We start from the raw sequence: 104,140 nt of genomic DNA, 5'->3' as shown, positions 1-104,140 counted from the left end.
AAAGCAGTGTGGTAGAAGACTTTTGGTCTACAATACAGGCCCCTTTGTGTTTTCTAAAATTGCGGCACGAGGGCAATTTGATTGCATAAACTCCTCCATGCTAATGACGAAACCACTAGTTATGGATGTCGTACATCTGGTGTGACAAGAGACGAAAATAATCTGCTCACTCCATCAAGCAATGGGGACAGCAACACAGGGCATTCACGGGACCTCATGGAACCATGGACCACACCTGCAGAAACTGGACAACAGGGGGAAGCAGGGGAGATACCTATCATAGACTTCTCCCAGCTGACGCTTGACATGCCACCTACGCCGCCTCAAGTGGTAGAAACAACCAGCTGGTATCATTAAGTAGAATCAGCCAACAGTAACACGGAAGCAAGCAGAATGGGAGTTAGTAGTGCATGACCTAGATTTAGAATAAGAAGCTTCCATTTAGACACAGGTCTAAGATGACATAATAAGCAATCTACCATCCCAGTGTAAGCACTCAGTGTAAGCAATCTACAGTCCCCGAGTAAGCACTCAGTGTAAGCAATCTACAGTCCCCGAGTAAGCGGCCGGTGCAAGCAGCAGGACAGTGTCAGTGTGAAAGTGTGGTTTAGCCACAGCTCCAGAAACTTGCGAACTTCCCCTGTAAAAAGGTATATAAAGAGAACAGAGATCATAAGAGAGGCATGATCCTCACTGACATATGAGACAGACTTCATATGGAGAATCATCACAGGTAAATTTACTAATGCACTATACGCTTTTTGTTAGACTAGAACAATATTTGAAACACAGGGGTCTTGACACCTCTTGATCACAGACAAAGCGGCAGTCACACAGTGAGACATCAGGTACAGATGTGATTAGCAATACAAGGACACAGCCAAGTACCGGTTACAATATATTGAGTCCATACACAGAGTTGGAAGTGTATTAGGATATTGGAATTCGGAATCTAGCGTTAGTGCTGTGAATACCAATTACAGGAAAGTGACCAAGGGGCTGAGCATTTAAGGTAATTGAACTATTTTTGCTATTTAGTCAATATTGTTAGAAGTGTTAACACATTTAAAGTTTCGCAATATTATCTGGCATAGCTTAAAGCATTAAGGATTGATTGAGCATTATTGATGTATTAGGAAACTGTAGAACAATTGAATTGTAATAATGTGTATAAGACAAAAAACAGAGTGACTTAATTAAAGCTTGAAACTTTTGACAACTAGGCCAGATTAACGATCTGGAGAGCAAACGGCTTTGACACTCTCACTGAACAGAAAGTGACCCTGGTTATAGGTCAAAGTGATTGCACTAAAGAATATTTCATTGTGTGGACAATAATATATTTTTAGGAGAGTCAAAAATATATACCAATACTAGTTTCCAAGTGACTACTAGCTGACGAGCATAATAACCAATAGAAGAAGTTATTAGGTATTGATATATACAGAGGTAAAAGAGACTTGAAGGTAAGGAATTATAGGAAGAATCGATAACACTCAGAATATTTAAATAGGAGTATATCTATCCAAGACCTCATACTAGACCGGAAAATAAGGGAGTGACAACGTGAACGAAGGAACAAACCCAACTCACGCGAAGGGCCATTACGCAGAAATAGAAGGGTTGGTAGGGCCGCACGCCTAGGCCCTTGTTACACCGCAGTAACCAAAATCCTAAAGTACTCTGCCCAGCCAGAAGACGGGGTAGAGGCATTTTTTATTTATTTTACCTTTATTTAACCAGGCAAGTCAGTTAAGAACAAATTCTTATTTTCAATGACGGCCTAGGAACAGCGGGTTAACTGCCTGTTCAGGGGCAGAACGACAGATTTGTACCTTGTCAGCTCGGGGGTTTGAACTTGCAACCTTCCGGTTACTAGTCCAACGCTCTAACCACTAGGCTACCCTGCCACGCCGGCATTTGCTGCAGGTATTAGGCAAAAGTCAGCACCGTGACACTGGTAATGAGGAAACCACTAGTTATGGATGTAGTATATCTGGTAATGAGGAAACCACTAGTTATGGATGTAGTATATCTGGTAATGAGGAAACCACTAGTTATGGATGTAGTATATCTGGTAATGAGGAAACCACTAGTTATGGATGTAGTATATCTGCTAATGAGGAAACCACTAGTTATGGATGTAGTATATCTGCCAGGAGCAAAAATGGTGAGCAAAGATTTGTTTTTCACAATGTATTCTGAATGTGAATGGCGGGAAACTCAGGGAAGTAACCTCCATTTCCAGGTTGCTTATGAGAGCATTTCACACGACTTTGGCTGTTAATTGTAAGGATCGATTGAATGTCCTGCTTAATATAATGTTTGTGTCATCATCGCAAATCAAAAAACACTTCAACCAGTAAATTGCTTTTTGGCTTTTCCATCAACCTGACAATGAGGGTTTGTACACTGTTTGCCATATTGGCCCACAACTTCACCTAACAACAAATATACCTGTAATGAACGAAGAAGCACTTTGGTTGTTGTTGCATGACATACTGTGGGGCAAAAAAGTATTTAGTCAGCCACCAATTGTGCAAGTTCTCCCACTTAAACTATGACAGACAAAATGAGGGAAAAAATCCAGAAAATCATTTTGTAGGATTTTTTATGAATTTATTAGCAAAATATGTATTTGCTCGATAACAAAAGTTTCTCAATACTTTGTTATATACTTTGTTGGCAATGACAGATGTCAAACGTTTTCTGTAAGTCTTCTCAAGGTTTTCACACACTGTTGCTGGTATTTTGGCCCATTCCTCCATGCAGATCTCCTCTAGAGCAGTGATGTTTTGGGGCTGTTGCTGGGCAACACGGACTTTCAACTCCCTCCAAAGATTTTCTATGGGGTTGAGATCTGGAGACTGGCTAGGCCACTCCAGGACCTTGAAATGGGATCATTATCATGCTGAAAGACCCAGCCACGTTTCATCTTCCATGCCCTTGCTGATGGAAGGAGGTTTTCACTCAAAATCTCACGATACATGGCCCCATTCATCCTTTCCTTTACACGGATCAGTCGTCCTAGTCCCTTTGCAGAAAAACAGCCCCAAAGGATGATGTTTCCGCCCCCATCCTTCACAGTAGGTATGGTGTTCTTTGGATGCAACTCAGCATTCTTTGTCCTCCAAACATGACGAGTTGAGTTTTTACCAAAAAGTTATATTTTGGTTTCATCTGACATTCTCCCAATCTTCTTCTGGATCATCCAAATGCTCTCTAGCAAACTTCAGACGGGCCTGGACATGTACTGGCTTAAGCAGGGGGACTCGTCTGGCACTGCAGGATTTGAGTCCCTGGCGGCGTAGTGTGTTACTGATGGTAGGCTTTGTTACTTTGGTCCCAGCTCTCTGCAGGTCATTCACTAGGTCCCCCCGTGTGGTTCTGGGATTTTTGCTCACCGTTCTTGTTATCATTTTGACCCCACAGGGTGAGTTCTTGCATGGAGCCCCAGATCGAGGGAGATTATCAATGGTCTTGCATGTCTTCCATTTCCTAATAATTGCTCCCACAGTTGATTTCTTCAAACCAAGCTGCTTACCTATTGCAGATTCAGTCTTCCCAGCCTGGTGCAGGTCTACAATTTTGTTTCTGGTGTCCTTCGACAGCTCTTTTGTCTTGGTCATAGTGGAGTTTGGAGTGTGACTGAGGCTGTGGACAGGTGTCTTTTATACTGATAACAAGTTCAAACAGGTGCCATTAATACAGGTAACAAGTGGAAGACAGAGGAGCCTCTTAAAGAAGAAGTTACAGGTCTGTGAGAGCCAGAAATCTAGCTTGTTTGTAGGTGACCAAATACCTATTTTCCACCATAATTTGCAAATACATTCATAAAAAATCCTACAATGTGATTTTCTGGATTTTTTCCCCTAATTTTGTCTGTCATAGTTGAAGTGTACCTATGATGAAAATTACAGGCCTCTCATCTTTTTAAGTGGGAGAACTTGCGCAATTGGTGGCTGACTAAATACTCCCCCCCCCCCCACTGTACATCCTAGAAACCTGGTTAAACTATCATTATGACATCATGGGTGAATTCTAGAATATACTATATATCCTAGAAACCTGGTTAAACTATCATTATGACATCATGGATGAATTCTAGAATATACTATATAGCCTAGAAACCTGGTTAAACTATCATTATGACATCATGGATGAATTCTAGAATATACTATATAGCCTAGAAACCTGGTTAAACTATCATTAGGACATCATGGATGAATTCTAGAATATACTATATAGCCTAGAAACCTGGTTAAACTATTATGACATCATGGATGAATTCTAGAATATACTATATACGTTCTGCCCCTGAATAGGCAATTAACCCACTGTTCCTAGTCCGTTATTGAAATTAAGAATTTGTTCTTAACTGCTATACAGTGTTGATTTACATTGTTTCTAAACATTATAGTAAAAAAACGTATTTGGGCTGATGGGGTACAACAGTTGAACTAAGCTCATGAGGCATGTGCTATATTCTTCAAGAATCAATGGCTGTAAATAAATAATTTAAAAGTCACAATATGGATGTAGCAAATGCAGATTTCCGCCAAACATCAGTTCAACTGCAGAGTTTGTGCCTCTGTTGTTAAGACAGTACTTACCAGTGTTAATCAGGGAACGGTTTCTCAAAACCATCTTATGGCTAAAGTCTTCGTTAGAACCATTGGATGCCTTAAGATGCGTTTGGGAAAACGGGCCCAGATATCCAGGTTCCTCCTCTTCTCCCTCCTCCTCCTTTTTCGATGTAACAGTCATCTCCTCCATCTCCTCTTTCACGCCATAAACTGCATCCTCCTCTTTCACTGTAACATCATCCTCCTCTTTCACTCTGAACGCGTCCTCCTCTTCTTTCACAGTAAAGGCCCCACTCTCTACTTCTTGTTTTACTGTGATATCCTTCTCTTCATTAGAAGGAGAGTAGCTTAGTGACCGCATGGTCGGGGATGTTAGCTAGGCTAATGCTAGGCTAATGCTAACTTAACCACCCCGCTAGCTGAATAATAACAACACCGTAAATTAAATCGGATAACTAACTAGACGACAGAAATGGGTTTAAAACACAGTGGCTAATACACACGAAAGGGTCTAAAGAGCTATATTGGTTCGGGTAATTTGTCTAGCAAGCTACCGAGGTCTCTGACTCACCGTTGCTGCTGATGAAAGAAGCGTTCCGTCCACTAGATTATACGTCACACCAACAGCATAACCATAAATTCCCAGACCGCCATCTGCTGACTGGAGTGGGTAACGCAGTTGAGTAAAATGTTTATTTAATTTTCAGACAAAAAGTTAAAGGGTAGGAATCAGAGACGACGCTAGTGCTAAAATATTAATTATACCCCCCTAAATAAATCAATATCAGTCAATATATTTTTATGTGATTTATTTTTTTCGTGAACCGTTCCATCACATCTTAAACTTCCTATCGGGTTGGAACTTGGACCGGGGGAGGCTGCTGCACTAGTGACTGTTAGACTTTCATCAGCAAAGATGGCGGAGAGAAATACTAGGAGAGAGGGGTACCCCCTACACAGAACTGAACTGGGTCAATGATAGTGGACAGAAACACTAGGAGAGAGAGGGACCCCTACACAGAACTAAACTGGATCTAAGATGGCGGACATAAATAATAATAATAATTTTTAAAACGTCGCCAGTCCTAAAATATTAATTAGCCCCCTCCTAAATAAATCTATGTCAGTCAATATATTTTTTCTGTGATTTATTTTTTTCGTCAACCGTTCCATCTTAAACGTTCTATCGGTTCGGCACTAGGACCGGGGGAGGCTGCTGCTGCACAAGTGACTGTTGGACTTTCTTCAGCAAAGATGGCGGACAGAAATACTAGGAGAGAGGGGTACCCCTACACAGACCTGAAATGGATCAAAGATGGCGGACAGAAATACTAGGATGGAAGCAAATGTAAGGGATTATAACGTCATAACGAATCATGCAAAAAACATGTACAGTTGACAGGAATGTTAGTTAATGGAGAGACAAACGATTATGCTTTTTTAAAATCATAGTTCATTTACGTAAATCGTGATTTAGCCAGCTAGCTGGGCTAGTTTTATAGGTGTTGTGACATGAGTATGAAATTGTCATTCTGGTTGTTTTAGGGACTTATTTATTTTATTTATTTTAATTTTACCTTTATTTAACCAGGTAGGCAAGTTGAGAACAAGTTCTCATTTACAATTGCGACCTGGCCAAGATAAAGCAAAGCAGTTCGACAGATACAACGACACAGAGTTACACATGGAGTAAAACAAACATACAGTCAATAATACAGTATAAACAAGTCTATATACAATGTGAGCAAATGAGGTGAGAAGGGAAGTAAAGGCAAAAAAGGCCATGGTGGCAAAGTAAATACAATATAGCAAGTAAAACACTGGAATGGTAGTTTTGCAATGGAAGAATGTGCAAAGTAGAAATAAAAATAATGGGGTGCAAAGGAGCAAAATAAATAAATATATTTAAAATTAAATACAGTTGGGAAAGAGGTAGTTGTTTGGGCTAAATTATAAGTGGGCTATGTACAGGTGCAGTAATCTGTGAGCTGCTCTGACAGTTGGTGCTTAAAGCTAGTGAGGGAGATAAGTGTTTCCAGTTTCAGAGATTTTTGTAGTTCGTTCCAGTCATTGGCAGCAGAGAACTGGAAGGAGAGGCGGCCAAAGAAAGAATTGGTTCTGGGGGTGACTAGAGAGATATACCTGCTGGAGCGTGTGCCACAGGTGGGAGATGCTATGGTGCCCAGCGAGCTGAGATAAGGGGGGACTTTGCCTAGCAGGGTCTTGTAGATGACATGGAGCCAGTGGGTTTGGCGACGAGTATGAAGCGAGGGCCAGCCAACGAGGGCGTACAGGTCGCAATGGTGGGTAGAATATGGGGCTTTGGTGACAAAACGGATTGCACTGTGATAGACTGCATCCAATTTGTTGAGTAGGGTATTGGAGGCTATTTTGTAAATGACATCGCCAAAGTCGAGGATTGGTAGGATGGTCAGTTTTACAAGGGTATGTTTGGCAGCATGAGTGAAGGATGCTTTGTTGCGAAATAGGAAGCCAATTCTAGATTTAACTTTGGATTGGAGATGTTTGATATGGGTCTGGAAGGAGAGTTTACAGTCTAACCAGACACCTAAGTATTTGTAGTTGTCCACGTATTCTAAGTCAGAGCCGTCCAGAGTAGTGATGTTGGACAGGCGGGTAGGTGCAGGTAGCGATCGGTTGAAGAGCATGCATTTAGTTTTACTTGTATTTAAGAGCAATTGGAGGCCACGGAAGGAGTGTTGTATGGCTTTGAAGCTTGCCTGGAGGGTTGTTAACGCAGTGTCCAAAGAAGGGCCGGAAGTATACAGAATGGTGTCGTCTGCGTAGAGGTGGATCAGAGACTCACCAGCAGCAAGAGCGACCTCATTGATGTATACAGAGAAGAGAGTCGGTCCAAGAATTGAACCCTGTGGCACCCCCATAGAGACTGCCAGAGGTCCGGACAGCAGATCCTCTGATTTGACACACATCGTTTAGGACCTTGAGCGTGGCTGAGGTGCACCCATGACCAGCTCTGAAACCAGATTGCATAGCAGAGAAGGTATGGTGAGATTCGAAATGGTCGGTAATCTGTTTGTTGACTTGGCTTTCGAAGACCTTAGAAAGGCACGGTAGGATAGATATAGGTCTGTAGCAGTTTGGGTCAAGAGTGTCCCCCCCTTTGAAGAGGGGGATGACCGCAGCTGCTTTCCAATCTTTGGGAATCTCAGACGACACGAAAGAGAGGTTGAACAGGCTAGTAATAGGGGTGGCAACAATTTCGGCAGATAATTTTATAAAGAAAGGGTCCAGATTGTCTAGTCCGGCTGATTTGTAGGGGTCCAGATTTTGCAGCTCTTTCAGAACATCAGCTGAATGGATTTAGGAGAAGGAGAAATGGGGAAGGCTTGGGCGAGTTGCTGTTGGGGGTGCAGTGCTGTTGTCCGGGGTAGGAGTAGCCAGGTGGAAAGCATGGCCAGCCGTAGAAAAATGCTTATTGAAATTCTCAATTATGGTGGATTTATCAGTGGTGACAGTGTTTCCTATCTTCAGTGCAGTGGGCAGCTGGGAGGAGGTGTTCTTATTCTCCATGGACTTTACAGTGTCCCAGAACTTTTTTGAGTTAGTGTTGCAGGAAGCAAATTTCTGCTTGAAAAAGCTAGCCTTGGCTTTTCTAACTGCCTCTGTATAATGGTTTCTAGCTTCCCTGAACAGCTGCATATCACGGGGGCTGTTCGATGCTAATGCAGAACGCCATAGGATGTTTTTGTGTTGGTTAAGGGCAGTCAGGTCTGGGGAGAACCAAGGGCTATATGTGTTCCTGGTTCTAAATTTCTTGAATGGGGCATGTTTATTTAAGATGGTTAGGAAGGCATTTAAAAAAAATATCCAGGCATCCTCTACTGACGGGATGAGATCAATATCCTTCCAGGATACCCCGGCCAGGTCGATTAGAAAGGCCTGCTCGCAGAAGTGTTTCAGGGAGCGTTTTACAGTGATGAGTGGAGGTCGTTTGACTGCTGACCCATTACGGATGCAGGCAATGAGGCAGTGATCGCTGAGATCTTGGTTGAAGACAGCAGAGGTGTATTTAGAGGGCAAGTTGGTTAGGATGATATCTATGAGGGTGCCCGTGTTTAAGGCTTTGGGGAGGTACCTGGTAGGTTCATTGATAATTTGTGTGAGATTGAGGGCATCAAGTTTAGATTTTAGGATGGCTGGGGTGTTAAGCATGTTCCAGTTTAGGTCGCCTAGCAGCACGAACTCTGAAGATAGATGGGGGGCAATCAGTTCACATATGGTGTCCAGAGCACAGCTGGGGGCAGAGGGTGGTCTATAGCAGGCGGCAACGGTGAGAGACTTGTTTTTAGAGAGGTGGATTTTTAAAAGTAGAAGTTCAAATTGTTTGGGTACAGACCTGGATAGTAGGACAGAACTCTGCAGGCTCTCTTTGCAGTAGATTGCAACACCGCCCCCTTTGGCAGTTCTATCTTGTCTGAAAATGTTGTAGTTTGGAATTAAAATTTCTGAATTTTTGGTGGTCTTCCTAAGCCAGGATTCAGACACAGCTAGAACATCCGGGTTGGCAGAGTGTGCTAAAGCAGTGAATAGAACAAACTTAGGGAGGAGGCTTCTAATGTTAACATGCATGAAACCAAGGCTATTACGGTTACAGAAGTCGTCAAAAGTGAGCGCCTGGGGAATAGGAGTGGAGCTAGGCACTGCAGGGCCTGGATTCACCTCTACATCATCAGAGGAACATAGGAGGAGTAGAATAAGGGTACGGCTAAAAGCTATGAGAATTGGTCGTCTAGAACGTCTGGAACATAGAGTAAAAGGAGGTTTCTGGGGGCGATAAAATAGCATCAAGGTATAATGTACAGACAAAGGTATGTAAGATGTGAATACAGTGGAGGTAAACCTAGGTATTGAGTGATGAAGAGAGAGATATTGTCTCTAGAAACATCATTGAAACCAGGAGATGTCATTGCATGTGTGGGTGGTGGAACTAATAGGTTGGATAAGGTATAGTGAGCAGGACTAGAGGCTCTACAGTGAAATAAGCCAATAAACACTAACCAGAACAGCAATGGACAAGACATATTGACATTAAGGAGAGGCATGCTTAGTCGAGTGATCAAAAGGGTCCAGTGAGTGGAGAGGTTGGTTGGGGATCACGGTGATTTAGACAGCTAGCCAGGCCATCGGTAGCAAGCTAGCATAGGATGGAGGTCTGTTGTTAGCCACCTCTTGCGTTCCGTCAGTAGATTAGTGGGGTTCCGTGTGGTAGAGGGGATTAATCCAAATCACACAACAACAAAAATAAAAACAATAGATATAGTTATAGAGGCCCAAGAAGAAAACACAATAATAATAAAAATAAATAAATTGTCTGATTGTCTATTCAGATAGCAGCCGGTAAGACAGCTAACGGTTAGCAGGCCGCAGATGGGCGTTCAGGTAAGGTTGCGACGGAGGAGCCAGCCGGATAACTCCTTCGGGTAGATAACGTCGGCAGTCCAGTTGTGAAGCCCCGGTGGGGCTCCGCGTAGGCAGTAAAACGGGTCCGGATAGGTGACTGCAGCCCAGGAGTGATTGACGGAGCTGGCTAGCTCCGGAATAATTGATGTTTGCTCCGGAATCGACGAAGGCCGATAGTCACACGGATAGCAGCTAGCTAGCTGTGAGATCCGGGTATGAATGTCCAGAGAGCAGTCGAAATCCAGGGACATGGAGAGAAAAATTGGTCCGGTATGTTCCGTTCCGAGCCGCGCTACAGAACTGGCGATAGATTTTCGAGCTAAAGGATAGCTGATGACCACAAACAGTGGTTAGCTGAATACTAACGATTTGCCAGTAAAGAAGCTAACTAGCTTCTGAACTAGCTTCTGAACTAGCTTCTGGCTAGCTTCTTGGAGGATTACAGATTTGAGGTAAATAATACTTTTTTATAAATATACATTGGTGAGGCGGGTTGCAGGTGAGTGTTTTGAAGATGAGTTGAGGAAAAATAAAATGTATGTGAAAATAGTTGTAAATATATACAGGACACGACAAGACGAGGACAAAAGACGTCTGAACTGCTATTCCACCTTGGTGGCGAACGGGACACCTTAAACAACCCACAAACCAGGCGGTCGTTTTGTGAAAAAGTGGATGTATAGAATCTAGCTGGCTGAAGAATTTACTGCAAATTGAATGTACAAATTTGTATTTGCCATGCAGATAGATGAAATAACGTATGTTATTGTGCAGTGGATGACTGTGCAGTGGATGATTAAAATCCCTTTATGCCCATGGATGTGTAGCTAGCTATCTATTCGATCTGTGTATGGACCCAAACGTTTGGTATACATATTAGTTCAGAACCTAGCTATGAACCTCAGCTATCATAGCCAGTTGTATCAACTTCAAAACAGCCTGAATGACATTAATGAAGCCTATGGATTGAGTAGAATATAATATCATGTTTTGCCAAGGATTCAAGTCAAATATACATGTAGTTATTACCATGCATGAGATCCCCACATTGTAGCCTGTACATTTAATATATTCACTGATCATGTACTCTACCTTGGCAAATTAATGTGCAGTTTAGGTATGAATGTCTTTGAGGTGATCAAATTCCTGTCTTTGAATGATGCCGTGTCTGCATGTATGTATTACAATTATACACTTCAACAGTGTTTACCAATCTTGGTCCTGGGACATTAATGGTTACACATTGTAACTAATAGACTAGAAACAGGATTTAACTAGTTAATTCATATATACAGAAATAAAAAATGTTTAAACACTACACTACACTTCCTATGAATCATGTAAATACTCTTAACACTGGTTCATCTCAACATCTAATGCCCTTCATCTGCATTGATCTGGTAAACATAGGATAGGTGGAGTATTTCATCACATTACACTTCATTTCAACCAGTAGAGAATGTGAAACGCTTTATTGAAAAGCTCATTATTCAAGTGTTATAAATACAAGTTCAATCTGTCCATCAATGCACATCTGTTGTGTATTATAAAAACAGAGGAAGAAAGGTGGAGAGGGAGAGAGGTGTTAAAGACAGAAAGGGAAAGAGGAGGAGAGAGGTGTTAAAGACAAAGGAAAAGAGGAGGAGGAGAGAGGTGTTAAAGACAAAGGAAAAGAGGAGGAGGAGAGAGGTGTTAAAGACAGAAAGGGAAAGAGGTAAACACATAGGAGCAGGGAAGGCAGCACATGATTAATGAATCACAGTGCTACATAAATATTCTCTCAGTTCATCACAATTACATAACAGTGTCTCTAATCGGCCCAATGGTTATCTTAAAAGCAGGTGAGGTGGCATCCTAAAACTGGGGGTTGGCATCCTCTCACATCAAAACATACCTGCAGACGAGAGACAGATGGAGAGAGTGAGCATGTTTAAGCCTTGTGTATTTATTTTTTAATCTAACATTGTTAATCACCAATCAGGAGGTGAAATGCAAAACTGACCTGGGATCATTAACTCTGGGACTACTGCATCTCTATCTGTATTTCAATGTAAAGCATCTCTTTAATAATACTTCCTGTATAATATAAACTGACCTGGGATCATTAACTCTGGGACTACTGCTGTATAATATAAACTGACCTGGGATCATTAACTCTGGGACTACTGCATCTATCTGTATTTCAATGTAAAGCATCTCTTTAATAATACTTCCTGTATCCAAGATGGCGTAGCAGTAAGTTGTCCTGTCCTGTCGTGTCCCTGTATATATCGTTTCTTTTTCGTTTTTTACATATTTTTCTCCACATATCTCTTTAAAAACATTTTGCTAAACCTAAGCTTCCAAATACTCTCCTGCAACCCGCCTCACCCAATGTAGCTATTTTTCCTAAAGTATTTATATTTACTTCTGAACCCCTCAACTGAAGCTAGCCAGCTAACCACCAGCTATGCTAGCAGTCTTCAGCTAACCGGTCATCAGCTAACCTGTAGTTCGGAAAGCTCTCGCCAGTTCGAACAACGCGACTGCAACCAGAGCATAACGGACCTATTTATTTTTCATCCCTGGATTCATCCCCGGATTCCCACCACAAACGGAACATCTTTCAGCTGGATTTTTTCAGCTGGATCTTCACAACTAGCTATCTAGCCAAACCGCAACCCCGGATGTTTACTCCTGGCTAGCGTTTCCACCCACTTAGCTTGAAGCTAGCCCGGCCTGCGCACCTGTGCTACCACCGTAGCATACTCCTGAGCTACAATACCCGGGCCCACGACCGGTCTATCGATGTCACCGCATGAAGAGGAATAAACAGACTCACCCCATCGCGACGTCCCCCAAAGGCTAACTCTCTAGCCCTCGCTATCTCCCTGCTTGCTAATTCGGCCTGCTAACTGCTAGCTTGTCCAGCTCCGGTCCGCTAACTGCTACCTTGTCTAGCCCGGGCCTACAAACTGTTAGCTTGTTAGCACAGGCCTGCTAACCGCCTGAATCGCCGCGTCCCAAACGCTCACCGGACCCATATTTACTTTCTATCTCATTTGACTTTTAATTTGTTTATACCTTCCAGAAACCTGCCTCACCCAATGTGATACGGAATCGCCATTATTTTTTTATTTTTAGAACACACTCAAGAACCTCCAGAAGCTAACCAGCTAACTAGCTACAAGCTATTTAGTCATTGTTTTGTTTTTTTTACACCTGGATAACACTCGCCAGTCCAGCTTCCCTGACCCATCCACCGCTGCCCCCTGGACACTGATCTCTTGGCTACATAGCTGATGCACGCTGGACTGTCCATTAATCACGGTACTCCATTCTGCTTGTTTGTTTTATCTGTTGGCCCCGTTGCCTAGTCTACGCCATTTTACCTGCTGTTGTTGTGCTAGCTGATTAGCTGTTGTCTCACCTACTGTTTTAGCTAGCTTTCCCAATTCAACACCTGTGATTACTGTATGCCTCGCTGTATGTCTCTCTCAAATGTCAATATGCCTTGTATACTGTTGTTCAGGTTAGTTATCATTGTTTTAGTTCACAATGGAGCCCCTAGTTCCACTCTTCATACCCCTGATAACTCCTGTGTCCCACCTCCCACACATGCGGTGACCTCACCCATTACTACCAGCTTGTCCAGAGATACAACCTCTCTCATCATCACCCAGTGCCTGGGCTTACCTCCGCTGTACCCGCACCCCACCATACCCCTGTCTGCGCATTATGCCCTGAATATATTCTACCATGCCCAGAAACCTGCTCCTCTTATTCTCTGTCCCCAACGCTCTAGGCGACCAGTTTTGATAGCCTTTAGCCGCACCCTCATACTACTCCTTCTCTGTTCCGCGGGTGATGTGGAGGTAAACCCAGGCCCTGCATGTCCCCAGGCACCCTCATTTGTTGACTTCTGTGATCGAAAAAGCCTTGGTTTCATGCATGTCAACATCAGAAGCCTCCTCCCTAAGTTTGTTATACTCACTGCTTAAGCACACTCTGCTAACCCTGATGTCCTTGCTGTGTCTGAATCCTGGCTCAGGAAGGCCACCAAAAATTCAGAGATTTCCATACCCAACTATAACATCTTCCGTCAAGATAGAACTGCCAAAGGGGGAGGAGTTAGCCTGCAAAGTAATGTCATACTTTCCAGGTCCATACCCAAACAGTTCGAACTACTAATTTTGAAAATTACTCTCTCCAGAAATAAGTCTCTCACGGTTGCCGCCTGCTACCGACCCCCCTCAGCTCCCAGCTGTGCCCTGGACACCATTTGTGAATTGATCGCCCCCCATCTAGCTTCAGAGTTTGTTCTGTTAGGTGACCTAAACTGGGATATGCTTAACACCCCGCCAGTCCTACAATCTAAGCTAGATGCCCTCAATCTCACAAATCATCAAGGAACCCACCAGGTACAACCCTAACTCTGTAAACAAGGGCACCCTCATAGACGTCATCCTGACCAACTGGCCCTCCAAATACACCTCCGCTGTCTTCAACCAGGATCTCAGCGATCACTGCCTCATTGCCTGTATCCGCTACGGAGCCGCAGTCAAACGACCACCCCTCATCACTGTCAAACGCTCCCTAAAACACTTCTGTGAGCAGGCCTTTCTAATCGACCTGGCCCGGGTATCCTGGAAGGACATCGACCTCATCCCGTCAGTTGAGGATGCCTGGTCATTCTTTAAAAGTAACTTCCTCACCGTTTTAGATAAGCATGCTCCGTTCAAAAAATGCAGAACTAAGAACAGATACAGCCCTTGGTTCACCCCAGACCTGACTGCCCTCGACCAGCACAAAAACATCCTGTGGTGGACTGCAATAGCATCGAATAGTCCCCGTGATATGCAACTGTTCAGGGAAGTCCGGAACCAATACACGCAGTCAGTCAGGAAAGCTAAGGCCAGCTTCTTCAGGCAGAAGTTTGCATCCTGTAGCTCCAACTCCAAAAAGTTCTGGGACACTGTGAAGTCCATGGAGAACAAGAGCACCTCCTCCCAGCTGCCCACTGCACTGAGGCTAGGTAACACGGTCACCACTGATAAATCCATGATTATCGAAAACTTCAATAAGCATTTCTCAACGGCTGGCCATGCCTTCCGCCTGGCTACTTCAACCTCGGCCAACAGCTCCGCCCCCCCCGCAGCTCCTCGCCCAAGCCTCTCCAGGTTCTCCTTTACCCAAATCCAGATAGCAGATGTTCTGAAAGAGCTGCAAAACCTGGACCCGTACAAATCAGCTGGGCTTGACAATCTGGACCCTCTATTTCTGAAACTATCTGCCACCATTGTCGCAACCCCTATTACCAGCCTGTTCAACCTCTCTTTCATCTCGTCTGAGATCCCCAAGGATTGGAAAGCTGCCGCAGTCATCCCCCTCTTCAAAGGGGGAGACACCCTGGACCCAAACTGTTACAGACCTATATCCATCCTGCCCTGCCTATCTAAGGTCTTCGAAAGCCAAGTCAACAAACAGGTCACTGACCATCTCGAATCCCACCGTACCTTCTCCGCTGTGCAATCTGGTTTCCGAGCCGGTCATGGGTGCACCTCAGCCACACTCAAGGTACTAAACGACATCATAACCGCCATCGATAAAAGACAGTACTGTGCAGCCGTCTTCATCGACCTTGCCAAGGCTTTCGACTCTGTCAATCACCATATTCTTATCGGCAGACTCAGTAGCCTCGGTTTTTCGGATGACTGCCTTGCCTGGTTCACCAATTACTTTGCAGACAGAGTTCAGTGTGTCAAATCGGAGGGCATGCTGTCCGGTCCTCTGGCAGTCTCTATGGGGGTGCCACAGGGTTCAATTCTCGGGCCGACTCTTTTCTCTGTGTATATCAATGATGTTGCTCTTGCTGCGGGCGATTCCCTGATCCACCTCTACGCAGACGACACCATTCTATATACTTTCTTCAGTGTCTTTGGACACTGTGCTATCTAACCTCCAAACAAGCTTCAATGCCATACAACACTCCTTCCGTGGCCTCCAACTGCTCTTAAACGCTAGTAAAACCAAATGCATGCTTTTCAACCGGTCGCTGCCTGCACCTGCATGCCCGACTAGCATCACCACCCTGGATGGTTCCGACCTAGAATATGTGGACGTCTATAAGTACCTAGGTGTCTGGCTAGACTGCAAACTCTCCTTCCAGACTCATATCAAACATCTCCAATCGAAAATCAAATCAAGAGTCGGCTTTCTATTCCGCAACAAAGCCTCCTTCACTCAAGCCGCCAAGCTTACCCTAGTAAAACTGACTATCCTACCGATCCTCGACTTCGGCGATGTCATCTACAAAATGGCTTCCAACACTCTACTCAGCAAACTGGATGCAGTCTATCACAGTGCCATCCGTTTTGTCACTAAAGCACCTTATACTACCCACCACTGCGACTTGTATGCTCTAGTCGGCTGGCCCTCGCTACATATTCGTCGCCAGACCCACTGGCTCCAGGTCATCTACAAGTCTATGCTAGGTAAAGCTCCGCCTTATCTCAGCTCACTGGTCACGATGGCAACACCCATCCGTAGCACGCGCTCCAGCAGGTGTATCTCACTGATCATCCCTAAAGCCAACACCTCATTTGGCCGCCTTTCGTTCCAGTACTCTGCTGCCTGTGACTGGAACGAATTGCAAAAATCGCTGAAGTTGGAGACTTTTATCTCCCTCACCAACTTCAAACATCAGCTATCTGAGCAGCTAACCGATCGCTGCAGCTGTACATAGTCTATTGGTAAATAGCCCACCCTTTTCACCTACCTCATCCCCGTACTGTTTTTATTTATTTACTTTTCTGCTCTTCTGCACACCAATATCTCTACCTGTACATGACCATCTGATCTTTTATCACTCCAGTGTTAATATGCAAAATTGTAATTATTTGCCTACCTCCTCATGCCTTTTGCACACATTGTATATAGACCCCCCCTTCGTTTTCTACTGTGTTATTGACTTGTTAATTGTTTACTCCATGTGTAACTCTTTGTTGTATGCTCACACTGCTATGCTTTATCTTGGCCAGGTCGCAGTTGCAAATGAGAACTTGTTCTCAACTAGCCTACCTGGTTAAATAAAGGTGAAATAAAAAATAAAAAATAAATAAAAAAATATGAGCCGTTCTGGATCAGACAAGCCAAGGCTCCTGTTACTATGAGCTGTTCTGGATCAGACAAGCCAAGGCTCCTGTTACTATGAGCTGTTCTGGATCAGACAAGCCAAGGCTCCTGTTACTATGAGCTGTTCTGGATCAGACAAGCCAAGGCTCCTGTTACTATGAGCTGGATCAGACAAGCCAAGGTTCCTGTTACTATGAGCTGGATCAGACAAGCCAAGGTTCCTGTTACTATGAGCTGGATCAGACAAGCCAAGGTTCCTGTTACTATGAGCTGTTCTGGATCAGACAAGCCATGGCTGCTGTTACTATGAGCTGGATCAGACAAGCCAAGGCTCCTGTTACTATGAGCTGGATCAGACAAGCCAAGGCTCCTGTTACTATGAGCTGTTCTGGATCAGACACGCCAAGGCTGCTGTTACTATGAGCTGGATCAGACAAGCCAAGGCTCCTGTTACTATGAGCTGGATCAGACAAGCCAAGGTTCCTGTTACTATGAGCTGGATCAGACAAGCCAAGGTTCCTGTTACTATGAGCTGTTCTGGATCAGACAAGCCAAGGCTGCTGTTACTATGAGCTGGATCAGACAAGCCAAGGCTCCTGTTACTATGAGCTGGATCAGACAAGCCAAGGCTCCTGTTACTATGAGCTGTTCTGGATCAGACAAGCCAAGGCTCCTGTTACTATGAGCTGTTCTGGATCAGACAAGCCAAGGCTCCTGTTACTATGAGCTGTTCTGGATCAGACAAGCCAAGGCTCCTGTTACTATGAGCTGGATCAGACAAGCCAAGGTTCCTGTTACTATGAGCTGGATCAGACAAGCCAAGGTTCCTGTTACTATGAGCTGGATCAGACAAGCCAAGGTTCCTGTTACTATGAGCTGTTCTGGATCAGACAAGCCATGGCTGCTGTTACTATGAGCTGGATCAGACAAGCCAAGGCTCCTGTTACTATGAGCTGGATCAGACAAGCCAAGGCTCCTGTTACTATGAGCTGTTCTGGATCAGACACGCCAAGGCTGCTGTTACTATGAGCTGGATCAGACAAGCCAAGGCTCCTGTTACTATGAGCTGGATCAGACAAGCCAAGGCTCCTGTTACTATGAGCTGTTCTGGATCAGACAAGCCAAGGCTCCTGTTACTATGAGCTGTTCTGGATCAGACAAGCCAAGGCTGCTGTTACTATGAGCTGTTCTGGATCAGACAAGCCAAGGCTCCTGTTACTATGAGCTGTTCTGGATCAGACAAGCCAAGGCTCCTGTTACTATGAGCTGTTCTGGATCAGACAAGCCAAGGCTGCTGTTACTATGAGCTGTTCTGGATCAGACAAGCCAAGGCTGCTGTTACTATGAGCTGTTCTGGATCAGACAAGCCAAGGCTGCTGTTACTATGAGCTGTTCTGGATCAGACAAGCCAAGGCTGCTGTTACTATGAGCTGTTCTGGATCAGACAAGCCAAGGCTCCTGTTACTATGAGCTGTTCTGGATCAGACAAGCCAAGGCTCCTGTTACTATGAGCTGGATCAGACAAGCCAAGGCTCCTGTTACTATGAGCTGTTCTGGATCAGACAAGCCAAGGCTGCTGTTACTATGAGCTGTTCTGGATCAGACAAGCCAAGGCTGCTGTTACTATGAGCTGTTCTGGATCAGACAAGCCAAGGCTCCTGTTACTATGAGCTGTTCTGGATCAGACAAGCCAAGGCTCCTGTTACTATGAGCTGTTCTGGATCAGACAAGCCAAGGCTCCTGTTACTATGAGCTGTTCTGGATCAGACAAGCCAAGGCTCCTGTTACTATGAGCTGGATCAGACAAGCCAAGGCTCCTGTTACTTATATATACTTATATATTAACTTCACTTTAATAATATCCAAATCATATAGTGAACAACAGAGGGTTTATACTTATAATAATAATGAAAACTAATAATGAAAACAAAATACACATTTTTAAATACTTAATCTGATTTTAGACATGATCAGGTTTCCAGATGGAAAACAACAAAACAAAAGTAGGTCTATTTTAGTTATTGATTTCATATAAACAATATGATTTCATTTGGCAAAAACAAAAACCTAAATTTTCAGGTCAATAACATAAGTCAGAACACAGCGTCTATATTCTCGCATGTGATTTCAGGTCCTCTGACTGGGAAAATGTCTTTCCACACTGAGAGCAGTGGTATGTCTTCTCCCCTCTTGTATGTGTCCTCTCGTGCTTTTTCAGGCCCCCTGACCAACTAAAACTCTTTCCACAGTGGGAACATTGGATCGGCTTTTCTCCTATGGTTTTTCAGATTCCAGGATAAGAAAAATCTCTTTCCACAGTGGGAGCAGTGGTGTGGGCTGGTTTGGGCCTTGCAGGGTCTGCTTCCTCTGAAGGACTCTTCCTACTGTGAGAGTCTGGTCTCTCTCCTGCCAAAGACGAACAGATTATTTAGTTATACAGAGAGGCCTGAATAAAAGCCTACACATAATAAAACTGTCTTACTGTGAAGTCGAATCCAGAATAGATCCCTCAATAACCTGGTCAGCCTTCACAACATTACATCATTACAAATAAACTTGGTAAGATAATAAAAACAAATGATGTAGAACTCCATATCTAATCTCTCAAGGAATGTCATGATGTCATAATAATAGATAATGTCATGGTTACAGGCTGAGCAGAGCACTATAATAATAGATAATGCCATGTTTATAGGCTGAGCAGAGATCTATCATAATGATAATGTTTATAGGCTGAACAGAGCTCTATAATAATAGATAATGTAATGTTTATAGGCTGAACAGAGCTCTATAATAATAGATCATGTCATGGTTACAGGCTGAGCAGAGCTCTTTAATAATAGATCATGTCATGTTTATAGGCTGAGCAGAGATCTATCATAATGATAATGTTTATAGGCTGAGCAGAGATCTATCATAATGATAATGTTTATAGGCTGAACAGAGCTCTATAATAATAGATAATGTCATGTTTATAGGCTGAGCAGACCTCTCGACGGAATAAGACAAATGTCTTATTTAAGATACTCTTTGAAGAGGGTTTCAGCTGTTTTGGGAAAATGGGCAGGAGGAACCTTGTTCCACTATTGGGGTGTCAGGACAGAGAAGAGCGTTGGCTGGGCTGAGCGCTTACTAACTGGTCTTAATCAAATCTTCTGTCTCCTCCTCGTCGTCTTCTTTCAATGTGGCAGTCATCTCCCCCTCCTCCCCAGCATCCTCCGCTTGCTCCTCTTCTTTAACTGAAACATCTTTCTCTTCTTATTTCCCTGTAACAGCCTCACCCTCTACTTTTGTTACTGTGACAACCTCCTCTTCTTTCTCCTCTTTCACAACAACGTTCAGCCACAGACCCTCTTTCTCCGTCCAGCAGATCTCTTCTTTATCAACAGGAGAGTAGCTTAGTGAACTCATGATCGGGGATGTTAGCTAGCTACTTGGCATTAGCGACTAGCCTAGTCCTAGGCAAATTTAAGACTTTTGCCTGACTAACAACTTAAATATGAAATGTTTAAACCACATGGGCAAATATGCACTGAAACAGTCTAAAAAAGCTTTTAGGCTATGTCGCCAAGCAAGCTACTGAAGTGACTGACTCACTGTTGTTGAAAAAGCGTCCCGTCCACTAGATTACACGTCATGCAGCATGGCCTGAAAAAAAACACATCTGCTGATTGGTAACGCATGATTTATCGCCATCTGCTGACTGGAGTGGGGTAACGCAGTTCTTTGATTTATTAAATTTTTCATTTAACAAGGACCCACTGCTGGAATAATCTGCAGATCTCATTAAAGTTTAGATTGACCTAGAAGGTGAAAATGTAACTGTTGTTTATTTTATAGATTTTTTTTATTTCAACTTTATTTAACCAGGTTAGAGTTACATGTGGGATAAACAAACATACAGTCAATAACACAATAGAACAAATCCATATACAGTGTGTGCAAAGGGAGTAAGGAGGTAAGGCAATACATCTGTAAGTAGAAATACTGGTTTGCAAAAGAGCAGAAAAACAAAAACAAATATGGGAATGAGGTAGGTAGTTGGTTGGATGGGCTATTTACAGATGGGCTGTGTACAGCTGCAGCGATCGGTAAGCTGCTCTGACAGCTGATGCTTAAAGTTAGTGAGGGAGATATAAGTCTCCAAAAGGCAGCAGAAGGAGGTGTTGGCTTTGGGGATGACCAGTGAGATATACCTCCTGGAGTTAGTGCTATGGGTGGATGTTGTTATGGTGACCAGTGAGATATACCTCCTGGAGCACGTGCTATGGGTGGGTGTTGCTATGGTGACCAGTGAGATATACCTCCTGGAGCGCGTGCTATGGGTGGATGGTGCTATGGTGACCAGTGAGCTGAGATATGGCAGGGCTTTACCTAGCAAAGACTTATAGATGACCTGGAGCCAGTGAGTTTGGCAACGAATATGTAGCCAACCAGAGCGTACAGGTCGCAGTGGTGGGTAGTATATGGGGCTTTGGTGACAATATGGATGGCACTGTGATACTCTACTCAGCAAATTGGATGTAGTCTGTTTGAGGCTATTTTCTAAATGACATCGCCGAAGTCAAGGATCGGTAGGATAGTCCGTTTTACGAGGGTATGTTTGGCAGCATGAGTGAAAGGATACTTTGTTGTGAAATAGGAAGTCGATTCTATATTTACCTTTGGATTGGAGATGCTTAATGTGAGTCTGGAAGGAGAGCTTACAGTCTAGCCAGACACCTAGGTATTTGTAGTTGTCCACATATTCTAAGTCAGAACCGCCAAGAGTAATGATGGTGGGCGGGTGCGGGCAACAATCGGTTGAAGAGCACGCATTTGATTTTACTAGCATTTAAGAGCAGTCGGAGGCCACGGAAAGAGTGTCGTGTTGAAGCTCGTCTGGAGGTTAGATAATACAGTGTCCAAAGAAGGGGTATACAGAATGGTGTCGTCTGCGTAGAGGTGGATCAAAGAATCACACACAGCAAGAGCGACATCATTGATATATACAGAGAAAAGAGTCGGCTGAGGTGCACCCGTGACCAGCTCGGAAACCAGATTGCATGGTGGAGAAGGTACAGTGGGAAATCGAAATGGTCGGTGATCTGTTTGTTCACTTGGCTTTCGAAGACTTTAGAAAGGCAGGGCAGGATGGATATAGGTCTGTAACAGTTTGAGTCTAGAGTGTCACCCCCTTTGAAGAGGGGGATGTTCGCGGCCGCTTTCCAATCTTTAGGAATCTCAGACGATACGTAAGAGAGGTTGAACAGACTAGTAATAGGGGTTGCAACAATGGTGGCGGATAATTTTAGGAAGAGAGGGTCCAGATTGTCTAGCCCAGCTGATTTGTAGGGATCCAGGTCTTGCAGCTCTTTCAGAACATCAGCTGTCTGGATTTGGGTGAAGGAGAAGGGGGGGGGGGGCTTGGGCCAGTTGCTGCAGGGGGTGCAGAGCTTTTGGACGGGGTAGGGGTAGCCAGGTGGAAAGTATGGCCAGCCGTAGAGAAATGCTTCTTGAAATTCTCGATAATCGTGGATTTATCAGTGGTGACAGTGTTTCCTAGCCTCAGTGCAGTGGGCAGCTGGGAGGAGGTGCTATTCATTTCCATGGACTTTACAGTGTTTCCTAGCCTCAGTGCAGTGGGCAGCTGGGAGGAGGTGCTATTCATTTCCATGGACTTTACAGTGTTTCCTAGCCTCAGTGCAGTGGGCAGCTGGGAGGAGGTGCTATTCATTTCCATGGACTTTACAGTGTTTCCTAGCCTCAGTGCAGTGGGCAGCTGGGAGGAGGTGCTATTCATTTCCATGGACTTTACAGTGTTTCCTAGCCTCAGTGCAGTGGGCAGCTGGGAGGAGGTGCTATTCATTTCCATGGACTTTACAGTGTTTCCTAGCCTCAGTGCAGTGGGCAGCTGGGAGGAGGTGCTATTCATTTCCATGGACTTTACAGTGTTTCCTAGCCTCAGTGCAGTGGGCAGCTGGGAGGAGGTGCTATTCATTTCCATGGACTTTACAGTGTTTCCTAGCCTCAGTGCAGTGGGCAGCTGGGAGGAGGTGCTATTCATTTCCATGGACTTTACAGTGTTTCCTAGCCTCAGTGCAGTGGGCAGCTGGGAGGAGGTGCTATTCATTTCCATGGACTTTACAGTGTTTCCTAGCCTCAGTGCAGTGGGCAGCTGGGAGGAGGTGCTATTCATTTCCATGGACTTTACAGTGTTTCCTAGCCTCAGTGCAGTGGGCAGCTGGGAGGAGGTGCTATTCATTTCCATGGACTTTACAGTGTTTCCTAGCCTCAGTGCAGTGGGCAGCTGGGAGGAGGTGCTATTCATTTCCATGGACTTTACAGTGTTTCCTAGCCTTGAAAAAGGCTAGGGATTTCAGAAAACAAAGAAAGGCACGCAACTACAAAGGACAAACATAGATACAAGGTGGGCGTTTCATAATTGTGCGAATCGATGTAGTCGGAGATAGATTCCACGAAGCCTGGTCTCTGCTCTACACAGTTGGTGAATGTTCAGAGCCATTTGGGTTGCCAGGTTAGAGCCATATGGGTTGCCAGATTGAAGATGTAGGGCGACTGCCCAAAACACCCCTCATCTTTCCACCCCGGAGCAGGAGTAAGGCTGGTAATGTTAGTTAAAATGCTGGACTTTTACAATCCCAGAACTTTTGTTATTTAGTGTTGCATTTGATGCATTTCATATTTTATTTATGAAGCCCTTTTTACATCAACCGATGTCACAAAGTGCTATACAGAAACCCAGCCTAGAGTGGGGCCTCCCGAGGCCTTTGCTTTCCTAACTGACTGTGTATTGGTTCCTGACTTCCCTGAAAAGTTGCATATCGCATGGACCCTATTCAAAGCTTATAACTACAGATTACGGACTATCAATCAATCAAATGTATTTATGAAGCCCTTTTTACATCAACCGATGTCACAAAGTGCTATACAGAAACCCAGCCTAGAGTGGGGCCTCCCGAGGCCTTTGCTTTCCTAACTGACTGTGTATTGGTTCCTGACTTCCCTGAAAAGTTGCATATCGCATGGACCCTATTCAAAGCTTATAACTACAGATTACGGACTATCAATCAATCAAATGTATTTATGAAGCCCTTTTTACATCAACCGATGTCACAAAGTGCTATACAGAAACCCAGCCTAGAGTGGGGCCTCCCGAGGCCTTTGCTTTCCTAACTGACTGTGTATTGGTTCCTGACTTCCCTGAAAAGTTGCATATCGCATGGACCCTATTCAAAGCTTATAACTACAGATTACGGACTATCAATCAATCAAATGTATTTATGAAGCCCTTTTTACATCAACCGATGTCACAAAGTGCTATACAGAAACCCAGCCTAGAGTGGGGCCTCCCGAGGCCTTTGCTTTCCTAACTGACTGTGTATTGGTTCCTGACTTCCCTGAAAAGTTGCATATCGCATGGACCCTATTCAAAGCTTATAACTACAGATTACGGACTATCAATCAATCAAATGTATTTATGAAGCCCTTTTTACATCAACCGATGTCACAAAGTGCTATACAGAAACCCAGCCTAGAGTGGGGCCTCCCGAGGCCTTTGCTTTCCTAACTGACTGTGTATTGGTTCCTGACTTCCCTGAAAAGTTGCATATCGCATGGACCCTATTCAAAGCTTATAACTACAGATTACGGACTATCAATCAATCAAATGTATTTATGAAGCCCTTTTTACATCAACCGATGTCACAAAGTGCTATACAGAAACCCAGCCTAGAGTGGGGCCTCCCGAGGCCTTTGCTTTCCTAACTGACTGTGTATTGGTTCCTGACTTCCCTGAAAAGTTGCATATCGCATGGACCCTATTCAAAGCTTATAACTACAGATTACGGACTATCAATCAATCAAATGTATTTATGAAGCCCTTTTTACATCAACCGATGTCACAAAGTGCTATACAGAAACCCAGCCTAGAGTGGGGCCTCCCGAGGCCTTTGCTTTCCTAACTGACTGTGTATTGGTTCCTGACTTCCCTGAAAAGTTGCATATCGCATGGACCCTATTCAAAGTTTATAACTACAGATTACGGACTATCAATCAATCAAATGTATTTATGAAGCCCTTTTTACATCAACCGATGTCACAAAGTGCTATACAGAAACCCAGCCTAGAGTGGGGCCTCCCGAGGCCTTTGCTTTCCTAACTGACTGTGTATTGGTTCCTGACTTCCCTGAAAAGTTGCATATCGCATGGACCCTATTCAAAGCTTATAACTACAGATTACGGACTATCAATCAATCAAATGTATTTATGAAGCCCTTTTTACATCAACCGATGTCACAAAGTGCTATACAGAAACCCAGCCTAGAGTGGGGCCTCCCGAGGCCTTTGCTTTCCTAACTGACTGTGTATTGGTTCCTGACTTCCCTGAAAAGTTGCATATCGCATGGACCCTATTCAAAGCTTATAACTACAGATTACGGACTATCAATCAATCAAATGTATTTATGAAGCCCTTTTTACATCAACCGATGTCACAAAGTGCTATACAGAAACCCAGCCTAGAGTGGGGCCTCCCGAGGCCTTTGCTTTCCTAACTGACTGTGTATTGGTTCCTGACTTCCCTGAAAAGTTGCATATCGCATGGACCCTATTCAAAGCTTATAACTACAGATTACGGACTATCAATCAATCAAATGTATTTATGAAGCCCTTTTTACATCAACCGATGTCACAAAGTGCTATACAGAAACCCAGCCTAGAGTGGGGCCTCCCGAGGCCTTTGCTTTCCTAACTGACTGTGTATTGGTTCCTGACTTCCCTGAAAAGTTGCATATCGCATGGACCCTATTCAAAGCTTATAACTACAGATTACGGACTATCAATCAATCAAATGTATTTATGAAGCCCTTTTTACATCAACCGATGTCACAAAGTGCTATACAGAAACCCAGCCTAGAGTGGGGCCTCCCGAGGCCTTTGCTTTCCTAACTGACTGTGTATTGGTTCCTGACTTCCCTGAAAAGTTGCATATCGCATGGACCCTATTCAAAGCTTATAACTACAGATTACGGACTATCAATCAATCAAATGTATTTATGAAGCCCTTTTTACATCAACCGATGTCACAAAGTGCTATACAGAAACCCAGCCTAGAGTGGGGCCTCCCGAGGCCTTTGCTTTCCTAACTGACTGTGTATTGGTTCCTGACTTCCCTGAAAAGTTGCATATCGCATGGACCCTATTCAAAGCTTATAACTACAGATTACGGACTATCAATCAATCAAATGTATTTATGAAGCCCTTTTTACATCAACCGATGTCACAAAGTGCTATACAGAAACCCAGCCTAGAGTGGGGCCTCCCGAGTCTGTCACTTTGATTACTATGGGGGGGGGGGGGATCTTGGAGGGTTCGGGTTCACATTTTTTGGCCTGGTGGTAGATCAGTCAGCATGCCCTTGAGCAGGGCATTGACCCTGGATGCTTCTGTGTGTCGCTCTGAATGGGAATCTGTTGGATGACTGGTATGATGTAGTTATTGGATGGGAATCTGTTGGATGGCTGGTATAATGTAGTTGTTGGATGGGAATCTGTTGGATGGCTGGTATAATGTAGTTGTTGGATGGGAATCTGTTGGATGACTGGTATGATGTAGTTATTGAATGGGAATCTGTTGGATGACTGGTGTGATGTAGTTATTATGTGTGTCTCTCTGAATGGGAATCTGTTGGATGACTGGTATGATGTCGTTATTGGATGGGAATGTGTTGGATGACTGGTGTGATGTAGTTGTTGGATGGGAATCTGTTGGATGACTGGTGTGATGTCATTATTGGATGGGAATCTGTTGGATGACTGGTATGATGTCGTTATTGGATGGGAATCTGTTGGATGACTGGTGTGATGTAGTTGTTGGACGGGAGTCTGTTGGATGACTAGTGTGATGTAGTTATTATGTGTGTCTCTCTGAATGGGAATCTGTTGGATGACTGGTATGATGTCGTTATTGAGCAGCTTCACTGCGAGTATATTGTATGTTTCGAATATTCAATCAATTAAAATAACAATAATAAACTTACTGGAGCTTCAAGGCCAGTTCATCTTGCACTTCCTCCCAGTGCTGCGAGGACAACATGATACGGACAGACGACACAAACGTGGTTGAACACAACAACAGCCAGGGCCGGACTGATGACAGGTCTCTGTCCAATGGCCACTGCATCAGGTAGAATGGGAGCTACTGCTTTGGGTAAACAGACACTTTACTACATCCCTCAGAGCAATACACCTGCCGGCTTCAGACTGGAGGATACAGCCCACGATAGTGCAGATGTTCTCTCCAGAGGAGGCCGTCTTCCTTCAGACTAGAGGATACAGCCCACGATAGTGGAGATGTTCTCTCCAGAGGAGGCCGTCTTCCTTCAGACTAGAGGATACAGCCCACGATAGTGGAGATGATCTGGGCGAGATTCGGATCGGCCGTCGTCGAATCTGTTCGCATCGCGAGACTCAACCCATTGTCCCATGTGGTTCTCTATAAAGGGTCCAGCAGGCCCAGATGGGGGGAGAAGCCCTATCACACAGACTCAACCCATTGTCCCATGTGGTTCTCTATAAAGGGTCCAGCAGGCCCAGATGGGGGGAGAAGCCCTATCACACAGACTCAACCCATTGTCCCATGTGGTTCTCTATAAAGGGTCCAGCAGGCCCAGATGGGGGGAGAAGCCCTATCACACAGACTCAACCCATTGTCCCATGTGGTTCTCTATAAAGGGTCCAGCAGGCCCAGATGGGGGGCGAAGCTCTATCACACAGATGGGGGGAGAAGCCCTATCACACAGATGGGGAGCGATGCCCTATCACACAGATGGGGGGCGATGCTCTATCACACAGATGGGGGTCGAAGCTCTATCACACAGATGGGGGGAGAAGCCCTATCACACAGATGGGGGTCGATTCTCTATCACACAGATGGGGGGAAAAGCCCTATCACACAGATGGGAGAAGAATCCCTATCACACAGATGGGGGGAGAATCCCTATCACACAGATGGGGGGAGAAGCCCTATCACACAGATGGGGGGCGATGCCCTATCACACAGATGGGGGGCGAAGCCCTATCACACAGATGGGGCTCGATGCTCTATCACACAAATGGGGGGCGAAGCCCTATCACACAGATGGGGGGAGAAGCCCTATCACACAGATGGGGGGAGAAGCCCTATCACACAGATGGGGGAAGAAGCCCTATAACACAGATGGGGGGCGAATCCCTATCACACAGATGGGAAGAGAAGCCCTATCACACAGATGGGGATCGATGCTCTATCACACAAATGGGGAGAGAAGCCCTATCACACAGATGGGGGGCGATGCCCTATCACACAGATGGGGGGCGAAGCCCTATCACACAGATGGGGGGCTAAGCCCTATCACACAGATGGGGAAAGAAGCCCTATCACACAGATGGGGGGAGAATCCCTATCACACAGATGGGGGGAGAAGCCCTATCACACAGATGGGGGGCGATGCCCTATCACACAGATGGGGGGCGAAGCCCTATCACACAGATGGGGCTCGATGCTCTATCACACAAATGGGGGGCGAAGCCCTATCACACAGATGGGGGGAGAAGCCCTATCACACAGATGGGGGGCGAAGCCCTATCACACAGATGGGGGGAGAATCCCTATCACACAGATGGGGGGCGAATCCCTATCACACAGATGGGAAGAGAAGCCCTATCACACAGATGGGGATCGATGCTCTATCACACAAATGGGGAGAGAAGCCCTATCACACAGATGGGGGGCGATGCCCTATCACACAGATGGGGGGCGAAGCCCTATCACACAGATGGGGGACTAAGCCCTATCACACAGATGGGGAAAGAAGCCCTATCACACAGATGGGGGGCGATGCTCTATTACACAGATGGGGGGAGAAGCCCTATCACAGAGATGGGGGGCGATGCCCTATTACACAGATGGCCGCTGTAGGCGTTTGCACCAATTCCGTTGATCCACTTGAGGAAGAGAGAGTCAGTTCTACTTGTTCCTCCATGTTGGCCACAGCATCACTTGTTTTCAGACCTTGTACAGCGAACAACCTCCCATGGCTGCAGGGAAGTCCTCCAGGAGCTGATGGCAGCAGGGAAGTCCTCCAGGAGCTGATGGCAGCAGGGAAGTCCTCCAGGAGCTGATGGCTGCAGGGAAGTCCTCCAGGAGCTGATGGCAGCAGGGAAGTCCTCCAGGAGCTGATGGCTGCAGGGAAGTCCTCCAGGAGCTGATGGCAGCAGGGAAGTCCTTATCCACATTGAAAGTGTACATGACAGCCATCTCTAAGGGTCATGACCAGATTACTGCTGCGTCACATCCTCTAGAATCACTATTCATGAAAGGTGCCTGCAGACTACAGGCTACAAGCTACAGGCTACAGACTACAGGCTACAGGCTACAGGCTACAGCCTACAGGCTACAAGCGACAGGCTACAGACTACAGGCTACAGCCTACAGGCTACAAGCTACAGGCTACAGACTACAGGCTACAGGCTACAGGCTACAGGCTACAGACTACAGGCTACAGGCTACAGACTACAGGCTACAGCCTACAGGCTACAAGCTACAGGCTACAGACTACCGGCTACAGCCTACAGGCTACAAGCTACAGGCTACAGACTACAGGCTACAGACTACAGGCTACAGACTACAGGCTACAGCCTACAGACTACAGACTACAGGCTACAGACTACAGACTACAGGCTACAGACTACAGCCTACAGGCTACAAACTACAGGCTACAGGCTACAGACTAAAGCCTACAGCCTACAGACTACAGGCTACAGACTACAGGCTACAGACTAAATCCTACAGCCTACAGACTACAGGCTACAGGCGACAGACTACAGGCTACAGACTACAGGCTACAGGCTACAGGCTACAGACTACAGGCTACAGACTACAGGCTACAGACTACAGACTACAGACTACAGGCTACAGACTACAGGCTACAAGCTACAGGCTACAGACTACAGACTACGGGCTACAGACTACAGGCTACAGGCTACAGACTACAGGCTACAGACTAAAGCCTACAGCCTACAGACTACAGGCTGCAGGCTACAGGCTACAGGCTACAGGCTACAGGCTACAGACTACAGGCTACAGACTACAGGCTACAGGCTACAGACTACGGGCTACAGGCTACAGACTACAGACTACAGACTACAGGCTACAGACTACAGACTACAGCCTACAGACTACAGGCTACAGGCTACAGACTACAGACTACAGGCTACAGACTACAGGCTACAAGCTACAGGCTACAGACTACAGACTACGGGCTACAGACTACAGGCTACAGGCTACAGGCTACAGACTACAGACTAAAGCCTACAGCCTACAGACTACAGGCTACAGACTACAGACTAAAGCCTACAGACTACAGGCTACAGACTACAGACTAAAGCCTACAGACTACAGACTACAGACTACAGGCTACAGACTACAGGCTACAGACTACAGGCTACTCAGCTTCTTCAACTTGTTCAATGGTTACATAATTTATGCACAACTCCAGTTGTGGTTATAGTTGGACTGATAACAGTGAGGCTGGATTTTATGAGTACTGTGGAAATAGGTTCCAACGGGCAGGTAGTTGACCTCATATTATGGACCATTTCAGAGACAGGTGTTGGGGTTGTCAATGAGAATGTGGTGAAACTGCAGCTGGGAGGCTCAGTGTGAAACAGAGAGACAGGCCTGAATCAGGGGGTAGATTGGACACTGATGTAAATGCTCTTTATTTCGGATTTGGGGATTTGAAAAATGCATGAAATATTGTACTTTATTCAATGGAGTGGGTAAAACAGGAGTTTTTCTGGTGGTTGAACTAATTTCTTTACAACAGAAATTATTATTCTGGGGTCCCCCTCACCATTATTATTCTGGGGTCCCCCCTCACCATTATTATTCTGGGGTCCCCCTCACCATGATAATTCTAGGGTCCCCCCTCACCATTATTATTCTGGGGTCCCCCCTCACCATTATTATTCTGGGGTCCCCCTCACCATTATTATTCTGGGGTCCCCCTCACCATTATTATTCTGGGGTCCCCCTCACCATGATTATTCTGGGGTCCCCCCTCACCATTATTATTCTGGGGTCCCCCCTCACCATTATTATTCTGGGGTCCCCCCTCACCATTATTATTCTGGGGTCCCCCTCACCATTATTATTCTGGGGTCCCCCTCACCATTATTATTCTGGGGTCCCCCTCACCATTATTATTCTGGGGTCCCCCTCACCATTATTATTCTGGGGTCCCCCCTCACCATTATTATTCTGGGGTCCCCCTCACCATGATAATTCTAGGGTCCCCCCTCACCATTATTATTCTGGGGTCCCCCCTCACCATGATTATTCTGGGGTCCCCCCTCACCATTATTATTCTGGGGTCCCCCTCACCATTATTATTCTGGGGTCCCCCTCACCATGATTATTCTGGGGTCCCCCTCACCATGATAATTCTGGGGTCCCCCCTCACCATTATTATTCTGGGGTCCCCCTCACCATTATTATTCTGGGGTCCCCCTCACCATTATTATTCTGGGGTCCCCCTCACCATTATTATTCTGGGGTCCCCCCTCACCATGATTATTCTGGGGTCCCCCCTCACCATTATTATTCTGGGGTCCCCCTCACCATTATTATTCTGGGGTCCCCCTCACCATGATTATTCTGGGGTCCCCCTCACCATGATTATTCTGGGGTCCCCCCTCACCATTATTATTCTGGGGTCCCCCCTCACCATTATTATTCTGGGGTCCCCCCTCACCATTATTATTCTGGGGTCCCTCTCACCATGATTATTCTGGGGTCCCCCCTCACCATGATTATTCTGGGGTCCCCCCTCACCATGATTATTCTGGGGTCCCCCCTCACCATTATTATTCTGGGGTCCCCCTCACCATTATTATTCTGGGGTCCCCCTCACCATTATTATTCTGGGGTCCCCCCTCACCATTATTATTCTGGGGTCCCTCTCACCATGATTATTCTGGGGTCCCCCCTCACCATGATTATTCTGGGGTCCCCCCTCACCATTATTATTCTGGGGTCCCCCCTCACCATTATTATTCTGGGGTCCCCCTCACCATGATAATTCTGGGGTCCCCCCTCACCATTATTATTCTGGGGTCCCCCTCACCATTTGCAATTAGATTAGTGTAACTTGTGTGCAGCTCCTCTTTGAATGCAGTCTGGTGATATGCTTTACATTCATACTCATTACAAATCTGCACTAATCAATCAACACATGCTTTCCTTTGGACATCTGCTAGTAATATACAACAACAAAAAACACCATATAGGTGCAGTGAAATGTGTTGTTTTACAGGGTCAGCCACAGTAGTACAGCATCCCTGGAGCAAATTAGTTCCTTGCTTAAGGACACATCAACAAATCTTTCAGATGTTTTCCTGTTCCACTCTGGTCCATTATTTTGTTATTATGTGATGAAAGAAATGAAAAATATGAGCTTTTTTGTCTGGAAATAAAATAAACATCGATCTCAACTGCGTTACCCACTCCAATCAGCAGATGGAGATGAGCGTCTTTCAGGCGACGCTGCCAGTGTGACGTATAATCTAGTGGACGGGATGTTTCTTCAACAACAACAACTGGTCAGACACCTCGGTAGCTTTCAAGACAAAATAGTCGTTGTTTAGTTGCACCTGTGTTTTAAAAATACGTATGTCTTGTTGCTAGCTAGTTTCCCCATTTAATTTCATATATACGTTGTTAGGTAGCTGGCTTGATAAATGAGCTTATCAATAGGCTAACGAACGCTAGCTAGCTAACATCTCCGACCATGAGTTCACTAAGCTACTCTCCTCCTGATAAAGAAGAGGACGTCTCCTGTTCGGAGAAAGAAGCTCTGGTGAAAGAGGAGGAGGAAGAGAAAGATGTTACAATACAAAAACAAGTAGATGGTGAGTCTGTTACCATGAAAGAAGAAGAGAAAGGCGTTTCAGTGAAAGAAGAGGAAGACGCGTTCAGAGTGAAAGAGGAGGAAGATGTTACAGTAAAAGAAGAGGAGGAAGAGAGAGAGGAGGATGCAGTTTTTGGAGTGAAAGAGGAGGATGAGATGACTGTCACATTGAAAGAGGAGGAGACAGGAGATCTGATTAAGACCCGTAAGTACTGTCTTAAAAACGGCAGCACAAACTATTGTTGAACTGATGCGTGGTTTTAAAGCGACGTTCGACTGACTGTTTATGCTTGAATATGTTGTTTAATGTAGGAATTGAAAAAACTACACTGTACGATGTGTATACCACCAAAGAGCGGGTCACCAACAACACGTTAATGGATTTACAGAATGGATTTGCTCTTATCATGACTCAAATTACACTGTATTACATTGGAGCTCGATTCCATAGAGGATGGTTGTAGCGTAGTCCTGTTGTAGATATGGAGGATGTAGCGTAGCCCTGTTGTAGATATAGATGATGTAGCGTAGCCCTGTTGTAGATATAGAGGATGTAGCGTAGCCCTGTTGTAGATATAGAGGATGTAGCGTAGCCCTGTTGTAGATATTAAGGATGCAGCGTAGCCCTGTTGTAGATATAGAGGATGTAGCGTAGCCCTGTTGTAGATATTAAGGATGCAGCGTAGCCCTGTTGTAGATATAGAGGATGTAGCGTAGCCCTGTTGTAGATATAGAGGATGTAGCGTAGCCCTGTTGTAGATATTAAGGATGCAGTGTAGCCCTGTTGTATATATAGAGGATGTAGCGTAGCCCTGTTGTAGATATTAAGGATGTAGCGTAGCCCTGTTGTAGATATTAAGGATGCAGCGTAGCCCTGTTGTAGATATTAAGGATGTAGCGTAGCCCTGTTGTAGATATTAAGGATGTAGCGTAGCCCTGTTTTAGATATAGACGATGTAGCGTAGCCCTGTTGTAGATATAGACGATGTAGCGTAGCCCTGTTTTAGATATAGACGATGTAGCGTAGCCCTGTTGTAGATATAGACGATGTAGCGTAGCCCTGTTTTAGATATAGACGATGTAGCGTAGCCCTGTTTTAGATATAGACGATGTAGCGTAGCCCTGTTGTAGATATAGACGATGTAGCGTAGCCCTGTTGTAGATATGGAGGATGTAGCCTAGCCCTGTTGTAGATATAGAGGATAAATCCATTTCAATTCAATCACGTTTTTGACAGCATCCCCTTTGAGTATCCATAGAGTATCCATAGTGTGTCCAGAGTATCCATAGTGTCCATAGTGTGTCCAGAGTATCCATAGTGTCCATAGTGTGTCCAGAGTATCCATATAGTGTCCGTAGTGTCCATAGAGTATCCATAGAGTGTCCATAGTGTATCCAGAGTGTCCACAGTGTCCATAGAGTATCCATAGAGTGTCCGTAGTGTCCATAGAGTATCCATATAGTGTCCATAGAGTGTCCATAGAGTGTCTGTAGTATCCATAGTGTTCATAGAGTGTCCATAGAGTATCCATAGTGTCCGTAGTGTCCATATAGTGTCCATAGAGTGTCCATAGAGTATCCATAGTGTCCATATAGTGTCCGTAGTATCCATAGTATCTAGAGTGTCCGTAGTATCCATAGTATCCATATAGTGTCCATAGTGTAGTGGTCAGAATGTGACTTTTTGGACCTGAATGGCAAAACATTCAGGAGATGTGGGGGCGGCAGGTAGCCTAGTGGTTAGAGCCTTGGACTAGTAACCAAAAGATTGCAAAATCGAATCCCCGAGCTGACAAGGTGAAAATCTGTCATTCAGCCCCCTGAACAAGGCAGTTAACCCACTGTTCCTAGGCCTTCATTAAAAATAAGAATTTGTTCTTAACTGACTTGTCTAGTTAAATAAATAATAAAAAATGTTCAAAGTTGACCCGTTTTGTATTCCCCACCATACCATGAGACATCCCATGTTTGAATCACTGGAATCGACAAACGGTTGAGTTTGATTATCATTTAAAAGCAAAAGGGTTGTTAAACTGTTTTATAACCCCCCCCTCTCCCCTCTCCCAATTAAAAAAATTAAATAATTACATTTTTAACCTTTTTAACATCAATTATCTAAAACGTGCAAAATCCATGTTGTAGTTTAGACCCTACTTTACATCATCTGAGGTTTCTGCCATCGGTTGAACAAAGGGAGTCATTTCAATTATACACATAGAATTCATAGAATGGACCTTTCAGACCATAGAATTCATAGAATGGACCTTTCAGACCATAGAATTCATAGAATGGACTTTTCAGACCATAGAATTCATAGAATGGACCTTTCAGACCATAGAATTCATAGAATGGACCTTTCAGATCATAGAATTCATAGAATGAACCTTTCAGATCATAGAATTCATAGAATGGACCTTTCAGACCATAAAATTCATAGAATGGACCTTTCAGACCATAGAATTCATAGAATGGACCTTTCAGACCATAGAAATCAGAATGATTCCTTCATAGAAAATGACTCAAGTAAAAGTCACTCAAGTAAAATACTACTTGAGTAAAAGTCTAAAAGTATTTGGTTTTAAATATACTTAAGTGTCAAATGTAAATGTAATTCCTAAAATATACTTTTAAGTATAAAAAGTAAAAGTATAAATAATTTCACATTCCTTATATTAAGCAAACCAAACTGCACCATTTTCTTTTTTTAAAATTATTTTACGGATAGCCAGGGGCAAACACACCAACACTCAGACGTTATTTACAAACAATGTATTTGTCAGATCAGATGCAGTAAGGATGACCAGGGATGTTCTCTTGATAAGTGTGTGAATTGGACCATTTTTCTGTCCTGCTAAGCATTCAAAATGTAACGAGTACTTTTGGATGTCAAGGAAAAGTACTTAGGTAGTACTTTAAAGTAGTTTTACTTAAGGTCTTTGCACCTCTGCTTCAGACCACTGCAGTACATCATTGAAATTGTAATGAACTTCTAATTACTACCACAAAGATGGCCGCCGGTCCATCCAACCGTTGAATGTCAACTTAAATGGTCCTCTCTATTCTGTTTATTTTTATGATTTTCAACAGGTTTCCTATGGAGGATTTACAGTATAATTTAAAACAACAGATATTCCCATTCAAGTCCAACATTCTCTGATGTGTGGACCTCCAACCATCTTTGTGGTTCGATTTGGAAGTCGAAATGTACATTTTACTTTTAATTATGTCATGTTGTGAAAACTGACCTCAGGTTATTAAGGGTTGTTGTCTGGATTAAACCTCATAGGAAGACAGTTTTATCATGTGGAGGTTTCCTTCAGTTCTCTGTTTAACTAAATAATCTGTTTGTCTTTGGAAGGAGAGAGACCAGTCTCTCCCTCTAACAGCGGGAAGAGTCCTTCAGGGGAACCAGACCCAGAGACGCCCAAACCAGCCAAACGACATCACTGCTCGCACTGCGGAAAGGGTTTTACTAAGTTACGAAACCTAAAAGAGCATGAGAGGACACACACAGGAGAAAAGCCTTTCCAATGCTCCCAGTGTGGAAACAGTTTTAGTCAGTTAGGAAGCCTGAAAATACACAAGAGAATACACTCTGGAGAGAAGCCTTATCACTGCTCCCATTGTGGATTGACTTTTACCTGGTTAGGGAGCCTGAAGTCACATGAGAGAATACACACAGGAGAAAAGCACTACCACTGTTCCCACTGTGGAAAGAGTTTTAGGTGGTTAGAAGGCCTGACAAAGCATGAGAGGACACACACAGGAGAAAAGCCCTACCACTGTTCCCACTGTGGAAAGAGTTTTACTCAGTTGGGGAACCTGAAATCACATCAGAGGATACATACACAGGAGGAGAAGACATACCACTGCTCTAATTGTGGAAAGACATTTTCCCAGGCAGAGGACCTGAAATCACATGAGAGAATAGAGAGCCTGTGTTCTGACTTGTGTTTTTGATTGAGAATTTGTGTTTTTGTTTATGCCAAATTAAATCATATTGTTTATATGAAATCATTAAAAAAAAGAGTTTTACTTTTGTTTGAGTTTTTTCATCTGGAGACCTGATCATGTCTAAAATCAAATCAAATATTTTAAAATATGTATAAAAAAAAAAAAAAAATTAAACTTCTTATTAGCTTCGATTGATTGGATGCAAAATGTCAACCCTATGATGTTGTTTATTATATTATTTGCAAAATGTAAATTATTATATAAGTAAGTAGCCTTCCAGAACAGCTCATAGAAACAGGAGCCTTGTCTTGTATGATCCAGAACAAATCAAAGTTTATTAGTCACGGGAGTTAATGCAACAGGTGTAGTAGACCTTACAGTGAAATGCTGAATACAACAGGTGTAGTAGACCTTACAGTGAAATGATGAATACAACAGGTGTAGTAGACCTTACAGTGAAATGATGAATACAACAGGTGTAGTAGACCTCACAGTGAAATGCTGACTACAACAGGTGTAGTAGACCTCAGTGAAATGCTGAATACAACAGGTGTAGTAGACCTTACAGTGAAATGCTGAATACAACAGGTGTAGTAGACCTCACAGTGAAATGCTGAATTACAACAGGTGTAGTAGACCTTACTTACAGGCCCTAACCAACAGTGTGATTTTTAAGTAAAAAAATAGGTATTAGGTGAACAATAGATAAGTAAAGAAATAAAAAACAACAGTAGAAAATAACAGTGGCGAGGCTACATACAGACACTGGTTAGTCGGACTAATTGAGGTAGTATGTACATCAATGTATAGTTAAAGGGGCACTGGTTAGTCGGGCTAATTGAGGTAGTATGTACATCAATGTATAGTTAAAGGGACACTGGTTAGTCGGGCTAATTGAGGCAGTATGTACATCAATGTATAGTTAAAGGGACTATGTATATAAGATAAACAGAGAGTAGCAGCAGCGTAAAAGAGGGGTTGGGGGGGCGGGTATTGTGTCATTATGGGGTATTGTGACGTCATGGGGTATTGTGTCATTATGGGGTGTTATGTCATTATGGGGTATTGTGTCGTCATGGGATATTGTGTTGCCATGGGATATTGAGTCATTACGGGGTATTGAGTCATTACGGGGTATTGTGTTGTTATGGGGTATTGTGTCATCATGGGGTATTGAGTCATTACGGGGTATTGTGTCATTATGGGGTATTGTGTCATTACGGGGTATTGTGTCGTTACGGGGTATTGTGTCGTTACGGGGTATTGTGTCGTCATGGGGTATTGTGTCGTTATGGGGTATTGTGTCATCATGGGGTATTGTGTCATCATGGGGTATTGTGTCATCATGGGGTATTGTGTCATCATGGGGTATTGTGTCATCATGGGGTATTGTGTCGTTATGGGGTATTGTGTCATCATGGGGTATTGTGTCGTCATGGGGTATTGTGTCATCATGGGGTATTGTGTCATCATGGGGTATTGTGTCGTCATGGGGTATTGTGTCATTACGGGGTATTGTGTCGTTACGGGGTATTGTGTCGTTACGGGGTATTGTGTCGTTACGGGGTATTGTGTCGTTATGGGGTATTGTGTCATCATGGGGTATTTTGTCATCATGGGGTATTGTGTCATCATGGGGTATTGTGTCATCATGGGGTATTGTGTCATCATGGGGTATTGTGTCGTTATGGGGTATTGTGTCGTTATGGGGTATTGTGTCATCATGGGGTATTGTGTCATCATGGGGTATTGTGTCATTATGGGGTATTGTGTCATTACGGGGTATTGTGTCGTTATGGGGTATTGTGTCGTTATGGGGTATTGTGTCGTTATGGGGTATTGTGTCATCATGGGGTATTGTGTCATCATGGGGTATTGTGTCGTTATGGGGTATTGTGTCATCATGGGGTATTGTGTCATTACGGGGTATTGAGTCGTTATGGGGTATTGTGTCATTACGGGGTATTGTGTCGTTATGGGGTATTGTGTCGTTATGGGGTATTGTGTCGTTATGGGGTATTGTGTCATTATGGGGTATTGTGTCGTTATGGGGTATTGTGTCATTATGGGGTATTGTGTCATTACGGGGTATTGTGTCATTACGGGGTATTGTGTCGTTATGGGGTATTGTGTCGTTATGGGGTATTGTGTCGTTATGGGGTATTGTGTCATTATGGGGTATTGTGTCATTATGGGGTATTGTGTGTAGAGTGATGAGGAGAAAAATGTATTTCATCCATTTTAGAATAAGGCTGTAACGTAACTGTCACGCCTTGGTCTTAGTATTTTGTGTTTTCTTTAATTATTTGTTCAGGCCAGGGTGTGACATGGGTTTATTGTGTTGTCGTATTGGGGTTTTTGTAGGCATTGGGATTGTGGCTGATTAGGGGTGTGTCTAGCATAGGCTTGGCTGCCTGAGGCGGTTCTCAATCAGAGTCAGGTGATATTTGTTGTCTCTGATTGGGAACCATATTTAGGTAGCCGGGGTTTCACTTAGTATTTTGTGGGTGATTGTTCCTGTATCTGTGTAGTGTTCACCAGACAGGCTGTATAGGTTTTCATGTTCTGTTTGTTGTTTTGTATTTCATGTATCGCTATTTTTTCATTAAAGAACATGAGTAACCACCACGCTGCATTTCGGTCCGACTCTCCTTCAACAGACGAACGCCATTACAGAATCACCCACCACACACGGACCGAGTGGCGTGGTAACAGGCAGCAACAGCAGGAGCAGCGAAAGGAGGATGAATTGTTCAGAGAGGGACCCTGGGATCAGCCGGGAGAATATCGCCGCCCCAAAGAAGAACTAGAGGCGGAGAGAGCTGAGAGACGCTGGTATTACGAGAAACAACAGCGGCAGCAGGAGCTACAAAATCGGGACTATACGACGTGGGAAGAAATAGACAGGTGGGCGGTCGACCCAGAGAGAGTGCCGGAGCCCGCCTGGGATTCGCTGGATCAGTGCGAAGAGGGTTATAGGAGAATGGAGTTGGAGAGACAATCACGACGGCGCAGAAGAAAGCCCGTGAGTCAGCCCCAAAAATGTATTGGGGGGGGGGGGGCTCAGAGGGAGAGTGGCAGAGTCAGGAGATAGACCTGAGCCAACTCTCCTTGTTAATCGTGAAGAGCCGGTGTTAGAGGTGAGCGAAGCTGAGACTGTGAAGGAGTTAATGGGGAAAGTGGAGTGGAGAGTAATGGTGCTTTAGGTACAAGATTCGTCCGACGGAGAGTGTTTCGGGGATTTGATGGCACCTGGGTCAGCGCTCCATACTCATCCTGAGGTGCGTGTTAGTCAGCTGGTGAGAATTGTGCCAGCCTCACGCACTAGGCCTCCTGTGTACCTACCTAGCCTTGCACGTCCTGTGCCAGTCCTGCTTTCAGGCTCTCCAGTACACCTTCACGGTCCAGTCCATCCTGTGTCACCTTCACATACCAGTCCTCCGGTGGCAGCTCCCCGCACCAGGCTTCCTGTGCGTGTCCTCGATCCAGTACCACCAGTTCCAGCACCACGCACCAGGCCTTCAGTGCGCCTCGCCTGTTCAGCGCAGCCAGCGCTTTCCTCCTCTCCTGCGCTGTTGGAGTCTCCCGCCTGTTCAGCGCTTCCAGAGCCTTTCTCCTCTCCTGCGCTGCCAGAGTCTCCTGCCTGTTCAACGCAGCCAGAGCCTTCCTTCTCTACAGCGCTGCTGGAGTCTCCCGCCTGTTTAGCGCAGCCAGAGCCTTTCTCCTCTCCTGCGCTGCCGGAGCCTCCCGCCTGTTCAGCGCAGCCAGCGTTTTCCTCCTCTCCTGCGCTGTCGGAGTCTCCCGCCTGTTCAGCGCTTCCAGAGCCTTCCTCCTCTACAGCGCTGCCGGAGCCTCCTGCCTGTTCGGAGCAGCCTGAGCTGCCAGACTGCATGGAGCAGCCTGAGATGTCAGTCTGCATGGAGCAGCCAGAGCTGTCAGTCTGCATGGAGCAGCCAGAGCTGTCAGTCTGCATGGAGCAGCCAGAGCTGTCAGTCTGCATGGAGCAGCCAGAGCAGTCAGTCTGCATGGAGCAGCCTGAGCTGTCAGTCTGCATGGAGCAGCCTGAGATGCCAGTTTGCATGGAGCAGCCAGAGCTGTCAGTCTGCACAAAGCAACCAGTCTGCATGGAGCAGCCAGAGATGTCAGTCTGCATGGAGCAGCCAGAGCTGCCAGTCTGCATGGAGAAGCCAGAGCTGTCAATCTGCATGGAGCAGCCAGAGTTGCCAATCTACATGGAGCAGCCAAAGCTGCCAGTTTGCATGGAGCAGCCAGAGCTGCCAGTTTGCATGGAGCAGCCAGAGCTGTCAGTCAGCCATGATTCTTCCAGATCTGCCAGTCAACCAGACTCTTCCAGATCCGCCAGCCAGCCAGGATCTGCCGGAGCCAACTACCTGCCTGGGCTTCCTCTCAGTACTGGGCTTCCTCTCAGTACTGGGCTTCCCCTCAGTCCCGGGCTTCCCCTCAGTCCCGGGCTTCCCCTCAGTCCCGGGCTGCCCCTCAGTCTCGGGCTTCCCCTCAGTCCCGAGCTTCCCCTCAGTCCCGAGCTGCCCCTCAGTCCCGAGCTGCCCCTCAGTCCCGAGCTGCCCCTTAGTCCAGTGGGGTTCTGGGTGAGGACTATTAGGCCATGGTCGGCGGCGAGGGTGGATTATCCCAGGACGCGAAGGGGAGGAACATTGACATTAATGGAGTGGTGTCCACGTCCCAAGCCGGAGCCGCCACCATGGACAGACGCCCACCCGGACCCTCCCTATGGTTTTGAGGTGCGTCCGGGAGTCCGCACCTTGGGGGGGGGGGGTTCTGTAGTATTTTGTGTTTTCTTTAATTATTTGTTCAGGCCAGGGTGTGACATGGGTTTATTGTGTTGTCGTATTGGGGTTTTTGTAGGCATTGGGATTGTGGCTGATTAGGGGTGTGTCTAGCATAGGCTTGGCTGCCTGAGGCGGTTCTCAATCAGAGTCAGGTGATATTCGTTGTCTCTGATTGGGAACCATATTTAGGTAGCCGGGGTTTCACTTAGTATTTTGTGGGTGATTGTTGGAAAATGGGAAGGGGTCTGAATACTTTCCGAATTCACTGTTTCAAATAGTATGTTGAAACAATGTCGAAATAAACATGTCTTCATTTTCACACAGTCAGAAACTATAAATAGATGTCTACATTTTAATTAGTAAAAAGATCCTCAAATATCACATTCATTTGTAACTATCAATTTTTTCACAAAGTTGGTTCCTGTTGAAGTGTTTGGTTACTAATCCAACACTCTAACCACTAGGCTACACTACCGCTCCAAATGATTGGTCCTGTTCGTGTTTGGTGAAACAGAAACCCTGATGATTGGTTGACCCAATAGAACCTTCCACAATGCAGCCAATGGCTGTAAGTTACAGCTGGGGATGAGGAATTGTCTGCAGTCGACTGTCTGCAATTGACTTTATGATCTTTGATTAAATGGTTGTTTGATGTAGTTCATGTAGTCGACATTTAGGCGGTGATGGAGGTGATGGACACTTTTTATCCCCATAATGCATCACAATTTGAAAAGGCGGTGACTTGACAAAAGTGATCCGCTCGAACGAGCCCATTGCCATAACATGTGCAAACACCTGTCCAAGCGTTGTAAACTCAGTCAGGTGTCAGCAACGTCTGAGCAGAGAAACGCACCCAAAGACTGCAGGTGGGGGCATTTAAAGAGCTAGCCCCAACCCTTTTCAGGTGAATGAGGTGGGCTGAGGTGTGGCAACCAATAATGCTGTGTTCGTAACCAAGTGCGAGGTCGGGATATTCCAATTGTGAAGTAGTAAATACCAGTTGAATGGCCATTCATGTGGATTTTTTCCCAGTCGTATGTGGTAAATTCCCACTTGGTTATGAATGCAGCGTACTGATAACTAACCCCATATGTGTCATTGGCGTTGTTTCCAATGGGAACAAAGTTGTATCGTGCCTCACATTCATCACACATGACATAGGTATCATCTTGCTCTTTCAGCACTTCATCAAATCTTTCCCAAACTTCACTTTTGTGACCCTCCCGTCTCTTTATTTTCAACTCTCCATTTCGCAGATTTTCTTAATAAATTAATAAACAATTATCTGTTTGTTTGACTGAATCACAAAATATTGCTGATGTGAAGTAGTATAATTTTATTTAACTAGGCAAGTCAGTTAAGAACAAATTCTTATTTACAATGACGGCCTACCAAAAGGCAAAATGCAGGATGGGGGATAGAAAAAATATATAGGACCAAACACATCACGACAAGAGAGACAACACAATCTTACAACACATACACTACATAAAGAGAGACCTAAGACGACAACATGGCATGGCAGCAACACATGACAACAACATGACAGCAGCACAAGGCATTGTACAAACATTATTGGGCACAGACAACAGCACAAAGAGGAAGAAGGTCGAGACAACAATACATCAAGCAAAGCAGCCATAACACTGACAATTGACATTATATTGTCAAGATTGGAGTTAAATCCCTAACTAGGTATTCATGTATTAACATTTTATTCATTAAGCAGGCTCATATCAAACCAACGACCCTGGCGTTGCGTGCGCCATGCTTTATCAACTGAGCTACACGGAACTATTCTACCAGTATCTATTCATAACGTACATATTCATATGTAGCTACAGGTCTGCATTAAACTATTCTACCAGTATATATTCATAATGTACATATTCACATGTGGCTACACGTCGGCATAGACGAATGTTTTTGCTCATCTTTAAATGAATAAACAATGTAGTGAATATTTTTCTAAACTGCGTTACCCATTCCAATCAGCTGACGGCGATATGCGACCTTCAGCTGGTGACGTCATATCTAGTGGACCAAACGACACCGGAAGCTGTTTCACCAACACGGATACTGACTCATTCAACCACCTCCGTAGCCTGGTAGCCAACATACAACCGAAAGCATTAAAGCTCTTTAGACCATTTTTTGTGTAAATTGATCTCGGTGTTTTTAACACACCGATCTACTATTTTACTTAAACGTAACTTGTTCAATTTACAAATGTGTTGATTATACTTAACCTAAGCTAATCGTCAATGCTAGCTAGCTAGCCCACCATGAGCTCTCCAAGCTACTCTCCTCCTGCTAAAGAAGAGGAGGTCTGCTGGACGGAGAAAGAGGGTCTGGGGCTGAACATTGTCGTGAAAGAAGAGGGGGAGGATGTTTCAGTAAAAGGAGAGGAAGAAGCGTTCAGAATGAAAGAGGAGGAAGAGGAGGCTATCAGTATCACATTGAAAGAAGAGGAAGAACCTTTTGGAGTGGAAGAGGAGGCTATCCCAATAAAAGAGGAGGAAGACGCTTGGAGAGATGAAGAGGAGACTGAAGATCTGATTAACACCAGTGAGTACTGTCTTAAAAACACGGCCAGAAACTCTGCAGTTGTTGAACTAATGTGTGATTTTAAAGCCAAAGGGTCATTGCACTGAAATGTGCTCCTCACCAGAACCCCAAATATAAGCTTGTAAACAGTGCAAATGTAAACAAACACTGTATTTGACTCAAAACGGTTTTAAAACCATCATTTTGATCTGATGGTGGGTCCTTGCATCCACAGCTCTGTCTATGAATTAGAGATGTTCCATTTGTTCAAACCCTCAGCTACTCTCCCCTCTCTGGTTATTAGGACAGTGGAGATATAAAACGGTTAAGTACCAATAAGGAGTATGGTATTTATGGCTCTACCTTTCTCACTCATTATTATTCATGATCCATTCATGATTATCCCTAATCATGTTAGCATCCATATTAATATACAAGTGTTCAGAAACATATTCTATTCTTGTGTGACTCGTATGATACGATAAATTATGTACTGTTCATTTCTATTGGGAACAATATCATCTGAAACACAACCAAAACAAACTGCAAATGTATCCAACAAGTTTGCTGAGTCACAAGCTTGATGTAGTCATTGTGTTCTAGGAATATGGGACCAAATACTTCAATACACATATAAATTAATTTTGGCCAAATACTTCTGAGGTATTCAAATGGGGGGACAAGATACATGAAGTGGTGTTATTTCTAAGAGCCACATTAAACTGTTATCTTCCCTGTCTAGATAAATACATAGGGTGATCACAGAGCCACATTAAACTGTTATCTTCCCTGTCTAGATAAATACGTAGTGGAGTACAGAGCCACATTAAACTGTTATCTTCCCTGTCCAGATAAATACGTAGTGGAGTACAGAGCCACATTAAACTGTTATCTTCCCTGTCCAGATAAATACGTAGTGGAGTACAGAGCCACATTAAACTGTTATCTTCCCTGTCTAGATAAATACGTAGTGCAGTACAGAGCCACATTCAACTGTTATATTCCCTGTCTAGATAAATACGTAGGGTGATCACAGAGCCACATTAAACTGTTATCTTCCCTGTCTAGATAAATATGTAGTGGAACACAGAGCCACATTATACTGTTATCTTCCCTGTCTAGATAAATATGTAGTGGAACACAGAGCCACATTAAACTGTTATCTTCCCTTTCCAGATGAATACAGTGCCTTGCGAAAGTATTCGGCCCCCTTGAACTTTGCGACCTTTTGCCACATTTCAGGCTTCAGACATAAAGATATAAAACTGTATTTTTTAGTGAAGAATCAACAACAAGTGGGACACAATCATGAAGTGGAACGACATTTATTGGATATTTCAAACTTTTTTAACAAATCAAAAACAGAAAAATTGGGCGTGCAAAATTATTCAGCCCCAGACACACTTCTTCAGGTACCAACAGATTCACAGTAAACCCCAGACACACTTCTTCAGGTACCAACAGATTCACAGTAAACCCCAGACACACTTCTTCAGGTACCAACAGATTCACAGTAAACCCCAGACACACTTCTTCAGGTACCAACAAAAGAATCAACAACAAGTGGGACACAATCATGAAGTGGAACGACATTTATTGGATATTTCAAACTTTTTTAACAAATCAAAAACAGAAAAATTGGGCGTGCAAAATTATTCAGCCCCAGACACACTTCTTCAGGTACCAACAGATTCACAGTAAACCCCAGACACACTTCTTCAGGTACCAACAGATTCACAGTAAACCCCAGACACACTTCTTCAGGTACCAACAGATTCACAGTAAACCCCAGACACACTTCTTCAGGTACCTGCAGATTCCTAACTTTACAAGAAAGATATTCCCCTCTTTCCCTTCTCTCCCACCCACCAGCTGGCTTGATAAATGTCTGAACCTGGATCCCTATGTACAGGGACACATTTCTATGCTGTATGACATTATTCTGAATATTGCATGCCCCCCACTTCTGACCAATGGAAAGCGTTGAGGGAGGGAGGGAGGGAGAGTTTGGAAGCGAGATTTCCGATATCACCTGACATCCTGAATACACTTCATCCTCAATCTGCAGTAGACACGGGTTACTGCAGTTTAAAGTATTCTACAGTAGTATTCTGCAGTAGACACGGGTTACTGCAGTTTAAAGTATTCTGCAGTAGTATTCTGCAGTAGACAGGTTACTACAGTTTAAAGTATTCTGCAGTAGACAGGTTACTACAGTTTAAAGTATTCTGCAGTAGTATTCTGCATTAGACACAGGTTACTACAGTTTAAAGTATTCTGCAGTAGTATTCTGCAGTAGACAGGTTACTACAGTTTAAAGTATTCTGCAGTAGACAGGTTACTACAGTTTAAAGTATTCTGCAGTAGTATTCTGCATTAAACACAGGTTACTGCAGTTTAAAGTATTCTGCATTAAACACAGGTTACTGCAGTTTAAAGTATTCTGCATTAAACACAGGTTACTACAGTTTAAAGTATTCTGCAGTAGTATTCTGCATTAAACACGGGTTACTGCAGTTTAAAGTATTCTGCAGTAGTATTCTACATTAGACACAAGTTACTACAGTTAAAGTATTCTGCAGGAGTATTCTGCATTAGACACAGGTTACTGCAGTTTAAAGTATTCTGCATTAGACACTGGTCATGTCTGACACTAGTTCATTCTGTTCCTCTACTGGTCATGTCTGACACTAGTTCCATTCTGTTACTCTACTGGTCATGTCTGACACTAGTTCATTCTGTTCCTCTACTGGTCATGTCTGACACTAGTTCCATTCTAATACTCTACTGGTCATGTCTGACACTAGTTCCATTCTACTAATCTACTGGTCATGTCTGACAATAGTTCCATTCTGTTTCTCTACTGGTCATGCCCGACACTAGTTCATTCTGCCCCTCGTTCTTTGAGACTGTCTCATATACATGCACTAAGGACATTTCCCCAGATACCTCTGTCGCTATTTTCTGGGTAGCACCCGAAGGGCTCCCTCTCTGTAACACCCAATCAGAGGCCATAGCTTTCTCATCCCTCCAAACATATTATTATTCTTAAGTGGAAGTCAGATACCCAGCCTTCGCATGTTCACTGGGTCAGTGATGTTATGTCTTATATCTTAAACTTGAGAAGCTCAAATATTCCATCCGTGGCTTCTCTTGTCAAGCAGCGATTTCTTAAGTACTTTGAGAGTAACCTCTGAGATCTTAATATAGCCTCTGCTCTGAGATCTTAATATAGCCTCTGCTCTGAGATCTTAATATAGCCTCTGCTCTGAGACCTTAATATAACCTCTGCAACTCCCCATATCCTTCCATTGTTTATATGTACATCCAGATACTAACAGTGGTGGCCTAAAAGTGCTCGGTCCTCTTTTTCCTGTAGTCCACAATCATCTCCTTTGTCTTGATCACGTTGAGGGAGAGGTTGTTGTTCTGGCACCACACGGCCAGGTCTCTGATCCCCTCCCTATAGTCTACAGGAGGGGACTGAGCACGCACCCCTGAGGGACCCCTGTGTTGAGGATCAGTGTGGCGGATATGCTACTGTGATTTATTTGTATCCTTTATTTTATCAGGTATGTTTACTGAGAACACATTTACTCATTTACAGCAACGACCTAGGGAATAGTGACAGGGGAGAGGAGATGAATGAGCCAATTGGAAGTTGGGGATGATTAGGTTGGCCATGATGGTATGAAGGCCAGGCTGGGAATTTAGCCAGGACACCGGGGTTAACTACTCTACTCTTAAGATAAGTTCAGCGGGATCTTTAGTGACCACAGAGAGTCAGGACATCCCATCCAAAAGACTGTCCCCAATCACTGCCCTGGGGAATTGGGATATTTTTTTTAGACCAGAGGAAAGACTGCCTCCTACTGGCCCTCCAACACCACTTCCAGCAGCACCTGATCTCCCATCCAGGTACCGAGCAGGACCAACCCTGCTTAGCTTCAGAGGCAAATCAGCAGTGGTATGCAGCGTGGTATGCTGCTGGTTAACATGCTCCTTTGTTGAGTGATCTAGTCCAGATTTAACCTCATAGGAAGACAGTTGTATTATGTGGAGGTTTCATTCAGGTCTCTGTTAAACTAAATCTGTTTGTCTTTGGCAGGAGAGAGACCAAACTCTCATGATGACAGCGGGAAGAGTCCTTCAGGGAAACCAGACCCGGCGACACCCAAACCAACGAGACGACATCAGTGCTCCCACTGTGGAAAGAGTTTTCCCTGGTTAAAGGCCCTGAAGCAGCATAAGAAAAAACACTCTGGAGAGAAGCCTTATCGCTGTTCTCAATGTGGAATGACTTTTACCTGGGCAGGAAGCCTATGGGGGCATAAGAGAATACACTCTGGAGAGAAGCCTTACCACTGCTCCCACTGTGGAAAGAGTTTTAGGAAGTTAGGTGACCTGAAGGCGCATGAGAGGACGCACACAGGAGAAAAGCCCTACCAATGCTCCCAGTGTGGAAATAGTTTTAGCAAGCTAGGGAACCTAAAACAGCATAAAAGAACACACACAGGAGAAAAGCCCTACCAATGCTCCCAGTGTGGAAAGAGTTTTAGCCATTCAGGGAGCCTTAAAGACCACGAGAGGAGACACAGACAAGAAAAACCCTACCAATGCTCCCTGTGTGGAAAGAGTTTTATCAAGTTAGGGGCCCTGAATCGGCATGAGAGGACACACACTGGAGGGGATAAAACGTACCACTGCTCCCTGTGTGAAAAGAGTTTTAACCGATTAAGACATCTGAATAAGCATGAAAGAATACATACACAGGAAGAGAAGACTTACCACTGCTCTCAGTGTGGAAAGACATTTTCCCAGTCAGAGGACCTGAAATCACATGAGAGAATAGAGAGACTGTGTTCTGACTTAAGTTTTTGACTGAGAATTTGTGTTTTTGTTTCATGCCACATTAAATCATATTGTTTATGATTTAACCTGTCTATATAATACATAACTGTACTATAACACACACAGGAGAGAGAACCTTCCACTGTTCTCATTTGCTTTTGACTGAGAATTAAGTGTTTTTTTGTTTTTTATAACCCACTGATGGGTTTAGATTTTTAAACTTTAAATATTGTTAATCATCCGTTTTACGAGAGACATAAGGGGTGCCATAGTCTGGTTTCTACAACAGAAGTTAATGGTTATGAGGAATGTATATATGGTGGGTTCAGTTAAGCTTGTAATGTGTTGAGTGAAGGGAGGACGATCACATGCTGGTGGAGAGATGTGGATTAGTGAGGAAGGGAGCCGAGGTCAGGTCACATGCTGGTGGAGAGATGTGGATTAGTGAGGAAGGGAGCCGAGGTCAGGTCACATGCTGGTGGAGAAATGTGGATTAGTGAGGAAGGGAGCCGAGGTCAGGTCACATGCTGGTGGAGAGATGTGGATTAGTGAGGAAGGGAGCCGAGCGTCAGGTCACATGCTGGTGGAGAGATGTGAGGAAGGGAGCCGAGGTCAGGTCACATGCTGGTGGAGAGATGTGGATTAGTGAGGAAGGGAGCCGAGGTCAGGTCACATGCTGGTGGAGAGATGTGGATTAGTGAGGAAGGGAGCCGAGGTCAGGTCACATGCTGGTGGAGAGATGTGGATTAGTGAGGAAGGGAGCCGAGGTCAGGTCACATGCTGGTGGAGAAATGTGGATTAGTGAGGAAGGGAGCCGAGGTCAGGTCACATGCTGGTGGAGAGATGTGGATTAGTGAGGAAGGGAGCCGAGGTCAGGTCACATGCTGGTGGAGAGATGTGTGGATTAGTGAGGAAGGGAGCCGAGGTCAGGTCACATGCTGGTGGAGAGATGTGGATTAGTGAGGAAGGGAGCCGAGGTCACATGAAGGGAGAAGGAACAGTTTATCGCCCGCGTCACTTAACTTCCTGCCTAGCAACAAAGATGTCATGTCTAGAGAGAAGGACGAGACTCCACCCAGATTGGGGTATATATATACATATATACATATACATATATATACATACTTATATATATACATATATATACATATACACATACATACATACATACACACATACATACATACACACATACATACATACATACATACACACATACATACATACACTACCACTGGTGGAAGTATGTCTTTGTCTGTTCAGCCGTTCGATCCTGAATAAAGTTGGTTGCCGCTTTTATTGTGTCCGTCGATTTCTTACTCTGATATTTAGAACCAAACACCACAAATCATATTGTTTTATGAATTCTTACAACAACAACAATTTTTTTTAAATTTTTTTCATCATTTACATTAATATTCAGACCCTTTGCTTTGAAACTCGAAATTAAGCTCAAGTGCATCCTGTTTCCATTTATCATCCTTGAGATGTTTCTTCAACTTGATTGGAGTGCACCTGTGGTAAATTCAATTGATTGGACATGATTTGGAAAGGCACACACCTGTCTATATACGGGTTTCACAGTTGACAGAGCATGTCAGAGCAAAAACCATAGAGCCCCGAGACAGGATTGTGTCGAGGACAAGATCTGGGGAAGGGTTGTGATCCTGGGCACCAAAAATGTCTGAAACAAGGCCTCCAAGTACATAGTGGCCTCCATCTTAAATTGAAGACTGTTAACTAGAGCTGGTCGCCTGGCCAAACTGAGCAATCGGGGGAGAAGAGCCTTGGTCAGGGAGGTGACCTAGAACACGATGATCACTCTGACAGAGCTCCTCTGTGAAGATGGAAGAATCTTCCAGAAGGACAACCATCTCTGAAACCGAGATATGCCTAAATGCCAAGTGTCATGTGTGGAGGAAACATGGCACTGTCCCTACGGTGAAGCATGGTGGTGGCAATATCATGCTGTCTGGATTTTTTTCATTGGCAGGGAGACTAGTCAGGATCGATGCAAAGATGAACAGAGAAAATTACAGAGAGATCCTTGATAAAAACCTGCTCCAGAGCGATCAGGACCTCAGACTGGGGCGAAGGTTCACCTTCCAACAGGACAACGACCCTAAGCACACACAAAGATAACGCAGGACTGGCTTTGAGACAAATCTCTGAATGTCCTTGAGTGGCCCAGCAAGAGCCCGGACTTGAACCTGATCTAACATCTTTGAAGAGATCTGAAAATAGCTGTGCAGCGACGCTCCCCAACCAACCTAACAGAGCTTGAGAGGATCTGCAGAGAAGAACGGGAGAAACTCCCCAAATACAGGTGTGCCAAGCTTGTAGCATCATACCTAAGAAGACTCAAGGCTGTAATCGCTGCCAAAGGTGCTTCAACAAAGTACTGAGTAAAGGGTCTGAATACTAATGTAAATGTGATATTTTTTTTATACATTTGCAAACATTTCTTAAAACCTGTTTTTGCTTTGTCATTAGGGGGTATTGTGATGTCATTACGGGGTATTGTGATGTCATTATGGGGTATTGTGATGTCATTAGGGGGTATTGTGTGTAGATTGATGAGAACAATTTAATTTATTTTAGAATAAGGCTGTAACAAAATGTGGAAAAAGTCAAGGGTTCTGAATACTTTCTGAATGCACTGTGTCTATATTAGGGTTACGATATATCGGTAAGCATATCGGAATCGGCTGATTATAGCTAACAATGCCAACGTCGGCCCAATGTCTAGTTTAACGCTGATTTGCAAAACCGATGTCAAAGCTGACGCGCATACCTATATAAAGTAGGTAGATGACGTAATGACGCCACGATATATACAGCGCTACACGTGCAACACAGCATTCCTAACCTAGCCCACAATGTCTGCTGTGTGGATCGATTTTAAAGTTTCAAAGGACGATAACAAAAAGGCCATATGCAATGTTTGTGCTGCTATTATTTCCTGAGGAGGGGAGAAAGTGAAATCTTTTCAATACCACAATGACTAATTTGAAAGACAAGAACAGCTCATACAGGGAACTCAATGACTCGTTTGAAAGATAACAGCTCATACAGGGAACTTAATGACTCATTTGAAAGTGCATCACCCCCAGGTGTTCTGCGACGACTTAGAACACTTCAAACAACTAAACAAGTTCAAGTCCAGCAGTCATTTGAAAGGGTAAGAAAATGTCAGTCTGGCAACACAAAGGTGAAATCCACTAACGCCAAGATAATGGAATTCATTGCCCTTGAAAATCAACCGATCTGCACCGGTCGAGCACTTCGTACACACTACCAAGTAGAAGCTATTTTTCAGATGTTGCCCTACCGGAGTTACACAGTCTCAGAGTTGTTGAAACTCACATCCATGAGCTACTTGCTTATGGGTGTCACTGTTATTATCTTCACGACTGACATTTGGACCAGCGATGTCAGCCCCATGAGCATGCTGAGTCTGAGAGCACAGTTGGTCGACGAGGATTTCGTACTTAGGAAAGCCGTATTGCTTGTTCAAGAATGTGCTGGTTCTCATACCAATGCTGCCATTTTCAATGGCATTTGAGAACATGTTTGAAACTTTGAAACATGAACACATTCTAACAACTGACTGGAGTAATAAGCTCCTCAACTGCGTCTGCAGCAGACGTGATACACTCTGTCATGGTCACTGGTCTCTGCTCACTGAAAGGAAACACTCAACAAAACTGCCGACCGTGGGGTTTATTTATTTTAAAAAAATATGTGACCTTTATTTTATATTTTTACTAGGTGTAATGGATGTGAAACGGCTAGCTAGTTAGCGGTGGTGCTGGTGTAATGGATGTGAAACGGCTAGCTAGTTAGCGGTGGTGCTGGTGTAACGGATGTGAAACGGCTAGCTAGTTAGCGGTGGTGCTGGTGTAATGGATGTGAAACGGCTAGCTAGTTAGCGGTGGTGCTGGTGTAATGGATGTGAAACGGCTAGCTAGTTAGCGGTGGTGCTGGTGTAATGGATGTGAAACGGCTAGCTAGTTAGCGGTGGTGCTGGTGTAATGGATGTGAAACGGCTAGCTAGTTAGCGGTGGTGCTGGTGTAACGGATGTGAAACGGCTAGCTAGTTAGCGGTGGTGCTGGTGTAATGGATGTGAAACGGCTAGCTAGTTAGCGGTGGTGCTGGTGTAACGGATGTGAAACGGCTAGCTAGTTAGCGGTGGTGCTGGTGTAATGGATGTGAAACGGCTAGCTAGTTAGCGGTGGTGCTGGTGTAATGGATGTGAAACGGCTAGCTAGTTAGCGGTGGTGCTGGTGTAATGGATGTGAAACGGCTAGCTAGTTAGCGGTGGTGCGCGCTAAATAGCAACACATGACAACACAGCATGGTAGCAACACAACATGGCAGCAGCAGGACATGGTACAAACATTATTTTTTACAAACCCCTCGAAGCATCGTTACCCATCACTCCACAAAAGCCGCGGCCCTTGCAGAGCAAGGGGAACCACTACTTCAAGGTCTCAGCGCAGGTGACGTCACCGATTGAAACGCTATTTAGCGCGCACCACCGCTAACTAGCTAGCCGTTTCACATATATGTAACCTTTATTTATTTTTTTACTAGGTGTAATGGATGTGAAACGGCTAGCTAGTTAGCGGTGGTGCGCGCTAAATAGCAACACATGACAACATGGTAGCAACACAACATGGCAGCAGCAGGACATGGTACAAACATTATTGGGCACAGACAACAGCACAAAGGGCAAGAAGGTAGAGGATTAAAACTTGTAAAAGTACTCAACTAGAAGCTGTGAACAAGCGATTCGGTGGTATTCTCTATGAGCCTCTTTACTGTGTCGCCGCCGTGCTCGATGCTAGGTACAAGGACCACTACTTCTTTATTAACAGGCATTCTCTCTGAGCCTCGATACGAGTGTAACAGTATAATTTTAGACCGTCCCCTCGCTCATACCCGGGCATGAACCAGGGACCCTCTGCACACATCAACAACAGTCACCCCTCGAAGCATCGTTACCCATCACTCCACAAAAGCCGCGTCCCTTGAAGAGCTTCAAGGTCTCAGAGCAAGTGAAGTCACCGATTGAAACGCTATTTAGCGCGCACCACCGCTAACTAGCTAGCCGTTTCACATCCATTACACCAGCACCACCGCTAACTAGCTAGCCGTTTCACATCCGTTACACCAGCACCACCGCTAACTAGCTAGCCGTTTCACATCCGTTACACCAGCACCACCGCTAACTAGCTAGCCGTTTCACATCCGTTACACTAGGTACAAGACCCGCTACTTCTTTAACAGGCATTCTCTCTGAGCCTCTTTACTGTGTCGCCGCCGTGCTCGATGCTAGGTACAAGGACCGCTACTTCAATACAGACAAGAAACAGGGTTTACATGAAATGTTACAGACACAGCTGGACAAGATGGAAACGGACACAGTGACCGTGGGCAAGGAGGAAGAGAGGCCACGGACTGACAGAGCTGGACAAGATGGAAACGGACACAGTGATCGTGCTCGCCAAGGAAGAGAGGCCACGGACTGACAGAGCTGGACAAGATGGAAACGGACACAGTGATCGTGCTCGCCAAGGAAGAGAGGCCACGGACTGACAGAGCTGGACAAGATGGAAACGGACACAGTGATCGTGCTCACCAAGGAAGAGAGGCCACGGACTGACAGAGCTGGACAAGATGGAAACGGACACAGTGACAGCACATAAGTGAAATAAATAGGTTTTGATGATGTTTTACTGGTAATGGGAACATACGTAAATACAAACAAAATAACTTTTTGGTCAGTGTGTGTGTGTGTGTGTGTGTGTGTGTGTGTGTGTGTGTGTGTGTGTGTGTGTGTGTGTGTGTGTGTGTGTGTGTGTGTGTGTGTGTGTGTGTGTGTGTGTGTGTGTGTGTGTGTGTGTGTGTGTGTGTGTTTCAACTATTTAACTGTAGTAGAATGCTTAAGAAGCCACAAACATTTTTTAATATCTGTTATCGGTATTGGCCAAAAATGTAATATCGGTGCATCCCTATTATATATGTTATTTTGTAGTTTGTCTTCATTATTATTCTACAATGTAGAAAATAGTCAAAATTAAGAAAACCCTTGAATGAGTAGATGTGTCCAAACTCTTGACTGGTATTGTATATATGGGTATCTATCTATTCTAATACCATGTATATAGCTAGTGGCTCATTTGAATAGCATTGTTAAAATCAACTGTTTATTTGACTGATTGTGTAGTAGATGTAAAGTTTATTTTAAATGAATCAAAAACGAATAAATTAGCATATGTTTCTCTTTGTACGCCTCAATATAAAATTTTAACTTTATTGAAAGAAATGAAAAATAAATCAAATATTTTCTTCAAATGCGTTACCCGGTCTTTCAGGCAATGCTGCCAGTGTGACGTATAATCTGGTGGACATGACAGCTTCTTCACAACAACAAGGATGTCACTAGTTACTACAGCCAGAAAGGCTAGGTAATTGTCTTGAGGGTCTAGCCTCCCAAAATACATGAAACAACACAAGTATGAAGTGACTATCATTATGGTACTCTTTATTGTGAATAAGAAAAACTGATCAATTTAAACAGCAAAACCAAAGGTATTTATATTTATTATGGATCCCCATTAGCTGTTGCCAAGGCAGCAAAAGGCTATCTAGCTAGCAGTCATCAACCAGAGGTAGCTAAAAGACTAGCTAGCAGTCATCAACCAGAGGGAGCTAAAAGACTAGCTAGCAGTCATCAACCAGAGGGAGCTAAAAGGCTAGATACACTTATTTTGCTTTCACAACAAAAACGTATTTTGTTAACTAGTCATTACAGACTATTGTGAAATGGTAGAACCTGCTGAAGCCAACTAGCTAACCATGTGGTTGTTTCTCTGTGACCAAAACATGACGTTTTATTTTGCTGATATGGGAATGAATACACACGCAGCATATCAAACTGGGGTAATGTTTTAGGTTACATCCGGATATGACGTAAATAAAAGATGTGACATTTCCCTTTAAATGCAGATGTGTAATCAGTGGTGGAAAAAGTGCCCAATTATCATACTTAAGTAAGAGTAAAGATACTTTAATAGAAAGTTACTCAAGAAAAAAGTGAAAGTCACCGAGTAAAATAGTACTTGAGTAAAAGTCTTAAAAGTGTTTGGTTTTAAATATACTTAACTATAAAAAGTAAATGTAATTGATAAAATATTCTTAAGTATCAAGAGTAAAGTATAAAGCATTTCACATTCCTTATATTAAGGAAACCAGGCGGCATGATTTCATGCAGGGGCACACTTAAACACTCAGGCATAATTTACAAACAAATCATTTATGTTTAGTGAGTCTGCTTGGTGAGGCAGTAGGGATGACCAGGGATGTTCTCTTGATAAGTGTGTGAATTAGACCACACATTACAAACCTGCACTAATCAATCAACTTCCCCAGATGGCGATGAGCGTCTTTCGGGCGTCGCTACCAGCGTGACGTGTAATCTAGTGGACGGAACGGGAAGTTTCTTCAACAACAGCAGCTTGTCAGACACCTCCGTAGCTTGTTACTCAATATAGCCGAAACGTATGAGCTCTTTAAAACTGTTTCGGTGTATATTGGTCCCTGTGTTTAAAACATACTTATTTCGTATAGCTAGTTTCCCCATTTAATTAAATATATACGTTGTTAAGTTAGTATCTAGCTGGATTGCTGAATTAGCTTAGAACCAGGCTAGTCGTTAATGCTAACTAGCTAACATCTCGGACCATGAGCTCACTAAGCTACTCTCCTCCTGATAAAGAAGAGGAGGTCTACTGGACGGAGAAAGAAGCTCTGGGACTGAACATTGTCGTGAAAGAGGAGGAGGGGGATATTACAGTTAAAGGAGAGGAAGACGCTTTCAGAATGAAAGAGGAGGTAGAGGAGGCTATCAGTATCACATTAAAAGAAGAGGATGATGTTATAGTGAAAGAAGAGAAAGAACATATTAGAGTGAAAGATGAGGAGGGGATAGAGGCTGTCACAGTGGAAGAAGAGCAGGTAGAAGCTTTCAGAATTAAAAAGGAGGAAGAGGAGCAGGATGTTAAATTGAAAGAAGAGAAAGAACCTTTTGAAGAGGAAGAGGAGGCTGAAGATCTGATTAACACCAGTGAGTACTGTCTTAAAAGCAGGGCCACAAACTGCCCTTATTGAATTAATATATCGTTTTAATATATGGCTCTGAGCCTCGCCATTGATTCTTGGAGAATATAACTTGTAAATGTCCACTGAATTTAGTTCAACTGTTGTACTCTATCTGAACCCAAAATATAAGCTTGTTTTACTCTCATAGTTTTTTAGCAATGTAACTGTAATTGAACACTGTATATCCTCAAAACATGGAGGTAGTTCCATTTATATTTATTAAGGATCTCTTTTTAGGTTGTGCCAAGGCAGCAGCTACTCTTCCTGGGGTCCAGCAACATTAAGGCAGTTATAATTGATTAAAAAAAATATTACATGACATTACATTTCATAACGCTTTTCACAACAAATTAAGTGTGTTCCATCAGGCCACTACTCTACTACCACTACTCTACAATACATTACGTGTGTTCCATCAGGCCACTACTCTACTACCACATATCTACAACACATTGTGTTCCATCAGGCCACTACTCTACCACCACTACTCTACAATACATTAAGTGTGTTCCATCAGGCCACTACTCTACTACCACATATCTACAACACATTGTGTTCCATCAGGCCACTACTCTACCACCACTACTCTACAATACATTACGTGTGTTCCATCAGGCCACTACTCTACTACCACATATCTACAACACATTGTGTTCCATCAGGCCACTACTCTACCACCACTACTCTACAATACATTAAGTGTGTTCCATCAGGCCACTACTCTACTACCACATATCTACAACACATTGTGTTCCATCAGGCCACTACTCTACCACCACTACTCTACAATACATTACGTGTGTTCCATCAGGCCACTACTCTACCACCACATATCTACAGTTCATAGTCCATGTGTAGGTGTGTAGAGTGTGTAGGTGTGCGTCTTCGCATATGTATGCGTGTGTCTATGTGGTTCTTCATTGTCCACACTGTTCCATAAGGTGTATTCCAGCCGTTTTTTTTCCAAATCTGATTCTACTGTACTTGTACTTGCATCAGTTACCTGATGTGGAATATAGTTCCATGTAGTGATGGCTCTATGTAGTACTGTGCTTCTCCCATAGTCTGTTCTGTACTTGGGGATTGTGAAGAGACCTCTGGTGGCATGTCTAGTGGGGTAGACATGGGTGTCTGAGCTGTGTGCCAGTAGTTCAAGCAGACAGTTCGGTGCATTCAATTTGTCAACACCTCTCACAAATACAAGCAGTGATGCATCTCTCCTCTACTTTGAGCCAGGAGAGATTGACATGCATATCATTGTTAGCTCTCCATATACATCCAAGGGCCAGTCGTGCTGCTCTGTTCTGAGCCTATTTACATTTTCCTAAGTCCCTCTTTGTGGCACCTGACCACACGACTGAACAGTAGTCCAGGTGTGACAAAACTAGAGCCTGTAGGACCCACCTTGTTGATAGTGCTGTTAAGAAGGTAGAAACTAGAGCCTGTAGGACCCACCTTGTTGATAGTGCTGTTAAGAAGGTAGAAACTAGAGCCTGTAGGACCTGCCTTGTTGATTGTGTTGTTAAGAAGGTAGAAACTAGAGCCTGTAGGACCTGCCTTGTTGATAGTGTTGTTAAGAAGGTAGAATCTAGATCCTGTAGGACCTGCCTGGTTGATAGTGTTGTTAAGAAGGTAGAAACTAGGACCTGCCTTGTTGATAGCGCTGTTTAAGAAGACAGAGCAGCCCTTCATTTGTTATGCTTCTCCCCATCCTAGCTACTGTTGTTTCAACATGTTATGTCCATGACCGTTTACAATCCAGGGATACTGATAACCTGAACCAGGTTGCAGGCACTGGTTGCAGTTTTGAGTTTTTTTTCTTGAGTGGGCAGCTTGTTGATATTGAAATATTGAAGTCAGTATTGAAATCACCAAGAAAATATATCTCTCTTGTTGATATTACATACATTATCAAGCATTGTCAGCCAGTAAAATACTACTTGGTTCAAAAGTAAATGGAATTGCTAAAATATACATAACTATCAACAGTAAAAGTATTAAGCAAAGCAGATGGCATCGTTTTCTTGTTTTACAATTGTACAGATAGTCAGGGGACGCACTCCAACACTCAGACATCATTTACAAACGAAGCATGTGTTTAGTGAGTCCTCCAGATCAGAGGCAGTAGGGATGCCCACGTGTTCTCTTGATAAGTGTGTGAATTGGACCACTCTCCTGGCCTGCTAAGCGTTCAAAATGTAACGAGTACTTTTGGGTGTCAGGGGAAAATGTATGTTGTAAAAAGTACATTATTATCTTTAGGAATGTAGTGAAGTAAAAGTTGTCAAAAATATAAATAGTAAAGTACAGATAGCCCAAAAAAGTACTTAAGTAGTACTTTAAAGTATTTTTCCTTAAGTACTTTACACCACTGGTTAGAGGGACATAAATTAGGCTACTTACATTGTCTTCCAACGCCCCTGGGATAATGTACATTTGCTGACGCATTATGACAACTCAGCGATACAATGGTAGGGATTAAATGAGCTGGGCTTGGGTCATTGATAAGTTATTGTACATAATGGCTCCATGGAGGAGCAGGTAGGAAGGCAAGGCCCTGAAAGAGAACAGGCAGGTAGGAAGGCAGGGCCCTGAAAGAGAACAGGCAGGTAGGAAGGCAGGGCCCTGCCTGCCTGCCCATTCTCCCTTGCAGATTTTCTCGAGCTCTCAAGTTAGATGGTGACTTTCTGTGAACAGCAATCTTCAAGTCGTTCCACAGGATTTCAATGGGATTCACTTCTGGGCTTTGCTATAAGCCACTCAAGGACATTGATAAGTTATTGGCTGTCGTTTTACGGGCTCCTAACCAACTGTGCTATTTTGTAATTTAAAAAAAAGTTATCTTTTAACTTATTTTGTACATGTTGTTGCTGCTACCGTTTCTTATGACCAAAAATAACTTCTGGACATCAGAACTGGGATTACTCACCTCGAACTCCTCGAAAAAAAAATATCTTTAACGAGTCCGAGGCGAAGGATATACTGCAGATACCCGACCAGGTCTAAAGATAAGCCCTAAGATATACTGTTTTCTCGAGAACAGGCCCAAATCCCCATCATTTGCGTAAAGAAAAGACGGAGAAAAAGGGGGCGGAGGTCGGGCAAGTGAGTAAACCTCCACTACCAACCGTTCTATTGGCCAACGTTGTTGGAAAACAACAATGCACTTATATCCTACCAACGGGACATTACAAACTGTAATTTTATGTTTCACCGAGTCATAGCTGAACGAGGACATGGATAATATAGAGCTGGCTGGGTTTACTGTGCATCAGTAGGACAGAGAAGTTACGTCTGGCAAGACGACGGGTGGGGGTGTGTATCTATTTGTCCATAACACCTGGTGCGCGATGTCTAATATTAAAGAAGTCACAGGGTATTACTCGCCTGAGGTGTGCAACGTGCAAAAAGAGGAGTCTGAGGGTCGTCTTTATTCAGTATGGTTCACATGGGGGAAAGGGAAGAGGAGTCTGAGGGTCGTCTTTATTCAGTATGGTTCACATGGGGGAAAGGGAAGAGGAGTCTGAGGGTCGTCTTTATTCAGTATGGTTCACATGGGGGAAAGGGAAGAGGAGTCTGAGGGTCGTCTTTATTCAGTATGGTTCACATGGGGGAAAGGGAAGAGGAGTCTGAGGGTCGTCTTTATTCAGTATGGTTCACATGGGGGAAAGGGAAGAGGAGTCTGAGGGTCGTCTTTATTCAGTATGGTTCACATGGGGGAAAGGGAAGAGGAGTCTGAGGGTCGTCTTTATTCAGTATGGTTCACATGGGGGAAAGGGAAGAGGAGTCTGAGGGTCGTCTTTATTCACTGTAATACATTATAATAGAATAAGGCACCATGGTAGCTAATACAGTAGAATAGAATAAGGCACCATGGTAACTAATACAGTAGAATAAGGCACCATGGTAACTAATACATTATAATAGAATAAGACACCATGGTAGCTAATACAGTAGAATAAGGCTCCATGGTAGCTAATACAGTAGAATAGAATAAGGCTCCATGGTAACTAATAGGGTAGAGTAGAATAAGGCTCCATGGTAGCTAATACATTATAATAGAATAAGGCTCCATGGTAGCTAATACACAATGTTGAAATATGAGTAGATTTAAAATAATATGAATTAATGATATAAAATGACTCAATGAGACAAACCTTTCGCAATATAATGGACTATGAATTACTGCAAATAGAGACAGTGGTACACAATGACACAGCTCCTCGATATAATTCAAATAGAGACAGTGGTACACAATGACACAGCCCCTCGATATAATTTAAATAGAGACAGTGGTACACAATGACACAGCCCCTCGATATAATTTAAATAGAGACAGTGGTACACAATGACACAGCCCCTCGATATAATTTAAATAGAGATAGTGGTACGCAATGACACAACCCCTCGATATAATTTAAATAGAGACAGTGGTACACAATGACACAGCCCCTCGATACAATTTAAATAGAGACAGTGGTACACAATGACACAGCTCCTCGATATAATTCAAATAGAGACAGTGGTACACAATGACACAGCCCCTCGATATAATTCAAATAGAGACAGTGGTACACAATGACACAGCCCCTCGATACAATTTAAATAGAGACAGTGGTACACAATGACACAGCTCCTCGATATAATTCAAATAGAGACAGTGGTACACAATGACACAGCTCCTCGATATAATTCAAATAGAGACAGTGGTACACAATGACACAGCTCCTCGATATAATTCAAATAGAGACAGTGGTACACAATGACACAGCTCCTCGATATAATTCAAATAGAGACAGTGGTACACAATGACACAGCTCCTCGATATAATTCAAATAGAGACAGTGGTACACAATGACACAGCCCCTCTATATAATTTAAATAGAGACAGTGGTACACAATGACACAGCTCCTCGATATAATTCAAATAGAGACAGTGGTACACAATGACACAGCCCCTCGATATAATTTAAATAGAGACAGTGGTACACAATGACACAGCCCCTCGATATAATTTAAATAGAGACAGTGGTACACAATGACACAGCCCCTCGATATAATTTAAATAGAGACAGTGGTACACAATGACACAGCCCCTCGATATAATTCAAATAGAGACAGTGGTACACAATGACACAGCCCCTCGATATAATTCAAATAGAGACAGTGGTACACAATGACACAGCTCCTCGATATAATTCAAATAGAGACAGTGGTACACAATGACACAGCCCCTCGATATAATTTAAATAGAGACAGTGGTACACAATGACACAGCCCCTCGATATAATTTAAATAGAGACAGTGGTACACAATGACACAGCCCCTCGATATAATTTAAATAGAGACAGTGGTACACAATGACACAGCCCCTCGATATAATTTAAATAGAGACAGTGGTACACAATGACACAGCTCCTCGATATAATTTAAATAGAGACAGTGGTACACAATGACACAGCCCCTCGATATAATTCAAATAGAGACAGTGGTACACAATGACACAGCCCCTCGATATAATTCAAATAGAGACAGTGGTACACAATGACACAGCCCCTCGATATAATTCAAATAGAGACAGTGGTACACAATGACACAGCTCCTCGATATAATTTAAATAGAGACAGTGGTACACAATGACACAGCCCCTCGATACAATTTAAATAGAGACAGTGGTACACAATGACACAGCCCCTCGATATAATTTAAATAGAGACAGTGGTACACAATGACACAGCTCCTCGATATAATTTAAATAGAGACAGTGGTACAATATGGTACAATATGATTAAAACAAGTTATGAAATCGTAGATCCAAAAATAAAACATGTTCTTGATTAATATCATCAATAGAATATCAAAAACCTGTTCCTAGAAAAGCGTCACAGTGATGTACAGTGCATTCGGAAAGTATTCAGACCCCTTGACTTTTTCCACATTTTGTTACGTTACAGCCTTATTCTATAAATGCATCCTATACTGACTAGTCTATTACATGTGTCCTATACTGACTAGTCTATTACATGTATCCTATACTGACTAGTCTATTTACCCATTAGGTCTATTACATGTATCCTATACTGACTAGTCTATTTATCCATTAGGTCTATTACATGTATCCTATACTGACTAGTCTATTACATGTGTCCTATACTGACTAGTCTATTACATGTATCCTATACTGACTAGTCTATTACATGTATCCTATACTGACTAGTCTATTTATTCATTAGGTCTATTACATGTGTCCTATACTGACTAGTCTATTTATTCATTAGGTCTATTACATGTATCCTATACTGACTAGTCTATTACATGTATCCTATACTGACTAGTCTATTACATGTATCCTATACTGACTAATCTATTTATCTATTAGGTCTAATACATGTATCCTATACTGACTAGTCTATTGCATGTATCCTATACTGACTAGTCTATTACATGTATCCTATACTGACTAGTCTATTACATGTGTCCTATACTGACTAGTCTATTACATGTGTCCTATACTGACTAGTCTATTACATGTGTCCTATACTGACTAGTCTATTGCATGTATCCTATACTGACTAGTCTATTACATGTATCCTATACTGACTAGTCTATTACATGTATCCTATACTGACCAGTCTATTTATCTATTAGGTCTAATACATGTATCCTATACTGACTAGTCTATTACATGTATCCTATACTGACTAGTCTATTACATGTATCCTATACTGACTAGTCTATTTATCTATTAGGTCTAATACGTGTATCCTATACTGACTAGTCTATTACATGTGTCCTATACTGACTAGTCTATTACATGTATCCTATACTGACTAGTCTATTACATGTATCCTATACTGACTAGTCTATTACATGCATCCTATACTGACTAGTCTATTTACCCATTAGGTCTAATACATGTATCCTATACTGACTAGTCTATTTATCTATTAGGTCTAATACATGTGTCCTATACTGACTAGTCTATTACATGTATCCTATACTGACTAGTCTATTTACCCATTAGGTCTAATACATGTATCCTATACTGACTAGTCTATTTATCCATTAGGTCTAATACATGTGTCCTATACTGACTAGTCTATTACATGTGTCCTATACTGACTAGTCTATTACATGTGTCCTATACTGACTAGTCTAATACATGTGTCCTATACTGACTAGTCTAATACATGTATCCTATACTGACTAGTCTATTACATGTATCCTATACTGACTAGTCTATTACATGTGTCCTATACTGACTAGTCTATTACATGTGTCCTATACTGACTAGTCTATTACATGTGTCCTATACTGACTAGTCTATTACATGTGTCCTATACTGACTAGTCTATTACATGTGTCCTATACTGACTAGTCTAATACATGTGTCCTATACTGACTAGTCTAATACATGTGTCCTATACTGACTAGTCTATTACATGTATCCTATACTGACTAGTCTATTACATGTGTCCTATACTGACTAATCTATTTATCTATTAGGTCTAATACATGTGTCCTATACTGACTAGTCTAATACATGTGTCCTATACTGACTAGTCTATTACATGTATCCTATACTGACTAGTCTATTTATCTATTAGGTCTAATACATGTGTCCTATACTGACTAGTCTAATACATGTGTCCTATACTGACTAGTCTATTACATGTATCCTATACTGACTAGTCTAATACATGTATCCTATACTGACTAGTCTATTACATGTATCCTATACTGACTAGTCTATTACATGTGTCCTATACTGACTAGTCTATTTATCTATTAGGTCTAATACATGTGTCCTATACTGACTAGTCTAATACATGTGTCCTATACTGACTAGTCTATTACATGTATCCTATACTGACTAATCTATTTATCTATTAGGTCTAATACATGTGTCCTATACTGACTAGTCTAATACATGTGTCCTATACTGACTAGTCTATTACATGTATCCTATACTGACTAGTCTATTTATCTATTAGGTCTAATACATGTGTCCTATACTGACTAGTCTAATACATGTGTCCTATACTGACTAGTCTATTACATGTATCCTATACTGACTAGTCTAATACATGTATCCTATACTGACTAGTCTATTACATGTATCCTATACTGACTAGTCTAATACATGTATCCTATACTGACTAGTCTATTACATGTATCCTATACTGACTAGTCTATTACATGTGTCCTATACTGACTAGTCTATTTATTCATTAGGTCTATTACATGTGTCCTATACTGACTAGTCTATTTATCTGTTAGGTCTAATACATGTATCCTATACTGACTAGTCTATTACATGTATCCTATACTGACTAGTCTATTACATGTATCCTATACTGACTAGTCTATTACATGTGTCCTATACTGACTAGTCTATTACATGTATCCTATACTGACTAGTCTATTTATCCATTAGGTCTAATACATGTATCCTATACTGACTAGTCTATTTATCTGTTAGGTCTAATACATGTATCCTATACTGACTAGTCTATTACATGTATCCTATACTGACTAGTCTATTACATGTATCCTATACTGACTAGTCTATTACATGTATCCTATACTGACTAGTCTATTACATGTGTCCTATACTGACTAGTCTATTACATGTGTCCTATACTGACTAGTCTATTACATGTGTCCTATACTGACTAGTCTATTACATGTGTCCTATACTGACTAGTCTATTACATGTGTCCTATACTGACTAGTCTATTACATGTATCCTATACTGACTAGTCTATTTATCCATTAGGTCTAATACATGTATCCTATACTGACTAGTCTATTACATGTGTCCTATACTGACTAGTCTATTACATGTATCCTATACTGACTAGTCTATTACATGTATCCTATACTGACTAGTCTATTACATGTATCCTATACTGACTAGTCTATTTACCCATTAGGTCTAATACATGTATCCTATACTGACTAGTCTATTTATTCATTAGGTCTATTACATGTGTCCTATACTGACTAGTCTATTTATTCATTAGGTCTATTACATGTGTCCTATACTGACTAGTCTATTTATTCATTAGGTCTATTACATGTGTCCTATACTGACTAGTCTATTTATCTATTAGGTCTAATACATGTATCCTATACTGACTAGTCTATTACATGTATCCTATACTGACTAGTCTATTACATGTATCCTATACTGACTAGTCTATTTATCTATTAGGTCTAATACATGTATCCTATACTGACTAGTCTATTACATGTATCCTATACTGACTAGTCTATTACATGTATCCTATACTGACTAGTCTATTACATGTATCCTATACTGACTAGTCTATTACATGTATCCTATACTGACTAGTCTATTTATCCATTAGGTCTAATACATGTATCCTATACTGACTAGTCTATTTATCTATTAGGTCTAATACATGTATCCTATACTGACTAGTCTATTTATCCATTAGGTCTATTACATGTATCCTATACTGACTAGTCTATTTATCCATTAGGTCTATTACATGTGTCCTATACTGACTAGTCTATTTATCTATTAGGTCTAATACATGTATCCTATACTGACTAGTCTATTTATTCATTAGGTCTATTACATGTGTCCTATACTGACTAGTCTATTTATCTATTAGGTCTAATACATGTATCCTATACTGACTAGTCTATTACATGTATCCTATACTGACTAGTCTATTACATGTATCCTATACTGACTAGTCTATTTATCTATTAGGTCTAATACATGTGTCCTATACTGACTAGTCTAATACATGTATCCTATACTGACTAGTCTATTACATGTATCCTATACTGACTAGTCTATTTATCTATTAGGTCTAATACATGTGTCCTATACTGACTAGTCTAATACATGTGTCCTATACTGACTAGTCTATTACATGTATCCTATACTGACTAGTCTATTTATCTATTAGGTCTAATACATGTGTCCTATACTGACTAGTCTAATACATGTGTCCTATACTGACTAGTCTATTACATGTGTCCTATACTGACTAGTCTATTACATGTATCCTATACTGACTAGTCTATTACATGTATCCTATACTGACTAGTCTATTACATGTATCCTATACTGACTAGTCTAATACATGTGTCCTATACTGACTAGTCTATTACATGTGTCCTATACTGACTAGTCTATTACATGTATCCTATACTGACTAGTCTATTTATCTATTAGGTCTAATACATGTATCCTATACTGACTAGTCTATTACATGTATCCTATACTGACTAGTCTATTACATGTATCCTATACTGACTAGTCTATTACATGTATCCTATACTGACTAGTCTATTACATGTATCCTATACTGACTAGTCTATTTATCTATTAGGTCTAATACATGTATCCTATACTGACTAGTCTATTTATCCATTAGGTCTATTACATGTGTCCTATACTGACTAGTCTATTACATGTATCCTATACTGACTAGTCTATTACATGTATCCTATACTGACTAGTCTATTACATGTATCCTATACTGACTAGTCTATTACATGTATCCTATACTGACTAGTCTATTTATCTATTAGGTCTAATACATGTATCCTATACTGACTAGTCTATTTATTCATTAGGTCTATTACATGTGTCCTATACTGACTAGTCTATTTATCCATTAGGTCTATTACATGTGTCCTATACTGACTAGTCTATTTATCTGTTAGGTCTAATACATGTATCCTATACTGACTAGTCTATTACATGTATCCTATACTGACTAGTCTATTACATGTATCCTATACTGACTAGTCTATTACATGTATCCTATACTGACTAGTCTATTACATGTGTCCTATACTGACTAGTCTATTACATGTATCCTATACTGACTAGTCTATTACATGTGTCCTATACTGACTAGTCTATTACATGTATCCTATACTGACTAGTCTATTTATCCATTAGGTCTATTACATGTATCCTATACTGACTAGTCTATTTATCCATTAGGTCTATTACATGTGTCCTATACTGACTAGTCTATTTATCTGTTAGGTCTAATACATGTATCCTATACTGACTAGTCTATTACATGTATCCTATACTGACTAGTCTATTACATGTATCCTATACTGACTAGTCTATTACATGTATCCTATACTGACTAGTCTATTACATGTATCCTATACTGACTAGTCTATTTATCTATTAGGTCTAATACATGTATCCTATACTGACTAGTCTATTACATGTATCCTATACTGACTAGTCTATTTATCTATTAGGTCTAATACATGTATCCTATACTGACTAGTCTATTACATGTATCCTATACTGACTAGTCTATTACATGTGTCCTATACTGACTAGTCTATTACATGTGTCCTATACTGACTAGTCTATTACATGTGTCCTATACTGACTAGTCTATTTATCTATTAGGTCTAATACGTGTATCCTATACTGACTAGTCTATTACATGTATCCTATACTGACTAGTCTATTACATGTGTCCTATACTGACTAGTCTATTTATCTATTAGGTCTAATACGTGTATCCTATACTGACTAGTCTATTACATGTGTCCTATACTGACTAGTCTATTTATCTATTAGGTCTAATACGTGTATCCTATACTGACTAGTCTATTACATGTATCCTATACTGACTAGTCTATTTATCCATTAGGTCTATTACATGTATCCTATACTGACTAGTCTATTACATGTATCCTATACTGACTAGTCTATTACATGTGTCCTATACTGACTAGTCTATTACATGTATCCTATACTGACTAGTCTATTACATGTATCCTATACTGACTAGTCTATTACATGTATCCTATACTGACTAGTCTATTACATGTATCCTATACTGACTAGTCTATTACATGTATCCTATACTGACTAGTCTATTACATGTATCCTATACTGACTAGTCTATTTATCTATTAGGTCTAATACATGTATCCTATACTGACTAGTCTATTTATTCATTAGGTCTATTACATGTGTCCTATACTGACTAGTCTATTTATCCATTAGGTCTATTACATGTGTCCTATACTGACTAGTCTATTTATCTGTTAGGTCTAATACATGTATCCTATACTGACTAGTCTATTACATGTGTCCTATACTGACTAGTCTATTACATGTGTCCTATACTGACTAGTCTATTTATCCATTAGGTCTAATACGTGTATCCTATACTGACTAGTCTAATACATGTATCCTATACTGACTAGTCTATTACATGTATCCTATACTGACTAGTCTATTACATGTATCCTATACTGACTAGTCTATTACATGTGTCCTATACTGACTAGTCTATTACATGTATCCTATACTGACTAGTCTATTTATCCATTAGGTCTATTACATGTATCCTATACTGACTAGTCTATTTATCCATTAGGTCTATTACATGTGTCCTATACTGACTAGTCTATTATCTGTTAGGTCTAATACATGTATCCTATACTGACTAGTCTATTACATGTATCCTATACTGACTAGTCTATTACATGTATCCTATACTGACTAGTCTATTACATGTATCCTATACTGACTAGTCTATTTACCCATTAGGTCTAATACATGTGTCCTATACTGACTAGTCTATTACATGTATCCTATACTGACTAGTCTATTTACCCATTAGGTCTATTACATGTGTCCTATACTGACTAGTCTATTTATCTATTAGGTCTAATACATGTGTCCTATACTGACTAGTCTATTACATGTATCCTATACTGACTAGTCTATTACATGTATCCTATACTGACTAGTCTATTACATGTATCCTATACTGACTAGTCTAATACATGTATCCTATACTGACTAGTCTATTTATCCATTAGGTCTAATACATGTATCCTATACTGACTAGTCTATTACATGTATCCTATACTGACTAGTCTATTACATGTATCCTATACTGACTAGTCTATTACATGTATCCTATACTGACTAGTCTATTACATGTATCCTATACTGACTAGTCTATTACATGTATCCTATACTGACTAGTCTATTTATCTATTAGGTCTAATACATGTATCCTATACTGACTAGTCTATTACATGTATCCTATACTGACTAGTCTATTTATCTATTAGGTCTAATACATGTATCCTATACTGACTAGTCTATTACATGTATCCTATACTGACTAGTCTATTACATGTATCCTATACTGACTAGTCTATTACATGTGTCCTATACTGACTAGTCTATTACATGTGTCCTATACTGACTAGTCTATTACATGTGTCCTATACTGACTAGTCTATTACATGTGTCCTATACTGACTAGTCTATTTATCTATTAGGTCTAATACGTGTATCCTATACTGACTAGTCTATTTATCTATTAGGTCTAATACGTGTATCCTATACTGACTAGTCTATTACATGTGTCCTATACTGACTAGTCTATTTATCTATTAGGTCTAATACGTGTATCCTATACTGACTAGTCTATTACATGTATCCTATACTGACTAGTCTATTTATCCATTAGGTCTATTACATGTATCCTATACTGACTAGTCTAATACATGTATCCTATACTGACTAGTCTATTACATGTATCCTATACTGACTAGTCTATTACATGTGTCCTATACTGACTAGTCTATTTATCTATTAGGTCTAATACGTGTATCCTATACTGACTAGTCTAATACATGTATCCTATACTGACTAGTCTATTACATGTGTCCTATACTGACTAGTCTATTTATCCATTAGGTCTATTACATGTATCCTATACTGACTAGTCTAATACATGTATCCTATACTGACTAGTCTATTACATGTATCCTATACTGACTAGTCTATTACATGTGTCCTATACTGACTAGTCTATTTATCTATTAGGTCTAATACGTGTATCCTATACTGACTAGTCTAATACATGTATCCTATACTGACTAGTCTATTACATGTGTCCTATACTGACTAGTCTATTTATCCATTAGGTCTATTACATGTATCCTATACTGACTAGTCTATTACATGTGTCCTATACTGACTAGTCTATTACATGTGTCCTATACTGACTAGTCTATTACATGTGTCCTATACTGACTAGTCTATTTATCTATTAGGTCTAATACGTGTATCCTATACTGACTAGTCTATTTATCTATTAGGTCTAATACGTGTATCCTATACTGACTAGTCTATTACATGTGTCCTATACTGACTAGTCTATTTATCTATTAGGTCTAATACGTGTATCCTATACTGACTAGTCTATTACATGTATCCTATACTGACTAGTCTATTTATCCATTAGGTCTATTACATGTATCCTATACTGACTAGTCTAATACATGTATCCTATACTGACTAGTCTAATACATGTATCCTATACTGACTAGTCTATTACATGTATCCTATACTGACTAGTCTATTACATGTGTCCTATACTGACTAGTCTATTTATCTATTAGGTCTAATACGTGTATCCTATACTGACTAGTCTAATACATGTATCCTATACTGACTAGTCTATTACATGTGTCCTATACTGACTAGTCTATTTATCCATTAGGTCTATTACATGTATCCTATACTGACTAGTCTAATACATGTATCCTATACTGACTAGTCTATTTATCCATTAGGTCTATTACATGTATCCTATACTGACTAGTCTAATACATGTATCCTATACTGACTAGTCTATTACATGTGTCCTATACTGACTAGTCTATTACATGTATCCTATACTGACTAGTCTATTACATGTGTCCTATACTGACTAGTCTATTTATCCATTAGGTCTATTACATGTATCCTATACTGACTAGTCTAATACATGTGTCCTATACTGACTAGTCTATTACATGTATCCTATACTGACTAGTCTATTACATGTATCCTATACTGACTAGTCTATTTATCTATTAGGTCTAATACGTGTATCCTATACTGACTAGTCTATTACATGTGTCCTATACTGACTAGTCTATTTATCCATTAGGTCTAATACATGTGTCCTATACTGACTAGTCTATTTATCCATTAGGTCTAATACATGTATCCTATACTGACTAGTCTATTACATGTATCCTATACTGACTAGTCTATTACATGTATCCTATACTGACTAGTCTATTTATCTATTAGGTCTAATACGTGTATCCTATACTGACTAGTCTATTACATGTGTCCTATACTGACTAGTCTATTTATCTATTAGGTCTATTACATGTATCCTATACTGACTAGTCTATTTATCCATTAGGTCTAATACATGTGTCCTATACTGACTAGTCTATTTATCCATTAGGTCTAATACATGTATCCTATACTGACTAGTCTATTACATGTATCCTATACTGACTAGTCTATTACATGTATCCTATACTGACTAGTCTATTTATCCATTAGGTCTATTACATGTATCCTATACTGACTAGTCTATTTATCCATTAGGTCTATTACATGTATCCTATACTGACTAGTCTAATACATGTGTCCTATACTGACTAGTCTATTACATGTATCCTATACTGACTAGTCTATTTATCTATTAGGTCTAATACGTGTATCCTATACTGACTAGTCTATTACATGTGTCCTATACTGACTAGTCTATTACATGTGTCCTATACTGACTAGTCTATTTATCCATTAGGTCTAATACATGTATCCTATACTGACTAGTCTATTACATGTATCCTATACTGACTAGTCTATTTATCCATTAGGTCTATTACATGTATCCTATACTGACTAGTCTATTACATGTGTCCTATACTGACCAGTCTATTGCATGTATCCTATACTGACTAGTCTATTACATGTATCCTATACTGACCAGTCTATTGCATGTATCCTATACTGACTAGTCTATTACATGTATCCTATACTGACTAGTCTATTTATCCATTAGGTCTAATGAATGCATAACAACCATGAAGTTTAATAGTGTTTTTATTGGCCTATAAATCACAACAGCCACTCTTTATTTGTTATTGAGGGATCTATTCTGGATTAAACCTGATAGAAAGACAGTTTTATCATGTGGTGGTTTCATTCAGGTCTCAGTTTCACTCAATACTCTGTCTTTGGCAGGAGAGGGACCAGACTCTCACTCTGACAGCAGGAAGAGTCCTTCAGGGGAACCAGACCCAGAGACGTCCAAACCAGCAAGACCACACCACTGCTCCCACTGTGGAAAGAGTTTTACCCGGTTCTGGAACCTAAAACAGCACGAGACGATGCACACAGGAGAAAAGCCTTTTCAATGTTCCCAGTGTGGAAAGAGTTTTACCTGGTTAAGGGCCCTGAATAGGCATGAAGAAATACATACAGCAGGGAGGAAGACCTACCAATGCTCCCAGTGCGGAAAGAGTTTTACTCAGTTAGGAAGCCTGAAAATACATGAGAGAATTCATACAGGAGAGAAGCCTTACCCTTGCTCCCTGTGTGGAAAGAATTTTACCATGTTAGGCAATCTTAAAAAACACGAGAAAATACACTCAGGAGAGAAGCCTTACCACTGTTCTCTGTGCGGAAAGAGTTTTACCCAGATAGGGAGTCTGAAAACACATGAGAGAATGCACACAGGAGAGAAGCCTTATTACTGCTCCCAGTGTGGCAAGTATTTTTCTCATTTAGAGACCCTGAAAATACATAAGAGAATACATACAGGAGAGAAGCCTCACCACTGCTCCCTGTGTGGAAAGAGTTTGACCACTTTGGGCAATCTAAAAGAGCATGAGAGGACACACACGGGAGAAAAGCCTTTTAAGTGTTCCCTCTGTGGAAAGAGTTTTACCCATTTAGCGAGCCTGAAAAGGCATAAAGGAATACACACAGGAGAAAAGCCTTACCAATTCTCCCAGTGAGGAAAGAGATTTTCACGATTACAGGACCTTACATCACATGAGGACACACCTGACCACTGCTCCCAATGTGGAAAGACATTTTACCTTGTTAGGGATCATGAAAACACTGAGACACATAGGAAAAAAGACCTACCACTGCTCTCAGTGTGGAATAAGATTTACCCGGTTATAGAACCTGAAATAATTCATACAAATACACAGGAGGAGAAGACATACCACTGCTCTCATTGTGGAAAGACATTTTCCCAGTCAGAGGACCTGAAATCACATGAGAGAATAGAGAGGCTGTGTTCTGACTTGTGCTTTTGACTGAGAATTTGGGGTTTTGTTTAATACCACATTAAATCATATTCCAAAAAGTTTTACAGGAATTGGTTTAAAAAAGTTTAGAGGAGGTTTAGAGGAGAGGCCTGGGAATTCCTGCAAACCTTTTTTGAGTATGATTTAATGTGGTATTAAACAAATATATATACACTGCTCAAAAAAAATAACGGAACACTTAAACAACACAATGTAACTCCAAGTCAATCACACTTCTGTGAAATCAAACTGTCCACTTAGGAAGCAACACTGATTGACAATAAATTTCACATGCTGTTGTGCAAATGGAATAGACAACAGGTGGAAATTATAGGCAATTAGCAAGACACCCCCAATAAAGGAGTGGTTCTACAGGTGGCGACCACAGACCACTTCTCAGTTCCTATGCTTCCTGGCTGATGTTTTGGTCACTTTTGAATGCTGGCGGTGCTTTCACTCTAGTGGTAGCATGAGACGGAGTCTACAACCCACACAAGTGGCTCAGGTAGTGCAGCTCATCCAGGATGGAACATCAATGCGAGCTGTGGCAAAAAGGTTTGCTGTGTCTGTCAGCGTAGCGTCCAGAGCATGGAGGCGCTACCAGGAGACAGGCCAGTACATCAGGAGATGTGGAGGAGGCCGTAGGAGGTCAACAACCCAACAGCAGGACCGCTACCTCCGCATCTGTGCAAGGAGGAGCAGGAGGAGCACTGCCAGAGCCCTGCAAAATGACCTCCAGCAGGCCACAAATGTGCATGTGTCTGCTCAAACGGTCAGAAACAGACTCCATGAGGGTGGTATGAGGGCCCGACGTCCACAGGTGGGGGTTGTGCTTACAGCCCAACACCGTGCAGGACGTTTGGCATTTGCCAGAGAACACCAAGATCAAATTGACCACTGGCGCCCTGTGCTCTTCACAGATGAAATCAGGTTCACACTGAGCACATGTGACAGACATGACAGTCTGGAGACGCCGTGGAGAACGTTCTGCTGCCTGCAACATCCTCCAGCATGACCGGTTTGGTGGTGGGTCAGTCTTGGTGTGGGGTGGCATTTCTTTGGGGGGCCGCACAGCCCTCCATGTGCTCGCCAGAGGTAGCCTGACTGCCATTAGGTACCCGAGATGAGATCCTCAGACCCCTTGTGAGACCATATGCTGGTGCGGTTGGCCCTGGGTTCCTCCTAATGCAAGACAATGCTAGACCTCATGTGGCTGGAGTATGTCAGCAGTTCCTGCAAGAGGAAGGCATTGATGCTATGGACTGGCCCGCCCGTTCCCCGGACCTGAATCCAATTGAGCACATCTGGGACATCATGTCTCGTTCCATCCACCAACGCCACGTTGCACCACAGACTGTCCAGGAGTTGTAGGGAGGTCATACAGGCACGTGGAGGCCACACACACTACTGAGCCTCATTTTGACTGGTTTTAAGGACATTACATCAAAGTTGGATCAGCCTGTAGTGTGGTTTTCCACTTTAATTTTGAGTGTGACTCCAAATCCAGACCTCCATGGGTTGATACATTTGATTTCCATTGATCATTTTTGTGTGATTTGTTGTCGGCACATTCAACTATGGAAAGCAAAAGTATTTAAGTCATTCAGATCTAGGATGTGTTATTTTAGTGTTCCCTTTATTTTTTTTGAGCAGTGTATATCGTTTTGTTGTTGTTATTGTGGCATTAATATCACATCAGTTTGAAAAACAATGTAAAAAAAAAACATCAATTAATAAATATTGTGTTAATAAAGCCGCATACTTTTTTTGCTTTCTTGAGTAGCAGCTCCAAAGTGCAGGTGTTTCAGCCCAGTGATTTCTTGAGTAAGGCAGCTCCAAAGTGCAGGTGTTTCAGCCCAGTGCTTTCTTGAGTAAGGCAGCTCCAAAGTGCAGGTGTTTCAGCCCAGTGCTTTCTTGAGTAAGGCAGCTCCAAAGTGCAGGTGTTTCAGCCCAGTGATTTCTTGAGTAAGGCAGCTCCAAAGTGCAGGTGTTTCAGCCCAGTGCTTTCTTGAGTAAGGCAGCTCCAAAGTGCAGGTGTTTCAGCCCAGTGCTTTCTTGAGTAGCAGCTCCAAAGTGCAGGTGTTTCAGCCCAGTGCTTTCTTGAGTAGCAGCTCCAAAGTGCAGGTGTTTCAGCCCAGTGCTTTCTTGAGTAGCAGCTCCAAAGTGCAGGTGTTTCAGCCCAGTGCTTTCTTGAGTAAGGCAGCTCCAAAGTGCAGGTGTTTCAGCCCAGTGCTTTCTTGAGTAAGGCAGCTCCAAAGTGCAGGTGTTTCAGCCCAGTGCTTTCTTGAGTAGCAGCTCCAAAGTGCAGGTGTTTCAGCCCAGTGCTTTCTTGAGTAGCAGCTCCAAAGTGCAGGTGTTTCAGCCCAGTGCTTTCTTGAGTAGCAGCTCCAAAGTGCAGGTGTTTCAGCCCAGTGCTTTCTTGAGTAGCAGCTCCAAAGTGCAGGTGTTTCAGCCCAGTGCTTTCTTGAGTAGCAGCTCCAAAGTGCAGGTGTTTCAGCCCAGTGCTTTCTTGAGTAAGGCAGCTCCAAAGTGCAGGTGTTTCAGCCCAGTGCTTTCTTGAGTAGCAGCTCCAAAGTGCAGGTGTTTCAGCCCAGTGCTTTCTTGAGTAAGGCAGCTCCAAAGTGCAGGTGTTTCAGCCCAGTGCTTTCTTGAGTAGCAGCTCCAAAGTGCAGGTGTTTCAGCCCAGTGCTTTCTTGAGTAGCAGCTCCAAAGTGCAGGTGTTTCAGCCCAGTGCTTTCTTGAGTAAGGCAGCTCCAAAGTGCAGGTGTTTCAGCCCAGTGCTTTCTTGAGTAGCAGCTCCAAAGTGCAGGTGTTTCAGCCCAGTGCTTTCTTGAGTAGCAGCTCCAAAGTGCAGGTGTTTCAGCCCAGTGCTTTCTTGAGTAAGGCAGCTCCAAAGTGCAGGTGTTTCAGCCCAGTGCTTTCTTGAGTAGCAGCTCCAAAGTGCAGGTGTTTCAGCCCAGTGCTTTCTTGAGTAAGGCAGCTCCAAAGTGCAGGTGTTTCAGCCCAGTGCTTTCTTGAGTAGCAGCTCCAAAGTGCAGGTGTTTCAGCCCAGTGCTTTCTTGAGTAGCAGCTCCAAAGTGCAGGTGTTTCAGCCCAGTGCTTTCTGTGGTGGTGGAGCAGGCAGTGGAAAATACGGAGCGAAGGGGTTGTTCTCTAGTTGCAGACGTTTTACATGCCCCCAACCGATGGAGCGAAGGGGTTGGTTCTCTAGTTGCAGACGTTTTACATGCCCCCAACCGATGGAGCGAAGGGGTTGGTTCTCTAGTTGCAGACGTTTTACAGGCCCCCAACCGATGGAGCGAAGGGGTTGGTTCTCTAGTTGCAGACGTTTTACAGGCCCCCAACCGATGGAGCGAAGGGGTTGGTTCTCTAGTTGCAGACGTTTTACAGGCCCACAACCGATGGAGCGAAGGGGTTGCTTCTCTAGTTGCAGACGTTTTACAGGCCCACAACCGATGGAGCGAAGGGGTTGGTTCTCTAGTTGCAGATGTTTTACAGGCCCCCAACCGATGGAGCGAAGGGGTTGGTTCTCTAGTTGCAGACGTTTTACAGGCCCCCAACCGATGGAGCGAAGGGGTTGGTTCTCTAGTTGCAGACGTTTTACAGGCCCCCAACCGATGGAGCGAAGGGGTTGGTTCTCTAGTTGCAGACGTTTTACAGGACCCCAACTGATTGTTTTTTTGTCTGTTTATCTGCGTTATCTGTGTTGTATGTAACTTGTGTTTTTTACTATTACTATTTTTGTTCATAATGTTGCCGCTAACGTCTCTTATGACAGAAAATAACAGGACCTCGGTGACTCACCACGGCAGAATCATTTTTCTTCTTTCACCACTCTGACGAGCCCGAGGCGGAGGATATATGGCCCCGACTCCAGTGATCTGCTTGAAGAGGAGATGGAGAGAGGTCTGAGGGCGGGCTGCCTTCTGAAGAGTCGGATGCGATCGAAGAAAAAAAAAAACACTCCACCTCAATTCTGCTAGCAAATGTGCAATCTTTGGACAATAAAATGGACAAGTTATTGGGAAGATTAAACTAACAACGGGACATTAAAAACTGTAACATCTTATGCTTCACGGAGTCGTGGCTGAACTACGACAAAATCAACATTCAGCGGGCTGGTTATATGCTGCTGTACCGGAAGGTTAGAACAGCAGCGTCTAGTAAGACAAGGGGTGGAGGACTATGTATTTTTGTAAACAACAGCTGTCTAAGGAAGTCTCGAGCTATTGAATTATTACTATAGTTTCTCATGATAAGCTGTAGACCACACTATCTACCTAGAGAGTTTATCTGCATTTTTCGTAGCTGTTTACATACCACCACAGACTGAGGCTGGCACTAAGACCGCGTTGCCTGAAGTAGAGTTTCTCATGATAAGCTGCAGACCACATTACCTACCAAGAGAGTTTATCTATATTCCTTGTAGCCGTTCACATACCACCACAGTTAGAGGCTGGCACTAAGATAGCATTGAATGAGCTGTATTCTGCCATAAGCAAACAAGAAAATGCTCACCCAGAGGCAGCGCTCCTAGTAGCCAAGGACCTTAATGCAGGGAAACTTAAATCAGTTTTACCAAATTTCTATCAGCATGTTAAATGTGCAACCAGACAGAAAATAACTCTGGACCGTCTATACTCCACACACAGAGACTCATACAAAGCTCTCCCTCACCCTCCATTTGGCAAAATCTGACCATAATTCCATCCTCTTGATTCCTGCTTACAAGCAAAAATTGAAGAGGGAAGCACCAGTGACTCAGTCAATAAAAAAGTGGTCAGATGAAGGAGATGCTAAGCTACAGGACTGTTTTGCTAGCAAAGACTGGAATATGTTCCGGGATTCCTCCAATGGCATTGAGGAGTACACCACATCTGTCATTGGCTTCATCAATAAGTGCATAGATGATGTCGTCCCCACAGTGACCGTACGTACATACCCCAACCAGAAGCCATGGATTACAGGCAGCATCCGCACTGAGTGAAAGGCTAGAGCTGCCACTTTCAAGGAGCTGGACTCTAACCCGGAAGCTTATAAGAAATCCTGCTATGCCCTCTGATGAACCATCAAACAGGCAATATGTCAATATTGGCCAAAGGTCGAGTCATACAACACCGGCTCCGACACTCGTCGGATGTGGCAGGGCCTGCAAACCATTACAGACTGCAAAGGCAAGCACAGCCGAGAGCTGTCCAGTGACACGAGCCTACCGGACGAGCTAAACTACTTCTATGCTCGCTTCGGGGCAAATAACACTGAAAAATGCATGAGAGCACCAGCTGTACCGGAATACTTTTTTCACTACATTCCTAAAGAAAGTAATGTACTTTTTACTCTATACATTTTCCCTGACACCCAAAAGTTGCAGGACAGGAAAAGGGTCCAATTCATGCACTTATCAAGAGAACACATGGTCATCCCTACTGCCTCTGATCTGGTAGACACAAATGCATAATTTATATAGCAAGAAAATGGTGCTGTCTGCTTTGCGTAATATAAGGAATTTGAAGTGATTTATACTCAAACTTTTGATAGTTGAGTATATTTAGAACCAAATACTTTTAGACTTTTCTCATAATTGTAGACTTTTACTCAAGTAGTATTTTACTGGGTGACTTTCCCTTTTACTTGAGTACCTTTCTATTAAGGGATCTGAAGTTTTACTTAAGTATCACAATTGGGTACTTTTTCCACCACTGCCGTTTTATCATTTTGAAGTGTCATTCAGTCTTTCTGTTTAACTAAATACTCTGTTTTTCTTTGGCAGGAGAGAGACCAGCCTCTCACTTTGACAGCGGGAAGAGTCCTTCAGGGGAACCAGACCCAGAGACGGGTCCTTCAGGGGAACCAGACCCAGGGAAGAGTCTTTCAGGGGAACCAGACCCAGAGACGGGTCCTTCAGGGGAACCAGACCCAGAGACGGGTCCTTCAGGGGAACCAGACCCAAAGAAGAGTCCTTCAGGGGAACCAGACCCAGGGAAGAGTCTTTCAGGGGAACCAGACCCAGAGACGGGTCCTTCAGGGGAACCAGACCCAGGGAAGAGTCCTTCAGGGGAACCAGACCCAGAGACGGGTCCTTCAGAGGAACCAGACCCAGAGACATCCAAACCAGCAGGACGACACCACTGTTCCCTCTGTGGAAAGAGTTTTACTAAGCTACAGAACCTAAGAGTGCATGAGAGAACACACAGAGGAGAAAAGCCTTTCCACTGCTCTCAGTGTGGAAAGAGGTTTACCCGTTTAGAGAACCTGAAACAGCATGATAGAATACACAGAGGGGAGAAGCCCTACCATTGTTCCCATTGTGGAAAGCGCTTTAGGTCGTTAGGCACCCTGACAACGCATGAGAGAATACACACAGGAGAGATGCCTTACCACTGTTCCCACTGTGGAGAGAGTTTTAGGTGGTCAGGGAGCCTGAAAACACATGAAAGGACACACACACAAGAAAAGCCCTACCAATGCTCCCTGTGTGGAAAGAGATTTACAGAGTTAGGGTCCCTGAAAATACACAATAGAATACACACAGGAGAGAAGCCTTATTACTGCTCCCAATGTGGAATAAATTTTACCTGGTTGGCGAGCCTGAAAACACATGAGAGAATACATACAGGAGAAAGGTCTTACCACTGTTCCCACTGTGGAAAGAGCTTTAGTGGGTTAGTGAACCTGAAACGGCATGAGAGAGTGCACACAGGAGAGAAGCCATACCAATGCACCCTGTGTGGAAAGCATTTTACCCATTTGGGGAACCTAAAAGAGCATGAGAGGACACACACAGAAGAAAAGCCCTACCAATGCTCTCTGTGCGGAAAGAGTTTTACCAAGTTAGTTGGCCTGAATAAGCATGACCGGACACACACACGAGGAGATAAGACCTACCACTGCTCCCAGTGTGGAAAGACATTTACCCGGTTAAGGTACCTGAATGAACATGAAACAATACACACAAATACACTCGAGAAGAAGACATACCACTGCTCTCATTGTGGAAAGACATTTTCCCAGTCAGAGGACCTGAAAACACATGAGAGAATAGAGAGGCTGTGTTCTGACTTATGTTTTTGACTGAGAATTAGTGTTTTTATTTATGCCACATGAAAGCTTACTTAAAAATAGGTTTACAGTGAAAAGAGTCCTGCAGAGATGGTTGTCTGGAAGGTTCTCCCATCTCCACAGAGAAACACTGGGGCACTGTCAGAGTGACCATCGGGTTCTTGGTCACCTCCCTGACCAAGGCCCTTCTCCTCCGATTGGTCAGTTTGGCCGGGTGGCCAGCTGTAGGAAGAGTCTTGGTGGTTCCACACTTCTTCCATTGAAGAATGATTGAGGCCACTGTGGTCTTGGATACCTTCAATACTGCTGAAACGTTTTGGTTCCCTTCCCCAGATCTGTGCTTTGACACAATCCCTTTGGCCTCATGGCTTGTGTTTTTCACCGTCAACTTTAAGACCTTATATAGACAATCAAGTTGTAGAAACATCTCCAGGATGATCAATGGAAACAGGATGCATTTAAACTCAATGTTGAGTCTCATAGCAAAGGGGTCTGAATACTTACAGTACCAGTCAAAAGTTTGGACACACCTACTCGTTGCAGGGTTTTTGTTTATTTTTGACTATTTTCTACATTGTAGAATAATAGTGAAGACATCAAAACTATGAAATAACACATATGGAATCATGTAGTAACCAAAAAACTAAACTAATCAAGATATATTTTATATTTCAGATTCTTCAAAGTAGCCACCCTTTGCCTTGATGACAGCTTTGCACACTCTTGGTATTGTTGGTAGAGAGGTAGTTCTATAGTTGTATACAGCCAGACTGGAAGGGTTCATGTGGATTGTTGGTAGAGAGGTAGTTCTGTAGTTGTATCTAGCCAGACTAGAAGGGTTCATGTAGATTGTTGGTAGAGAGGTAGTTCTGTAGTTGTATCTAGCCAGACTGGAAGGGTTCATGTGGATTGTTGGTAGAGAGATTGTTCTTTGCATTTCGACTTTGAAATATATATTATATAATTGAATACAGTGAATTTCAAATGCCTCTTTGATTCTCTATTAGGTGTAGTCTATCCAAATATACATTTGTACAGAAAACCAGCATGACGTGTAATCTAGTAGACAGGACACTTCTTCAATAACAGCAGCTAGTCAACCACCTCGATAGCACGCAACTGACATTACATTGTCAAGACTGGCGTTGTGTGCACCATGCTCTACCAACTGAACTACAGGAAACTATTCTCACCTCATGTATCCTCGTGTATTCATATGTAGCTACAGGTCTGCATTAAACTATTCTAACAGTATATATTCCTAATGTACATATTCACATGTAGCTATAGGTCTGCATTCAGGTTAGTTATCATTGTTTTAGTTCACAATGGAGCCCCTAGTTCCACTCTTCATGCCCCTGATAACTCCTTTGTCCCACCTCCCACACATGCGGTGACCTCACCCATTACTACCAGCATGTCCAGAGATACAACCTCTCTCATCATCACCCAGTGCCTGGGCTTACCTCCGCTGTACCCGCACCCCACCATACCCCTGTCTGCGCATTGTGCCCTGAATATATTCTACCATGCCCAGAAACCTGCTCCTCTTATTCTCTGTCCCCAACGCTCTAGGCGACCAGTTTTGATAGCCTTTAGCCGCACCCTCATACTACTCCTTCTCTGTTCAGCGGGTGATGTGGAGGTAAACCCAGGCCCTGCATGTCCCCAGGCACCCTCATTTGTTGACTTCTGTGATCAAAAAAGCCTTGGTTTCATGCATGTCAACATCAGAAGCCTCCTCCCTAAGTTTGTTTTACTCACTGCTTTAGCACACTCTGCTAACCCTGATGTCCTTGCTGTGTCTGAATCCTGGCTCAGGAAGGCCACCAAAAATTCTGAGATTTCCATACCCAACTATAACATCTTCCGTCAAGATAGAACTGCCAAAGGGGGAGGAGTTGCAGTTTACTGCAGAGATAGCCTGCAAAGCAATGTCATACTTTCCAGGTCCATACCCAAACAGTTCGAACTAATTTAGAAAATTACTCTCTCACGGTTGCCGCCTGCTACCGACCCCCCTCAGCTCCCAGCTGTGCCCTGGACACCATTTGTGAATTGATCGCCCCCCATCTAGCTTCAGAGTTTGTTCTGTTAGGTGACCTAAACTGGGATATGCTTAACACCCCGCCAGTCCTACAATCTAAGCTAGATGCCCTCAATCTCACACAAATCATCAAGGAACCCACCAGGTACAACCCTAACTCTGTAAACAAGGGCACCCTCATAGACGTCATCCTGACCAACTGGCCCTCCAAATACACCTCCGCTGTCTTCAACCAGGATCTCAGCGATCACTGCCTCATTGCCTGTATCCGCTACGGAGCCGCAGTCAAACGACCACCCCTCATCACTGTCAAACGCTCCCTAAAACACTTCTGTGAGCAGGCCTTTCTAATCGACCTGGCCCGGGTATCCTGGAAGGACATTGACCTCATCCCGTCAGTTGAGGATGCCTGGTCATTCTTTAAAAGTAACTTCCTCACCATTTTAGATAAGCATGCTCCGTTCAAAAAATGCAGAACTAAGAACAGATACAGCCCTTGGTTCACCCCAGACCTGACTGCCCTCGACCAGCACAAAAACATCCTGTGGCGGACTGCAATAGCATCGAATAGTCCCCGTGATATGCAACTGTTCAGGGAAGTCCGGAACCAATACACGCAGTCAGTCAGGAAAGCTAAGGCCAGCTTCTTCAGGCAGAAGTTTGCATCCTGTAGCTCCAACTCCAAAAAGTTCTGGGACACCGTGAAGTCCATGGAGAACAAGAGCACCTCCTCCCAGCTGCCCACTGCACTGAGGCTAGATAACACGGTCACCACTGATAAATCCATGATTATCGAAAACTTCAATAAGCATTTCTCAACGGCTGGCCATGCCTTCCGCCTGGCTACTTCAACCTCGGCCAACAGCTCCGCCCCCCCCGCAGCTCCTCGCCCAAGCCTCTCCAGGTTCTCCTTTAACCAAATCCAGATAGCAGATGTTCTGAAAGAGCTGCAAAACCTGGACCCGTACAAATCAGCTGGGCTTGACAATCTGGACCCTCTATTTCTGAAACTATCTGCCACCATTGTCGCAACCCCTATTACCAGCCTGTTCAACCTCTCTTTCATATCGTCTGAGATCCCCAAGGATTGGAAAGCTGCCGCAGTCATCCCCCTCTTCAAAGGGGGAGACACCCTGGACCCAAACTGTCGCTGCCGGCACCCGCATGCCCGACTAGCATCACCACCCTGGATGGTTCCGACCTAGAATATGTGGACGTCTATAAGTACCTAGGTGTCTAGCTAGACTGCAAACTCTCCTTCCAGACTCATATCAAACATCTCCAATCGAAAATCAAATCAAGAGTCGGCTTTCTATTCCGCAACAAAGCCTCCTTCACTCACGCCGCCAAGCTTACCCTAGTAAAACTGACTATCCTACCGATCCTCGACTTCGGCGATGTCATCTACAAAATGGCTTCCAACACTCTACTCAGCAAACTGGATGCAGTCTATCACAGTGCCATCCGTTTTGTCACTAAAGCACCTTATACCACCCACCACTGCGACTTGTATGCTCTAGTCGGCTGGCCCTCGCTACATATTCGTCGCCAGACCCACTGGCTCCAGGTCATCTACAAGTCCATGCTAGGTAAAGCTCCGCCTTATCTCAGCTCACTGGTCACGATGGCAACACCCATCCGTAGCACGCGCTCCAGCAGGTGTATCTCACTGATCATCCCTAAAGCCAACACCTCATTTGGCCGCCTTTCGTTCCAGTACTCTGCTGCCTGTGACTGGAACGAATTGCAAAAATCGCTTAAGTTGGAGACTTTTATCTCCCTCACCAACTTCAAACATCAGCTATCTGAGCAGCTAACCGATCGCTGCAGCTGTACATAGTCTATTGGTAAATAGCCCACCCTTTTTCACCTACCTCATCCCCATACTGTTTTTATTTATTTACTTTTCTGCTCTTTTGCACACCAATATCTCTAACTGTACATGACCATCTGATCATTCATCACTCCAGTGTTAATCTGCAAAATTGTAATTATTTGCCTACCTCCTCATGCCTTTTGCACACATTGTATATAGACTCCCCCTTTGGTTTCTACTGTGTTATTGACTTGTTAATTGTTTACTCCATGTGTAACTCTTTGTTGTCTGCTCACACTGCTATGCTTTATCTTGGCCAGGTCGCAGTTGCAAATGAGAACTTGTTCTCAACTAGCCTACCTGGTTAAATAAAGGTGAAATAAAAAAATAAAAAATAAATCATGTACATATTCACATGTAGCTACAGGTCTGCTTTAAACTATTCTAACAGTATATATTCATAATCTACATGTTCACATGTAGCTACACGTCGGCATAGACGAAATTATTGGCTGTAAGAAGTCAGACAAAACATATTTGCTCATCTTTAAATGAATAAACAATGTAGTGAATATTTTTCTAAACTGCGTTACCCATTCCAGTCAGCTGACGGCGATATGCGACCTTCAGATTGTGACGTCATACCTAGTGGACCAAACGACACCGGAAGCTGTTTCAACAACACGGATACTGACTCATTCAAGCACCTCTTTAGCCTTGTAGCCAACATACAAACGAAAACATTAAAGCTCTTTAGACAATTTTTATGTATATTAATCTCCGTGTTTTTAACACAATACTCTTTACGTATCTACTATTTAACTTAAAGTAATTTGCTTGTTAAATGTACAAATGTGTTGATTATACCGAGTCTAGCACTAAGCTTATCGTTAATGCTAGCTAGCCCGACCATGAACTCACTGAACGACTACCCTCCTGTTAAAGAAGAGGCGGTCTGCTGGACGGAGAAAGAAGCTCTGGGGCTGAACATTGTCCTGAAAGAAGAGAAAGAACATTTTAGAGTGAAGGAGGAAGAGGAGGCTGTAACATTGAACAAAGAAGAGGATGATCTTTTGGGAGATGAAGGAAAGGAAGAGGAGACTGAAGATCTGATTAACACCAGTGAGTACGGTCTTAAAAACACAGCCAGAAACTCTGCAGTTGTTGAACTAATGTGTGGTTTTAAAGCCAAAGGGTCATTGCACCTCACCAGAACCCCAAATATAAGCTTGTAAAGCTCCGTTGTGTGTAAACAATACATGTAAACAAACACTGTATTTGACTCAACGGTTTTAAAACCATCATTTTGATCTGATGGTGGGTCCTTGCATCCACAGCTCTGTCTATGAATTAGAGATGTTCCATTTGTTCAAACCCTCAGCTACTCTCCCCTCTCTGGTTATTAGGACAGTGGAGATATAAAACGTTTAAGTACCAATAAGGAGTATGGTATTTATGGCTCTACCTTTCTCACTCATTATTATTCATGATTCATTCATGATTATCCCCCCCAAAAATGTTATTTATTTTATTTAACCAGGCAAGTCAGTAAAGAACAGATTATTTACAATGGCAGCCTACTGGGGAACAGTGGGTTGTTCAAGGGCAAAAGGGCGGGCAGAACAACAGATTTTTACCTTGTCAGCTCAGGGATTCGACCCAGCAACATTTCGGTTACTGGCCCAACTCTCTAACCACTAGGCTACCTACCGAACCCAGCAACATTTCAGTTACTGGCCCAACTCTCTAACCACTAGGCTACCTACCGAACCCAGCAACATTTCAGTTACTGGCCCAACTCTCTAACCACTAGGCTACCTACCGAACCCAGCAACATTTCAGTTACTGGCCCAACTCTCTAACCACTAGGCTACCTACCGAACCCAGCAACATTTCAGTTACTGGCCCAACTCTCTAACCACTAGGCTACCTACCGAACCCATCTAACGGCATCTAGTGGGCAAAACCCAAAGTGGGTAAATGTCAGTCAGGTGAAATTAAGATTGTAACAATGACACTCCATTATATATATATATATATATATATATATATATATATATATATATCATTATTTAGACGTATTGAGGGAAAATCAAGGACTGAAAAAAAATTCTGAGTAATACATTATTTAAATTCACGAGGTGATTAGGGGACTAAACCTGATAGTATAACAATAGTAGTAATCAATGTATTTTATACAACACTTTTCATCACAAAGACCATCTCAGACTGTAAAAACTAACAATGGTCTGTGATGGTCTTCCACAGCTTCCACAGCTTCAGATGATAAGGTGTTGTTCAGTCAGGCAGTTCAGAAAGGCTGGGCAGTAGTTTAAAAGGAGGGAGCAACGATGTCACAGAGGGGGCGGTGATGTCACAGAGGGGGCGGCGATGTCACAGGGGGGGTGGCGATGTCACGGGGAGCGGCGATGTCACAGGGGGAGCGGCGATGTCACAGAAGGAGCAGCGATGTCACAGAGGGGGCAGCGATGTCACAGAGGGGGCAGCGATGTCACAGAGGGAGCAGCGATGTCACAGAGGGGGCAGCGATGTCACAGGGGGGGTAGCGATGTCACAGGGGGGGTAGCGATGTCACAGGGGGGGCAGCGATGTCACAGGGGGAGCAGCGATGTCACAGGGGAGCAGCGATGTCACAGAGGGAGCAAGTTTTATCATGTAGACGTTTTCTTCAGGTCTCTATTAAGTACTTAACTAAATAATCTGTTTGTCTTTGGCAGGAGAGAGACCAGACTTTCACTCTGACAGCGGAAAGAGTCCTTCAGTGGGACCAGACCCAGTGACACCCAAACCAGGGAGACGACACAACTGCTCCCAATGTGAAATGAGATTCTCCCTATCAGGGGACCTAAAACGGCATAAGAAAAAACACACAGGAGAAAAGCCTTTCCAATGTTCCCAGTGTGGAAAGAGTTTTACCTGTTTAGGGAATCTAAATCGGCATGAGAAGATACACTCAGGGGAAAAGCCGTTCCAATGTTCCCAGTGTGAAAAGAGTTTTGCCTGGTTAAGGAGCCTGAAGAAGCATGAGAAGATACACGCAGGGGGAAAGCCTTTCCAATACCAAGGGACCAGCCAACCTTTTGATACAGGATGCAGTGGTGAGTATCAGAACCAGTGATAAAACAAGTGGTGCTGTATGGTAGATGGCATCCAAATGTTTAAGGGTAGTGACTGCCGCATTCTGGGAAACGGTGTCACCATAATCAAGAACTGTCAGGAACAGTTGACTGTACAATCTGATTTCTGCTGTTTAGGGAGAGGCAAGATAAAAAATAAAAAAAGAGGAATAACAAAAAAATTTTTAGTTTAAAGTTTAAATCCTTAAATCTTTTTAACTATCTCATCCATATGTAAAAAACACTTCTTTTTTTAAAAACATGAATTCTTTGTCAATCCAAATGCCCAGATATTTATAGGAACCCGATCGATGGAAAAACCATCCATTGAATAAATATATAGTCCATCTGAAACATCCTGGACTACAGAACAACATGTATTTAGTCTTGTCCACATTACAGTACAAGTTTTAAACCAACCAGGGCGTTCTGTTAGGTAACAAGGTCAGATAGCAGCTCTATAACATAGGCTGGCCAACAGTTGGGGCAATGGCAAGTTGAAGTTGGAAGTTTACATACACCTTAGCCAAATACATTTAAACTCAGTTTTTCACAATTCTTGACGTTTAATCCTAGTAAGAATTCCCTGTTTTGGGTCAGTTAGGATCAACACTTTATTTTTAAGAATGTGAAATGTCAGAATTATAGTAGAGAGAATGATTTATTTGAGCTTTTATTTCTTTCATCACATTCCCAGTGGGTCAGAAGTTTACATACACTCAATTAGTATTCGGTAGCATTGCCTTTAAATTGTTTAAATTCGGTCAAACTTTTTGGGTAGCCTTCCACAAGCTTCGCACAATAGGTTGGGTGAATTTTGGCCCATTCCTCCTGACAGAGCTGGTGTAACTGAGTCGGGTTTGTAGGCCTCCTTGCTCGCTCACGCTTTATCAGTTCTGCCCACAAATTTTCAATGGAATTGAGGTCAGGGCTTTGTGATGGCCACTCCAATACCTTGACTTTGTTGTCTTTAAGCCATTTTGCCACAACTTTGGAAGTATGCTTGGGGTAATTGTCCATTTGGAAGACCCATTTGCGACCAAGCTTTAACTTCCTGACTGATATCTTGATATCTTTTTCTTTCCTCATGATGTCATCTATTTTGTGAAGTGCACCAGTCCCTCCTGCCGCAAAGCACCCCCACAACATGATGCTACCACCCCCGTGCTTCACGGTTGGGATGGTATTCTTCGGCTTGCAAGCATCCCCCTTATCCGTCCAAACATAACGATGGTCATTATGGCCAAACAGTTTTATTTTTGTTTCATCAGAGCAGAGGACATTTCTCCAAAATGTACGATCTTTGTCCCCATGTGTAGTTGCAAACCGTAGTCTGGCTTTTTTATGGTGGTTTTGGAGCAGTGGCTTCTTCCTTGCTGAGCAGCCTTTCAGGTTATGTTGATATAGGACTCGTTTTACTGTGGATATAGATACTTTTGTACCGGTTTCCTCCAGCATCTTCACAAGGTCCTTTGCTGTTGTTTTGGGATTGATTTGCACTTTTTGCACCAAAGTACGTTCATCTCTAGGAGACAGAACGTGTCTCCTTCCTGAGAAGTATGACGGCTGTGTGGTCCCTTGGTGTTTATACTTACGTACTAATGTTTGTACAGATGAACGTGGTACCTTCAGGTGTTTGGAAATTGCTCCCAAGAATGAACCAGACTTGTGGAGGTCCACAATTTTTTTCTGAGGTCTTGGCTGATTTCTTTTGATTTTCCCATGATGTCAAGCAAAGAGGCACTGAGTTTGAAGGCAGGCCTTAAAATACATCCACATGTACACCTCCAATTGACTCAAATGATGTCAATTAGCTTACCAGAAGCTTCTAAAGCCATGACATCATTTTCTGTGATTTTTCAAGCTGTTTAAAGGCACAGTCAACTGTGAACTTCTGTAAACTTCTGACCCACTGGAATTGTGATACATTGAATTATAAGTGAAATAATCTGTCTGTAAACATTTGTTGGGAAAAAATGACTTGGGTCATGCACGAAGTAGATGTCCTAACCGACTTGCCAAAACTATAGTTTGTTAACAAGGAATGTGTGGAGTGGTTGAAAAAACTAGTTTTAATGACTCCAACCTAAATGAATGTAAAACTTCCCGACTTCAACTGTAGGTGTCGTCTGCATACAGGTGACTATACAAGTTACAACAGATGGACCAGTGTTATTTACTGTAGGTCTGCATACAGATGACTATACAAGTTACAACAGATGGACCAGTGTTATTTACTGTAGGTCTGCATACAGGTGACTATACAACAGATGGACCAGTGTTATTTACTGTAGGTCTGCATACAGGTGACTATACAACAGATGGACCAGTGTTATTTACTGTAGGTCTGCATACAGGTGACTATACAACAGATGGACCAGTGTTATTTACTGTCGTAAAGTATTCAGATCCCTCGACTTTTTTCACACATTTTGTTACGTTTCAGCCTTGTTCTAAACATGGATTAAATTAAATGTTTTTCCTCATCAATCTACACACAATACCCCATAATGACATCACAATACCCCCATAATGACATCACAATACCCCATAATGACATCACAATGACATCACAATACCCCATAATGACATCACAATACCCCATAATGACATCTCAATACCCCACAATGACAAAGACAAAACCCGTTTATTTATTTTTTAATGTTTGCAAATGTATAAAAAAATAACAATAATAATGATCCAGGCCTATTTCAGTCAACCTTTTGAATGAAAATGTGATGGTCAACAGTGTTGAAGGCCTTGGAAATGTCTGGAAATAAGGCAGCACAATGATGTCTGTGATCTAAGCCTGTGCTGCCCAACCCTCTTCCTGGAGATCTACTGTCCTGTAGGTTTTCAGCCCAACCCTCTTCCTGGAGATCTACTGTCCTGTAGGTTTTCAGCCCAACCCTCTTCCTGGAGATCTACTGTCCTGTAGGTTCAGCCCAACCCTCTTCCTGGAGATCTACTGTCTTGTAGGTTCAGCCCAACCCTCTTCCTGGAGATCTACTGTCCTGTAGGTTCAGCCCAACCCTCTTCCTGGAGATATACTGTCCTGTAGGTTCAGCCCAACCCTCTTCCTGGAGATATACTGTCCTGTAGGTTCAGCCCAACCCTCTTCCTGGAGATCTACTGTCCTGTAGGTTTTCAGTCCAACCCTCTTCCTGGAGATCTACTGTCCTGTAGGTTCAGTCCAATCCTCTTCCTGGAGATCTACTGTCCTGTGGGTTTTCAGCCCAACCCTCTTCCTGGAGATCTACTGTCCTGTGTTAAAGCCACCAAGTCGTTTTAACACCAGAACCACTGGGCCACAAGGGGACCCCTCCTTCAAGTTAATGGGCAGTCATTCTGTTAGTGGGCATTTCTCCTTTGCCAAGATAATTCATCTACCTGGCAGTCTTGGTGAGGGTCTTCCACAGCTTCAGATGATAAGGTGTTGTTCAGTCAGGCAGTTCAGAAAGGCTGGGCAGTAGTTTAAAAGGAGGGAGCAGCGATGTCACAGAAGGGAGCAGCGACGTCACAGAGGGGGCAGCGATGTCACAGAAGGGAGCAGCGATGTCACAGAGGGGGCAGCGATGTCACAGAGGGAGCAGCGATGTCACAGGAGGAAGCAACGATGTCACAGAGGGAGCAGAGATGTCACAGAGGGAGCAGCGATGTCACAGAGGGAGCAGCGATGTCACAGAGGGAGCAGCAACGATGTCACAGAGGGAGCAGCAACGATGTCACAGAGGGAGCAGCGTCAGTCAGTTACTCAGACCGGAGCTCTTCACCAGGCTCCTCCTCTAACATGGAGCCAGTTTTATCATGTAGAAGTTTTATTCAGGTCTCTATTAAGTATTTAACTAAATCATCTGTTTGTCTTTGGCAGGAGAGAGACCAGACTCTCACTCTGACAGCGGGAAGAGTCCTTCAGGGGAACCAGACCCAGTGACACCCAAACCAGCGAGACGACACCACTGCTCATACTGTGGAAAAAGTTTTACCCGATTACTACACCTGAAATCACATGAGAGAATACATACAGGAGAAAAGCCCAACCACTGTTCCCAGTGTGAAAAGAGTTTTAGGTGGTTAACGACTCTGAAACTCCATGAGAGAACACACACACACGAAAAGCTCTACCGCTGCTCCCTGTGTGGAATGAGTTTTACCAAGTTAGGGGCCCTGAATGTGCATGACAGGACACACATAGGAGGGGATAAGCCCTACCGCTGCTCCCTGTGTGGACAGAGATTTAACCGGTTAAGACATCTGAATAAGCATGAAAGAATACATACACAGGAGGAGAAGACATACCACTGCTCTCAGTGTGGAAAGACATTTTCCCAGTCAGAGGACCTGAAAACACATGAGAGAATAGAGAGGCTGTGTTCTGACTTGTGTTTTTGACCTGACAATTAATTTTTATTATTTTTTCCTGCCAAATGAAATCATTATTGAAATAGACCTACTTTTTTGTCTTAGTTTTCATCTGGAGACTGACATGACTCTCCTGTGAGGATCCAAGGGTTTCTAACATACTCTGTTACACGGAATCATGGCTCTCTCTCCAGATATACTGTTGCCATGACTCCGGTGAGGATCCGAGGATCAGGTTACAGTGGATCAGCATTCAATAGAGGGAGGTAGGGATATGGGGTTTTTATGACACCTCACCATCGATTGGTAGGCAGCAGACTATTACAGTGGATCAGCGTCCAATAGAGGGAGGGAGGGATATGGGGGTTTTATGACACCTCACCATCGATTGGTAGGCAGCAGACTATTACAGTGGATCAGCGTCCAATAGAGGGAGGGAGGGATATGGGGGTTTTATGACACCTCACCATCGATTGGTAGGCAGCAGACTATTACAGTGGATCAGCGTCCAATAGAGGGATGGAGGGATATGGGGGTTTTATGACACCTCACCATCGATTGTAAATTATAGGCAGCAGACTATTCCTTTTGGGGTCTAATTTGGGCGACTGGAATGTCTCTTTGTTACCGAGACGACCCAAAAACTTCAACATCAAACAATGGACACCGGGACAATATATTCCAACATCCGAATGTTGGGAACGATGAGAGATGGAATATGGAAAATGTAATGTCTATTTTGTGATGTCATTAAAATAGTTATAAATAGGTTTTAATGAAAGCATTAACTTCAAGAGCTTTTACTCTGTGTATATCAGGTTTACATTCTTTACGTTGTGTAGAAAATATCAAGGATAAAGAGAATGTTTTTGTGACGATAGGATTGTGATTTTAGTACTCTAACGAGATAGTAATTCTGATACCTTGCCTCGTAACTAGCCACGCCCCAGGGAGCCCGGAGAACGGGTCAGAATGACGAAAAATTCCTCCGTTTTACACGAGGGTATAAAAACATGGAGTTAAGAATGATCACGAGCTGTAGCTGAGGTCTACGATTAGTCATGACCCCCCCCCCCCAGCGCAAAACGCAACACACGAAGAAGACAATGGAACCTCTTAACAATCAATGCTACGGTTAATTAGCTGTTCTTAGTGTCCTCAGGACACCACTCTGGGATCACCGACATGGCTGATTAGCCGTCCTCAGGACACCACTCTTCCAGAATGAGTGCAAAGTAATCAGACAACTAAGAAGAAGGACATTGTGACATTTTGTGGACAAATCAGAGCCTTACACCTGAGAATGACCGGAGAAGGCCAGCCGAAATAAGAAGCAACCTCCTCATCAAGTGGGAACCCGGCCCACGAAGGGCCCAACAGAGAGCCCAACTGAACCCTCCTCATCAAGCGGGAACCCGGCCCACGAAGGGCCCAACAGTGGTACCCGACAGACCTTCAGCGCGTAAATACATGAGTTATTTCTTACCCAGAATAGCGGCAGTTTGGGGCAAGGTATTAAGGGCTATACTGTGGGCGTAGTTCCCAAATGTATCCAAGTGTTGCGTCTCTTTCTTTCTCTAACTCTCCATCTTGTAACAAGTGTCATATTGTGTTAGTCCGCTAGGGACTTGTTGTCGTCGTATTAAGTATCCAATCAATAACCTATACCATGTTTGTGTATCCTATGTTATCATTTAGTTTGTTAGTAAATAAATAATCAAATTAATTTGTGTGGTACGGAAATGGTCAGTGAGACTTGGGTTTGTACCGATTTCAAGAAGTCAATGACGTTCACAATGATACTGATACGAGGAAATGATTAAATGAGTTACTGTTATGATATCTATATATTCTTGAGATAATTCGGGAGACGGTAACTCATTGTGTGACTAGCAATCCCGGATCCGGGAGAGTAATCATCGCTTCAAACGAATTAGCATAACGCAGCGGACATAAATACCCCTAGAAAATGTTCCTATTCATGAAAATCACAAATGAAATATATTGGGACACAGCTTAGCCTTTTGTTAATCACACTGTCATCTCAGATTTTCAAAATATGCGTTACAGCCAACGCTAGACAAGCATTTGTGTAAGTTTATCATGGCATAATGCTATGCTAGGCTCTGCTGGCAGCAGGCAACATTTTCACGAAAATAAGAAAAACAATCAAATGAAATAATTTACCTTTGAAGAACTTCGGATGTTTTCACTCAGGAGACTCCCAGTTAGATAGCAAATGTTCCTTTTTTCCCAAAATATTATTTTTGTAGGTGAAATAGCTCCCATGCTTGGCTGAGAAATCGACCGGAAAATGCTATCACTACAACGCCAAACGTTTTTTCCAAATTGGCTCCATAATATCGACAGAAACATGGCAAACGTTGTTTAGAATCAATCCTCAAGGTGTTTTTAACATACATATTCGATAATATATCCGTCGAGGCAATTGGTTTCTCATAAGAAGCGATTGGAAAAATGGCTACCTCAGGATTTTACGCCAGATTTTCTGCGGGAGACATCAGGTGACCACTTGCTAAATGTGGTCCCTTACGGCTATTCTTCAACAGAAATGCGTAAAAAGACGTCACAATGCTGTAGACACCTTGGGGAATACGTAGAAAACGTAAGCTCATTCGTAGCTCATTCACAGCCATATAAGGAGTCATTGGCATGAGGCGGTTTTAAAAAATGCGGCACTTCCTGATTGGATTTTTATCTGGGTTTCGCCTGTAACATCAGTTCTGCTGCACTCACAGACAATATCTTTGCAGATTTGGAAACGTCAGTGTTTTCTATCCAAAGCTGTCAATTATATGCATAGTCGAGCATCTTTTCGTGACAAAATATCTTGTTTAAAACGGGAACGTTTTTCATCCAAAAAATGTAATATCGCCCCCTAGTCGTAAAAGGTTATTAAACAACTGTTCCCGTGGTGCCCCAAATTCCTAATGAGTTAATTGTTTCATGATTAATATAATTGAGTATCAATTCAATATAGTTTGATCAAATAAATAACAGTCATCAGATTAATGATAGTAACGTCACGGCAAATGATGAATACAAAACAATGCGTTTTGATTATGAACTCTAATGCGTTGGCATACAAGTATAAACCCTCTGTTGTTCATTATATTCTGGGGATATTGCTCTCTATATATAGATGAATGGAGTTTTTGCATTTCTTGATTCTAACCTTTAAACCTCTTGAATTTAATGTTTGACACAGTATACTGCAGTTATATTTCACCCTGACTGCCATTTTGTTTCGCGAGGGGCAGTCATGAAGTCATACAATGCCTTCGGAAAGTATTCAGACCCCCAAGGCATTTTTCCACATTTTGTTACCTTACAACCTTAGAGTATACCTATTTATCACCTCTTCAGCCCAGAGAGAGTATACATATTTATCACCTCTTCAACCCAGAGAGAGAGTATACCTATGTATCACCTCTTCAACCCAGAGAGAGAGAGTATACCTATTTATCACCTCTTCAACCCAGAGAGACAGAGTATACCTATTTATCACCTCTTCAACCCAGAGAGAGAGAGAGAGAGAGTATACCTATGTATCACCTCTTCAACCCAGAGAGAGAGAGTATACCTATTTATCACCTCTTCAACCCAGAGAGAGAGAGTATACCTATGTATCACCTCTTCAACCCAGAGAGAGAGTATACCTAATTATCACCTCTTCAACCCAGAGAGAGAGAGTATACCTATTTATCACCTCTTCAACCCAGAGAGAGAGTATACCTATGTATCACCTCTTCAACCCAGAGAGAGAGAGTATACCTATTTATCACCTCTTCAACCCAGAGAGAGAGAGTATACCTATTTATCACCTCTTCAACCCAGAGAGAGTATACCTATTTATCACCTCTTCAACCCAGAGAGAGAGAGAGTATACCTATTTATCGCCTCTTCAATCCAGAGAGAGAGAGTATATCTATTTATCACCTCTTCAACCCAGAGAGAGAGAGAGAGAGAGAGAGTATACCTATGTATCACCTCTTCAACCCAGAGAGAGAGTATACCTATGTATCACCTCTTCAACCCAGAGAGAGAGAGAGTATACCTATTTATCACCTCTACAACCCAGAGAGAGAGAGAGAGAGAGAGAGTATACCTATTTATCACCTCTTCAACCCAGAGAGAGAGTATACCTATTTATCACCTCATCAACCCAGAGAGAGAGTATACCTATTTATCACCTCTTCAACCCAGAGAGTATACCTATTTATCACCTCTTCAACCCAGAGAGAGAGTATACCTATTTATCACCTCATCAACCCAGAGAGAGAGAGAGTATACCTATTTATCACCTCTTCAGACTAGAAGGGTTCATGCAGATTCTTGGTAGATAGGTAGTTTGAGGGTCAAGGAGCTATTGAAATTTGAAAGTTTACAAAATTCACGTAAAATCGTGTGAGATTAGAATTTTTTTACTAGGCCAGTCAGTTAAGAACAAATTCTTATTTTCAATAGCGGCCTAGGAACAGTGGGTGTGTGTTCAGGGGCAGAACGACAGATTTTGTACCTTGTCAGCTTGGGGATTTGAACTTGCAACCTTTCGGTTACTAGTCCAATGCTCTAACCACTAGGCTACCCTGCCGCCCCAATTGACCAACTAAAGGGTGTGCAATGTGTAGGCCCATTGAAGGGACATTCTGAACCTTGTTTGAAGTCACTAGGTCACATGACCAAGGCAATATTTAATTGTTTAAAAAAATATACAGTGGGGCAAAAAAAGTATTTAGTCAGCCACCAATTGTGCAAGTTCTCCCACTTAAAAAGATGAGATAGGCCTGTAATTTTCATCATAGGTACACTTCAACTATGATAGACAAAAGGTGGAAAAAAATCCAGAAAATCACTGTAGGATTTTTTATGAATTTATTTGCAAATTATGGTGGAAAATAAGTATTTGGACAATAACAAAAGTTTATCACAATACTTTGTTATATACCCTTTGTTGGCAATGACAGAGGTCGTTGTTGTATGAAAATAGGATGCTGTTGTTTTGATAACAACATTGATAAATTGTTGACTTAAAAAAACATTCACCATCTCATGAATCTTACCATCAGTATTTTTCCACCATGTCAGATTGTAAAATGTGCTGATTGTAAAAAAAAAGGATTTAATTAATGGAACATATTTCTGTCTGAATGGAAATAAAATGTGGAAAGCCTGCACCATTGTTGGACAATCATTATATACATCTACATATAGAGGGCTTTGCGTTTGCTCCACAAATCACCTAGCAACCGCACCAGGCGCCATGTTGGATGTTGTTATTCGTCTTTAAGGCGACGCTGCCGAGTGTGACGTCTAATCTAGTGGACGGGCCGCTTCTTTATTAACAACAGCTTGTTGAGCTATCTCGGTAGCTTGCTAGGCAACATAGCCGAAACATTGGAGCTCTTTAGACGCGTTCAGTGTATATTTTTCTGTGTTTTAAAACATACTTCTTTCGTATAGCTAGTTGCCCCATTTAATTTCATATGTACGTTGTAAATCGGGTAGCTAGCTGGCTGGATAAATTAGATTAGCTCCAGGCTAGTCGTTAATGCTAACCCGCTAGCTAGCTAACATCCCAGACCATGAGTTCACTAAGCTACTCTCCTCCTGTTAAAGAAGAGGAGGTCTGCTGGACGGAGAAAGAAGCTCTGGGGATGAACATTGTCATGAAAGAAGAAGAGGATGTTAAAGTAAAAGGAGAGGAAGAAGCTTTCAGAATGAAAAAGGAGGAAGAGGAGGCTATCAGTATCACATTGAAAGAAGAGGATGATGTTACAGTGAAAGAAGAGGGAGAACATTTTAGAGTGGAAGATGAAGAGGGGATAGAGACTGTCACATTGAAAGAGGAGGATGATGTTACAGTGAAAGAAGAGGGAGAACATTTTAGAGTGGAAGATGAAGAGGGGATAGAGATTGTCACAGTGGAAGAAGAGAAAGAACCCTTTGTAGTGGCAGAGGAGGCTATCTTAAGAAAAGAGGAGGAAGAAGTTTTGGGAGATGAAGAGGAAGGAGAGGAGACTGAAGATCTGATTAACACCAGTGAGTACCGTCTTAAAAGCAGGGCCACAAACTGCCCTTATTGAATTAATATATCGTTTTAATATCTGGCTCTGGGCCTCGCCATTGATTCTTGGAGAATACAATTTATAAATGTCCACTGAACTCCGAACCCAAAATATAAGCTTGTTTTACTCCTTTGTTTGTGAACAATGTAATTGTAAAATAACACTGTATATCCTCAAAACATGGAGGCACTGAGACACTGACCACAACCACAAAGATACTGACCACAACTACTGACTACCACAGAATTCACCTACTGACTACAGATACTGACCACAACTACTGACTACCACAGACCACACCTACCTATAACCAGTCACTACCACTACTATAACCAGTCACTACCACTACTATAACCAGTCACTACCACTACTATAACCAGACACTACCACTACTATAACCAGACACTACCACTACTATAACCAGACACTACCACTACTATAACCAGTCACTACCACTACTATAACCAGTCACTACCACTACTATAACCAGACACTACCACTACTATAACCAGTCACTACCACTACTACTGCAGACACTACCACTACTATAACCAGTTACTACCATTACTATAACCAGTCACTACCACTACTATAACCAGTCACTACCACTACTATAACCAGTCACTACCACTACTATAACCAGTCACTACCACTACTATAACCAGTCACAACCACTACTATAACCAGTCACTACCACTACTATAACCAGACACTACCACTACTATAACCAGTCACTACCACTACTACTGCAGACACTACCACTACTATAACCAGTCACTACCACTACTATAACCAGTCACTACCACTACTATAACCAGTCACTACCACTACTACTGCAGACACTACCACTACTATAACCAGTCACTACCACTACTATAACCAGTCACTACCACTGCTATAACCAGTCACTACCACTACTATAACCAGTCACTACCACTACTATAACTACCACTACCACTACTATAACCAGTCACTACCACTACTATAACCAGTCACTACCACTACTATAACCAGACACCAGTCGCTGCGGTTGTGGGCGGTGCAGCTGCGGTTGTGGGCGGTGCAGCTGCGGTTGTGGGCGGAGCCCTGCGGTTGTGGGCGGTGCCCTGCTGTTGTGGGTGGTGCAGCTGCCGTACCAGGTGGTGATACAGCTCGAATGCCCAACACCCATTGAATATGGCCGCTGTCAGTAAATGTTGGCAAAGAAGCATAATTGAAGTCGTAAAATGTCTAACTAGTTGTGTGTTATGCTAACTAGCTAGCAAGAGGTTGCATAGCAACAGCATCAACTTCCGATAGACGGGAAAAGCTCTAGTACGCTAATCTGAAAGGAAACAATTAGTTTAGAGTATCCTAAAATGAACTAATAGTATATACTCAAGTATGTAGTTACAGTATACTACAAATAACTAATAGTATGTAGTATATACTCATTAAGTATGTAGTTACAGTCTACTACAAATAACTAATAGTATGTAGTATATACTCATTATGTAGTTACAGTATACTACAATTAACTAATAGTATGTAGTATATACTCATTAAGTATGTAGTTACAGTCTACTACAAATAACTAATAGTATGTAGTATATACTCATTATGTAGTTACAGTATACTACAATTAACTAATAGTATGTAGTATATACTCATTATGTAGTTACAGTATACTACAATTAACTAATAGTATGTAGTATATACTCATTAAGTATGTAGTTAGTCTACTACAAATACCTAATAGTATGTAGTATATACTCATTAAGTATGTAGTTAGTCTATATACTACTAATAGTATGTAGTATATACTCATTATGTAGTTACAGTATACTACAATTAACTAATAGTATGTAGTATATACTCATTAAGTATGTAGTTAGTCTACTACAAATACCTAATAGTATGTAGTATATACTCATTAAGTATGTAGTTAGTCTCCTACAATTAACTAATAGTATGTAGTATATACTCATTAAGTATGTAGTTACAGTATACAACAAATACCTAATAGTATGTAGTATATACTCATTAAGTATGTAGTTACAGTCTACTACAATTAACTAATAGTATGTAGTATATACTCATTAAGTATGTACAATTAACTACAATTAACTAAGAGTATGTAGTATATACTCATTAAGTATGTAGTTACAGTCTACTACAATTAACTAATAGTATGTAGTATATACTCATTATGTAGTTACAGTATACTACAAATAACTAATAGTATGTAGTATATACTCATTAAGTATGTAGTTACAGTATACTACAAATAACTAATAGTATGTAGTATATACTCATTAAGTATGTCGTTACAGTCTACTACAATTAACTAATAGTATGTCGTATATACTCATTATGTATGTCGTTACAGTATGTTAACATGGGTATTCAAACACAGCTATTGTATAATATTCTGCAATGTATTTGTAATGCCATTATATTAAAGGCGAAACATACCTACATTCAATAACATTTATAAATAGTTTGAAACCAAGCTAAGGTGGCAGAATACTGTATCCTATACTGACTAGTCTAATACATGTATCCTATACTGACTAGTCTATTTATCCATTAGGTCTAATACATGTATCCTATACTGACTAGTCTAATACATGTATCCTATACTGACTAGTCTATTTATCCATTAGGTCTAATACATGCTTCACAATAGTCAAGTTGAATAGTGTTTTTATTGGCCTACAAAGCACTAGTTCAGGGGAACCAGACCCAGTGACACTATTTTATTGGGGGATCTAGTCTGGATTAAAACTCATAGGAAGACCGTTTTATCATTTGGAGATTTCATTCAGGTCTCTCTGTTTAACTAAAATAATCTGTTTGTCTTTGGCAGGAGAGAGACCAGACTCCCACTCTGACAGCAGGAAGAGTCCTTCAGGGGAACCAGACCCAGTGACACCCAAACCAGCGAGACCACACCACTGCTCCCACTGTGGAAAGAGTTTTAGTTGGTTAGGGTACCTAAAACAGCACGAGAGAAAACACACAGGAGAAAAGCCTTTCCAATGTTCCCAGTGTGGAAAGAGATTTACCTGGTTAGGAAGCCTAAGGGAGCATAAGAGAATACACTCTGGAGAGAAACCGTTCCACTGTTCCCAGTGTGGAATGACTTTCGCCTGGTTAGGGAGCCTGAAAACCCATGAGAGTTCACACACAGGGGAAAAACCTTTCCAATGTTCCCAGTGTGGAAAGCGTTTTACCCAGTTAGGGAGGCTGAAGGAGCATGAGAAGATACACACAGGGGAAAAGCCTTTCCAATGCTCCCTGTGCGGAAAGAGTTTTACCAAGTTAGGGGCTCTGAAGGAGCATGAGAAGATACACACAAGGGGAAAGCCTTTCCAATGCTCCCTTTGTGGAAAGAATTTTACCCGCTTAGGGAACCTAAAAGAGCATGAGACAAAACACACACAAGAAAAGCCCTACCAATGCTCCCTGTGCGGAAAGAGTTTTACCAAGTTAGGGGCCCTGAATAGGCATGACAGGACACACACAGGAGGGGATAAGACGTACTACTGCTCCCTGTGTGGAAAGACATTTAACCGATTAAGACATCTGAATAAGCATGAAAGAATACATAGACAGGAGGAGAAGACATACCACTGCTCTCAGTGTGGAAAGACATTTTCTCAGTCAGAGGACCTGAAATCACATGAGAGAATAGAGAGACTGTGTTCCGACTTAAGTTTTTGACTGAGAATTTGTGTTTTTGTTCATGCCAAATGAAATCATTTTGTTTATATGAAATCATAAAAAATATGCCAACTTAAAAATAAAAAAAAGTGTATCTGGAGACCTGATCTAAAATCAGATTAAACACTATTTGTATTTTGTTTTGATTATGAACTTTAATGGATACAACTATAAACACTCTGTTGTTCATTATAATTGGGGGATATTATTATATAGATTAATGGAGTTTTGGATTTCTTGATTCTAACCTTAAACCTCTGGGATTTGATGTGATCTGGCTTTTCACTAAATTAATTTGATTGAATACATGATTTAGTTATTGCACCATGTAAATTATGGAATAAATTAATAGAATGAGCATTTCTTGATTTTGAACATTGAAACCTCTTGAATTGAGTCGTTTTTTTCATTGAGTTAATATGTTTACTAGTCGTCAAGATAAAGGACGATGAAAATGTGATGGCGTTTTTATAACAACATTGATGAGTTGTTGACATGAAAAACATGAATGTTCCCATCCACTATGTAGAAGCAGTATAGAGCTAGTTGTTAATTTGATATTATCTGTTGACTGAATGAATCAGAATTGGCATAGAATACAGATGTGTAGTAGATGTGAAGTTTATATACAAATTCTCACTCATCAAAAGTTCATTGATGAACCAAAGCTTCTCTTTGTAAGTCTCAATATAATATTAAACTTTTGAAAGAAACTTTGTCTGAAAATCAAATATTTTCCTCAACTGAGTTACCCACTCCAGACAAAAGATGGCGATGTTCCTAGCGTGACGTATAATCTAGTGGACGGGACGCTTCTTTGTCTTTATTTAGTACCAATACTCCCTTTACCCTGTCTAACTAGTACCAATACTCCCGTTACCCTGTCTAACTAGTACCAATACTCCCGTTACCCTGTCTAACTAGTACCAATACTCCCTTTACCCTGTCTAACTAGTACCAATACTCCCTTTACCCTGTCTAACTAGTACCAATACTCCCATTACCCTGTCTAACTAGTACCAATACTCCCTTTACCCTGTCTAACTAGTACCAATACTCCCTTTACCCTGTCTAACTAGTACCAATACTCCCTTTACCCTGTCTAACTAGTACCAATACTCCCTTTACCCTGTCTAACTAGTACCAATACTCCCGTTACCCTGTCTAACTAGTACCAATACTCCCGTTACCCTGTCTAACTAGTACCAATACTCCCGTTACCCTGTCTAACTAGTACCAATACTCCCGTTACCCTGTCTAACTAGTACCAATACTCCCGTTACCCTGTCTAACTAGTACCAATACTCCCGTACCCTGTCTAACTAGTACAATACTCCCGTCCTGT

The 104,140-nt window shown here is 42.6% G+C and overlaps 5 protein-coding genes across 8 annotated transcripts; all 5 read left to right on the top strand.

Moving 5' to 3' along the window:
- Positions 1-32,712: 32,712 nt before the first annotated feature.
- Positions 32,713-37,125, top strand: LOC116371418 (gastrula zinc finger protein XlCGF7.1-like). The gene is made up of 2 exons (XM_031820278.1): positions 32,713-33,295; positions 36,449-37,125. The coding sequence occupies exons 1-2, from the start codon at positions 32,971-32,973 to the stop codon at positions 37,048-37,050; spliced, it is 927 nt and encodes a 308-aa protein (XP_031676138.1). The 5' UTR covers positions 32,713-32,970; the 3' UTR covers positions 37,051-37,125.
- A 6,723-nt stretch (positions 37,126-43,848) lies between these two features.
- LOC116371431 (zinc finger protein 239-like) lies at positions 43,849-50,541 on the top strand. 4 transcript variants are annotated; one of them, XR_004208940.1, is made up of 3 exons: positions 44,250-44,420; positions 48,508-49,712; positions 49,862-50,541. XR_004208940.1 is itself a non-coding variant. In XM_031820297.1 (2 exons), exons 1-2 carry the CDS (start codon positions 44,138-44,140, stop codon positions 49,278-49,280), a joined length of 1,056 nt encoding a protein of 351 aa, XP_031676157.1. In that variant the 5' UTR covers positions 43,849-44,137; the 3' UTR covers positions 49,281-50,541. The 4 variants fall into 4 exon arrangements, 1 of the variants encoding a protein (XP_031676157.1); XR_004208939.1 differs by having other exon boundaries at positions 48,508-49,764; XR_004208938.1 differs by having other exon boundaries at positions 48,508-50,121; positions 50,228-50,541.
- Positions 50,542-57,138: 6,597 nt separating this feature from the next.
- Positions 57,139-74,815, top strand: LOC116352938 (zinc finger protein 239-like). Its single transcript, XM_031820279.1, has 3 exons — positions 57,139-57,273; positions 60,461-60,522; positions 73,437-74,815. The coding sequence occupies exons 1-3, from the start codon at positions 57,139-57,141 to the stop codon at positions 74,278-74,280; spliced, it is 1,041 nt and encodes a 346-aa protein (XP_031676139.1). The 3' UTR covers positions 74,281-74,815.
- An 11,345-nt stretch (positions 74,816-86,160) lies between these two features.
- LOC116371430 (zinc finger protein 135-like) lies at positions 86,161-94,727 on the top strand. The gene is made up of 3 exons (XM_031820296.1): positions 86,161-86,624; positions 88,241-88,621; positions 92,511-94,727. The coding sequence occupies exons 1-3, from the start codon at positions 86,396-86,398 to the stop codon at positions 93,029-93,031; spliced, it is 1,131 nt and encodes a 376-aa protein (XP_031676156.1). The 5' UTR covers positions 86,161-86,395; the 3' UTR covers positions 93,032-94,727.
- Positions 94,728-98,329: 3,602 nt separating this feature from the next.
- LOC116371421 (zinc finger protein 250-like) lies at positions 98,330-103,574 on the top strand. Its single transcript, XM_031820284.1, has 2 exons — positions 98,330-99,064; positions 101,939-103,574. The coding sequence occupies exons 1-2, from the start codon at positions 98,608-98,610 to the stop codon at positions 102,793-102,795; spliced, it is 1,314 nt and encodes a 437-aa protein (XP_031676144.1). The 5' UTR covers positions 98,330-98,607; the 3' UTR covers positions 102,796-103,574.
- Positions 103,575-104,140: the final 566 nt, after the last annotated feature.

This window comes from Oncorhynchus kisutch, unplaced genomic scaffold (genome assembly GCF_002021735.2).
Source record: "Oncorhynchus kisutch isolate 150728-3 unplaced genomic scaffold, Okis_V2 scaffold3219, whole genome shotgun sequence".
In the NCBI taxonomy this organism is placed as follows: Eukaryota; Metazoa; Chordata; class Actinopteri; order Salmoniformes; family Salmonidae; genus Oncorhynchus; species Oncorhynchus kisutch.
This window is presented reverse-complemented; position numbering and strand designations above follow the sequence as displayed.

Coding starts and splice junctions, on each gene's coding strand:
- LOC116371431 (XM_031820297.1), top strand. CDS start 44,138: ATGAGCTCTCCAAGCTACTCTCCTCCTGCTAAAGAAGAGGAGGTCTGC. Junction 44,421..48,507: donor TGAAGATCTGATTAACACCA/GTGAGTACTGTC, acceptor TGTCTTTGGCAG/GAGAGAGACCAAACTCTCAT.
- LOC116352938 (XM_031820279.1), top strand. CDS start 57,139: ATGAAAGAGGAGGTAGAGGAGGCTATCAGTATCACATTAAAAGAAGAG. Junction 57,274..60,460: donor TCACAGTGGAAGAAGAGCAG/GTAGAAGCTTTC, acceptor TCTCGAGAACAG/GCCCAAATCCCCATCATTTG. Junction 60,523..73,436: donor AGGGGGCGGAGGTCGGGCAA/GTGAGTAAACCT, acceptor TAAACCTGATAG/AAAGACAGTTTTATCATGTG.
- LOC116371418 (XM_031820278.1), top strand. CDS start 32,971: ATGAGTTCACTAAGCTACTCTCCTCCTGATAAAGAAGAGGACGTCTCC. Junction 33,296..36,448: donor AGGAGATCTGATTAAGACCC/GTAAGTACTGTC, acceptor TGTCTTTGGAAG/GAGAGAGACCAGTCTCTCCC.
- LOC116371430 (XM_031820296.1), top strand. CDS start 86,396: ATGCTAGCTAGCCCGACCATGAACTCACTGAACGACTACCCTCCTGTT. Junction 86,625..88,240: donor TGAAGATCTGATTAACACCA/GTGAGTACGGTC, acceptor TGTCTTTGGCAG/GAGAGAGACCAGACTTTCAC. Junction 88,622..92,510: donor TTTTGATACAGGATGCAGTG/GTGAGTATCAGA, acceptor TGTCTTTGGCAG/GAGAGAGACCAGACTCTCAC.
- LOC116371421 (XM_031820284.1), top strand. CDS start 98,608: ATGAGTTCACTAAGCTACTCTCCTCCTGTTAAAGAAGAGGAGGTCTGC. Junction 99,065..101,938: donor TGAAGATCTGATTAACACCA/GTGAGTACCGTC, acceptor TGTCTTTGGCAG/GAGAGAGACCAGACTCCCAC.